At 40.8% G+C, this 144,179-nt stretch overlaps 1 protein-coding gene and 1 long non-coding RNA gene across 2 annotated transcripts; one reads left to right on the top strand and one right to left on the bottom strand.

The window, feature by feature from the left end:
- Positions 1 to 37,485: 37,485 nt before the first annotated feature.
- LOC126215378 (uncharacterized) lies at positions 37,486 to 133,243 on the top strand. Its single transcript, XR_007542131.1, has 3 exons — positions 37,486 to 37,604; positions 39,537 to 39,704; positions 132,533 to 133,243. It is a non-coding gene; the product is annotated as an uncharacterized LOC126215378 (long non-coding RNA).
- On the bottom strand, positions 56,697 to 58,678 carry LOC126215377 (uncharacterized). Its single transcript, XM_049942071.1, has 2 exons — positions 58,068 to 58,678; positions 56,697 to 57,543 (listed from the first exon to the last, which is right to left on the bottom strand). The coding sequence occupies exons 1-2, from the start codon at positions 58,611 to 58,613 to the stop codon at positions 56,719 to 56,721; spliced, it is 1,371 nt and encodes a 456-aa protein (XP_049798028.1). The 5' UTR covers positions 58,614 to 58,678; the 3' UTR covers positions 56,697 to 56,718.
- Positions 133,244 to 144,179: the final 10,936 nt, after the last annotated feature.

Here is a 144,179-nt window from a genome sequence, read left to right as displayed (position 1 = left end):
ACAAAGATGGGTGCAAGGTATCATCTCTGAGTCCAATATGTGATACTGTAAACAGATCTTTATAAAAGGGAATCTTTCTCTTTGTGTCTGACAAACAAGACTGCAAGTGAACATCTCATCTGGGAGCTGAAGTGTCATGAACTCTATCACTGTTCCCGGAGCAGTCTGCTGGAGTGGTGCTGATGCAATGAGCTCACCTGGCACACTCAACTGCTCATGGTAGACCAGCTGGGCTGGCAAATATTGCAGATCCTTCTCTAATGATGTGTGCAAACCTAGCAATATCAGTGGTGAGGCATCTGGGATGGGTTGGATAGTTTGGGGGAAGAGACCAAACTGCGAGGTCATCGGTCTCATCGGATTAGGGAAGGAGGAGAAGGAAGTCAGCCGTGCCCTTTCAAAAGAACCATCCCCACATTTGCCTGGAGTGATTTAGGGAAATCACAGAAAACCTAAATCAGGAAAGCCAGACATGGGATTGAACCATCATCCTGAATGCAAGTCCAGTGTGCTAACCACTGTGCCACCTCGCTTGGTCATATGCTGTGGGGAAGATGTCTTGGGTGTTATGACCTACTCACTCTCCACAGTTCTAAATCAGAAGTACCTAAGTCCATTCTGTTCACACTGATGAGCAACACACCAGTACCACCTTTAGTATGCGATGCATCCTCTCCACTATTTGCTTACTAGTGGGATAGCTAGTGGTGCAAAGACTGTTGCAGCTGCAGGTTCAAGGACCTTATTAAACAGCTGCGACTAAATGTCATCAATGATGAACAGTAATGTTTTCAGGAAGGCCAAACCTCAAGAAGCATGTAAGCAACAACACCTTTGTGATCGTCTCTGCAGAGGTGTCTGGTATGAGACTAGCTTCATGCCATCTCGTGAAACAATCCACTACAGTTATTAGGTAGCAGTGACCAGCAGAATAAGGTAACAGCTCTACCATGTCCACATGGACATCTTGTTTTTGGCTCTGTCAAATACCCAACCAGTCCAAAGGAATGCTGGTTGACTTTGCTGTGCTGGTAACTGAGCCAGCAGCATGCCCAAGCTTAGCAGTCCCTCTGGATTCCTCACCACACTATCTCACTTCTCACTAACTTTGCTGTTGTCTGGATACATCAATGAGACAGATTACACATTGCTCAGAAAATTATGAGCAAAAATTTTGTGGGAATGTATGGGCATTCTTTTCCCTAGGACATGTCACACCAGATACTGTGGTATAACAAGGGATTTTCCAGAATAACATGTTCTGCCTTTATTTTCTTAAGCCAATGAAAGATATTCATGGTAACTGAAGCATAGTTTAGTGTAGTTTGATAAGTGTGGAATATTCTGTAGTGTGCACTGGTTTAACGTATGTACAGATGAGGCACGAGTGTCACCAGCCCCAGACATGGGCAAGACACAATGCTGACTGTGTGTCTCCACCTGCTGTGGACTTCTCACATGCTTTGGTAGTGCCTTGGACCTCTCAGAGAGAGGTAGGTAATGGCGAGAAAGTAAACAACAAAACAGTTGAAGATCATTCTGGGCAATGGTCAATTCTGCCTTGAAGAGTGAATGCCAAAGCATGAGATATACCTGAAGTGATACATTATAAATTACAATTTATAAATGGTCTGCTTCACTCACTGTTGTAAAAGTCAACATACAATGGAAATCTTGTTATAATACAGAAGGGAGTACATATGTAGTACAATTTTTTTAGTAAGTTATTCTATGATGAGTTGTAGAAAAACGTTTCACTGCCAGTGTGCAGCAGTGTCCAAAACAGAGTAACAGTGCTTAAGTGTTCTTAAGAGAATATATATTTATACTGTATGACGGTTACTACTCACAGGATGGACAGCAATCTACTGGAATTATTTTAAAAAATGGAAAATTAGCAAACAGTATTAAAGGCAAAAAGGAAGAGTTGTTGAACAGTATTTCAAACTTAAGCACACTTGTAGAAGGATTAAAAACAAATGAAAGAAATAAAAATCCAAGGAAAAGAATTAACAAAGTTTTAGGAGAACATTGTGATTTAGTCAGGAAGGTGGTCAAAAACAGTTCGAGATATGGGATAAGATGAAACAGAAACTGTCTATCTAGCAATTTGAAGAGATGCACAGTCAACTCTCAGATAAGCGAGTCCAAGTGCAAGCATTAGAACAGAGTAGAGATTTTGGTGAAATAACTGGTGCCCCAAACACTTTGACTAGTTTTGAGGAACGTCATCAAAAGTTCATTGAACAAAAGTTTACAAAAGAAAGTTGTATCCATGAGTGCTGCAACTAATTCTTTTAGTGATACTGTATAACATCAGAAGGAAATTCAGAAATTATGAGAAATATTAGAAAATATCAAGAAAGAGTTTAGTAAGTAAATGACTATCATTAATACTAGGTTATCAGAGGAGGTAGTAGAGGAGCTTCAGTTTGGAAGTGTGATGAATTTATCTAAATATTTTCCAAAATTTAAACCTTATGGAGAAGTACATCCAACATTTTTTTTGCGAGTGTTTTATAGGTGATTACCTAAGAAGTGGGCAGAAGCTCAGAAACTTGATTTTGCACTGTGCTATTTGGTATGGGATGCAGCAGAACATAGTATGACCCTTTCAGAAGATTTTAGATTCAGCAAAAGTTTTCAGGAAAATTCGAAATGAAATAGTGCTCCTCTAGAACAGAAGAAACCATTGCCTCTAGAATATTTTAATAATTCTTGGGATAGTTATAAGAAATACTTTGAATAACTTTTAACTAACTAATAATTAGATAACCCAATAGAAGAATTTTCCATTTTGAAGATATCAGTATGAAGATTACCTCGTTATGTGATGAAGAAAAACTGATATAGATGATGGACAATTGTTAGTGATATGTTTCCCTGGATTTAAGGGTTAGACAGCTTGAATAAAGGGCTTGATGAGAATGTCCATGGAGAGAATTGGGGCAATAATATCATGGAGAGGAAATTTTTCCCAACCCCTTTGCAAGAAAAATATAAGCTAATTTTTATAATGTTGGTAACCAAGGTAACAATCAAAGTTATTCAGTAGATCAGATAAGGAACAATGCACAGTCATAAATATTTGTTTATCAAATGCAGCCAACAAGTGTATGGATAATGTGATGGCTATAAATACATCAGTGGCAAAGAATAGGGTAAAAAAAAAGGGAATTATCCTATCATCATAACAGAAGGCATGGAATATCCTGGAAAAGGGGCAAGGGTCCAGGATGTGACAATACAACCATAGGCCCGTATGCATAGTACTTATGAGAGAAATCTTATATCCAAATTGAAATGAAAAATAATGATAATTTAATCTTTTTTAAATTATGCTTTTGTTTTTGTAAAATAATCATTTTTACTAGTTTAGCATTATTGTACTATAATATGCTATGTAGTTATAGTGAGTTAATTTTCAAGCTCTTACTTTCTGTAATAAATACACAGCTAATTAGTTAAAGTATTTTGTTTTATTCTTCCAATTTCAGAGATTATGTAGACACTATTTTTTGTGCAGAAACTTCTCATTTATGCAGTTTCATCTGATGAATATGGTGTGCTAATTATAACAGCCTATCATTTTTTAAGAGGCATGGAAACTGTTATATGTATTTGAATTTTGTTTATGTTAATTGCTAAGACAACATCGCATTTGCATTCTACTTGTAAATACTTTGTCACTGAATCTGAAATTTTGTCAACATGGAGATAGGATATATACTTTTGAAATATACTCATTTTATTTATTATGCCAATTCAAATTTACATTGATCGTGTTACTTATGCAGCATTTCTGATACCACACTCATATTGCTTAAATTTTATTTTCAAAATTTCAGCTTTAGACAGCAGATTTATTTTGTGTCAGATTTTTGTTCATGTGTGCATGTTTACGAATTTCTTGGCGAGCTATTGTAATGAAACTGTTCAACAGATACCTCATTTTTTTGTGAAGTATTGAAGTACATAACATAACACAAATATGTGATTCACATGATTGATTGTTAATGTAGTATTTATTATTTCCATAACTGTTCAAATAGATAAAATCAGTAAAAACATGTTATATTTTGTCTTTTTATGAAATATTAATCAGTAGTTATTTTTTGGTTAAAGACAACAATTATATTGAATATCTAAACATATCTTTGTACTGAAATGTGTGTAGTCTCTGTTCTTCTTCACTTGGAGGGTGTGTTACTGATTTGGTGTGATATAGTTGGAAGTTAACCACGATTATGTTCATTTGATGGTAATTACTAGTTCATGTCAATAAGTGTGTTACTTCATGAAAACTGCAGAAGATGCAGTAAAGTAATTTTGAAGTGAACAAACATTCCTGCAACATGCTGTTGCTTTTGCATAAATAAACTGATTCTGGATATCTACGTGCAGCATTAGCTTGAAGCAGCTATGAAGACTGAGACAACAAGAAATAGGTGTAAAATACTTTTTACTGACTGTCTCCCATTTTCATGCTTTCCACAGCTTTCACTTTGATGAAAACTTAGTTCATGCAAAGTTTGGAGAAATAATCATTAATAATAATATTTCCAGCAGTTAAATGAGAAGAGAATGTCAGTAGGTCCACTACAATCAATAAATCCAAGAATAGTGACCGAAGACATTTTATAAGGTAAAAGTTAACACGCATCTGAAAACTGACATATCATACATGGAGTAACCCACATTCACTAATCTACCATGGTTACATAGAAGTACTTGTGGCACAATCTGGGACAGAAATACACTGCAGCTTCAGGGTTGTTGCTCCACTTTGGAACTAGTCATGTAGACCCTGTCCTCTTGTTGCTTGGCCACTACCTCAACCCACGACATTGATTATAGGCTGGCTCAATTTCGACTATAGGCACTATACAACAATGTTGTTTCTACCTGAAATGTGATGCATATCAGTCATAAACTGGGCTATATATTCTGCTTGTCTACACTGCTGTGGTGAGCCATGATCCATTGTGCAGCAGAAAAAAAACAAGTTAGTGGCTTGTGGTCAGTAAAAACTGTAAAACATCTTCCTTCCACAAACTATCGAAAATGTTTATGGGCTGCATAGATTCCCAGCAATTCACAATGAATAGCAGTCCATTTCTTCTGCTGTGGCATAAGTTTCTGTGAGCAAAAAGCAAGCACTTGCCATCTACCATCCACTTTTTGTTACGTTGCTGTGTCACTTGCATTATGGCTCACGTCCACCCTGCAATGTAATGGAGCACTAATGCATAAGTAAGCCAGCCATACCACTTGTGTTAAATATTGCTTGATTTTATGAAATGCCACTTCAGTTACTAGAGTCCAAGGTATCTTCCAACTACTGGTTATATGCTTGCCTAGAAAAATTGGTTCCTGGTGACTTGCCAGACCTGGAAGAAGGTGCCTGTAGTAATTTAGCATTCCAAAAAATCTGTGTAGTCCTCTGTATGTTGTTGGCAGGGGCATATCTTGCACTGTTGCCACACATCTGGAAAATGGTGAAAGACCGACTTATGAGACTACATATTTCAAAAGTTGCACTTCTTGTTTGCTGAAAACAGTCTTTGAATTATTTATGACTATGCTGTACTCTTATAGGTGCTGAAAAACTGCTGCAAGGGCTCACAAGCTCCTGAACTGCAGGTGAAAATTGACTATATCATCCAAGTAATAGTAGGAATAACAGCCCATGCAACACTTCACACATAAAACACTGCCATATCTGTGTGGTGTTTCTCAATCCAGAAGGCATGAATTTTTACAGGAAAAGCCTAAAATGCATTATTACAAAGGTTTTCTGTACATCCTCTGGCACCAATGGAATTTGCAAAAGTGCCTTCACACAACTGATAATACTAAACATCTGAGCATGAGCAATAGCACTGACAAAGTCAGTCACATTAGGCACAGGGTACTGATCAGGAACTGAGTAAACATTGAGTGCCTGTAATTCCCACATAATCATCAGAAGCCATCTTTCTTGTGCCTGCTGTGTAGTAGGGATGCCCAATAACTATGTGATTTAGCTGCAGTACCTGCTTTCAACTCTGCTTGTCCTGCCAGTAGCTTGTCTGGTGGAAGCCCCTTTTGCTGAGCTGCAACAGGTTGTCCAGCTAATATGCAAACATAGTGCACTGCTTGGTTGTGACACTTCCTGTCAGTAATGACTGGAAGAGTGAGCACTGGAAATTGTTGCAGTATGTAGACAAAAAGATTGCTGTCATTTACTGTATAAATGATTTCCATTGGCCAAAACACATTCTGACCCTCGGACAGCATCATGTGTAGTTTTCACACTGTTGTATTGGTACAATCGACTCTTCATTTATCAGTAGGGATGATATGGTTGATAAATTGCCATGGTGGCTCACTGTAATTAAATGACAGTTCACTGTATCTGGTGAAAATGAGAGTAAAACTCTGCATCGAGTATAGGGTTGCGGCATTGGCGATGATAAATGTCCAAGTAGGTTCATATTGAAGACCCAAATCCATGTCATTCTCTATTCACCATATGTTTCAATGTCAGCCTCCTCTGCCAACACCTGCAGTGACAAATCTTGATGTGTTGCCATGACTGTGAGAATAACAGCTGGTAACTTAGAAAGCCATAGCACATGTAGTGACTGTTTGGGCAACATATCAAAACCAGCTTAAGTTCACAAAATTTGTGACGAGGGTCTGTGGTCTTGCTGCTATTCACTAAAAGTTTTATGTAGCAGAAGCTCCAGTAACAATTTGTAGCAATGCATGAGTGTCTCCTTTACTTGTGTGGCAGTGTTGCAGTAGAATGTTTTCTGTTTCATGTAGCATTGCTCCTTCTGAATATGCAATGGTGAATACATACTTGTATTCATTGGTGTACACTGTGTGTTCTTGAAAGATGCACTCTGTGTGCATGAACCACATTGGTGGGTAATTAGACCCGAATGACGGAAGTATGACATGACCAAAACAGGTTGTGGAATATGTGTCTTGCCAGTTTATGTCAGTGGCCACATGTGTGGCACAGCTGGAGATGTGGTTTGTTCCATTTTAAATTCTAACTGGCATTTGTGATATGTCCATCATATGTACAGACACACACACTTAGTTCCGAATCTCCTCTAGAGACAATCACTTAGGGCTTTTCTGTTACTTCAGCGGAAGCTGCATTTATGCTTTATCCTAAGTTTCCACATGGAAATGTGCATCCAAAACTATTCATACAATAATTTATGGATGTGCTACCCACACCCTCATCTGCTCAGAAACAAATTTTATTTGTAGCAGGACATTGCCAAGGAGATGCTATTAGGTGGGCTAATAATGTAGCTAATGAGTGCAGTGATTTGCAAGAGTTCATGGACAAGTTTTTAAAGATTTACTGCTGGGCAGAAATTCAGCAAGAATTGCTAGTAGATTTCTACATTGGTACCCAGTATCAACCAGACTGTGAATTCTGACAGAAGTGTATTAGGTATGTGGATAGAGGTACGGCTTGTTTGCGGCGGTAATAGGATGAATGTTGCTATTTTGTTTCTAGCATTAATTAGTGGCAACATCGCAAGACAGTTACGGAGAGTTACATGTGTTTTCTAGAAAGTGCCAAGTGCTTGCATAGCAGTTACAGCAGATGGCCACATGTACAAACGGTTCTGCAGGCAAATGCTAGTGCGGTGCAGCTGACATGCGGAGGTGGCCGCAGCACAAAGCAACACAACTGATGTCAGAGTAGAAGCTGTAGGAATAACAATGGGGAATAGGGTATGACCCTTTCTCATGGGACCTATTAAACTAAGTCATGCCTTGCTTAGGGGTCAGCCAGAGAAGAAGAGGTCCCAGATTCCAATTGTTAGGCAAAAACTGGCAAGTAACAGTAACAGAGAGTGTGCAAGCAAGAGGTTGATGACAGCAGGCAACAGTGGCCTTGGTAGTGCAGAGGAATGAGCCACGGCAGGCATAGGCTCACTGCCTAGCCTGGCCAAGCATCGGACGGAGTGCCTAGTGACCTTGGCAGGCAAGGGAGTGACTCGCAAAAAGCACAGGCAAAAAGGCATGACCAAAGAAACAGAATGTATAAATGCAGACCAAAGAGGTGGATAAAAATTTGTACCAAGGGAAGATACAAATCTAGGTCTCTTGCTCACTACACAGATATGCTAACCACTATGCCACCCTGGCACAGTGGCTTTGCCCAACTTCACAGATTACCCTAGCATGTCTCTCTTCTCAATCCAATTCCTATTCATGCCTCAGTCCTCTTCAAATTCTCCCTAAACTTGAACCACATTGTAGAGGCTCTCCAACTGTATTGGAATAGCACCTGAGCATAAAAAGAAAAAAAAATGGGGAAGCCAGCCGGAAACCCAGGTGTAGGTGCTTTTAATCAAATGAGACTATGTGATTCCAGAGACATTTTCAAATCTCAAATATCTGTGATGTACATATGCAGACTGAAGCATCAGATGAAAATTTGTATGCAGGTGGTGATTTGAACCCAGGACTCCTACTCACTAGGCAGGTGCTATAGCTGCTATGTCACCCAGGCACAGTGGCTTTGCAAAACTGCATGGACTACCATAGCATGCCTCATTTTCATCTGTTGCTTCGGTCTGCATATATACGTCATAGGTGTTTGAGATTTGAAAACATCTCTGGAATTGTATAGTCTCATTTTATTAAAAGGACTTATTCCTGGGTTTCAGACAGGATCCTCCACTATTTTCAATGCCACTGTGCTGTTGTAGTGCACTTGGAGAGCCTCTGTTAAGGGTGATCATCAAGTGGGCTGAGGCATGGGAATGGGAATTTGGGGCAAGAAGGGATGCCGCTAGTGTAGTCCGTGCAGTTGCACAGAGCCACTGTGTCAGGATGGTGTAGTGGTTGGCACATCTGCCCAGTGAGCAGGAGATGTGGGTATGAATCCTGGCCTTGGTACAAATTGTCATCTGTCAGTCCAGTGTTTATATATACATGACAGACATTTGAGATTTCAAAAGATCTCTGGGACTATATATCCTCATTTGGGTAGAAATATGAGTTAGAGCAACCGTGATCTGCTTAATGATAGAAGCACAATACACAACAGTGGTATCGTGCAGCTGTTTGAAGAACCTGAATGACCGTAACAGCAAGACTAACAGATAACAGTTCACTGAACTAGAAAGTAGGGAAACTGTTGATGGCAAGAAAGCCTATTAAATAAATGATATTTCACATTCCTCTGAAATGCGATCGAAAGAACTCAAACAAGCAGTGGCACTAACGAGCACATGGGTGCCTTGGGAGAAAAGTAATGTTATTTATAAATTCAGATTCGAAGGAAATTCTGAGTATAAACTGCCCTTATGGCTGGCTAAGTATTCTACAGAGCTATTGTACTGCAAGACTGAGTGGCATGAAGCCCAGCAAATTTGTGACCTTTTACTTCATGACAGAATGATTAGAGAGTGTAAATGTCTATCACCAGGAAGAGTAAAGAAAGAGAATTTGATAGTAGTGTCAGAGTTTAAAATCAAAGCCCTAATTAATGATGTGTGTGATAAGAAAGAGCCAGTATGCATATCAGCTGATGTAAACCCCACTGTAAAGGTAGTAATAGGAGGTTTGAACAGTGGTTCATACATTTCCACGATTTCACAGGAATATTTTTCAGTGTTGCCAAACGAAGTAGACAGGGTTGTGTTTCTGGTGTCAAATCTGAAAATTTGTGGAGCTACAGAGCAGGTGTCGAAAACAACACACCACTCTCATGTAATTCAAGGACACTGTCATATAACACATGCTTTTGCTCACTCCTGGACTCACTGTCAACCTGATTATTTGGGGTCAACATTTTTAATTTATTTAGTTAGAGGTAAATTTTGAACTGGGTTGTTATTTTCTAGGGTATGTAGTTAGGTAGATTAAAAAAACAGACACAAGATAATATTCCCAAGTGTCTGTAAACAATCTTGGTGAAACTCAGCATGTGTGTAGACAGTACAAAATAAAGCACTACATACTTTTTTATTTGTGCTTAATTTCACTTTTAAGAGGTAAAACACACTCCAAAATGTAATTTGGCATATTAGAATTGGAGGAAATATCTTTGAAACTATGATGTATAAAAAATGTTTCTCATGTAAAAGTTGATGTGTAATTAATGTTCTTGAAAACTGTGTAACTGAATTTTGTAATAAATTGAAATTTTGCAAAACACCCCACCATTACTAATTAATTTTGAAAAATGAAAACTTTTGTTACAGCATAAATGAAAACAGCTTTCCAACTACATACAGTCACGTATAATAAATCTGGCTTCAGAGATACCATCTTTGAAAAATAAGCTGTACACAATGTGCTGTCAGAGTATTTTCAATGTGAAACATTCATTATTAGTCTAGTTGGTAATTTTATTTAAATTTGTTTCCTGTTTCAAATAGTTATTTTATGTTTTACTTGTTGTTTCTTTTTTAGTTTACCATTCTACATACATGTATTTTATTAACTGAAAATAATAACTAACTCTTTATTACGATATAAAATCATTACAATAATGATAATCTGTAAATAAATGTCTAAAACATACCTTTTTCTTACACCATGTAAATAAAAAGAACAAAATTTCTTCATATAATACACATGACAGAGAACACAACATAAAACAAAATTCCGGAGGCTTTCATATTGTCATGGGTGATCCCCTAAATATGCTGATTTGTATCAGGCATATCTCAGCACACTGGTAAGCGTTGGACAAAAGAATTAATTATGTCTTAGTGACTGCAGCTTGAATATATTCTTTCTCAAGTGAAGACTGACATAATAATCATTCAATAGAGCTAGATCTGAAAATCTTCTCACAAAATTCTTCCAACACTGAAAGCCATATACATCTCACGATTGTACTTGTGCCATAAGCCCTTTGTGATCAGCATGAGAACAAGTTCCTTTTCATAGTTATAAAATAAACTAATAGGGAGACCAGACCAAGAATTTGAGAATATGTTTCTGAAGCACCAAATGTCTTTGTGACAGTATCAAAATCTGATAAGCAAAAGTCTGACAAGGTCAAAAGGTATATGAAAGGTGTTTTCTTTCCTAGTGAGAGGGAAAAATCGGTATTATTATTAGATTCTTGAGGCTGTCATCATGGAAGAACCACATAGTGCACCATACCTGAGAACAAGGAACTTGTTCATCTGGTGGTCCCAAAGGACTCAACTGCACAGGTGCTGTCATGAGATGTATACAGCTTTCGATGTTGGAAAGACTTTGTGAGAAGATTTTTAGATCTAGTTCTACTGAATGATTTTGAAGTAAATCTCGAATTGAGAAACATAAATACTGAATTCTTTTCTCCAAGGCTTAACAATGCACTGAAACATGCATGAGACAAATCAGTATATTTAGAGAATCACCCATGACAGTAAGAAATCCTGCTGAATTTTGTTTAATGTTCTGTTCCCTGTCATGTGTATTATCTGAAGAAATTTCATTCATTTTATGTGCATGGTGTACCAAAATATTACGTTTTAAGCACTTATTTACAGAGTATCATTATTGTAAATGATTTTCTATCATAATAATTTGTTAGCTATTATTTTCAGTTAACAAAATACATATATGTGAAATGGTAAATTAAGAACAAAAATGAATGTAAAACATCAAATACTAATTTAAAACATGAAACAAATGTAAATAAAATCAGCAGTTAGATTAATTGTAAACGTTTAGATATTTTAATTAGGGACACTGTGTACAGCTTATTTTTCAAAAACGGTATTTCATCTTAAATAACTTGCATAAATATTCAATCAGATCTCAATAAGATTTAAACATGGTGCAAAGATTGGTAACTTGTTATAAATGTTCAGAAATGTAAAATGTTGCATTTCACAAAACAAAAAAATGTAGTATCCTATGGCTACAATATCAATGAGTCACTGTTGGAATCGGCCAACTTGTACAAATACCTGGGTGTAACTCTTTCTAGGGATATGAAATGTAATGATCATATAGTTTAAGCTGTGGGTTAAACTGGTGGTAGACTTCAGTATATTGATAGAATATTGGGGAAGTCCAATCAGTGTACAGAGAAGATTGCTTACAAATCACTCGTGTGACTGATTCTAGAATATTGCTCAAGAGTGTGGGACCCGTACCAGATAGGACTAACAGGGGATTTTGAACGTATACAGAGCAGGGCAGCACAAATGGTCACAGGTTTGTTTAGCCCATGGGAGAGTGTCAGAGATATACTGAAGGAACTGAACTGGAAGACTCTTGTAGATAGACGTAAACTATCCCAAGAAAGTCTATTAACAAAATTTCAAGAACCAGCTTTTAATGATTACTCTGGGAATATGTTACAACCTGCTATGTATTGCTCACATAGGGATCATGAGAAGAAGATTAGAATAATTACTGCATGCACAGAGGCATTCAAACAATCATTCTTCCCACACTCCTTCCATTAATGGAACAGGAAGAATGCCTAATAACTGGTGCAATGGGCTGTACCCTCTGCCATGCACATCACAGTGGTTTGCAGAGTATAGATATAGATGTAGGTGAAAATTCACAATAGTTTTAAAACCAATGGGATGGGTGAGACATGGCAGTAATGTTAGTGTCCATTTTCGATGCTCCTTCTTGTCCACAACTGTGTAATTAAAATAATTAATGAAAGCATTAGCAAGTAATGGCATACACAGTTGCAGAGAGAATTTTATTATACTAAAGTAGGTGCAACCTGCAATGTGGTGCATTTAACAGCTCACGAGATATTTACATTATAATTTGGCTGATTGATCTTAGTTCACGAGTGCTCGAAGTGGGTGGCCTCCAACAGTGCCATCATGTGGGGTGGTTTTGGCTGAAACAAAAGTCATTGGTACGTTGGAGCAGCCACTGGTTCTGGATAGTTCAAATTCTGGTGGATGGATACAAAATGTGTCCTAAACCAAAAATACTGCACAGTTTGCAGCAAAAGACACCCCATCTTTCTGAACGGTTGGGTAAGTTCACAGTAACATAAAAAGTCAGAGACAAAGCAGAGCCTCCTAATGTTATGGATTCTTATAGTTAGGAGGTCTTTTCTTGAAGATATCAACAGGAGGTATTACAGCAGCAAAAGCATTCAAAATAATTAAAGGTGTCAGCACAGTGGTCATCAAACGTTTTTGCTCAAGAGTCAATACTGACATTCTGAGGTGTCACTTCAGGCCACATATGTACTAATATGTTTTGAAGTGTCAATAGGCCAGCTATAGCAAGGAGATAGTAAGTTGGCTGATGCTCCCCAAATTTCAAGTACTGGTTTTTAAAAGTTGCCACCAATCAGAACAGTTTGTATCAACTGTTCTATATTTCAGACTGCTGCCACCTTCAGTGATCCCAAATTTATTTTTATTTATTTATTTATTTCATGTTCCGTAGATCCAGTTAGTGAGTCAATCACAAGGATATGGAACGTGTCAAATTGTACAGGTTTCAATTTAAACTTACAATAAATACAAGGGCAATTCAATGCCAAATTGTACATAGTTTACATAAGACATACTATAAATACAGTAATAGATACAACATCAGCTAGGTAACATAACAACCATTTAACAGAAAACAGAGTTTCAAATAAAGGTTAAAGATAAGAGCACAAAGTTAAATCAGATATTAGGCCCACAAGAGTAAATACAGGTATAGCCAATTTGTTGTTACAAAAAGTGTGCTAATGCTCAAATGCACAGTAAAATCAATTGAACTACTTCTAGACACAATAAGTATAGTGATGGTATACATTTTCTTTCAGATATTCATCCACAGTATAAAAAGATTGCTCTGTCAGGTTATCTTTGAGAACTTGCTTAAATTTTGGCAGTTCTGTATGAACACATTTGATATGTAGTGGTAGAGCATTGAACAGCTTAATGCTGGAGTAGTAAACTCCTTTTTGTGCCAGAGTGAGACGTTTCATTTTGAAATGTAGATCGTTTTTGTTTCTGGTGTTATAGCCATGGAATTTACTGTTGTCTTGGTAGATAGAATAATTTTTGCACACAAAGGTCAGCAAGGAAAAAATATACTGTGAGGCAGTTGTTAGGATACCTATCTTCTGAAACAATTGAAATTTATACCATAGCAGCTGATCGATATGAGGTACACGTGCATATGAGTTGTCAGCACCGTAAGGCAAACAATAAATCATTGCCATGTCACTTCTGTCAGCACCTGGAATTCATCGAACAGAGCTGTGGTAAGATTCATTAACTGAGAGGGATAAGAAGAACATCAAAGAGGAACTTCTGTGGTCTTTCATCTGCCGTATGAGACAGATAAGGCTCTAAACTGAGGACAGGAGTGTGAATATGCAAGGGGAACCTCAGGAACTGCGGAATTCTGGAGCTTGTGGTCTGTTTAATTGAAAACCATATGATCTTGCTTTATTAGTTTTTGTATTTTGTATTCTGTACTCTACTTTTATTTATCATGTTGCATTTTAATAATACTGCATATCTAAACCCCGAACACGTAAAGTAAATAAATAAATCTTCTAATCCCGCAGTGCCCGTTCTAATTGCCCCTTTGCTCCTGAGGTAAGTGGTAAACTTTACATAGCTGAAAACTAAATTCACCAACTTCAATTGAAATTAAGCTCATCTTAAAATATTACTGTTTCTGCACGTACTTTTGTTTGTTGCAGAACAGCAAAGTTGCACTGTTAATAAGGCCTTAATGTTAGTTAACTTTTATGGATCCGGATGTTGATTGCTAGGTGGATAAATATGGCTGACAACGGCGCATTTTGCGAGATTAGATTAGATTAATACTTGTTCCATAGATCATGAATACGACACTTCGTAATGATGTGGAATGTGTCAGGTTAATAAAAGATGTCTGTACAAGATATTACATTACACAAAATATTGCATGACACTAATGTTTTTTTTTTCTTTTTTAGCATGATATCTTTATCACTCTGATGGGACAAGAGATAGGAGTATGTTAGTATTCTTAACATTTTCGACGACTTACAGCTTTTGCCATTCGCAATGATATTGCTACGATGCAAGTAAGTGAGTGTCTTTACTGTTCCTCTTTGTGCTGTTTCAAGTGTCATCGCTGATGACCATTTGGTTGCAACAAATAAGGAATGCAGTGACCTTGTGTTCATTGTGAATGTGCCAGCATTTCTAAAACTATCCAGGCTGTGTGTTGTATCAAGACCTACATAGCAGGTAGTTTCAATAGCAACAGAATGGCGGACGATTGTTATTGTGCCTACTGGTGCAATTAACTTGCCTTGCATATTGGCAGCCGGCCGGTGCGGCCGAGCGGTTCTAGGTGCTACAGTCTGGAACCGCGCTGCTGCTATGGTCGCAGGTTCGAATCCTGCCTCGGGCATGGATGTGTGTGATGTCCTTAGGTTAGTTAGGTTTAAGTAGTTCTAAGTTAGAGGGGACTGATGACCTCAGATGTTAAGTCCCATAGTGCTCAGAGCCATTTGAACCATTTTTGCATATTGGCAGTTTTGGTTTGAGAGGCGAAAGTTATCTCCACGAGTGCACTGTGAATTCCGATTGACGCAGCTTTTACTACAGGGGTGAAAGCTATATGGGTGAAGAGGCAGCAAGCCACGTAGTTCCATTCCAGACCACTAGAGGCACTAGGGGTCAAACGAAGCATGAATTGACCAATGAGAACTGTCTAAACTCCAATGGTGGTTGTTTTGAAATATTCTATCGTTTTGCTCTGCACTGAAGTCTGTGGTCCTCGGTTACAGTCATCTTTGTATTTGTTTCATATTTACATACTACTCATTTCCATTATAAACAGATGTCCACAATTAATTGCAAGGTAAGACATTTAATTTTTCATTAAATAATCTTGTAGCTTATAAATGAAATGTATTCTCTTCTATTGTGAATTAAGCAGTGTGGTTTCCGTTTGTTTATTTAAATAACTTTGATATGTCTGTAGTAGTTTTATTTAATGAAGACATTTATGTTTTTTTCTGAATACTCAACACAACAGATTGACGTTGATATACTCCTGCAAAAAGTTCCCCGGCTGTTCATCTGGCTATTACGTGGGTTCAACGGAGGAAATTTGCAACAAGCATTTCTACTGGTTTCTAAAACAACCTCAATAGTTGCTTCTAAAGTGGAAGAGTGTTTGTAAACTGTCACCAGATGTGAACTGTGCTTCTTATTTTGTTTGTGAAGATCATTTTTTTCGAAGAATGGGTGTGTTTCCAAAACATGTGACAGGTGTTCCTTGAGAAATTGCCAAAATCGGTAGTGAATCAGGTGACACTGTTGTTAACAGTGAATTGGGCCTACCAAGCACTAGTGGTGCTATGGCAACTGTTCATTTTACAGCTGCTAATACCAGAAGTGAAACTGGTGTTAATGAACCACAAAGCCTTAATTGTGCTGTGGCAAGTAGTTCTCATGTAGGTGTTTGTACCAGAAGTGGATCAGGTGAAACTGGTGTTAATAGTGAATTAGACTTACCATGCACTAGTGGTACCATGGAAAATCTTTATTATACAGGTGCCAATACCAGAGGTGAAACTGGTGTTAGAGAATTACCTAGCACTAGTTGTGCTGAGCAGAGTAATTCATTGAGTGATGCACCTCTTAAATTTTTTATCTTCCCTCAAAATGAATCTGCAGATAGTGAGTACACATTCTTATCTGAAACATTTTGTAATGAGGAAAGTGGGGTTTTAGGTACAGGGGTTTCAAAAGCAGACTTAACTCCAACAAAATCAAAAATGTACAAGATTCATAGGAATACTCTAACAAGGCTATCAAAACTGAAAGCAAAGCTACATCATGAACAATCAGAACTGAAAGCACTTAAAGATTTATATGACAGCAATACTTTCTCTGTCATACAATCTAATTTAAATTCTGTTGCCAAAGATTTCATAAACAGCCAATTACGAAATGCTCATCGATCAGCAAATGCAAGGCGATGGACACCCGAGGACAAAATATTTGCTTTATCCTTATACAAACAAAGTCCCCGCCTATACAAATATTTATCAGTTCATTTTTATCTTCCTTCTGTGAGGTATCTGAAATGTCTGTTGTCTTCTATACCTTTTGAACCATGATTGAATACTTCGGTCATGAATGTAATGAAAGCAGAAACTGAAGTAATGAACAACAGTGACAAATATTGTGCTTTGTTGTTTGATGAAATGTCTTTAGAAAGAGGGTTGTATTATAACGCAAGTAAACAAGAAATTTCAGGGTTTCAAGATTTAGGGCATTTAGGGAGATCAAATGTTCATGCAAATCATGCATTAGTTTTCATGGTTAGAGGCATACATAAAAGCTGGAAGCAGGTTGTTGCTGATTATTTCACTCACAACTCAGTTTCAAGTATCACTTTAAAAATACTTATTGCCTATGCCATAAGGCAATTGCAAGAAATAGGGCTAAAGGTTGTTTGTACAGTTTGTGACCAGGGTGCAACCAACCAGAGAGCACTGAAGGAACTCTGCTGTGAGAAATCTGCTGAGTCCAGTCCATTTCATTTTGTAGTCAGAGATGAACCTACTGCAGTCATTTATGATGTCCCACATCTATTAAAAAATACTAGAAATGCTCTGCTAGGAAATAAAATACAGTTTGGGTTTAAAAAAGAGGCCACTTTTGAATATATTCACAAGGCTTTTCTTCTGGATCAGCAGAAGATGTTTAAGACATTGCTCAAACTACATAGGAATCATTTTGAATTAAAGGATTCTTTTACTAAAATGAAAGTCAAGGTAGCTGCAGCCCAGCTTAGTCATACAGTTGCTGCAGTTATTGAAACTTACATGGCATTTAATATCTTACCTGCTGACACAATATACACTGCAGAATTTGTTGAAAAGATGGATTGTTTATTTGATTCACTGAACAGCTCCTATTGTTATCCACAAGATGGCAAGTCTTATAAGTGTGCCCTCTCTGCAGAGTCCCCACATATTGAAATGTGGTACAGTCTGTTAAAGGAGATTGAAAATTGGAAAGTGTTGGAGCTAGGCACAGAGAGAGATAAGACAAATATGTACAATTTCATAAGTGGATGGCAAACTACAATAAGATCACTGATGTTCATTTGGAACAGATTTAAAAAAATGGCTTTAATTTTTTAAGCATGAGGGCTTTCAATCAAGACCCAGTGGAGAACGTATTTTGTTGTGTGAGGCAGCATGGTGTTGCAAACACCTACCCAACTTGCTTTCAGTTCAAAGCAGCATTGAAAACAGTTATAGTCAATAGCATGTCCTTACCTACAAAGTCACTAGGTAATTGTGAGGATGATAGATGCATGCCATTAAGCAATTTAAGGCAATTTTTGGGAGCTAGTGATGACAACTTTCTTGACTCCACAGCAGACCATTCCATTATGGATCAAAGTGCTTTATATTGTGCCCTTGCTGATAATGAAGCTGCTGCTGGTAGTGGTGGGGCTGATGTAAGAAATGACAGACAAGCACTAGCATATGTAGCTCGTTACATTCTACGAAAGATGGGTGTAACACCTGAAACCAACTGTGTTGACTGTAAAACAACTCTGTTCTCACCAGCACCCACAGAGCATCATTTATTTACAAGTTTCAAAGAATACAATGCTTCAGACCCAAAATTATCGTTGCTTCTGACAGCTTAATGTCCTTTGCAGCAAATGTTCATAGTCAGTTGTATGCATTCTTAGATAAATGTGGACACCAGGCACAATTGGAGAATACATTCTAATCACTGTTTAAGTTTCCAGAGGAAATAACATTTTGCAAGGCCCATTTTTCTGAACAGTATATTTTAAGACAATGTGTACCTCTATTGATTTACAAGTATGTGAAACATTGGAAACACACCATCAGTAATAAAAGACTTGATATTCTTAAAGGCAAATTCAGTAAACAGTTTAAAGCTTTCTAACAGTTAAAATAAAATTTTTCTTGTGTGCTTGAGAAATAAATAGTAAGTTTTGTTTTCATTTCACTGTTTTTATCCACCTTCCCTGCTTTTGGTATTGATGTTTTCTTTTTTGTGTTGAAGCATTTACAATAGTAAGGTGTAGGAACCTTTTTTTAAGAAATTAATGGTCAGTAGTGCAAGTTTGTTGGGCAGTTACTCAGAACTTACACTCCTGAAACACAGTTGTAACAAATTTTAGAATTCTTCATTAATTAATACTGTGATAAATATTTCTTAATTGAACCTCTTTAACTGCTGCTTATTCTCTTAATAATAGCCTTTTTTTCTCCTCAGCTTGTATGACGTAAAAATTATGACATTATTCAGGAATATTTGTAGTCCAGTTTAGCTGCTACAATGTTGTTTTTCTTTTGCTTCACTTATTTACACCACAAGCTTGTTTCATCTTCCTCTCAGTTTCAGGTGTTGCATCTAGTTCTTATGAGCCATAAAACATGCTGGAGGTTTTACATGTTGATAGATGACAATATAAGCATGTCAAATTAAAAGTCTATTTTTAACGTTTGCGCCTGACAGTCCATGATCCTATCACGTTTTCTTGTCTGTCAGACGCAAACATCAAAAATAGACTGAAAATATTACAGAATAGGTTTCTCTCTGCTGTAGTACAGTGTGCTATAGCTGTGTTTCAATTATTTTATTATGATAGCCAAAATAATTACATTGCATGCCCAGAAAAATAAGGTAATACAATTAAAAGAAAAAGAAAAACCTAGAACGTAAGTAAACTAGGGGGCTGGGGGGGGGGGGGGGGAGGATGCAACCCAACCCGCAATGTTTTCATATTTTAGTTCATCTCCATACCACTTGAGGCGCTGCTGTCGGACTGTGTTTCCCACTTTTAACACGGGAGTTGCGTTTCTCTTTTTTTTGTTCTGTGGCTTGTACTCCTGCCAGTGCTGCAACGAATGTATGAAATTGGAGGACACTGGATGCCAACAATATATCAAGATTTATTTTCGAGGGTAACCACTTCCTCAGAGATTTTTTTTGCAGTACCCCTGTACTCAGAATTCACAAGCTTGTGGACAACGTGCAGTTAGCTGTCCTGTGGGTAAGTCAGGTAAGTTTGAGAAGTGCGGATGGTACGTTTGGACTTCAAACTTGCAGAAACATGAAGGTAGGTCCACTAAACACTTGATGCACACAGTTCTGTTAGACCAGAGAAGTCGACATATTATACATTGCTAGTTAAGAGTTTCTGCTGTCGGCCGGTGGGGGTGGCCGAGCGGTTCTATGCGCTACAGTCTGGAACCGCGCGACCGCTATGGTCACAGGTTTGAATCCTGCCTTGGGCATGGATGTGTGTGATGTTCTTAGGTTAGTTAGGTTGAAGTAGTTCTAAGTTCTAAGGGACTGATAACCACGGTAGTTGTCCCATAGTGCTCAGAGCCATTTGAACCATTTTTTTTTTTTCTGCTGTCGTTATTTCCTCTTGTTGCATATCAGTGTGTTTTAATTTGATGAGATGAGAAATGCAACGAGACAAATTCACTTAAAAAATACGAGAGGGAAGAGCAAATAGGTTACACATGAAGTGGCACAATAGTTGATTTATGAAGATGATCTAAAGATGGCAATTTCAATTGCCAGAACTAGTTGTACATATATGTTGCCCTCTGGCCAAATAAAACTTCTCCACTAAAACGATTACATTTTTCAAACATCCATTTAATGACACTACCTTGCTTAACAAAGAGGAAGGTAATTTCACTTGCATTTATTATGGAGTTTCAATTATTTGGTCAAATGAATACGAAAAAATCATTTAATTTCGAGAAGTGCTAAAAGTAAAAACAAAGGCTAATTATCTGTTCTGATAATATTTCGATAACGTGAATTAATGAAATTATTATTTTGGTGTGTCAAGGATAGGAAATAGCTATGAACTTTACGTTAATCAAATTTACATAGTCCAGTTATCTGGGGATTAATCCCAGAGTATATTAATGTGAAAAATGTTATTTGCCAGTTCAGAAGAAAACGAGACAACGATTTTTTTTTAGTGTCTGTTAGTGAATCAATAGCACCAGTCTCTGGGCAATGTAGCAGATCAGTAATTGAATTCTGATTTTTGAAAGTGATTACAGGAAAGACTCTTCTTTTTTTTACCTTATTCGTCCTCAAATTAGCCGAACTTGCAGATATACAAGAAATAACGACATACAGTTATAGAAGTAATTTGCTGAAAATAGGAAGTCTGGTACACTTAAAACTACAAGGAAGGCTCCACTTCAGGGTTCAATCATCGTCAAAATTAAAATTTACTAACCTACAGTAACAGGGCATACCAGAAATGTAATGGTACAGCCAGTAATTAAAGCCATGCAGTTCTTTTCTTCAGATTTTTCCATTATTTTTGTTATTACATATGTGAATCAACTTTTATACTCCCTTACTACATTCGCTTCCATCACCAAAAACATGACAATGGAAAGAGCTGTTCTGAATTACGTTAAACTTTGGTGAAAGCGAGTTTTTGGTTCATCTTCAGAGCAGACCTGATTACAGAAATGCAACATAGCCCCAGTTTGGACTCTTAGTGTCTTTCACATTGCCAGTGTGAAGTAAGCAGTTGCGTATATCGTCCACATCTGTAAAACGACACTTGCATCTGCTAAATCACTGGGTTGCTAATGGATCTATCATTTCGTGGAATGAAAAGTCGAATTTGTTGTGTTCAGAACAGAAACTCATAGATGTCTTGTACAATAGGGTTAAGTAAGCACTATTGGAAAAAAAAGCATCTCAACCAGCAGGGCAAATATACGAGATGCTTTCAATACTACTTCTCTATAGTTACAATTAGAGATGTGCATTAAGACATTTGTGCTTGGATGCTGATCACCTCGACGTTTAGTGCCCTAAAACACCAGTCCCCTCATTATTATCACCACAAAGGTATTTCAATACAATGCCTCTTTTTCTGTATGCAATTACAGATGCACAGGAATAAAAGGGCATGCATGAACATTTGTGGAAAGAACGCATGTACGTATGAGCATCCTCTTGGCTACATATTGCCTTATTGCACATGCGGTCTGCTATGGATCCCCTCTTTTGCTTGTGAGCTTGTACTGCGTTTACTGCGATGAAAGGGAGACAGAAAAGAAAATCGCAAAAGCGACTCAGAGTAAAGAAGTATCTAAATAACAAAGGTATGAGAAATACGAACTGGCAACAGTGTTCTGTTTGCAAATTTCAGGAGATTTTAGATTTTCTGCTGTGATTAAGGTTGGAAATAACATTCTGTTAGCTGGTAACAGACGACTTATTATCAGTCTGAACTGTTTACCTCACATTTCAAAACAAAGCATTTCAGTGATTACTGCTGAAACTGTGAAATACTTAAGGGAGGTCATTAGTCGCTATGAGAAGATTAATTAACTTTCAATACATCATTTGTATTTTATTTTATGAAAAAGTGATATAAATAAAAATCATGAAAGATTATGTGTAGATTAACGTCCTCAAACTCGACAAATTTGGGAATTTCATAGATGCCAAAATCGGATAGAATGGAGGTAATGTTTCCAGTTTGTATTTTTGGCATCATCAATGTTCTTCATTTCTATTTCTAGTAGTTTGTTGCAGAGCTACACATACCTCATCACTTCACATGTCAGTTTCCTCAATTATTGCGCTTATAAGTTACCAGAGTATGAACAGTCATCCACAATTTTCTTACATACTGCTCATAAAGTTCTGGCTTAGTCTTATCTATTTCCCTGCTTCAAAACTTACAGAGTCGTATTTTTTACAGTAATATGAATAGAGACCTTTATGTTAATACTTGACACTCAGAGCAACACATCTCAATTTTTTGTTCAAATAATCTTCAGAAGCGGCATTCTATACGACTTTTTACTTCGCCTGTAATCATCTATAAACTTTAGTGTGCTTCCATTGGAGCAAAGAAATGTTACTTCACATAAATCTCTTCATAGTATGACCTCAACACATCGCACAGGGAAACACACGTGAGCTCCAGTTGCCTGCTGTCTGCTGAAATGTGCATAGATTCCCACTAATGGCACATAGTAATGCACCTTATACAAGGTCTTCATTTACAGGACATAACACAAGCACAAATGCACTACATAGTTGTGCTGTTGGAAGTTTCTGCACATGTGCAAAGCTGAACACAAAAAATGATATAGTGTGGATGCATCTCAAAAGTGACATTATTCATTATTTTAATTCTGCCACCGTTACAAATTTTTCAGTTTTGTTGTTCCCCACATTAATTTAGTTTCCCATAATTTATGAACATGTAATAGAAAAAAGAGCCTCTGGTAGTCTGTGAAATGCAATCTGGGAACTTTGTATCAATGCTGCCAATTTAGCATTTTTATAGTTAAATTTAGAGTGTTATCAAGTTATGGCAAGAAAAAATGCAGTAGAGGATATTTTTAGGTATTTTCTCCTGATAATTAAACGACTGTGTATTTTTTGTTCACAAAACGAAATTGTGTCATCAGGAATATTTTATACTTTTCACCACATCGCTGCATTGCTTTAATTGACTATCAGCTTGACGTGTAGTGTCATAATGTCATATTCTTTCGACATAATATGTCTTTTGTTGTCATTCAATAGGTGAAACCAGGAATTTCAACACTGAAATGTACAGACAAGTCCATATCGGGTAATATTTATTGATTTTGCTGTTTAACCTCAGATTTGTTTCTTTTATTCAGAAATGGAGGATATGCTAGTATAATCTGTGTACATGACTTGTGTTGGGAAAAAAATTCGAGAAACAGAAAGCCCAATCAAAATGACCTAGACAGTAGATGATTAAGCAAAGGTAGTTTTTGCACAAAAATTTCCTACATGTGTTGCAGGGTGAACCTGATTGGTGTAATTATTAACAGATGGATTTGGAAACATTAATTATCTTTTGATGCTCATAATGCCTCGTACCATGCATAAAAATACTTATATGAGAAGAGCAAGTTCTCCACAAGAGCAGCTGATGTTGACACTAAGATTCATGGCAACAGGAAAGTGCTAAAAGGATCTAGAATTTTTTACTTCAGTTCCAAAATAAGGATCAAAACACACACAAGCAGAGATATTTACACTGCCCTCAAGGATGATTTTGTGAAGGCAATTAAAGTACTATACCTAAGCTCTGATAAGTTATAGATAATACAGGTTGTCCCATATAAAACTGGTACATCTCACACCAGAGATTCAAGTAACAATGATCTAACAAAAAATAGATAATAGTAACATTAAAAACCATATAGTTACCTGTTTATAATAGATGCTGAAAGCGGTTACCATGGGTATCCAAGCATCACTGACTTTGTGTGATGATACTACCAGCAACGCACTGTAATTCTGCAGGTGAGATGTTAATTTCTCCATTAATTTTTTGCTTAAGATCGTCTATTGTATGAGGATTTTAAGCACACATTTTGCTTTTTAGTGGGCCCCATCAGTAAAAATCACACAATGCTAAGTGTGGGGACCTTGGGCCCAGAGACATCTATGGAAAGTCTTTTCTTTAGGGAACATATTGGGGATATGGGTGAGCTTTGGATGCTTTTCATGGATGTATGAGTGGTCGCTCCATCTTACCGGAATACAGCACACAGCTTCTCTGCATGTGTTAAGTGTGCTTAGAAAGAGTCAAAGCTCTATAGATATCTGTCACTGTTTAAGGTGTAATTGAAAAATATGGGACCAATAATGCATATGTCGGACAACATAAATCAAACACCTGTCTCCTCTGGGTGGAGAGGTTCCTCATGCAGAGTATGTGGCTTGTCCTGCCACCAGTATCTGCAATTTTTGGAGTTAACATAACCTGATTAATGAAACCAGGCCTCACCCAACATTATTAAGTAAAGCAAGGGGTCCAAGTAAACATTAGCAATTGGTGTTAACAGGCAATTACAATAGCGAACTCTTTTTCCGAAATCCTCACATGTCAAGTCTTGCACCACACTCACAGTACCTTCGCAATACATATACTCACTTCTGAAATATGTTATTAATAACCCATCCCAGTTGAAAAGTAATGGCAGAGTGCAAAGCTACAACACTAAAAGAAAGGATGATCTTCGCTATTCTAGATTAAATCTCACTTTGGCACAGGAAGGGGTGGAATATGCTGCCACAAAAAACTTTGTTTGCCAAATAGCATTAAAAGTCTGACAGATAGCCAGCTAATACATAAAAATAAATTCAAAGACTTTCTGAATGACAACTCCTTCTATTCAATAGATGAATTTTTAAAAATGAAGTAGTAACTGTAAGAAAAATAAAGTTATGTTAAATTAACATGTTCCACATCATTACAAAATGTTGTAGGCTTGATATATGAAACAAGTATTAATGTAATGTTAGGTACAAATACCATACTGTGCAGTTTTGGTTGCATTCTGAATAAATGTTTTCAATCTTTTATTATGGGTGTAAAATGTGTAGGATTGTTGAAAAAGTCTTTGTTCATCCGCAGCAGTAATTTCTTGATATTTGTACAAATAAAAGTCAAGAACCTCCCTGCTCGAAAAAATGGCATTTTCTTTTGAAGATGGTGAATCTCAAAAAGACTGGTAGAAGTTAGGCTTTTTTCCTTTTTAAACATTTCCCATAACGCGCACCTGTGTAATTTATGGCCAGTTTGTTTATTTTAATCTTATACATACTTTATATAGAGTATTATAAAACATGAAGAAACAATTTCGTGTTTTATTCAAAATCAAAATGTTCATGAAATATTCCACTCTCAGTTGGATAGGATATTTCGCAGAATAGAAAAGAAAAACTATATAACTGTCTGTGTGTGTGTGTGTGTGTGTGTGTGTGTGTGTGTGTGTGTAGTTGCATATTCTGCTTTGCAAGTAAGTCAATAAGAAATCAACAACAGACTGAATGTGAGCCAGGATAACGGGGAACAAAAATCAGATACATACACATCTGTAATCAAAGTAAAAATTCAGCTGCCTTTTTGAATTACCTTCACGTTTTTGACTTCAACATTTGATTAACAAGCATAAAATATGAAATGTGTCATATATATATTTACTATTTAGGATACTTTTGGCTTTGTAGTATATTCAACAAGAAACCAGATTTTTCGCAGTTTTTTTGGGACACTTTTAAAGGCATTGACTTGCTAATAAGCCGTTTTGCAACGCTATTGCAGCAAAATTTTACCGAAATGGACTCATCAGTACGATCAAGTTACGTATAAAACCAAAAGAGTGGTGGCTGTCCTAGAAATCAAAAAATGAATGCATTTATCGGATGCAAATTGTTATGATGTTTATGAAGGGTCCATACAAAATCTATGGCACCCACGAAGAGAATCTGCTTATCCTAGTGATGTAATGACATTCTAAATGTGCAAGGCGCTTTACCGACAAACCGACGACGTTCCAAGATCACGTGACCCGGGTGTCTGTATGTTGACATTTTTCCACTCTATGCTCACACACAACGATCCGTCTGCGAAACCTGCCTTTATTTGTAAATACATTGTAGCGACGCTGCCGCGCGCTAATTCAAGCTCGCCGGTGTGTGTGTGCGTGTGTGTGTGTGTGTGTGTGTGTGTGTGTGATCGTAATTACTGTACACGACGTCTGTGTAGTTTCGCGCCCAACCTCTTGAGGCGCTTTTATATACGTTCTGTTTATTATTATTATTCCTTGTTTATTGAGTTAATTGGTAGTTCTGTGCCTCCTGGCTTGTGTGGACGAGTACTGTTTTCTCTCCAATAACTATGGAAGTTTTCCCAGGATTAAGGGTCCTTCTGTAGAGGCCGGAAGCAAATTTTGTAACTCCGATCGGTCCATGCATGCCGGGCGTCGTCAGATACGCGCTCGCAATAAAGTTATTGTTGCTGAACTGAAGGTCTTTCTTTATTCTTCTGAATCACGTTAAGCAAAGGTCGGACAGCCACCTGTTTAGCTGAACCCGACAGGTGGTGACCCCGACGTGATTCAAGCAGAAACCGACGTGATTAAGAAGAATCAGGCGTGAACTACGTAAGTAACGAGCACATAATGACCGAACAGCAGGCAGTCTCCAGGATTGCAGTCCGTTTGCCGCCGTTCTGGCCCGACAGCCCGGTACTCAGGTTCGCGCAAGCTGAGGCAAGTTTTGGCTGCGCTGGAATAACGGTCGAAGCAATTAAATTTGCGCTGATTGTGAGCCAGCTCGACCAACGTTACGCAGCCGAGGTGCAGGACATAATCACAGCACCGCCGGAGACTGGAGCTAATGCCAGGCTAAAATCAGAGTTGATTCGACGGGTGGCCGCGTCACAAGAGGACCGGATACGTCAGGTTCTGACACACGAAGAAATTGGCGACAGGAAGCCTTCTCAATACCTGAGACATCTACGCGGAAAGGTTGACACCGTTACTGTGCCAGAGAGTCTGCTCAGAACGCTGTGGAGCAGTAGGTTGCCGCCGCAAATAAATGCCATAATCGCCCCACAAACGGACATGCCGCTGGATGACGTGGCGCAGCTAGCAGACCGGATTCAGGGTGCGATAACACCGGCTCAGGTCAGCGCAGTCGCGGCGTTGGACAACAGTGCAAACAGTACCGCGTCTGTAGCACGGGCCGACCACGAGTCACTCGCGGCCAAGGTTGAGCTTTTGTGCGCCCAGGTCAGTGCGCTGCTGGCACGTGACGACGACGACAACAATAGAAGAAGCCGATACAGACGGCGGCGTTCGAGAAGCAGATCTTCCGGCGGTACTACCACTCCGCAAGGCGAGGTACAGTTGCGCTGGTACCACCGACGATTCGGCGCTCAGGCAAGGAAGTGCACATCGCCATGCTCGCGCCCAAACACCACCGGCGGTCGACAATAGGCGCAACCGACTGCCAGTTATCCTCCATGCGCCTGTTAGTTACCGATAGAATTTCCGGCGTAAAGTTTTTAATTGACACTGGGTCGGACCTGAGTAGCATACCACAAACAGCCATACATCGTTGCCGGCCACCAACTTCCTTCCGTCTGACGGCTGCCAACAATTCTTCCATCGCAACATATGGCACACAGAGGATGGAGCTTAATCTCGGCCTACGTCGACCGTGCGAGTGGAATTTTACAGTGGCTGACGTCACGGAGGCGATCGTCGGGGCTGACCTCCTGGCGCACTACCACCTGCTGCCGGACGTCGCGAGCGCACGATTGGTAGACAGCGTCACTGGTTTAGCAGTCACGGGTTTCCGTCGCAACACCGCAACGCACAGTGCCAAGTTGGTCCATGCTACGGAGGATGAGTACACTGAATTGCTGCTTAACTATCCGAACTTGACCAGGCCGTCCGGCGCTCCCAGGTTCATACCACATGACACGGTGCATCACATTCCAACGACTGATGATCGCCCAGTAGCATGCCGACCTAGGCGTCTCGCTCCGGACCGATTGTCGATAGGGGAGGCAGAATTTGACGCCATGATTCGCGAGGGCATAATGCGGCCATCTAAGAGCCCGTGGTCCTCCGCATTACATCTTGTTCCGAAGAAGGGTGGAGCTTGGCGCCCATGCGGTGACTACCGTGCGCTTAACGCGCGAACAGTGCCGGACAGATATCCCGTTCCGTTACGGAGTGATTATAATCACGCTTTACATTGTGCCACGGTGTTCACAGTTCTGGACTGCGCTAAAGCACACAGATTCCGGCGGCCAATGACGACATTCCAAAGACTGCAATAATAACGCCTTTCTGTTTATTTGAAAGCAAATTTATGACTTTCGGTTTACGCAATGCCGCTCAGACCTGGCAAAGGTTTATAGACTCGGTTCTCCAGGGGCTGCCGTTTTGTTTCACCTACCTGGATGATGTGTTAGTGTTCTCTGCTGACCATGAACAACACCGACAACATCTGCGAGAGATTTTCGAGCGATTGGAGCGTTACGGTGTCGTCTTGAACGTGGACAAGTGTGCTTTTGGGCAGTCGGAGGTGACATTTCTTGGCCATAAGATTTCTACTGAAGGCTCTCTTCCTCTGTCCGAGAAGGTGGACGCTATCTTGCAGCTACCCCGACCAACTACGATCAAAGAATTACGTCGTTTTTTGGGGATGCTCAATTTTTATCGACGACACCTTCCCCACGCTGCGGAGCTGCAGGCACCTTTGACGGCGCCATTATCAGGCCCTAAAGTAAATAGCAAGTCTCTGATACAGTGGACAGAGGACATGTTTTCTGCGTTCGAGGCAACAAAGAAGAGCATGGCCGACGCGGCGCTTCTCTCACAACCACGGCTCGACGCGCCATTAGCAATTGTAGTAGACGCGAGCCAGACGGCGAACGGAGCCGCGTTACAGCAATGGTCGGACAACGCATGGCAGCCACTGGCGTATATTATTCCCACAAGCTTTCGCCTGCACAGAGAAAATGGAGCACATATGACCGTGAGCTCCTGGCGGTATTCCAAGCAGTGAAATATTTCCGCCCCCAAGTGGAAGCGCGAACTTTCACGATATATACAGACCACAAGCCACTCACGTTCACCTTCCGTCGGAACAGTGTCAACTGCTACCCCCGTCAATCTCATCACCTTGAGTTCGTGGCCCAGTTTACTACCGACATTAGACATATTTCTGGGATCGACTACATTGCTGCGGACTGCCTATCACTGATCAGCAGTTTTTCCAGTACCATAGACTTTCCTGCACTGGTACAGGCACAGAGAGACGACGAAGAACTCCTTGCCTATGTTAAAGATACGGCTTCCGCATTGCAACTGAAACTAGTTGATGTTCCGGGGTAAGATACACAGCTACACTGCCACGTTTCTCGCGGCCGACCTCGTCCCTTTCTGACGCCGGCTTTTAGAAGACAAGCCTTTGATACAGTACATGGATTGTGCCATCCAGGGGTACGCCCGACATTCCGCCTAGTATCGCAACGTTTCGTGTGGCCGGGCATACGAAAAGACTGCCGCGAGTGGGTCCGATCTTGTCTTCAGTGCCAACGCTGCAAGATTAACCGCCATGTACACGCACCGATCGGCGATTTTCCTGATACCACCACCCGCTTTGCCCACGTTCATTTGGATGTACTCGGACCACTTCCACCTTCGATCGGACAAAGATATCTGTTTACAATGATCGACCGTTTTACACGTTGGCCGGAGGCAGTGCCGGTGGATAATATCACAGCAGACACATTAGCTTCCGTTTTGCAATGACTTGGTTGGCAAGATTTGGGTGCCCACTACATATTACCACTGATCTCGGATGGCAATTTGAACCAGACCTGTTCTCACAGCTGGCCGAGTTCTGTGGTTACACTCACCATAAGACCACAAGTTATCACCCAGCAAGCAACGGAATAATCGAACGCTGGCACCGCTGTTTGAAGGCCGCGCTGATGTGCCACGAAGAAAGCTGGACAACCGCACTACCAGTGGTCTTGTTAGGCTTACGGACGACTTTCAAACCAGACCTGGGGTCGTCAGCGGCGGAACTGGTTTATGGAGAAACACTGAGCCTTCCTGGTGACTTTGTAGACGCTGATGCCATAGAGACAGTTGCTACTGGCCAGCCGGATTTCTTGCGACGCTTGAGGGACCATGTATCAAAGATTCACCCTTCGAAAACCACACGCCATGGCAAGCCGCCCACTTTCGGGCACCAGGACCTGGAACAATGCCGTCACGTCATGCTCCGCACTGAGGGCATTAAACCGCCTCTACAAGCTCCTTATTCTGGTCCATATGAAGTGCTACGGCGCAGTGCCCACACGATGGATATCCTAGTGAACGGCAAAACCACGACTGTTGTGTTGAATCGGGTTAAACCTGCGTGTTTTTCCTGACACCCCACTGGCGGCACCTCGTCGTAGGCATCCACCCACACTGACGCCACATCTCCGGCGCCGGCTCGTCAACATCCGCCGCCCAACGCAGCACAACATCCGCCTCCTGATGCTGTTCCTCTTCCTCCGACGCGGACGACCCGTTCTGGACGTCGGGTGCACTTTCCGACGCTGTATCTCGACGCCGACGCTCCGCTTCCGCCCAGAGGGCTGATGTAGCGACGCTGCCGCGCGCTAATTCAAGCTCGCCGGTGTGTGTGTGGTGTGTCAGTGCAGTGCTGTGCGGTCGTAATTACTGTACACGACGTCTGTGTAGTTCCGCGCCCAACCTCTAGAGGCGCTGTGTTTTCTAGCTTTTATATGAAAAAAATGGAAATGAAGTCCCATGCTTCTTTACAGAGCGTGGGGGAACGATGCGGGAGACCGGCACCGCCTTACTAGGCAAGGTCCTAATGGAGGTGGTTTGCCGTTGCCTTCCTCCGACCGTAATGGGAATGAATGATGATGATGAAGACGACACAACAACACCCAGTCATCTCGAGGCAGGAAAAATTCCTGACCCCGCCGGGAATCTAAACTGGGACCCCGTGCTCGGGAAGCGAGAACGCTACCGCGAGACCACGAGCTTTTATATACGTTCTGTTTATTATTATTATTCCTTAATTGGTAGTCCCGTGCCTCCTGGCTTGTGTGGACGAGTACTGTCTTCTCCCCAATAACTACGGAAGTTTTCCCAGGATTAAGGATCCTTCTGTAGAGGCCGGATGCAAATTTTATAACTCCGATCAGTCCATGCATGCCGGGCGTCGTCAGATAGGCGCTCGCAATAAAGTAATTGTTGCTGAACTGAAGGTCTTTATTCTTCTGAATCACGTTAAACAAAGGACGGAGAGCCACCAGTTTAGCTGAACCCGACAACATCACGAGAGGTACTGTGGCTGCGCTCATTGCAAAGATATACTTTGGTTTTCTCAAAGGCATGGATAGAGGTCTCTGTTGTCAAGTTATGTATGTTGACATTTTTCCACTCTATGCTCACACACAACGATCCGTCTGCGCAACCAGCCTTTATTTGTAAATACATGACGAGAGGTACTGCAGTTGCGCTCATTGCAAAGATATACTTTGGTTTTCTCGAAGGCATGGATAGAGGTCTCTGTTGTCAAGTTATCGTCACAGTATAATATATACAGTCGCGACACACTCGCTGATTTTTGTTATACACAGCGACAACAGCGCCCCAAGCGGTGGAGAAGCTACGCTGCTGAATACGGTATTCAGTAAATATAAACAGTATCGTTTATATTCATTTTTAAGATGGTTTTTACGAAAGGCAGCGTTTGTAGCGCAATCAATTGGAGTAATAATAGGAAGAAGACACCACATTTGTCAATCTTTAGGTTTCCTAAGGACCCTGAGAGGTATGAAACATCACATTAGAGCGCTCTTTATTTACGATTTTTTTCTAAACTGTATTGAATTACTGAATTTGTTTTTCTTTTTTAGGAGCAAGAAGTGGTTAATAAATAGTAGAAGACAGGAGCTGCTGCAAAAAGATGTCCTTTATTTGCACAATAACGTGAAAATTTGTGCGTTACATTTCGAGTCAAACCAGTTGATGAGCGCGTAAAAGAAGACATTGGTATGGAATGCAGTTCCTACGATATTTGACGTGCCGAATAAGACACAACTAGTGACGATGACGAGAAAATTGCCATACAAACTTGAAAGTGTTACTGCAAAAACAATAAAACTGTCTCCTGACACAGAAGAAACAGCTACCACAAGTGTTACTACACGAGAGACACATATAAAATCACTAACAACGGAGTCTGCAACACAGACATCTTTTGAAGATGAAATGCTTAGATTATGTGAAATTATTCGCGTGTTGGAAAATCGTGTGAAATGTAAAAACGTGCAAATCATTAGACTTCGTACAAAATTATTACGTGACAAGGAAAGTGCCCATCGTAAGAATAAACTGCAACCACAATGTCACAGGGCACAAATAAAAAAGGACAAGCTCATTTTAAAAAGTATTTGTTCCAAATACTTGAAAAAAGATGCTCTCGATTTATTGATAAGCCAAATCAGTATACCATTGAATGAAAAACGTGGTGCGAGATGGAAAGATGAAACTAAATTATTTGCACTTAATTTGTTGTATTATAGTACTCAGGCATACAGTTTTTTTATCACACTGTTTTAGCCTTCCATCAGTATATACCTTACAAAGGTATGTGGAAGATAGACAATTAAATTGTGGGATAAATAATAACATATTTCATCTTTTAAAGCAGAAAGTGCAGCAGTTACCAGAAACTGATATAATTGTTAAGTTGTCTATGGATGAGATGTCACTAATGGAAAATTTGGTATATGACAGCTCTAGGGATCGTGTTATTGGATTTGAAGACATGGGTTTGATACGTACATCTGTGGTTTCCAATACTGCATTAGTTATAATGATTAACGACATCTTCTCAAATTTTAAGCAGCCATTAGTATATTATTTCTCCAAAGTACCAGTAGGAGCCACCCATCTGACGTGCATATTTTTTAACTTGTCAAAAAACTCACAGAGATTGGTTTGGTTGTAAAAACATGTGTGACTGACCAAGGCTCGAATTTTGTGGAGTGGAGGAACAGAATGGGTATCACACCAGTTAATCCATGCTTAGTACACGAAGGGAGTAAGATCTACTTTTTTATGACACCCCACACTTGATTAAAAGCATACGTAATAATTTATTCAGGTATAACATTATCCACACAACAGATGAAGGAGGGATTGGCACTGCTTCATGGAAGGACATTTGTCATTTGTACTCAAGTGACTGTGAAAGGAAGTACAAGTTGGCCCCCAAACTCACTAAAAGAGCTGTCCAACTGCCAGCATTTTCAAAAATGAAGGTAAGCACTGCAGTTCGTGTGTTGAGTCATACAGTAGCAGCAGGCATTGAGGCACTTGTTACTTGTGGCACCATATCTTTATCTGCTACTGCTACTGCAGATTTTTGCCAAAAAGTAAACGATATTTTTGACATACTTAATGCATATAGTGTTAAAGGGCCTGTATCGTTAAGGAACTGCATTACAAGTGCCTCAACACATTTGGAAATATTAAAGACACTGAAGATATGGATACAGTCATGGAAATTTGTAGATGTTGATGGGAAAGATTTTTCATCTAGGATTAAGTGTGTTAAAGGACTTCTGGGTAACATAAGCGCTTTGAACATGTTTGTTGATGATGTTTTGGATGGAATCAAGTTATATGTATTAACATACGAAATTAATCAAGATCCACTGGAAAATTTTTTGTCAGGTGGTTTTTGTAGCAACCCATTACCATGGCAGTTCTGTGCTGCATTCAATAATTGTGTTTTAAGCAAATTAATGAACACACACAGTGTAGTTACCTCCAATTGTGAGGGAATCAACTGGGTTCAGACAATAGTGGATATGAAAGCAGCGCCTAAATTACTTGTTTCACCACTGTTGGACATCAGTGACATGAGTTCAGTGATCAGACTGCCAAATGTGGAAGTCCAAACAGACCTCAGAGAGGCAAACAGCATGAGATACGTATTTGGTTATGTATTAAAGAAACTGCTTGCAGTTCATGACTGTTATAAATGTAGGTCAGTACTTGTAGATGGCAGCCAAGACTTAGACTCAGATGACCAAGTTTATTGTCATTTTAAAAGTTATGAAGGCAACTTTGGAAGCCTATTTATTTGTACAGAAGATGTCAAAGAATTTTTAACTCATTGTGAGACTAAGATGACTTCTACTTTTGATGACATAAGTAATTGAGGTGCTTTCTTTGTGAACATGTTGATGGACATCCCCAATTTTCCACTTGGGTGCTGTGCTGAAACCAAGCTGCTGTTAATCAGACTGTTTGTGAAAGTGAGGCTCTTTTACACTATTAAATTCAGGAATCAAGACTTAGTCTGTAGGAGCAAGAGAAAAAATAAAAAAGTGATGAAGCTGGCTCATTTGGGTTGCTAAAGTGTTAGGACTGACTCATTCATTTAATTTTATTTTCGTTAAATGTATCAATGGGATATAATAAAGTTTTAAAACAGTCATACTTTTTATTGAGATAACCTGATACTACAAAGAATAAGACGGAAATTGTGTTTTTGGAAGCAGGCTTCCTGCAAAGCAGAAAGTAATGAAAAGTGATGTGTCGCTTCATTTTTACACAAGGTAGATCATCTATATACTTTATATGTGGGATATACAGTGTGTACTCTCTTACTTTCAGTGGAATAAGTGCGATTGTAGGATACTTCTTAATTATTTCTTCAAGAATATGTTGCAGCTTATGTCACTTCATTCAATAGTTCGTGCTCTGTTTACTTATATTTCATGGTCATTTATGTCTCTCGCTGTTCTCCTAATACTTGCGACGCAAAAATATATTAACTATTTTGTAAATTACGTACAAAAAGAATTAAAAACGAACATTACTTTTACGTCGCATCTGCCGTCAGAGGAAGGCGAGCTTTATGGCCGCTAGGGGCGCTAGTGTCACTTGAACTGTCAAATGGTAACAACTTTCACAGCAGTAAGTGTCGCGACTGTATATATTAGACTGTGTTAACGTCATGACTGCGGCTGCCAATCTATCAGAAGAATTAAAGCAGAAAGTCTTTATACGCTGACTTTCTGCTGGTTCATTAATTACAAATCAGGGATCTGTTGCTGTCTTTTTTTTTCTTTGAAAGTAACCTTCTGCCCACTTCATACTCATTATGTACTTACAAGGGAACCTCCCCATCGCACCCCCCTCAGATTTAGTTATAAGTTGGCACAGTGGATGGGCCTTGATAAACTGAACACAGATCAATCGAGAAAACAGGAAGAAGTTGTGTGGAACTACCAAAAAAATAAACAAAATATACAAACTGAGTAGTCCATTTGCAATATATGCAACATGAAGGAGAAGGTGGGCTCAGGAGCGCCGTGGTCCCGTGGTTAGCGTGAGCAGCTGCGGTACGAGAGGTCCTTGGTTCAAGTCTTCCTTCGAGTGAAAAATTTTCTTTCTTTATTTTTGCAAAGTTATGATCTGTCCGTTCTGTTCGTTCATTGACGTCTCTGTTCACTGTAATAAGTTTAGTGTCTGTGTTTTGCGACCGCACCGCAAAACCGTGCGATTAGTAGACGAAAGGACGTGCCTCTCCAATGGGAACCGAAAACATATTGCCCACGAAATACATCTCACGTATTTAATGCACTCTCGTCCAAAGTAGCGAATAGTCAACTGCCAGCCAGGGAACCTCGTTAGCAGGAATACTCTCTCTTCCGTGCGCTGTAGTCGACTGACGTCGCGTGTTTCGATGTTTGTTTACGTGTAGCGTCCCCATTCTACGGCGCAGTTACCTCGCATCGGACGGACGGAGGGACAGATAATAATTGTCTGAAAATAAAAAAATTAAAATTTTTCACTCGTGAGAAGACTTGAACCAAGGACCTCTCATTACGCAGCTGCTCACGCTAACCGCGAGACCACAGCGCTCCCAGGCCCAGCTTCTCCTTCATGTTGCATATCTTGCAAATGGACTACTCAGTTTGTATATTTTGTTTATTTTTTTTTATAGTTCCACACAACTTCTTCCTGTTTTCTCGATTGATTTGTGTTCAGTCTTTCAAGGCCTATCCACTGTGCCAACTTATAACTAAATCTGAGGGGGGTGCGATGGGGAGGTTCCCTTGTTAGCAGTATGTAGTACGAATAGCACATAAGAAGCTCCCCAAACGGTAAATAAGTGTGCTGGTTGTGTGAAGTATGTTCTAATATGAGCAAAAATTTCAAGTATTGCTGTATTTTCTTTCTTTGAAAGTGAGAACCTGTCAACTACATATTAATCATTTATGTACTGTTATGGATTATAAAAAATACTTAAGGATAAGCTCCCCCATTGTTAAATAGATGTACTGGATGTGTGAAGAATGTTCTCATATGCGCAAAAAATTTCAGTTCACTGCCAAGAAAGTAAACTTCTTCCTGTCCTCTTGAAAGTAACTGAAACAACTAGAAAGAACACCAGCAGAAATATGCCTGAACCATTATTAGAATATATTTCGTTCACATATGTGCTTAATTTGAAGATGATCTTCTTTGAAAAGGTCGTCTCCAAAAATAACTAGTTCATAAATTTTTTTATACGTTATAGGTGGCTGACAGTGGGACTAAGTCACTTTTTAATTCCTTCTTACATATATCAGTCTTGTTTATGTTTTTTTTTATTCTGATGATGAGTGATATTTCGTTTTTACCAGATAATTAACGTGTTTTAAATATTCACTCTCACTTCCGTATTTCATGCTTATTTTGTAAATGATTGCCAACGACAAGTCACAGAAGCTGTCAGAAATGTGAAGATGAATATTAACATTTTTGCGAATGGCAGAACACGAACCAAAAATTCCACACTTACAAGTTTAGTTTATCCTATCCCATTTCAGTACGCGCGCCATCTTCCTGGCGATCTCAGCTACTGAAACCCTTAAACGCTGAATAACTCATTATTTGACATTCAGCGTCAATAAATTGTACCTTTTCGAGAGATCCTCAATGTGCTGCTATTTTAGAACAGCATTTATTTACAAGATCTATATTACAAGTTGGCTATAATATAAAAAACGCAAAATGCGAGCTTGACGAAATCTAATATGGTCTCATGCAGGTGCTGCAGCCAAAATATATCTTTGAAAGGAGCGCAGCCACAGTTCCTCCCGTGATGTATACATACAAATAAATATTTACAAACAAAAGAAAGTGTTTGTGCAAATGTGAGGTGCTGAGACATTCGTATAGATAGGTAGTTTGCGTGTGGACGGATCTGTAAATATGTTACTATCCAGGAATAACATGCGGTAGAATTCTTGTTTTTTGGTAGTTAAGGTATTTTTCTAAACACAGCTTTATATATATATATATATATATATATATATATATATATATATATAGAGAGAGAGAGAGAGAGTTCGCAGCACCGCATCAAATAATTTTAGTATCACTTTGTTTTAAGTATCACGTGGGAATAGCGCGTAATTTTCAAATTTTGATTATTTGCTTCACGTGTCTGCATTCTAATATCTCTTGTCTCAAGATCTACAGTTGTTTTCATATAGTGTGCTCTATTATGTTTTAATTACCTGTTTCGTTACTGAATGCAAAACATGGTAATTCAGATATTCATTGCAATTCAGGTCGTCTGAACTAGGTGTGGAAAGATTAATAAAATAAAAAAAGCGTAAGTGACAAATGGCTGTTTAGTATAAAATTCGTGTTGCAATACACTTGTATTTCGTTGCTGTAGGACTTTTTATTTGTTTATGTACTTGTTATTCGTAGACCATAAATATTGTATGTCGTTTAGCTGCAAGTCCTAACATTTCCATTTGAAATGTGTGGCTAGCACGTTGAAATGAGTGATATAATGTTTTTGAAGAAATATTGTTTGTGTACAGTATCACACAGTCTGCAACGTTGTGAATGCAAAAACGAGTTATGTGAATAAAAGTTCACCTTCGTATGGTGGGGTGCGAGATAACAGATGTTACGAAGTGGATCCTCTTCGTTTCCTCTTCTTTAAAATTAGGTAGTGTGGCCTATGTCACGTTCATTGTTCACAGAATCTGCTACATACTGTTTCGTTGGAGCACCCAGAAATACAAAGCCAAAGAATGTGGACGAGTCATTTGTTTCTTAAACATCTTCATAGAGTGGTTTAAACATATTTAACGCTGGATTGATAAATTTATAAGTTTCCATGTGACTAGTATTATTAACAGTATTCCCAATAACGACTCCCCTCACTGGAGCTCACTCAACACAATCCTGCATCTTTTTAATTTCATTTCAGCGAAACTTGTTTATAAATGACCTCAACATACTATAATAATAGGGAATGCATATTTTTTTTGAAACCGATGCATGAGTGACACAATGCATTTGAAAGCATTTCAGACTATATTAAGTAGTGTTGTTCAACTCAGACTACTCAATAATTAATACCACATAAAATGTACTAAATATCTTCTCTACTGACATTTTCACGCCATAGATACAGGGAGCAGGTCTGACTCATCTTTCTAAACCAGAAGTAAGAGATATTGCAGGATATATAATTTAGTCAATACTTTAAAGTATAATGGGCACTTCCTCAAATTGTGATATAGTGACATATAACATGGGTTGGCCTTTCGTCTCTTTTGTAGAATACCTGTGTCAAGTAAAATATTATTGGTGTTGCCTGAAGTATGTTGTTGCATATTGCAGAACTACTAAACAAAAATGATAATGTGTATTGTTGTAGGAGGAATTGCTTTTTTCTTACTAAATGCACACTGAAATGAGGATGTGTATTGGTGTTAACAGCAATTGCTTTCTTCTTGCTAAATGCATCACTGGGAAGGGTATGATTGTGGAAGCATATTATGATGTCCTTGCTCCATCCTTATGATTCTTGACCTTTCAGGTCCATGAAAGTCTGTGTGGATTATTTCACTTTATGTTTTGTTCTTAAATTGTAATACTAAGACGTGTCCAATATTGTTGTAGGAGATCTACAGATGCTACTACTACTACTACTACTACTACTACCACCACAACCATCACCACCACTACCACTACAACCTACTAACAACCACTACCATTAGTTGTGTGTTGAATGTAAATGTATGAATATTAACATTACCTTCATATTGCGCTTATATTAACTGTGTACGGCATGATTAATTTGTTGCAGATGGTTTCAACACTACAGCTTCTCCTGCCATCAGTTGACAAGCTAGCAGTTTGCAGCTCTGAAACCTGACCTGCGCTTGCTTAAGATCCCCCTCATATGAGAGACAGGCATCAGCAGGACAGAAGAGTGTTACTCTTCTGTTCAGCAAGCAGCTAGAGAGTACCTCGGGTATTGTACCAAACTCAGACTTGTGAACACAAGCATCAAGTTCATCCATTATAATCTTGTTAGTAGTGACAGAATGTACAACATAATTGAAAACCTAGGTTAAAGTGCACTTATGGTGTTGGCAGAACTTTCACTGTGTGGTGCTGTTGGTAATTCATTTCTGTTTGTCATATTTTTGATGAAGGCCTTACTAGCTGGAAGCTGTATTTGTGACAGTCTTTTTGTTGTGCCTATCTGCGACTCAGCATCTCCGCTGTATTATGTGTAGCAACTTTCCTTCTCATAATATTTTTTCATTCCATCCTGGATTTTCCATTGTTTCAATCTAATGATGTGTTTCTGTGAAGTATAGGAATCAATTACTTAATTGTATTAATAACATTAGAGAAGGAAAGTTGCTACTCACCATATAGTGGACACGGTCAGTCGCGATAGGCACAACAAGAAAGAGTCACACAATTCAATTATAGTTTTTGGCCATTAAAGCCTTTGTCATACACACACACACACACACACAAAACTTTTTTTTTCATCGATTGCTGAAATATCACACTAGGTGACCAATCTTTTAAAATTTTCATGCATTGTGTTTCCTATCTGGGTGTTTAACAATTCATGTTACACACTTCTAGAAGTTGCAAAGGGGACTTAGCAGATCAGGTTTTACATAAGAACCCATGTCCGGAAACAGTTTGTTTGTGTGGTACAAGGAAAAAGATTTCATAGTGTGATATTGAAACATCTGTTAAATATGACGACTACCAAGTTCGGTGCACACAGTGTATTGCAAAGTAACTTTGCATAAACTCTGTTCAACATGCTGCAGCCATGATCTGTGCAACCTTATCTTCCTCCAAATGCACAAGGGTCACATAAGTGGTCCCTCAAGAAAAAATTATTTCAGCCTGTTCTATCTACACCTGGTCCTTCCATCATTTTGCAGGTCTTCCAATGCATCTTTTACCTTGTGGAGTATATCACCAAAAATGTAGTATTCATCTTGATTTGTCCATTCCTGACAGGTGGGATATCCATTTTGGTCGGTATTCGTCAGCCTTACTGTTTATATCGGAGATATCTCATTCCTTCATGATATCTGTATTTCTTTTGTAGTCTAGCTTGGTGTGTCCTGCTTTGTCCTGAGGAATTTCGTTTCATTGGCTTGGAATCTTATTTTATCTTTCTTTTTCATTACCCAAGATCCACTTTCATATAGTAATATTGGTATTGACATAACTTTATAAAATTTTAGATATGTTTCGGTTCTTACTTTACATTTAAGTAGTTAAATTTCTCAATTTTGTCTTTTTTTTTCTAGGTCTCCCCTGTACGACAACATGGTTCCTAGAAATTTGAATCTATCTACTTGCACTGTAATCTTGTTGTCTATAATACTTTTGTTGTTACTGTTTTTTTTTTCCACAGAAAGCCATGGCTTTTGTTTTTTGTATTGACATTGACATATTATATATCTAGCATGTTTGGTACAGTCCATAGGCAGATCTCTGCTGTCCATCTTCACTATTCGAAATTAACACCTGGTCATCTGCAAATAACAGAGTCATAATGCAATCTTTCTGGTTGAAGTTATATGCATAGCTCTTCAGTTTCATTCTCCATTGCTGTATAATGTCATCAGTGTATATACTAAAAAGCAGTGGAGAGAGGTTACAACTTTGTGGAACTCCTAAATTAATAACCTTTGTTGTTTTTTCATTATTCCCAATTCTTTGGATTCTTGTATTAGCATAGATCTTTCGAACTACCTGTACAACATGTATTGGTATACCTTTTGTTATTAAAATTTCCCACAATAGTTGTCTATTTACTTTATTAAAAATATATCTAAAAACAAAGCTGATGTAACTTACCAAACGAAAGCTTTGGTATGTTGATAGACACACAAACAAACTCAAACACACACACAAAATTAGAAAGCTTTACATAATCGACGAAAAGGATGTGTGTTTTTGTATTGAATTCCTTATGTTTTTCTATAATTTTCTGTGGCATAAATATGTTGTCTGTACGGCTTCTCCCCTTTCTGAATCCATTTTGTTCTTCTGACAGCAGGCACTCCATTATGGGTTTGTCTCTCGGTTATTATTCTAGCATAGATCTTAACATGCTGCAATTAATAGTGATATGCCTCATTAATTTCTGGGTTTTGATCTGTCTCCTTTTTTAAATATCGATTTTATAAGTGAGATCTTCCATTCTTTTGGTATTTCCTTTTGTTATCCAGTAAAGATACAAAAGTCTGAGAAACTTTTTTTTAAATGCTACTAAAGAATATTGTATTAGTTCGCTGTTAATGCCATAACTTCTTACTGCCTTTCAATTCTTTGTATATGTGAGAACATGTTCTGATTCTTGAAATTCGAGATTATCTGGATCTGTTTCAAGATCTTCATCATTTTCTGTGTTCATTTGATCAGTCCACATTTCCTCATAATAATTCAGCCAGTCTTTGTTCTTTATTACATTGATATCTACCACATCCTTATCACGTATTTTATATGCAAGTGTTTGTCTCCCATGGACATCATTTTTGATCCTGGCAATGAAGTTACCCCAACAGTCTTGATGGAGCTTCCTGCTTAGTTTTTTCACTTCTGCTGTCTGCTTCTTGTATACTTCATTATACCCCTGAGTGGGGTGTTGTAGATATTTTTTATATGGTTTTCTCTTTATTTCAACAGCTTCATCAATTTCTTTTGTCCAAATCATGTGGCCTTTTTTCTTCTTCCTGTGTTTCATTTTACCTAAAGCTTCACTGGCTGTAGATCGTAGTGTGTTCTTAATCTGTTCCCACTCATTTTCAATAGTCTCTGATTCTGGAACCATGCCCATTTTGTGTCTAAGTGTCATTGATAAATGTTCTTGATCCACTCCTGTTCTAGTAAGTAGATTTTATATACCTCCCTTGGTTGTCCTGGTGATTTTTACATGTTTGGGCAACTTTTGCATGTGGCAAGAAGTGGTCTGTGCTAATGTCGTACCCTCTATAAACACGCACATCCTGAAACAGAACAGCTGTTTTTTGGTTTACTACGAAGTATTCAATTATGGTTGTAAATCCTCTGGCAGACCATTTGTATTTGTGTCTGTCTTTATGTTTAAAGCAAGAGTTTAATATTCTGAAGATGTTGAAAGTTGCAAATTAACATGGTTCAATTGCTGTTGACTGGAGTCTCTCCAGCATGTTGTTGTTGTTGTGGTCTTCAGTCCAGAGACAGGTTTGATGCAGCTCTCCATGATACTCTATCCTGTGCAAGCTTCTTCATCTCCCAGTACCTACTGCAGCCTACATCCTTCTGAATCTGCTTAGTGTATTCATCTCTTGGTCTCCCTCTATGATTTTTACCCTCCACGCTGCCCTCCAGCACTAAATTGGTGATCCCTTGATGCCTCAGAACATGTCCTACCAACTGATCCCTTCTTCTTATATCCTCCTTTCAAGACAGTGCCCCTTCTGTTCAGCCGCTCTTCCAAGTCCTTTGCTGTCTCTGACAGAATTACAATGTCATTGGCGAACCTCAAAGTTTTTATTTCTTCTCCATGGATTTTAATACCTACTCCGAATTTTGCTTTTGTTTCCTTTACTGCTTGCTCAATATACAGATTGAATAACAACGGGGAGAGGGTACAACCCTGTCTCACTCCCTTTCCAACCACTGCTTCCCTGAAATGCCCCTCAACTCTTTTAACTGGCATCCGGTTTCTGTACAAATTGTAAATACCTTTTCGCTCCCTGTATTTTACCCCTGCCACCTTCAGAAATTGAAAGAGAGTGTTCCAGTCATCATTATCAAAAGCTTTCTTTAAGTCTACAAATGCTAGAAACGTAGGTTTGCCTTTCCTTAATCTTTCTTCTAAGATGAGTCGTAGGGTCAGTATTGCCTCATGTGTTCCAATATTTCTACGGAATCTGAACTGATCTTCCCTGAGGTCAGTTTCTACCAGTTTTTCCATTCGTAAAGAAATCGCGTTAGTATTTTGCAGCTATGACTTATTAAACTGATAGTTCAGTAATTTCCACATCTGTCAACACCTGCTCCTTTGGAATTGGAATTATTATATTTTCCTTGAAGTCTGAGGGAATTTCGCCTGTCTCATACACCTTGCTCACCAGATGGTAGAGTTTTTCAGGACTGGCTCTCCCAAGGCTGTCAGTAGTTCTAATGGAATGTTGACTACTCCCGGGACCTTGTTTCAACTTAGGTCTTTCAGTGCTCTGTCAAACTGTTCACGCAGTGTAATATCTCCCATTTCATCTTCATCTACCTCCTCTTCCATTTCCATAATATTGTCCTCGAGAACATCGCCCTGTATAGACCCTCTATATACTCCTTCCACCTTTCTGCTTTCCCTTCTTTGCTTAGAACTGGGTTTCCATCTGAGGTCTTGATATTCGTGCAAGTGGTTCTCTTTTCCCCAAAGGTGTCTTTAATTTTCCTGTAGGCAGTATCTATATTACCCCTTGTGAGATAAGCCTCTACATCCTTACATTTGTCCTCTAGCCATCCCCGCTTAGTCATTTTGCACTTCCTGTCAATCTGATTTTTGAGACATTTGTATTCCTTTTTGTCTACTTCACTTACTGCATTTTTGTATTTTCTCCTTTCATCAATTAAATTCAGTATCTCTTCTGTTACCCAAGGATATCTACTAGCCCTCATTTTTTTACTTACTTGATCCTCTGCTGCCTTCACTGTTTCATTCCTCAAAGCTACCCATTCTTCTTCTACTGTATTTCTTTCCCCATTCCTGTCAGTTGTTCCCTTATGCTCTCCCTGAAACTCTCTACAACCTCTCGTTCTTTCAGTTTATCCAGGTCCCATATCCTTAAATTCCCACCTTTTTGCAGTTTCTTCAGTTTCAATCTGCAGATCATAACCAATAGATTGTGGTCAGAATCCACATCTGCCCCTGGAAATGTCTTACAATTTAAAACCTGGTTCCTAAATCTCTGTCTCACCATTATATAATCTATCTGATACCTTTTAGTATCTCCAGGATTCTTCCAGGTATACAACCTTCTTTTATGATTCTTGAACCAAGTGTTAGCTATGATTAGGTTATGCTCTGTGCAAAATTCTACAAGACGGCTTCCTCTTTCATTTCTTCCCCCCAATCCATATTCACCTACTATGTTTCCTTCTCTCCCTTTTCCTACTGACGAATTCCAGTCACCCATGACTATTAAATTTTCGTCTCCCTTCACTACCTGAATAATTTCTTTTATCTCGTCATACATTTCATCAATTTCTTCATCATCTGCAGAGCTAGTTGGCATATAAACTTGTACTACTGTAGTAGGCATGGGCTTTGTGTCTATCTTGGCCACAATAATGCGTTCACTATGCTGTTTGTAGTAGCTAACCCGCACTCCTATTTTTTAATTCATTATTAAACCTACTCCTGCATTACCCCTAATTGATTTTGTATTTATAGCCCTGTAATCACCTGACCAAAAGTCTTGTTCCTCCTGCCACCGAACTTCACTAATTCCCACTATATCTAACTTTAACCTATCCATTTCCCTTTTTAAATTTTCTAACCTACCTGCTCTTTTAAGGGATCTGACATTCCACACTCCGATACGTAGAACCCCAGTTTTCTTTCTCCTGATGATGTCCTCTTGAGTAGTCCCCGCCCGGAGATCCAAATGGGGGACTATTTAACCTCTGAAATATTTTACCCAAGAGGACGCCATCGTCATTTAATCATACATTAAAGCTCTCCAGGATAGCCAACTATATTATCTACTCTTTCCCTTACTATTCTTGCATTGTAGTTTCTGCCAATTATTATATAGTCGTTCTTGTTTATCCTATCTAGCGACTTCTGTAGATCTTCATAGAATATCTTGCGTTCCTTTATTCTCCCTTCCTCTGGGGCATACACTGCTATACAGGTTAGGCACCCTCTAGAAATCTTACATCTTATGCTGCATAGCCGCTCGTTTATCCATGCATAGCTTATCAATCTGTTTGTCCATTTTTTATATATTACTATGGCAACCCCAGATTGTGCCCTTTTGCTTTGTTCTGTTCCACTGTATATCATTTAGTATAATTTTTTATATCTTTAGTTCCTTTCAATTTCTTTTTTAGTTTCCGTGATAAATGCTATATCACAGCTCCTCTCTTCTAATATTTTATGTAGTTCTCCTTCCTTATGTAGTTGTCGATATCCCTCTGACGTTCCATGTTATTAAGTTTACATGTTCCGCTATACCAAAATCTTTAACCTTTTTCCTTTTCCAGTTCATCGTATGGTTTTCTGTCTGGCTTTCCCCGTGTAGCTTGCCAGTAACTTTTTATTTTGCCTGGCTGCCTTATGGGGGCTGCACAGGTATAGTTGAATGGTGGGGCTGCCACTTCGAGGTCTTCCAACGTGCCTGATTTTCTTGTAAGGTTTTACTCCGCTAGGAAAGCTGGATTCTCTATGCCTGTAGAGCCCTCCCTGCTCTGTGTTGTGGGACACACCTCGTCTGGCTCCTCTGTCAAGGTCTGTCCGACTTGGGTGGCCCTGCTTGTAGCTACACTACCGTCGGCATACCCTTGACTTCGTTGAAGCATGCACCAACGCTTGTTGCAATGATGTCAAGCACCTGGCACCCATAAGATGGGGAGAATAGACGTATGGCCCAGTCACATGTCCCATCACAGATACCTGCCTAGACACTGATGCCAGAAGTATGCTGAAATCTTCGTGTACACATGGCTTTGAAGTTGTCTTGATCTCAAATGTGGCTATTTTAAGTGTTCAAAGCACCTTTCCTGTCAAAATGTGGTTTGTCTGTGAACAAAATTCACCTTGGAGACTTAGAAAGATCCACACAACGGTGCAGGAACCAAGTACAGATTGACACTGTTGGACAGCAGATTAAATAGTATTTCCCTTCGCCATTTTTACAAGAGCCTGAAAACTGCTTCTGCGATCAGCCAGAAAGCAGTGGAGCACATTTTGACCCTAATTTCCACTCTGAAAGTCCACAGTATTGTTGTGCTCACCGAAAGAAAATGTTCATACTAGCTAATCATTTAGTGGGACTATAAATGAAAGTTTTTAGTTCTAACTGATTAATATATTCAATAAAAGTTCACATGCACAAACATAATAATATTCCTTACAATAATGATAATGTCGCTATCATAAACAGCACTATTAGCTGTTGAGAGGTGACCTCTATGGTAAGTTCCCTGACTTCTAATCATCCAAATTAATTGCTGACCACAATCATCCAAATTAATTGCTCACCACAAAAGTGGAAAATTATCTCAAGATGTGGCTTTGTCAACATTACATGCAGCACACAGTTACTTCTGTGAAATATAAGTGATCCAGAACAGTGTTCAGTCCTCATGAGTCCACTTCCTACTTTTACCAAAGACATGTTTTGGTAGGTGCATAGCCCTGATGTCATCAGAGGCAGACCGTATGCTGGCATTTACTGACACGGACAGATTGATAGCTCGTTACAAAGTGTCTCCTTAGTGCCTCTCAAGCAGTATTTATATAAGGGTGCAGCGGATCGCCGAACAGAACATCAAATGCTGTAGGCACAGGTAAATGACCACTATCTCAGACACATATTGTTTAGTAACTCTGTTGGGTATCAATTTACAGTCTTCATAATTTTTACATTAAGTAAGTTAAATTGGCTTTAGCTACTGAAAAAGTTTCAGCTCGACTGCATATAATGTTTGCCGGCTAGAATTTTTAGGATGGAACTGACAGTAGAACATGACCTCTTTAGAGGTTTAGAAACTATTTCAGGAGTTCTTTTATGGAATGTTATTTACATCAATGTCTTGAAACTTGGCTCAGATGTATAATTTAATGAATGTAATTGAGTGCTGTAATTAGAAGTTTCTACCATAAATACAAATGGTACTGAATCTATTGTGAATAAGGACGTTTCTGCCCCAAATTTAGTTTCTAGTAAATTACTTGAAAATTATTTAAGGTAGCTTAATGGAGTGACGCAGTTAATGTTTTTATATCAAACAGAGGCTACATACGAATTTTCATCTTTCTCAGTCTAATGTTTAGCGCCTTCAGTTTTTCATAAATATACCAATTTTGGCTAAAATATTGCTCCTCTGAAGTTGAAGCTTGTAAAAGTTGATAGCAACATATGTATGCACGTTCTGAACAATTTTTAGTTTTCTAGCTGCATTATTTAGCACCATTTATTTTTTTCTCAAAACAGTGTGTTTGGCAAAACATATTTTTCTGATCATTCTGAGATTTAACAGTTTTAACATTAATATACTGAAGCATATATTGACGAAGTTTGGAAAAGTTACTTTAATTTTTAATTTCATCATCGGATTATGGCACAATAGTTTATATGCTACGCAGGGGCACGTTGTGATGACTTGACGCTATTATCAGTGAACTGGGGTAAGTCCTGGAACACTCGCCCACCTGTGTGTATCTCAAATGATACAGTGATGTTTTGCCACAGCGTGTGGCACAAAATCCACTGGGACTATTGTGTGTACCTTCTGAGTGTGATAAGGCTGGAGCTGCTGGTCATTCAGAATACACCAGACAGACAAATGAGACACATGCAAGTCACGTGCATGACAAGAGTACTTGTTGATGGGTTCCCTTCAAGTTGATCAAGCACTTCCTCTTCCAATACAACAGTATGTTTCCTTGTTGGAAGACCACAGTTTACTGTATCGCTTTTGAATTTCTCACTTTCCCTGCAGCTGTTGTTCTACTCTGGCAAATACGGAATGAGATGGAGTCATACGATTTGGAAAGTACTCATGGTACAGATGTTGAGCTTCTCTTCCCTTACTGCAGGGGTGTCATTACAAATTAACAACATATCAATGTAGTCTGTGAACATGTACTCAGGAATCCTGTTACTGTGGCAGTAGTCACCATAATGTCAGCTGATACATGAAAACAAGGCAGACAAAAACAGAGGATACCCCATGACATCGGTCATTGTACCATTCATGAATGTGGGTAGCCTACCATAACAGGCGAACTGCATAAAAAGCCTGTAGTGTACTATTGAGTAGTTATTGTTTTCCTTGCAGTATGTAAATGAACAGTTTCCAAACATTGGTAGAACTTGATATACTAAGTCCTCCCTACAACCTGTAGAAGTGCAAAATGTGAAATGTGAAACACCCTGTATATATTCTCCAGAAAATGTGTTTTTATGCAATTGTACCTGTATTTAACTTGTACCAAGTATGAAATTTAGTCTCTGTAGCCTACAAAAATTATGTAAAAATGTAATTTACATACAGTGTCACTCCAAGTGGTATTTCTAAGCACATCAAAAAGCTTTCCCCAATTTTAATTAGAGTCTGTGTTAACGTACTTGGGTGGGTGACCATCCCATGTGCCGAGCGCTGTTGACAAGCGATGTGCGGTCAGCCGTTGTGAGGTAAATTAGGAGTTACTTGGTTGAGAGGTAAGAGCTCCAGTCATGAAAACTGACAATGGCTGGGAGAGCAGTTGTGTTGACCACATGCCCCCCCCCCTTCCACCCCCCCTCCCCCATATCTATATCCAGTGATGCAAACAGACTGAGCATGACACGGTGGTCGGTCAGTCTTGTGCGGCCTGTTAGGATGGAGTTTAGTTTTAGTTTAGTTAATGTTGATTATTGAAACAGGAGAAAATTTGAATCCAGGAAGTTTCCTTCTTATCATTGCATATCTCAAAAACTGTTGTGCACATGCAATAATGTCTTGGTGTCCAAACCAAAGAAAATACATATAAAATACAGTCTAGCTTACCACATGGAGATGATAGGAGGTGGCTGAACAGTATTCCTTAGTCTTAGACTGAAAGAGAAATTGATCAAAATAGTCACAAACACAAGCTTTAATATAAGCAAAACAGTCATAAAGTACACTATATACTACATACTAATCAGGCAGTAGGAAAACGCCATTTAATTCAGAGTCAGTCAGTGGAACTATTGATGCCGTTGCTCATAATGATAGATTTTAGCAAACCTTCTGTGCACTATTGTAACACACCTTCACTGTTTCAGGGTTCCTGTATCACTCCCTTCACATCATCCACTAATTTTTACTAGTCTTGTAGTGTCACTTTTTCAGCTGCCTTCTCCTAAAGCCATTCCACTTTGGTCAATGTAATTTTTTTATTTTCTGCAGCAATATTATGTTTAACCTGAGCCCAGATCAGTCCTGTTGTGGTCAAGTGGCATTGGTAGGGATGCTATCTGAGACCTTTATGCCCATATTTTTTTGCTATCTCATCCACAGTGTATACTGGATTCTTTGGCTTGTGTTGCAACACAAATTCTATTAATTCTTAAGACATAAAAATCGGTATTACAAAAAAATAAAGATCAATCAAAAAACATACAATCTAAAAGGTGGAACAAAGTACAAATTTTCATTTTCATTCTTCCTCGCCAGTTCCATAAACACCCAGAGCTTCGCCTTCTTCATCTCTGTCACTTAATTCTGCCTCTTCATCACGCTGACTTACTGCTTGGGCTTGAGGCTGAGCAGATACGTTTTTTAACTCCAAATAAAAGGGATGATGGGTGGATGGTACAGACTTGAGCAGCTCAGTCAGGTCTTTTACTTTTTGTGGTTTTAGTGTAGGCTTTGTTGTTATTGGTTGTAGAGTTGGGAGCTTTGCATTTTGTTTCAGGCTAAGTTGATTGTATGACTCCAGGTATCCTTGAAGGTGAAGGATACCTGGAGCACTCTTCTTAAATTTAAGAATTTGCATTTTTCTGATGCCTTTTACCTTTTTGGGGAAAACATTGTTCAGGGCATCAGTATCAACAATCTTCATCTCTCATTTTAGTTACAATAGACTTCAGATTTGCTGATGATACTAGGTTCACCCAGTTGTCCAGAACGTATATGTCTCGGTTGTTATTATTTTTTTTTTTTTTCTTTTTGATCACTAATGAGCAAGTGCGCCAATCTTGATTAACAGTTAACCGCAGTTAAATCAATATGTAATCCCGTACAACGCAAAATTCTGGTGCACCAACATCGATCTAAATTAGAGGGAACTGACCACGGGTATATTTAACCGTGGCTCTTTCCTGGCTTTCTTGACGTAACTGCGGTTTTAGAAGCATACACTGTTAAGATGGTGTTATGTTATGAATGGCACTGAGGAAGAATTGTTATACCTTGACCATTTAAATTGTGGCTGAAACCATGTTGGAGTGATTGAGGAAAGGATAAACCCTTTTGAAGACTATGGTGACAGGAAGTTTGAAGAGAGATTTCGTCTGTTGAAAGAAACAGTGTGGTGGTTATTAAACCAAATTAATGATAGGTTAGAATTTCCTACTGATCGAAATAATCCTATTTCGCCGATGAACAGACTTGATTACTTTTAAGGCCATATGCAACAGGTGCATTCAACATTCTTATTGGGGACAATAGTAATATACGTAGTACAACACCACAATGAATCATCAGTGATGTATCAAACATCATAGCATCAATTTCTCCTCACTTTATAAAATTTCCTACAAGAAGAGAAGTGCGCTCTGTGATGTACGGATTTAGTCAATTGGACCAATTGCCTGGTGTTCTTGGTACCTTGGATTGTACCCATATAAGAATTCAGCCTCTTGGAGAACATAATGCGGAACTTTTCTGCAATAGGAAATCATATTTTTCCTGTAACTGTCAAACCATTAGTGATCACAATTTGTTAATAAGAGATATTGTCGCTCGATGGCCGGGCTCTGTGCATGACAGTACCATATTTCTTACCTGCACTCGCAGAGCTCAATTTGAAAACGGAGAAATACTACAAGGTCACTTTTTGGGAGATAGTGGTTATGCATGTAGATCCTACTTGTTAACTCCAGTTTTAAATCCACAAAATGTAGCAGAACATCGATATAACAGGTCTCATATTAAAACTAGAAACACTGTAGAGAGAAAATATGGCATGTGGAAGAGAAGATTTCCAGTATTATTTGTAGGAATAAGATGTAATCCACAGAAAGCAATGTCAATAATTGTGGGTACGGCTGTCTTGCATAATACTGCGAGGAGTACAAGCAGTGAAGAACCACCAAAAGTTCCAGAAATTTCTTGACTTTTAAATCAGTTACGGCCCCAACATTGAAGATAACAAACCTGTGCTACCTGGACAGCAGATGTATTGTGATGATACATTACCTGGAAGAGCAGTTCGCCCTGCTATAATTAATGAACATTTCCGATAAGGTAACATAAATTCAGACATTGTTCTGAATGAAAAATTACGATTGTAGTTACGGGATTTCGCCGTGTTTTTAATTTTTCCTATTATTTCAGCATGTAACCTATTTTTTTCTGCTATCTAGGGAACATAAAAGTTGTGCATGTCAGGATGTGGCTGAGGTGGAAGTGGGGTCTAAAAAATAACAAGTGTTAATTTTTCAACTGCGGTCGGCAAACTGCCTCCCGTTTATTGAGAAAACATGTACTGATTGACCTAGCTGGGGTACATTATGTGAGTTTAGCGGCCCTAAGGCGCAAACAGATTGAGCCGGGGCTCGAAAAGTGCACGGAGGCAACCGGCCAATGTGTCTGATCTCGTCGGGGGCCTGTCAGTAAAAGAAGACGATCCACACGCCTCGTCCGTGCAGCTCGGCGTGGTGGGCGCTCACACGTGATCTCCTGAAACTTTCTGATTGGCTGCTGTAGGAGCTCTGCCTAGGCAAGCGATGCTTCCCTAAGCGTCACCCTGTCAGCAGAAAGGTTGTTTGTTCGTCGAGTACGTGAACAAGCCGTGGGATAGTGGCACGTACTGGAAAAATCTGATGTGTCGCCAACCCAGGGCCTGTTCACGGCTTTGTGAAGATCCATTGCCATCCATACCACGCATTTAAAAAAAAATTCCCCTTTTCTTTTATTGAAAATAAAGGACTCCCGTACTCAATCTGTCAGCACCTGTACATCTCCTTCCCCTTCTGCGGGAGCAAGGATTTATGGTGAAAATTAGTTGTTGCTCGTTGACAAAAGAAAACAATTTGCTCCCTTGGTCGGGTGTGCTAATATTTGCAAAAATGGGGGTAGGGTGAATCTAAGTTTTACAAAAACATTGGAATGAGGTATTACAGATTCTGTTAAATCATATATACTTGCAACGCTAGACTCGGTGTAGCAGCAGTGTAGGTGCTGGCCGAACTGAATCAGCACTGATATTTTGAAGGTTACAGGCGCCTCTAGAAATGTGTAATTGTTTGTGTTGTTTGGCAAACGTTAAACTCGTTGCTACATAGTGGAATCAGTTTCAGAATATAAACTAAAATATGAAGGTAGTAATTGTAACAAATTAGTTAATTCCGCAAAATAAAAGTATGCAATTGACAAACATAGTTAACATAAACAGAATATGAAGATAGTAAATAATTAGATAAAACATTGAAATTCTCAAATTGAGAGGTAGTTTCTATGGTCAATAGCTTCAAAATAATAATTAAAGACTTATTGAGACACTAACAACCTAAAAAATTGCTTCATATACAGATAATAGGAAGTTAAAACATGTTCATAATGTAACATAAAAGGCATTTGCTTCTGTGTAGGGACACTGATTGCAGTTGGTTAAACACAATAGAGTTAAAGTTCTAACTGTTGGTGGTATATCTTCCACATATAATATAGACAATCACTGAAAAATAAACAGAGTGAGAATCTTTGGGTCAGATGCGGCGCCGTGATGGGGTGGCCCACGTGCCACTGACAGAGAGCGAGGCAGCACAGGGTGCCGCGCAGCGTTGGATACACTGTCGTTCCCTCAGGTGGGGACGGCGGGAAGGAGGGACATGGTGGCAGCGGCTTATTGTGTAGGCAGGTACTGAAACACTCCCCCAGGGATTGTATTAGTAAAGTTTGCAGGGGTGGACTTCAGTAGCAAATAAACTAAGGTTTCCTACATTCAGTGGTCATCTCTAGTATCTTTACGCAAAATATTAGACCCCGAAAGATAATTACACTACTCCCTGATAACAATGCTATAACAGTAGCTATCTTTCCCAATAGTTTACATGATTAGATACATTGATAACAATAATAGTAAATGAATGTTAGACAATACAAACTTTATTTCAGTTAAAGAGTGTATTTGACTATGGTAGACCATGCCTGACATTACTCTTGTTGAAATTCATCCTCGGGCTGTGCCTCGGGGACAGTTGGTTGTGTTGACTTAATGTGTTTACAATATCCTTTCTTATACAGGCACCAGAGAACGGCTCCTGCGACAATCATGGTTGGAGCAGTCAGGGCACTAGGCAGAGTAACCGTATACAATTCTTTCTGTGTCCGCCAAGTAGCTATGTGAGCAACAGCTCGATCCAGGGCGATTTGGCCCTTTTCGTGAGCTAGTAATTCGTCAATTGACTGAAGTAATCGAGCATCAGACTCGTTGGGTAACCTGGGTACACTATCGGGTGATGGTAGTACCACGGGTACCTCAGGTAAATAAAGTAATAGGGGTCCGAAGCTCAAATTTTTCAGCTGTGTTAGGTGTGCTGACAGTTTGACAGTAGGTGTTATTAAATCACAGGTGGACATGTTGAACAGTAATCCACTGTTTTCAAGTGCGAAACGATACGTCCGAGACACGAAAACGTGGTCATAGCATATTAAAGCAATTGTAGATGTTTGAGGTACAAAATATAATAAACTATCCCCTACTGGTTTAAACCAAGGCTCACGCAAGGTTGATAACAAACGAGGACAGGTTTTTTTTTTTTTTTTTTGTTTCCTCTAAAAACAAGGCCACCTCTCAGTCCTTAGTTCCAGTATGAATGGGTAAGTTTGAACGCGTATAGTAATAGTAATTAGTGTGAAGGCACTGATGGAGGTCAGTCAGCCACATGACAGAATGTCTTTGGCGATCTTTGCGAATAGCTAAGATATCATTAGTTTGCTAAGTCACTTGCTTTCGTAGGGCAACCCAAGTAAGCAGAAAGGTGTGTAATCAGTAGCATTCAAACTCACAGTTGGCACTTGTGATGGGTAGAGAAATCTGTGCACACAGTCCTTGAGAGGTTTGCACAAGATGTACTTTAGCTGCCGCATAATAATGGGGTAGCGAAGATTCCCATACGGGGTAAAGCATTTGCATTGGCGATGCCAGATGAAACGAAACATTAGCCAGAGTTTGCAGGAACATTTCTGCAGGCATTAACGTAGGGCTAAGCTTATGCTGTAGTCCTAGCAGAGTAATAGTATGGAAGGTGTTAATATGTAACTGAATGGCATGGGTGTTGTATAGTAAGATCTGTAGCGCTCTCGTTATCTCCAAAGTGTAGGTCACATTAGTTATGGTATGATGTAAAAACTCAAGGTCCCGTTGGATAACATTCCTGAATGTTTCGTACCGGTGTACAAGGTCAGTTGCCATGACACGAATTTGCCTTGTAGCAGCTAATAAACTGTCTTCAATATGGGTGAGGCTTAATTGCTGGTGGACCAGTACGCTCTGATTTTGGTTAGTAGTAAAAGTTACTTGGCGAAGGGTTTGGTCCCAGCGGTTAGCGTCAGCATGGTCGGGGGTACCAAAGATAGTTTTGAGTATTGCACCTCCGGCATTGAACCAGGCTCTCTTAACCCGAGTTAGGGACACAGTGTCGAAGATGCTTCGTAGTTGCTCTTGAGTGTTTAGCAGTGCTTGTTTTAAATCCCACAGAGTGTGTAAGCTGGAAGTTGTTGTAAAGCTAGCTCTTCTTCCTTAATGGAGGTTAGTTGTATATCGGCACGTATTACCGCTTGATTGGGGGTATATAGCAAGTTGTTCAAATGTTCAAACATGATGCCTGACAATGACAATGACAGATGATTACTAAAGGGTGGGAGACTGACAGCTCCAGTAAAAACAATCAGTAAAGCACAGCATGTCACGGTGTAATGTCTGGTCGATATTCTCCTGGTAGTTATTCAACAACTCCAATAGATTATGAGTGACACCACCGAAGTGGCTGATGAAAGGACAAAGTGTAGTAGTGTCCTGCATTCAGAAGAGAGAGAAGGCGTGAGAATATCTCTATGCGACTCTATGTAGTAATGACGACAAAATATATCAGAGCAGTGCGTAATAGTGTTTGGTTAATATTTACCGTGCAACGGAGTGAGAGAGTAGTATGCTCCGATGAGGCGGATGCAACTTCACTGTTAATACTGAACTGGCCAGTAAGTGAGCAGTCACGGGTCTTTATACAATAGCAATTAGCCAAAAGAGGGTTGTCAGCATTGCTGACGAGTACCTATAGTCAGCGATCACATGTAGAAGACTAACACGACAATTTCACAATCTGACTTAGTGAATTAGTCAGCGGAACAAGCCCGCGGCTATGTAAAGCCGCGTACACACTGAGACTGAAACATGTTTTCAAAACATGTTTCCGGTAGCTTGATGTGGACACCATTTGGAAAGATGTTTCGAAACATGTTTGGAAACACAGAAACATCTATCCGTAGCAGTGTCGGTACAGATCAAAGGAAACAATGTTTCTGGCTAGCTACCACTTGTCACCGCTGCACGGCGCTAGCGTATGTGTGTGTGTGTCGTCAACTTTTTAGCGGTGTTCTGTTTACTTTCGTTTTCGCTTTGTTTTTGTAGAATAATGGAGTGGTCAAGGCAACAAATTGTCGATTTAATTGCAATGTACCAGGGGGAGGATTGTTTATGGAACGTCCGGAGCAAGGATTACAAAAATACCGTTAAAAAACACGATGCTCTTGCAAAAATTGCAGCAGCTTTTGGCACGGACAAGGGAAGTGTTGAGAAGAAAATACGATCGCTCGTGGTTGCGTACAGGCGCGAGAAAAGAAAAATTATTGCCAGCAGACCATCTGGTAGTGGTGCAGACACTGCATATGACTCGAACTGGTTCGGCTATCGGCTGCTGCAGTTCTTGGACGATGTACATAGCCAAAGGAGACAACAGATACTGTGGAAAATGAGGTACGAAAATTATGCTTGTTTGTCTTTATTTGTATTTTATAGTACACAGTCACATTCACCCATAGTTATTTTGCCACGGTACACTTCCTTGTGGGCTTAAAAAATAATTAGCAAATTCGTCTCGAATTTGTTTATTCGTGGAAGCAGCTTTCCTTGGTATGTTCTGTGCTGAAATGAAAACTGATGCAGTGTCATCTCGTCTCCATGTGCCTGGAATCATTTCACCTGTTTGTAAATTGTAGGAATCGAAGCTTCCATGTGGGGTGTACTGGTTCCTTGCCGCAGCATTTTGCCTTAAAAAATTGTGGAGACATACAGCTGTAAGTGTGACAGTATTTCCCTTTTCCGGTTGTAGCAACATAGGTTTTCTAAACACACGAAAAACTGAAGCCATAATGCCGAAAGTGTTCTCAACAACCATTCTGGCCCTTGAAAGTCTGTAATTAAAAACTCTCTCTTTTGAACCTTTAACATGTTTTCCCGGGTAGGGTTTCATAATGTTTTCCTGTAAGGGAAAAGCATCGTCTGCTACAAAAACATATGGTAGGGCCTTGGTGCTACCTGGTAAGCATTCGGCATGTGGCAAGTTAAGTTTCTTTTTGTTAATTAACTCATTTATGCTCGCGTTTTTGAACACACCACCATCTGATATTCTGCCTTGGCAGCCGATATCTGCGTACAAAAAGTTGTAGCTGGCATCGACGACAGCAAGCAGCACAATGCCGAATGAACCTTTATAATTATAATATTCACTTCCACTACCAACAGGGCACTGTAGCACGATATCTTTCCCGTCAATTGCTCCGACACAATGGGGGAACTGAAGAATCTGTGAGAATAAACATGCTGTTTCACTCCAGTCGTTTTCAGTCGCAGGTATCTGAAAGAAAGAAATTTGATTTTCGGGTTTTCGTACATTCGCCAGAGGGCACAAATGAGGATGAAGAGGTTGCAGCTGGACCTTCCAGTCCTCCACCACCAAAAATCAGAAGGATGATGGGCGAGAAAAAAGACATACAGCAACCCTTCAAGATTGCGTCTCAATTGCTAACTAAAGTGCTGCAAAAACAAGAAGACAAGGACGATGAATGCAGTGCGTATGGGCAGTATGTGGCCTCAGTTTTAAGGAAATTGCCCGAGTTACAACGAGCAAAAACAATGGCTTTGCTTAATAATGTACTAATGAAACAACATGTAGCGTATTTAGAAAGTGAGCAGTAGAAAAGGGGTATGAATGTAGCAGGGCCATCATCATCAAGTAACAATTCCCCTGTTACATTTACAAGCTATGTAGACAGTGACAACGCAGTTGAAGAAGTTGTGTTTGACGAATTATGTAACGTAATTGAGAAATAATAACACTTCGAAAATGTGCTTATTTAACAATGTTTTTCATTTACTTACCTTTACATAATCCTTCAGTACTTCCACCAGAGCTCCACATACTTCGGATACTCCTTTAGATATTGCTTGTTTCGAAATGCAAAATAAATACGCAAGGCTCTGAAATGAATCTCCTGTTGCCAGAAAACGAAGAGTAACTGCAAGCCTTTGGTTGACTGAAATAGCTTTCCTGAAATTCGTGTCCTTTTTTGAAACAAATGGTGATATCATATTTGCCAGATATTCAAAATCGGTAGGTGAGATCCGAGTGAAGTTGCGGAAGCCAGAGCCGTCTTCCATACTCAGCTCACGTAGCAGGTTATTTCCGCCAGTTCTTCTATAGAATGTTTTTCTCCACCAACGACGAGGACGCCTTTCATTTTGTTTGTGTAAACCTTCTAGCATTAATAATGCAGCTCCACATATCATTATTGATTCTTCGACACCAGACATAACGCAGCAGCAGACGATTAGAACACAAGGGGCACTGCAGACGGCGTGAACACACGAGAAATGTTTGCCGCCAGTGTGGACGGAAACAGAGACCAGAAACAAAGTCGGAAACATTTGCGAAACATCGCAGAAAACAATGTTTCCGGCAGAAACATGTTTCCAGTGGCAGTGTGTACGCGGCTTAAGAAGTGTGAAAGGGGGTCAGCAGCACCTGCGTGTTATTTGTGTGTGTTTTTGTTTTATGTATAGATATTTATGGGTCTTCACCCAGAATATTGGTGCGATATCAATGAGAGTCAATCTGTTGAGGTGGAAGGTTTCTTAGCCGCTAGATGCAGATAAACGGTTAAGCGTGTTGATGGAAGCACTTAACCATGCAATAAAGTACATGACTGCTTGTTTCCTTTACAGAGAAGATTACACACAGGTAGAGAATGGTAGTAATTACATTTTGTAAGTGATAACAATTTTCAGAAAATTCCGTAGGCCCTCTATATACGGAGTTTTTATTTCCGGGGTGACTGTTCAGATCGCTGCAGCTACCCTAGACAACACATTGCACACTATGTTGAAAAGCGTTTTCTGCATGAACTGTAACAGGTTTTCCTGGTGAGAAGTATTTAACGTATAATTCTCTCCAAATAAAGTGAGTAGATGCAAAAGCGATAACCAGATAGAGGGTTTAACCGCCAGAAATGCAAACAAATCAAGTGCAGCTGAACCCTTTTAATACATCTCCTGTAGTAGAGTTTATACTCTCCCTTTCAGGGTGGGATGAATATGACTGTGTATATGTATCATGTGGATGAGGTGTCTGTGAATGTGTAAGGAATGCTGTGCGGGTGTTCAAGAAGCGATAACATGTAGTTCATATACTATGTCTGACAATATGTGACTATTCTTCGCTATGGGTTGCCAAAGCGAGATGGGACTTCATCATCATAGAAGCACCAGAGGTAATGAGAGGAAAAACCGATGATAGCGGCTGTGAAAGAGATTCTAGTGTACAAGGTTGCGATTGACAGATGGGCTGAATAGTAACTAACTTGAAGAAGGACTTGCTACTGCTGTTATTGAGTGGTCGAGATTCGTGGATTGAGCAAACCAGTGCATATTTACGAGGATAACAAGATGTTTTCCGGCATCAGGTAAAAGTAAGGCAGGGCATGGTAGAAAAGGCTGAAATTGCAAGCATTTGCGGAGAGATGGTTATGTGAGAAGCATTGGCAACAACCAAGGACCACACTCGTTATGATATCAAGGCGTTAAGCAATTAACAGCTTGACTGAAGTGGTTACTACACCGCGATTGCTTCAGGCAAATTGGGAACAGCAACTTAACAAGACAGATACTTCGGCTCTTTACTCCTATGCAAACTTGACATTCGCTGACGTGACTGTTGGAGAAGAAATGTGCCAACATCTGGCATAATACTCGGGTTCTAAGAAGGCAGCGAAATAATGCAGTATGTAATGACTGTAATACAAGGAAAGGCAGATCAACATTGTAATAATGTATAACATTTTAAAGCTCAGAGTGACTTACTGCCCATTCTGTGGATAAAGATTCTGCGAGGTGAAGCGTAGCTGAACAGTAAAGTTTACCAGTTACAATACGTACGCGCGTGGCTGCAGGAAACCTCACCAGGCCCAGACACCGAAAGGATTGACAGATTGATAGCTCTTTCTTGATTCAGTGGGTGGGGGTGCATGGCTGTTCTTAGCCTGCTAACTAGCCGCGTGACATCCTTCGTGCTGTACTTTTCTTCTTAGAGAGACAGGCAGCTTCTAGCTGCACGAGATTGAGCAATAACAGGTCTGTGATGCCCTTAGATGTTCTGGGCCGCACGCGCGCTACACTGAAGGAATCAGCATGTCTTCCTAGGCCGAAAGGTCGGAGTAACCCGCTGAACCTCCTTCGTGCTAGGGATTGGGGCTTGCAATTGTTACCCATGAACGAGGAATTCCCAGTAAGCGCGAGTCATAAGCTCACATTGATTTCATCCCTGCCCTTTGCACACACCGCCCGTCGTTACTACGACGTTATGTGATACGCGTGTCTACTGATCAGGCAGCTCGTGCCCGCATGCACACGTGTGTTGCGCGCTGCACTGCTTCACAGTAGTAGACACGGGGAGTAAAACTTCCCTCTTACACGACCGAGTATTGGCGTACTTAGTTTAGCGAGTTACGCTGAGAGATAATTTATGTTGGCACTAAGAACTGTGTGGTGGCTCTTCCAAGTACGTATCGTATCGTTGCTACGGCGCAAATTACACGTCGCATTTGTGTTTAGTGTCACGAAAAGTCACGAGCAGCAAGGAAAAGTGAAAATGCGAACACGATGATTATATTTATGTACTTTAAGGGAGGGACAAAGCTCTCCTTAGGAACAACCAAGTAATGCCCATGGTTACGTCTTTAAAAATTTACAACGCAGGTTTTCGCCTACTGTTGAAGGACACTGATTCTTCGCTTAGCTAGATAGCAGAGACACGATTCTCACTTCACAATAGATCGTCAGAGAATAGCTTAAACATGGACACTGCAACAAGGGAGGAGCGATACCTCGATGAGAAAAGTGACTGGAAAGACAGATAGGACCGGTATTGTTGGAGTAATTTACAGTACCACTGTATACTCATCAACGAAAGAAGAAAGACAGGATAGATCCGAGGGCTCGGCAGTAGAGTAAGTAATAAAAGGGAAGGGCTTCAAAAATTAGCTGCAATCACAGGCGACTGCAGGTATCCACTGATTTGGCAGCACGGATACCAGCATGTCGTGTGTTGTCAGTAGCGTGATAAAACCGAGCCAACGAAATAGTTGTCCCTATTACTTGTTGTCCATTGTGAGTGCAAATCTGTCTCTCACTGAACTAGCCGGTTGTGATTCAGGCCAACTATACCCCCGCCGGCGAAACATTGCACTTGACAGTTCGCTTTTTGTCTAGTTAGGTTGGCTATACTGTAATAGCGATGTTGCAACAGCAGCCTCTATACACACAGCAGACGATGCAGTTTTCCATCCTGTCTCTTAAATGCAAACGATTGAGCAATTACAGTGTATATAAAAACTCGTTTTTAGTTGTACTAAAATGACAGGAAGTAAACAACCGTATAATAATGCATGTAAAAGCATAACAATGTGCACCCTTTCTATAACGGAGCAAAGAAATACAAAAAACAAGTATCTGATGACTGGTACTTTAAAATCAATAATGTACGTAGTTTACAAAATAAATAATAACAAAGATTGCAATAAATAACCAATATTAGTAATTTTTCACTCACCAATTTACAGCAATAATGGCGCAATTCCATCCAGCTCGCCATCGTCACTGTTGTCCGACTCATCGCCAAAACCGTCTTCATCGTCATCATCAGCAAGACAAATCATTAATTGTTCATGGCCACTGATAATGCCTTCTATTGTCTGTGCTGCTCGTATAAGCTTCTCGATGTGCTCTACTTTTTTTCTCCATGAGGCTGCATCCACAGTCACAAGAGCTTCACGCAACAGCTTTTCCACCTCTGTTATTGTAAAGGACTTGTTGTTGTTCCTTACATACATTTGTAAATCACTCCATATTAACTCAATAGGGTTGAAATGGCAGTGATATGGTGGCAGCCTTATTACAGTATGACCCTGCTCCTTGGCAATTTCGTCTACTACATATGTAGGTGTTGTAGGCTTATTTTCTTTAACAAGAGAATATAACAGAACCTTTGTCATACTCATATCCGCTGCAATATTTCGAGCCTGTAACAACTGCACCATAACTTCTTTCCGATCATTTGTGGTTGGGGCTTTGTTCTGTATCACCGAATGATATGGAGCATTGTCCATTACAATTGTTGTAGGGACAGGAAATTGTTTTAAAAGGTTCCTGAGCCACTCAACAAATCGTGTGTGATCCATATCTTCATGGTAATCACCAGTCTTTTTTGATCTAAAAACTAAAAGTGCGTCAGGGACAAAACCACTGGAGGAGCCTGCATGGACCACAATTAATCTAGCTCCTCTTCCCGTCAGGCTGATGGCCGCTACTGCTGGATGTGTTATCCGTCCAACATTTACTGACAGTTTCCCCGGCATTAACCCACGTTTCGTCTAGCCAAATTATGGAATGAATGTCTCTGCCCACAATTTTGTAAGAAAATGCTACGAGCGGTAACAATATGTGCCCTCTCTAACAGTACTTTGCGTCCGTCTAGCGTTTTGTAACGGAAACCCATATTTTTTAGCACAATTTTTAGTGATGTTTTACCACCCATGAAGAGTTCACTTTCTTTTAAAGAGATTAATAACTTAGCTACAGTCGGATACTCTTTTCTGCTGTAGTAAGCATAAACATGCCTACGAATTGCATCAGTCTGGAAAGAATCTGAATCTGTGATAGGACTAGGCTGCTTTTTCTTCTTTCCCGGGGTTGATAAAAATGTATTATTTGATCCAGACAGCTCGGAATCATTACGGCTCACTTCAGTATCCTCCAAGTTTTGTAGTAATACTCCCTTACTTACTACGGTTCTTGCACTAATACTAAGAGTTTTCGACGTACGTTCCACCACTTTGTTGGCAGGAATTGGTGGCTGTCCATGAATGCTTACATAGTTTTTCTCCTGCTCGTAAAACTCACAAGTTCTGCGTAGTAACTCCAGTGCCTGGCTGTTTAGCGGCACCCCTCGACGCAAAGGATTGTCACTAGGTGAACGAAGTCTTTTCGGTGGCATTTTCCAAGTATGTACACTCACAACGTAACAAAAGTCACAACGATATAGCACACAGTACAACGAAAACACGCGTTAAACAACATACAATTCACGTTGTATACACATTCACCAAACAAAGCCGGCAATGCGGGAACTTTGACGTCACAGCACGTGAGTAACAGCAGTGCTCACTGCGCTGTGATTGGCTGGCACCCCACGCTGAACGCCTAGCGCCTATCGTTCTTCACTTGTTACTCTGTTACGCTGCCAACTTCATACGCAGACGTCAAGTGCAATGTTTCAGAGGCCCGGGTATAAGCAGGCATTCCTTTGCCCTTGGTCAATTACTACTTGGTGCTTGGGCCCATTCCTGAGTAGTTTCCATAATTTACTGAGTCCAACCTATCAGTCTGACATGTCAATGACTGCGTCAGATAGTCTTCCATCGCTGCGTTGGCAGCGAAACATCCCCACAGACAAACAGGTGTATTAGTTTTTATCACGGAGCCGCTCCTTGTTATGCAAGGTAGCAGAATGACCAGCACGGCTTAGGTGCTGTTTGATTCATAAAGGAAAGATAATAGTAAGTAACTATCCCTTAATACAGTGAGGGGAGGGGGAGGGTTGAGACATGGCTCCGTGTTCCCTGCGTATACAAACTGAAGGTATACAACATGAAATGACAAAAAAATGCACATGTACAACATAATAAACTGACACAAAGCATAATGCAATTAGCAGCACAATAAAATAATGCAAAACAATAAAATGAAACACACAGCATAAATTAACTTATGACTTAGATCTGTGAGCAAGCATTGCAAAGCGACTGGAAGGCAGTATAGTCATCTCAGGACTAATAGATGTGCAATCTGCTACGAGTTGGCATTAAGACATTTAATTCCAGACGAATTACGTCACTTGAAAGGAGACTGTCATGATTTATGGCTATGAATACTAAGGACATCCATTACTGGGTGTGTGAAAACATTACTTGTAATGCAAGGTGGTGTGATCGGTACAAAGTGCGTAAATGATGTTAATAGCAAATAGGAGTGAGTGGGACTGTGGTGATGTGAGTCAAATGTAATTCATTGAGATGTTAAATTGTAATAAAATCGTGGTAGTGAAATGATGAGATTCTCTCACTTGTTTTGTACCACCTATAACCCCTGCCACACTCTCTAATAAATGGTTCTTTCTTTAAATCCACTTACTCTGTTATGGTAAAGTATGCATATTTTATCTAGTTATGCTATTCCATCTGAATAACGTAGGGTGTGAGGATACGTGAGGGTCTCTTCATTTAATTAGTGACGCGCATGAATGGATTGACGAGATCCTCGCTTCCTATCCACTATCTAGTGGGACCACTGCCAAAGAAACAGACTGGAAAATGTTAGTGAAGAAAGAATACCCTATTGAGCTTGACTCGAAGTATAGACTTGCATGAGTAATTAAGCAGACCAGCTGTCATTAACTTTGCCTCTATTTTGTCAGTAGGTGTGTGTCATGCCCTATCCTCTTTCTATCATGTATCTCCCTAATCCTGGAGACTTACCTGAGCACGTACTGTAGCACCACGGCGACATCTCGACGATCCATGACTTACCTGTGGCGTCTGCTCGGTGAGCCACTGTTGCGATCAGTAAGACATAATTTTATAGGTGTGTCGCACGTAAACAGTGAATAATTCTCTGAGTTAGCCTTCTATAATGATCACTTGTATGAAAGCTAATAGTGTTCTATTCTTCATTAGCTAAGGAAAATGCTTATGTGCATGGTAGAAGACAGCAAATGTGTATATGTGAGACGTATTTACACTAGTAGTGCAGAACCCGTTTCATGGCGTATCACGGCAGTTGTGTATCCTGTAACTCACATACATGCTTGTTGAACGCTATAGGTTGCATTTCAGACAGCATAAGAGTGTGAATTAGTTGCAAGGCTGTAGATAAGGTAGGAATAATTTCGTTTACTGTGTGTTTTATGTAATTTGCATTTGGTTAGGTATAAGATACTTTGTGTAATAGTGTAATTCATCAACTAGGACGTGTGTGGTTCATTAGATGACGTAACAAATGACAAAATGTGGCACAGTGATTCATTCGACGTAGTGTGTACTGGTGTGTGGGTGTGCGTGCGGCTGCATATCTAACGGAATGCGCTGCTCTGGCGCCTCCAGCAAGTACGCTCTATCAGGCAGCTGTGCGCTCCTTCATACGCTTAGTTAAGTTTTGTTTTTGTCTGCGATGGCGTGGCCTGTTATTTGGCACTATGTGGGTGAATGACTTTAGTACACTAGTGTTTGACTATGCCGAACTAGTGAAGTTGCGATACTTGATACTTCAACTCTAACTACGATTCTGATTTTATTCTTCTTACAGTAGTGCTCTCTGTCGGACGATTCCGAGCCCAGCTCCCTTCCGTACATAGCCAGGTTGGTTACAGAAATGCACATTGTAGTGGCTGGCTACACTAAGTTATGTATATTCGCCAATTCCTGAATGTGTATGGCGAAGGAGTACACCCGAAGACGCCCAAGAGCGGCACTACTTCCTTTAACTTGCAACCGCGAATACCAATAGTCTCTTTAACGGTGGAACACAAAAACTTTTAATCCCTGCTTTCCAAGATAGCGGAAAAACATTATTGGGTGGTATACCAACTGAGATGCATTACATTAGAAATGATTGTGTCCTCTACCAATTACGTAGTAGTGCCAGTATACGTCAGCGCATAGACAACGATCTTTCTATGTGAACTTTGACTATATAAGTTACTTTTTCATCACATAGTATTGAAGAAATTACGTTGAATATTCACTTGGTTTGTAACCTGGGAAAAGTTTTCACTAGCTTCTGCTAGGCAATCAATAAAAGTTCCTCTTAAAAGATAGAAATTTGTGTTGTGTACGTCGGCAGACATCATTATGAAAAGGTGTACTTTATTTGAGCATTAGACAAAATGATTTGTGGTTAATAGCTATTGCACCAATATTCAAAAGGGAAGTTACCAGTACTGTCGTATGGAGGATGAATGGCATAAATACTACAAGTGTAGTTCACATAACCAGGTATCATAACACAGATCACTCCTCTTCACAGAACACTTACCTTTCAACGTTCTTTGTCATACTCTCCAGTATTTCAGTGTAGGCATATGACGTGCTAAAACTTCGGTGCAGCTACCAGCTCTCTTTCATTACAGTTGCACTAAAGTGCGTGTCATATATCTTGGCGGCCGAGTTTAGGTTCGTTCTGTGCATCTGACGTCAAAACATACAGTCAGCCAATGAACAGAGAACGACGTTGCCAGATCTCGACTGTAGTGCAGAGCACGGACGAGTGTCTTCAGTTTTAGAAACATTCAGTCATAAATAAAGTAATAGAACAAAAGCAATGTCTTGATAGCAGACTTTGTTTTTTGAAAGTTTGGAAAAACCATTGTTTATGCCAATTGCTTCATTTTCTATTAATTAATTAAACCAAACAAGCAATAAGACTCTTAATTCAGGCGATAGTAAGGAAAGGTGTTTGTATCAATTTCACGAACCGCTTTTTCGCAATAAAGAACAGCGGTAATTGTTTATTTCCTATTGTACTTCGACGAAGTGCGAGTAATTCATAGGCATACCAACAGTGTTTGTCAGAATTTTGCGTGACGTGTTAGAGTCCTTATGGAGATATGTTGCAGTATGTGCTGTGTTAGTGTAATGGTTAAGGCGTTGGATTAGAAGGCGATAGGTAACGAGTTCAAACCTTGTGCGATGCTAAATATTTTTTTTATTTTAAAACAATATCGAAGTGTCTTACTTCACGAATTTTATTCGTTTGAATGCAATTTTTTGAAATTTCTAGTGCTTTGTCTCTTCATTAACCCTTTCGCTGCTGCAGTCACGTGCTCCCCGCATTCCGCGCTGTGCGCGATTTTGTCATCACTGCACTGCTCGCCTGTGCAGACACATGGTGTTTCCACTGCTTTGACACACTTATCATTCGATTTCACAAAAACTATTTGGCCCAAAAATTAGATTTTTACACATCTTCTTGACTGATACCTTCCCCCCATAAATGACTTAATTTTGTTTCGTTGTTCAACCCAGTTATTGTGCAGCATTAAATGTAGTAAACCATTGCACGAAATTTTGAAGAGTTTGCAGAGGTAAAAGTCCATAGCGTATACTTTCCGTATGGTTGATTTTAGTTGCCACAATGTTGAGAATGAAATGTGGACAAGGTACCTAAATTTCATATAAAATTTACTGTATAACAATATCTCATTTAATTTAAGTACCACATAGGTGTCGTATGTAATATTGAGAAATATTCCGTCTTTCGCGACTGTAATAAAAGTTTTATTTACACCGGGCGCGTTTGGCTTTATTTTAAAGCACTTCAGTCAGTCAAAGGAAGTGGGGGGAAGGTATCAGTCAAGAAGATGTGTAAAAATCTAATTTTTGGGCCAAATAGTTGTTGTGGAATCGAATGATAAGTGTGTCAAAGCAGTCGGAAACACCATGTGTCAGCACAGGCGATCAGTGCAGTGACAAAATAGCGCACAGCGCGGAATGCGGGGAGCACGTCTCTGTAGCAGCGAAAGGGTTAATGCGGCCGTGGTGGCTTTACTTCATAAACTGCGCGCTCCCCCCTAAACGTAAGCTTGCGAACTATACTGTACTATGGCGCTGTTTCTCTTGGCGCGTGCGTCGTGTGCAACTGGCAACGCAGCAATCTCCCGCGTCTGGACGGGCATGCGCGAGCCGTCAAGATAAAAGAATTCAACTATAGTAGGTGTATTTTGTTACTGATAGTCATACGTACTTTGCATAGGTATGCTGTGTAGATGGACAGTGCAACGTGTGAAAAGATATATCGTTAAAATTGCTGTGTCCTTCCAGGCTGAATGTTAGGTTTGTATGTATTGTGTAATTATTTATTTTGATAATATATGAATCCAAAACCTCACTATTCTCGTCCTGTTACCTTATTGATACATAGATTAAACTCTGGGGTAAACTCCATAGTTCAAGCATGGATTTGTGCTCTCAGGGTGGGAAACAGAGAGAGAGAGAGAGAGAGATGTGGTGTGATATTTACGAGGCAGATGAAGCTAGTATGAGAGTGACCCAGTGATTACAAGCATTGGGTCTGATATCCTCTAGTGTGATACACAGGAACTGCAGAAAATGTGGACAGCTGTAATCGTTCCGTTATCTTAAGCTCTGGAGAATTTAATAACATGGTAGATACAAACAGTGGCTATAACTGATCTAATATCCCAGGATTGAGTTTTAAACTCATGTTAGTGTAGGATCATGATAGTCTCGTATTATTTGTCAATTACTTTTTCCATTCAGGAAGTGGTTCGGAGCCCTTGTGACAACTTATCGTACTATTTGAGCAGATATCTCCTCATCGAATATAATTATACTGCCGTTCCAACCCATACTTCCAGCACTTTGCTTGCTCGCTACTTACTCTACACTTTGCACTTAAGCTACACTTAAGGTTGCAGCAGCGCATGCAACTGAACAAGTATTACATGAAACTTCAAATGAATATGAGTTAACAGCTACACTTGATACTCTACAAAACAAGATACAAACTTAGTCTCTTGACCTCAATGCATAAGGATGCTTGTTCCTTAAGGAATATCTAGGTCTGACAGGTAAGGGTTTTACCTTCTTTTTCTTTACTTTACTCACTGTAGGCCCTGGCATAGTTGATACACTACTAGGCAATGGATTAGGCAAAACTGTCGGAATGGAAGGTGCTTTTCCATAAAAGGGTTTCAGACGATCAAAATGTACTATCACTAACCGATCTGGCAACTGGATTTCAGCATTTACTGCAGAGGTTAACCGAATGATAGGGTATGGTCCCTCATATTGAGGTGCAAACTACTTTGTTCTTCCTCGTCTTACTTTTGGGTTATGCAACAAGATTAAATCTCCATGCTTGTAAAGGGGCATTACTGCATTCTTATTACTCCACTGTAATTGTTTTTTGGTGGTTGTGGAATTGTTGGTTTGAACTTGTTTCCAAATTGACTTGAAACGGCGAGCTAACCTCTTGACTTCAGTTATGTCCACACCTGGGGGCAATTTGTCCAATTCAAAAGGTGAGTTCATAGGTTTGCCAAAAACTATCTGATAAGGACTATAGCCTGTTGACTCATGGACACGGCTGTTATAGTCTGAAGCGACTATATTGATATAACGGTCCCAATCTGAATGCGTTCTGTTTACATAGTAACTTAACATTTTCTTAATTGTCCTGTGGACACGTTCCAGGCAGCCATTTGCCTTTGGATGAAAGGGGGTGGTTCTCCACTGATTCCTAGAAGCTTGCACACTTGAACGAATAAAGCCGACATAAAGTTCGTCCCTTGGTCTGTTAGAACAGCGTCAGGGCTGCCGAAAGGCAAAACTAAGTGATTGACAAATTCTCTAGCAACTGTCTCTGCTGTCATATCAGCGAGAGGTACCAAAACAAGGTACCAAGAAAAGTGGTCCATAATGGACAGGATATATTTATTGTTTTGATTGCTTTGTGGAAAAGGACCGACGATATCCAGGGCAATATTCTGGAATGTTCTCATTGCCTCTGGAAGGCTTTGTAAAGATATTTTGGTCCTAGGAGGGGGTGCTCTTTGAGCGCAAGGTAAACAATTTTGAATATACTTTTGAACATCTTTCTTTCTGTTTTTCCACCAATACCGTGCAGCTATCCTTGCATTTGTTGCTCTTTGCCCATTATGTCATGCTTGCAAACTATCATGACATTGAGCTATTATTCTGGACTGCAATTCCTTTGGAATTACAACTCTATTACCACCCAAAGTCTTTAGGTATAAAATACCATCTTCAGTAATGAAATCTACACTGGTAACATACCTATGACATTCAACATCTCGGCTTTGTGCCTCTTTCAATTCCTCAATCAAAACATCATTTGTTTGAACTACCCTTACTTTACAACTCAGGGAGTCAGCATTAGAATGCAGTCTACCAGGTTTATGCTTAACCTCGTAGTCATATTCAGCAAGTTTTAAAGCCCATCTAGTTAAATGACTGCTAGGATCTTTCAGACTCAACATCCAAGTTAATACCGCGTGATCTGTTATTACGGTGAACTTTCTACCATACAAATAACATTTAAAATAGTTTACCCCAAACATAAGTGCAAGCAATTCCTTTTCAGTAGTATTATAATTTATTTCAGCCTGATTCATCTGGCAGGAGGCACACCCAACAGGTCTTTCCTCTCCGTTATATTCTTGGCTAAGGACTGCACCCAGAGCAAAATCTGAGGCATCGGTTGCAAGAATAAAAGGTTTTTCAAAATCTGGATAGGCTACCAGGGGTGAGCTTGTTAGTACTTCTTTAATCTTCTTTACAGCTACTTCACATTCTTCTGACCACTCGAAAACTGCACCTTTTTTCAACAACTTGGTTAATGGCTTTGCTATGGTGGCATAATCTTTCACAAACCGGCAATAGTAATTATATATGCCAAGCAGTGACTGTAACTCTTTTACATTGGTTGGGGTGGGAAAATTTCTCACAGCCTCAGTCAACCGAGGATCTGGTTTGACACCTTCAGCACTAATGACATGTCACAAGTACTGGACTTGTGACTGTGCAAATTAACATTTTTCTATCTTCAGACTTAAATGGGCACTCCGCAAATGTGACAAAACACACCTCAACCTTTGTGCATGTTCTTCAATAATTCTAGAAAATACAATAATATCATCTAAATAAACTAAACATGTGGTGGGCTTTAAACCACGTAACAATAAATCAGCAAATCTTTGAAAGGTTGCTGGGGCGTTCCTGAGGCCAAATGGCATGCGTAAAAACTCATACAAACCCGAAGGCACAATAAAGGCGGTTTTAGGTTTGTCCTTGGGAGCTATAGGAATCTGATGATACCCTAATCACATATCTAAAGTGGTGAAATACTTGCAGTTTCCTAATTGATCTAGGCTTTCGTCAATTTGAGGCAAAGGATAAGTATCAGGTGTTGTTACTTTATTCACCGCTCTCATATCAACACAGAGCCTATAACTCTTCTTGCCACTGATTGATTTCTTACGAACCAGAACAATTGGGGACGACCAGGGGCTGGCAGAGGGTTGAATAATCCCTGCTGCTAGCTGCTGTTGAACTGTGTCTTCCACTATTGGTTGTAAATGATGAGGGATCCTATATGCCTTTTGAGATATAGGTCTAGCAGTCTAGCATCTCCGGTGGGAATCTCGTGCTGTATGAGATCAGTAGCAGGCAAATATTGCCTTTCCTCAAACATCCACGCAAATTCTTCCAATACGGGCCATATTAGCCTCTGCTCTGCTGTACTCAAATGCTCTAACTTTTCATTAAATTGCTTTTGCAAAGAGGGTATCAAGGTATGCACACTTTTAATAGGGAACTGCTTCCTATTTTGACTCTAACCTTCAATTATCACTGAAAAATCATCATCTATTTCCTGACCACTTGCCAAAACTGTTCCACGTGGAATCTCTATCTTTCTCAAACCAAAATTATCGATACATACAGGTACACAAAACTTCTTCCCTTTTCTCTCTACAGCACATAAACCTCTCTTCACATGAACTTATAATCTGCCCAACACATCGTTTTGATGGAGCGGGTCCACCAAAACGGTTGAACTAGTAGGCAATGGAGCTTTGATATCAATCCATAGAACCTTGCTTATCCCACTCTCAATGGTAACTGGGCGTAACGATTTAATGGGCCATGTACGCGGTTCTGTCGGATCCTGTGAGAGCGGCCGTCGCTCACATTTTCCTCGTGCGCTTTCGGTCCGAACACCGCCGAAAAAGTGAGTTTCCTCACCAAATAAGACGGTGTGCGTCCTATAATCGATTACCCCTTGGTACTCATTGAGGAAATCATTGCCTAGAATGATATCAAAGTCCCTCCTACATTTCCATACAACCTCCATATTAAAACCATATGTTTTTTCACTTAACTGAAAACTAACGAAAGATGACCTGGCAGGAATGATCAGTCCCTCACCCAATCCAGCAATGTGATAGCGGGGCGGTTTCAATCTCTGCTTATCATGATAGGGGACAAACAGCACGCTAATTTATGCTCCCGTATCTACTAACACTCTAATTGTTCTACCCCTGAGTTTACCCTCTAGCAAAACATTCGCCACCTCATCTTTCTGCTGTTTTTTATACTCCAGTTTCATTACTTTTATCGGGGGCAAGGGTCGGTGGCTGAGCCTGCCTCCCGACCATTTCCCTGTTGGTAACTATCCCGTTGCCTGTTTGTCTGTGGAACATTTTGCTGCCTTTGTCTGGTTACATTGTTTTGGGGGCATGTAGCATTAGTATGCCCGATTTTGCGGCATCTGCCACAACACGGTGCATGGCAGCGCGCGGCCGTATGATTAAACTTCCCGCAGCGCTGACATTTACTTCGCGATGGGTTAGAAACAAATCTCCCTGCTTCCTCACGTAGCAGTGCAATTTGCACAGCTTTGTGCAGTGTAGTAGGGGTAGCCATTTTCACTTCTGTCCCAGTTTGCGGGTTAATCCCTCAAATGAACACGACTATAGCCCTTGCTTCTGCTTTCTCTATTAAAACTTCATCACGGGCCTGGCAGTTGCTAAACACATAAGTGCGAAACGATACTGTGCGGATTCGGTCAGCAAATACTTCTAAATCTTCATTGGTTTTCTGTCGTAAGGTAGACAGCAAATCCCGATAATAACTGACACTTCTCTTATCAGAATAGCTCTCTGCTAACCCTTTAGCCAAGGCTTCAAAAGTGATAGCATCTCGCAGAGCGTCGACTGACTTGACATATGTTCGAGTGTCTCCTGCAAGTTTCAGCTTCAGCACACTCGAAAGGAAACTATCAGGCCAGCCACAAGTCCTACCTACGTCTTTGACACACTACAAAAATGTCGTTACATTTTTGTTAGTTTTACCCACGAAAGTTGGGATGAAATTTACGGCAGGGAAACTGCCAACAAGAGGGGCATCCGGCTGACTGTGGCTCGGCTTGCGGCGTGATGGTCAATGTGCAGCGATGTCACTGTATCGCGTGCGTTAATGCTGAGATAAAACGGGCCACCAGGGCAGACGCGGAGGCAACAGGGATAGCTGCATGTAATGATGCAGTGTCGTATTGGTGCTTCCAGCACCACAAGAAGTTAATTTACTGCATGGCCCCCATGTCAAAGAAAATGTCCCGGCATCTAGCCGTAATTTCAAGACATGTTAGACCGCTTGGTGGGTCAGATCCCACTTCACTGACACCAGTTGTGCACGTCAGGATGTGCCTGAGGTGAAAGTAGGGTCCGAAAAATAACAAGTGTTAATTTTTCAACTTTGGTCGGCAAACTGCCTCCCGTTTATTGAGAAAACATTTACTGATTGACCTAGCCGGGGTACATTATGTGAGTTTAGCGGCCCTAAGACGCAAGCAGATTGAGCCGGGGCTCGAAAAGTGCACGGAGGCAACCGGCCAATGTGTCTGATCTCGTCGGGGGCCTGTCAGTAAAAGAAGACGATCCACACGCCTCGTCCGTGCAGCTCGGCGTGGTGGGCGCTCACACGTGATCTCCTTAAACTTTCTGATTGGCTGCTGTAGGAGCTCTGCCTAGGCAAGCGATGCTTCCCTAAGCGTCACCCTGTCAGCAGAAAGGTTGTTTGTTCGTCGAGTACACGAACAAGCCGTGGGATAGCGGCACGTACTGGAAAAATCTGATGTGTCGCCAACCCAGGGCCTGTTCACGGCTTTGTGAAGATCCATTGCCATCCATACCATGCATTTAAAAAAAAAAATTCCCCTTTTCTTTTATTGAAAATAAAGAACTCCCGTGCTCAATCTGTCAGCACCTGTACAAAGTACACTCTGCACTGGGTGTGTGATGAGAAATTTGAGGTTGTGGCGTGTCAGGGACAGGATGTGCTGCCTACAGACAATTACCCAGCTGCTGCTTTTTTGAGATTTTTTTTTAGTGTGGAACTGTTGATAATTCATTATTAAAGATATATTTCTCGTATCACATTGGTTGTGAAAGCAATGCAGTACTCTGTTATTTATATACATGTTCAGTTTCTGAGTATGTACTTAAATTGGAGAACAAATGACTGCATTACATTTAGAGAGTGTGAGAGTAAAAGCGAGTGGAATAAAATATAATGGATAGTTCTGTATTATGTTCACTATAGACCCTAAACATCTCTTAAATTTTCTACTGTAACAACAAATATGTGAATGTCCAACAGTTTTGCAATATTAAAAGAGCACATTGTTTATTATTAGAACCTTTCAGACTAGAGATTATTTTACTGCACTTCTGTTCACTATTAATGCAGTCTTATCACCTAGATTAGCTTAAACTTGTGAATACATAGTAAACACATAGGCACAAAATAATCATTTGTGTAATAACATAAAATGTCAGTTTGGGATAGTTGTTAAATTGTTTCCATATTAATCGATACTCTTTGTTTACAATATGATGTGCTTCAAACATAAGTGTGTGCGGCTATAAGATTGTGCAAAGAATTGAATTACATTGTTAATTCTAGCCAGTCATGCCTGTAGCAGCACTTTACACAATATTATGTACAACTGTATGGTATCAGATATATGGATGAAATTAAAGACAAATTTGTGTTTAGAAATTACCACCAAAAACAAGTTCTCATTGCTACAAAAGGCAATGGAATTTTGTCAGCAATGTCCAATACTTTTGGGATCAGTGCAAGAGCAATAATTAGTTAAGGAGTGTGCTACTTCGGAAGATATGAAAGCCGAACTGTAATGCTGTGAGTTGTCTGTAAGAGGTGTCATACTTTTAAGTCATTACTGAGGAAAACTCCCTCCCTCAATCTGTCGCTGATATTGATGCAGTTTTTTCTCATATTTAATGCTCACCTTTACAGAAGGGAATTCCTTGTCATTGCATAATGCCACTTTAAAATGCCTCATTACAAATACAGTTGTGGCAGAAGTTATGGGTTGCCATCATAAACATTAGCAGGTGCAGAATATTCCCAAGAAAGCCGCACATGCTATGATTACTATAGCAGAAAACAGTGCCCCATCATAGGAATGCATTACTGAAAATGTCTTGCTACAAATTCTGTTGTGATAAAAGTTATGGGCTGACATTATTAACAGGTGCAGAGTATTGCTCGGACAATGGCATACACAAAGTTATGATTTGGAGCACTTTCCCTCATAATTTAATATGTTAGGATATTTCTGGTATAAATAATGCAAAACATGATTACATTGGGCCTCATGTATATAACTGTTACAGCACATATGTTCATTTCAAAGTTAGAGTAACAAGAATGCTTTATTACTATTGTTTTGTTTCATTAACAGTCTGCGTCATTGTTAAGTCATTTAAGTAGAAATAGGCACCTAACGTTACGGCTGCAGTCCTGCAACTGCCATGTAGCTTACTTGTGTAAACTGCAATGTTGCTAACCTGTTTTTATATACGTAGCAATTCTTTTCCAAATGTTTGGATGAAACTTAGTCCAGACCAAATAAGCTGTAAGCAGATATTAGACAGACAACAACTAGAGTAGTAGTAGTCATCACTAACAGGACAAACACAGAGAAACAATTTGAACTGTTACACAATTTTAATACATTAGATAGTGTTGTGGCGTAACAAGCTCGCTACGCCACACTGAGAAGGAAGCCGAAAGGCACGCGTACACACACGCCGACTGGTGTCAAGTCTGGAACAGGATACGTTATGACTGCTATAAAGAAAATACGTAGCTTTGGAAAATACTTAACTTTTAATCAATCCTTGTGATACATCTCTCTTGACTATACAAATGAGACTCGTAAGATACATGCACTGATACAATTGGCGCCTTGCTAAGTCGTAGCCATTAACTTAGCTGAAGGCTATTCTAACTGTCTCTCGGCAAATGAGAGCAAAGGCTTCGTCAGTATAGTCGCTAGCAACGTCGTCGTACAACTGGGGCGAGTTCTCATACGTCTCTCGAGACCTGCCGTTTGGTGGCGCTCGGTCTGCGATCACACAGTGGCGACACGCGGGTCCGACATGTACTAATGGACCGCGGCCGATTTAAGCTACCACCTAGCAAGTGTGGTGTCTGGCAGTGACACCACATTCCTCCCCTGCAAATCGGCGAACGGTCGTGTTATAAGGCTTCCGCCCGCCGTGGGGAGGACCCCATGTTGACGTATGCGATGAGGTGGGGAGCCTAACAGGCGAGGCTGTGCCACCCGCACCCGGCCATTCGGTCCGAGGGGAGCTAGGAAACACCTGAAAACCTAGTCCAGGGTGCACGTCAACATGCGGTGTATGCGCCCGTAGAGAGACAGGAGGGGCCGAAGGGTCGACCTCCATGTGGTCGGGGCACCCGACGGGCGAAGACGACATCTGGTCCGGAGCAGGCAAGAGTTCCATGGTGGAGGACAGCCGGTCACGGGAAGCGAGCGGCGGCGCGTGACCCAGGGAGGCGCCAGGCGGTTGCAGCGACGTGTCCACTGCGGGCGGCACCGACGGGAGAACAGGCGGCGGTGGCGGTGCGTCGCCATGAGGCAAAATGGAAGGCAGCGTCGGTAACACCTGGGGATGAGGCGAGCCAGTAGATGGGTCCCCAGGGCGCTGACCGGACGGCACCGTCGCTGAAAGCAGACGGGGAGCGGCAGAACCCAGGCGACGACAGAGGCGCAGCTGATTGAGATGCCGACGCACCTCACCAGAGGCCCCCAAAACCAAATACATCGCGCGGCCGAGGCAGCGAAGAATGCACCCTGCGAGCCAACGCCGTGAACCGCGATACTTGCAATAGAAAACAACGTCGCCAGGAGCAAAAGCAGTAGTTTGCCGCTGCACTGGAACCTGATGCGGCGGACGCAGCAAAGACATCAAGGTTCGATGAGGACGACCATGGAGCAACTCAGCCGGCGAGCGACCATCGCGGGGCTGAGAGCGATACGAAGACAAAAAGAGCAACAATGCGTCCTCCCTAGAATGCGACTCTTTCAACTTCAACATCTGTGACTTGAAAGTCCGGACCAACCGTTCAGCGGCACCGTTTGACTGAGGCGAAAACGGCGCGGATGTCAGATGTTGAATACCATTGGCCTTGCAGAATGACTGAAATTCTGCGGACATGAATTGTGGGCCATTGTCAGAAACAATAGTCTGGGGAAGACCTTCAATGCAAAAAATTGCGGACAACGCTTGGATGGTGGCAGATGACGTCGTAGAAGACATCCGGACAACAAAAGGAAAATTACTGAAGGAATCCACCACAACCAACCATCGAGCATTCCAGAATGGACCAGCAAAATCGATGTGCAAGCGTTGCCAAGGGGAAGTGGCTGTTGGCCATGCAAAGAATTTCTGCGGCGGGGCGGATTGTTGTTCGGCACACGCCACGCAAGAAGAGCACATACTCGTAATCGCAGCATCGATTCCGAACCAAGTACAGTGCTGACGAGCAAATTGTTTCGTACGCACTATACCCCAATGTCCTTGGTGAAGAAGCCGTAAGACAGAGGACTGTAACGAACGTGGGACCACGACTCTGGATTGATCATTATCCGAACGCAACAACAAAACACCACGTCGTACAAAAAGTCTCTCCTTGTGAGCAAAAAATCGGCGAACCAATGGATCCTCGATCCGTGACTTTGACAAGGGCCATTGCGTAGCAACAAAACGCAAAACAGTAGCAAGGACAGGGTCAGCAGCTGTGGCTGTAGCGACACGACGAAAATCAATCGGAAACGATTCGACCACGTCATCGGTGCCCGAATCAATGAACATGCAAGCAAGTTCGGAAGAATCGAATGCTTTATCCTCAGCAACAGGCAAACGGGACAACGCATCAGCGTTTCCGTGCTTAGCAGTGGACCGATACAAGATATCGTAGCGGTACTGCGAGAGGAAAAGAGACCAGCGAATGAATTTCTGCGCTGTACGTGGAGGTACAGGCTTGTTCGGATGAAAAAGCGATGTCAAAGGTTTGTGGTCTGTGATGATGGTAAAGTGACGACCATACAAGAAATCATGGAACTTAGTAACACCAAACACGAGAGCGAAAGCTTCTTTCTCGATCTGGGAATAATTGCGTTGCGCAGACGAGAGTAATTTTGAAGCAAAGGCAATAGGACGATCATGCGATCCATCTTTGTGCGCATGCACAGCACCGATCCCGAATTCCGATGCATCGACCATCAACAAAAGGGGTTTCCGGGGATCGAATGGCGTAAGGCAAGTATTTGAAAGCAACGCCGATTTCAACCGGCAAAAGGCGCGTTCGCATTCCGTCGTCCAGATGAACGGAACACCTTTACGGCGTAAGCGATGAAGCGGAGCTGAAATGGAAGAAGCGCGCGGCACAAACCTGGCATAGTAGTTAATTTTTCCCAACACACTCTGTAGCTGCTTCACATTCTGTGGCGAAGGTAACTCCTGTATGGCACGGAGGTGCTCTGGACTCGGATGTATGCCTTGTGCATTTATGACATGGCCCAGATATGGTAAGTCACGAGCAAAAAACACACATTTGTCCTTCCTCAAGCGAAGACCATTTTGTCGCAAGACCTGAAATAACGTTCGTAGGTTGGCTAAATGTTCGTCTTCTGTCTTTCCGGAGATCACAATATCGTCCAGATAGTTCGCAGCAGTAGGGACCGACAAACAAACAGTTTGTAAATATTGCTGAAACAATGCAGGGGCGGATGCACACCCGAATGGCAGTCTTTTGAATCTGTACAATCCAAGATGCGTGTTAACCACCAAGACGCGCTGGGATTCTTCGTCCACCGGTATTTGCAAGTACGCATCTGCTAGGTCCAACTTTGAAAAATATTTTCCCGGGCACAGTTTGTCAAAAAGATCTTCCGGGCGGGGCAAAGGAAAAGTTGCAGGCACAAGTTGTGGATTCACAGTTGCCTTGAAGTCCACACAAAGCCTCAATTTTCCGGAAGGTTTTGGCAAAATTACTAAGGGTGAGGCCCAGAGAGAAGCCTGCACACGTTCAATTACACCTTGAGATTCTAAACCGTGTAATGTTCTTGCGACCTCATCACGCAATGCGTGGGGAACATTGCGCACTCTGAAAAATTTCGGTTGCGCGTCCACTTTGAGTTCCAAATGTGCTTCATAGTTCTTAGCGCAACCAAGGCCCGGTGCAAAAATGTCTGCAAATTCGTCACAAAGGTGAGAAACACTGGCGGAAGGCACAGTCTGATTCACTGATAGGACCTGATTTACGATAGACATGTTAAACAACTGAAATAAATCGAAACCAAACAAGTTCACTGCCGTAGAAGAACGAAGAACGTAAAATGACACAAGTTTTGTTTGTCCCTTGTATGTGGCAAGAAGGCTGCACTGTCCTAACACAGGTATCTGCTGTCCTAAATAACTATTGAGCTGAACATTTGCGGCACGCAACGGAGGTTTGCCCAGTTGTTTGTACGTGTCTTTATTGATCAATGAAACTGCAGCTCCGGTATCGAGCTGGAATGGTATCACTTTGCCTCCAAAGTCTAAGTCTACAAAAAGTTTATTGTCCTGCCGACGACAAGTGCGACTTTCACGTGCAATTTGAACTAATACAGGTACAGAAGCACTTGCGACTTTACGGGATTTCCGGCGAAGTCGACGCACACTTTTTGTGGGACGAACACAGTCACTGTTAGATAAAGTGGCACTGGACGGGGTGGAATTAACGACATGAATGTCCATGGGCGAAGGTCCACGAGCCTGATTGTCCCTGATTCGATTCCGGCGCGAAGCAAAGGGCCTGGAACGGTTGTGAGTGTCGGATCTGAGCTTTTTCTGGCAAACACTTTGAACATGCCCTTTCTTATGACAGTAAAAGCAAATAGCTTGGCGTGACGGGCAATTGTCACGCGAATGTCTAGTCGCACACCGTGGGCATGATTGTAGAACTGCAGTGGCATGCTTACGCGGCACATGTGTTTGCGAGCTAGGCTGCAGCTGCGCGGACGTGCGCGAGGGCCGTTTAGCGGCCCGTGCTGCGCGCCCGGCGGGCCGGTCAATGCAACAATCTGCTGGCGAAGTTTCAAATGATTCCTGAGCAAAGTCAAGTGTGTCTTGCCTATCCAATATGTCTATCACTTGTTGAAGGGAGGGATTAACTAGTATCAAAATCTGTTCCCGTATGTGAACATCAGAAACATTCTGTGCTATTGCATCACGCACCATAGTATCTGAATACGGAAGTCCACATTCACATGCAAAATCACAATCCCTAGTAAGTCCTTGCAATGTTGCAACCCACTCCCCATTAGTCTGACCGGCCGTACGTTTGGTACGAAAGAACGTATACCTTTTGGCAACTACATTAACTGTTTCTTTGAAATAGGCATCTAAAGCAGACAAAATTTCTTCGTAGGACAGAGTTGCTACGTCGCGTCGGGGAAACAATTTCACTATCACACGGTAGGTGGACACACCGACACAAGAAAGCAAAAACGGCTGCCGCTCATTACCTTGAATTCTGTAGGCGGCTAGATGGAATCCAAATTGTCGGGACCATTCAGGCCACGACTCGTGGCTTGCTTCAAAGCTACGAAACGGAGGTGCAACTGCATGTTGAGGCTGCGGTAGTGATGAAGCGGCGGCGGCCGCATCGTTTTGCAGTGCACGTTGACCCTGGACGAGCTGTCCCAGGGCATCCAATAACGCCTGCGTCTGCTGATTCTGCAAGCGATAAAATTCGGACAGTACATCTGGAGAATGTGGTGAAGCCATGACACAAAGAAATCAGAGCAAAGCAAGTAGAAAGAACACGATCCTTTAATCCTCGTCGTCAATCTGTTGTGGCGTAACAAGCTCGCTACGCCACACTGAGAAGGAAGCCGAAAGGCACGCGTACACACACGCCGACTGGCGTCAAGTCTGGAACAGAATACGTTATAACTGCTATAAAGAAAATACGTAGCTTTGGAATATACTTAACTTTTAATCAATCCTTGTGATACATCTCTCTTGACTATACAAATGAGACTCGTAAGATACATGCACTGATACAATTGGCGCCTTGCTAAGTCGTAGCCATTAACTTCGCTGAAGGCTATTCTAACTGTCTCTCGGCAAATGAGAGCAAAGGCTTCGTCAGTATAGTCGCTAGCAACGTTGTCGTACAACTGGGGCGAGTTCTCGTGCGTCTCTCGAGACCTGCCGTGTGGTGGCGCTCGGTCTGCGATCACACAGTGGCGACACGCGTGTCCGACATGTACTAATGGACCGCGGCCGATTTAAGCTACCACCTAGCAAGTGTGGTGTCTGGCAGTGACACCACAGATAGAATACAACACAGCACAAAAAAATTACAATAATTCACTGGCACAGAAAAAAAATCACATGTCACTGGCATTTTTCTTCTTCCAGTATTTTAGTTTTTCTTTCAGGGCCAGAATCTTTAAATTTTTTATCCTCACTTCCTTCTTATGTTCTGCCTTCATCATGTGTAATTGGGCCACCAGTAGTTCCACTCTCTTCTTGCAGACATTTTCAATTACTGTTCCCAAATCTGATGGCCCTGGTTTTGCAGGTATCCTGCGAAAATGCAATGTATTCTTCGGCATGCAAATGTTTTAATTGGGTGGATCAGGAGACAGCGAAACAGACTGCAGCTGGGTGACATCCAGCAGATCATTCTTTGATGTCTTTTTACTTTGTATTACGTCAGGTGTGTAGGAAGTGCTAGGTTCTGTGCACTGTGCAGGTGGCGTGTTCTCACTGCACTGCACTGCACTCTATTTTGACAACATCCACAATCATACTAAACCTTGCATCGGAATCGTTATGGCTGCAGGCCTGCAACTGACATGTAGCTTACTGGTGTAAATGGCAATGTTGCTAACCTGTTTTTATATACGAAGCAATTCTTATTCCAAGTGTTTGGATGAAACTTAGTCCAGACCAAATAAGCTGTAAGCAGATATTAGACAGACAACTAGAACAGTAGCAGACATCACTAACAGGACAAACACAGAGAAACAATTTGAACTGTTAGACAATTTTAATACATTAGATAGAATACAACACAGCACAAAAAAATTACAAAAATTCGCTGGCACCGGAAAAAAAACCCGATGTTACTGGCATTTTTCTTCTTCCATTATTGTAGTTTTTCTTTCAGGGCCAGAATCTTTAAATTTTTAATCCACAGCTCCTTCTGATGTTCTGCCTTCATCATGTGTAATTGGGCCTCCAGTAGTTCCACTCTCTTCTTGCAGACATTTTCGATTACTGTTCCCAAATCTGATGGCCCTGGTTTTGCAGGTATCCTGCGAAAATGCCATGTATTCTTCGGCGTGCAAATGTTTTCATTGGGTGGATCAGGAGACTGCGAAACAGACTGCAGCTGGGTGACATCCAGCAGATCATTCTTTGATGTCTCTTTACTTTGTATTACGTCAGGTTTGTGGTAAGTTCTAGGTTCTGTGCACTGTGCAGGTGGCGTGTTCTCACTGCACTGCACTGCACTCTATGTTGACAACATCCACAATCTTACTAAACTGTGCATCGGAATCGTTATGGCTGCAGACCTGCAACTGACATGTAGCTTACTTGTGTAAACTGCAATGTTGCTAACCTGTTTTTATATACGTAGCAATTCTTTTCCAAATGTTTGGATGAAACTTAGTCCAGACCAAATAAGCTGTAAGCAGATATTAGACAGACAACAACTAGAGTTGTAGTAGTCATCACTAACAGGACAAACACAGAGAAACAATTTGGACTGTTAGACAATTTTAATACATTAGATAGAATACAACACAGCACAAAAAAATTACAAAAATCCACTGGCACAGAAAAAAAAAAAAAAAAACATGTCACTGGCAGTGGTCATCTTCCAGTATTTTAGTTTTTCTTTCAGGGCCAGAATCTTTAAATTTTTAATCCTCACTTCCGTCTTATGTTCTGCCTTCATCATGCGTAATTGGGCCTCCAGTAGTTCCACTCTCTTCTTGCAGACATTTTCGATTACTGTTCCCAAATCTGATGGCCCTGGTTTTGCAGGTATCCTGCGAAAATGCCATGTATTCTTCGGCGTGCAAATGTTTTCATTGGGTGGATCAGGAGACTGTGAAACAGACTACAGCTGGGTGACATCCAGCAGATCATTCTTTGATGTCTTTTTACTTTGTATTACGTCAGGTGTGTAGGAAGTGTTAGGTTCTGTGCACTCTGCAGGTGGCGTGTTCTCACTGCACTGCACTGCACTCTATGTTGACAACATCCACAATCTTACTAAGCTGTGCATCGGAATCGTTATGGCTGCAGGCCTGCAACTGACATGTAGCTTTCTTGTGTAAACTGCAATGTTGCTAACCTGTTTTTATATACGTAGCAATTCTTTTCCAAATGTTTGGATGAAACTTAGTCCAGACCAAATAAGCTGTAAGCAGATATTAGACAGACAACAACTAGAGTTGTAGTAGTCATCACTAACAGGACAAACACAGAGAAACCATTTGAACTGTTAGACAATTTTAATACATTAGATAGAATACAACACAGCACAAAAAAATTACAAAAATTCACTGGCACAGAAAAAAAAAGAAACATGTCACTGGCATTTGTCTTCTTCCAGTATCTTAGTTTTTCTTTCAGTGCCAGAATCTTTAAATTTTTAATCCTCACTTCCTTCTGATGTTCTGCCTTCATCTTGTGTAATTGGGCCTCCAGTAGTTCCACTCTCTTCATGCAGACATTTTCGATTACTGTTCCCAAATCTGATGGCCCTGGTTTTGCAGGTATCCTGCGAAAATGCCATGTATTCTTCGGCGTGCAAATGTTTTCATTGGGTGGATCAGGAGACTGTGATACAGACTGCAGCTGGGTGACATCCAGCAGATCAATCTTTGATGTCTCTTTACTTTGTATTACGTCAGGTGTGTAGGAAGTGCTAGGTTCTGTGCACTCTGCAGGTGGCGTGTTCTCACTGCACTGCACACCACTCTATGTTGACAACATCCACAATCATACTAAACTGTGCATCAGAATCGTTATGGCTGCAGGCCTGCAACTGACATGTAGCTTACTTGTGTAAACTGCAATGTTGCTAACCTGTTTTTATATACGTAGCAATTCTTTTCCAAATGTTTGGATGAAACTTAGTCCAGACCAAATAAGCTGTAAGCAGATATTAGACAGACAACAACTAGAGTAGTAGTAGTCATCACTAACAGGACAAACACAGAGAAACAATTTGAACTGTTAGACAATTTTAATACATTAGATAGAATACAACACAGCAAAAAAAATTACAAAAATTCACTAGCACAGAAAAAAAATCACATGTCACTGGCATTTTTCTTCTTCCAGTATTTTAGTTTTTCTTTCAGGGCCAGAATCTTTAAATTTTTTATCCTCACTTCCTTCTTATGTTCTGCCTTCATCATGAGTAATTGGGCCTCCAGTAGTTCCACTCTCTTCTTGCAGACATTTTCGATTACTGTTCCCAAATCTGATGGCCCTGGTTTTGCAGGTATCCTGCGAAAATGCCATGTATTCTTCGGCGTGCAAATGTTTTCATTGGGTGGATCAGGAGACTGCGAAACAGACTGCAGCTGGGTGAGATCCAGCAGATCATTCTTTCATGTCTCTTTACTTTGTATTACGTCAGGTGTGTAGGAAGTGCTAGGTTCTGTGCACTGTGCAGGTGGCGTGTTCTCACTGCACTGCACTGCACTCTATGTTGACAACATCCACAATCATACTAAACTGTGCATCGGAATCGTTATGGCTGCAGGCCTGCAACCGACATGTAGCTTACTAGTGTAAACTGCAATGTTGCTAACCTGTTTTTATATACTAAGCAATTCTTATTCCAAGTGTTTGGATGAAACTTAGTCCAGACCAAATAAGCTGTAAGCAGATATTACACAGACAACAACTAGAACAGTAGCAGTCATCACTAACAGGACAAACACAGAGAAACAATTTGAACTGTTAGACAATTTTAATACATTAGATAGAATACAACACAGCACAAAGAAATTACAAAAATTCGCTGGCACCGGAAAAAAAACCAGATGTTACTGGCATTTTTCTTTTCCATTATTGTAGTTTTTCTTTCAGGGCCAGAATCTTTAAATTTTTAATCCACAGCCCCTTCTGATGTTCTGCCTTCATCATGTGTAATTGGGCCTCCAGTAGTTCCACTCTCTTCTTGCAGACATTTTCGATTACTGTTCCCAAATCAGATGGCCCTGGTGTTTGCAGGTATCCTGCGAAAATGCCATGTATTCTTCGGCGTGCAAATGTTTTCATTGGGTGGATCAGGAGACTGCGAAACAGACTACAGCTGGGTGACATCCAGCAGATCATTCTTTGATGTCTTTTTACTTTGTATTACGTCAGGTGTGTAGGAAGTTTAAGGTTCTGTGCACTGTGCAGGTGGCGTGTTCTCACTGCACTGCACTGCACTCTATGTTGACAACATCCACAATCATACTAAACTGTGCATCGGAATCGTTATGGCTGCAGGCCTGCAACTGACATGTAGCTTACTTGTGTAAACTGCAATGTTGCTAACCTGTTTTTATATACATAGCAATTCTTTTCCAAATGTTTGGATGAAACTTAGTCCAGACCAAATAAGCTGTAAGCAGATATTAGACAGACAACAACTAGAGTAGTAGTAGTCATCACTAACAGGACAAACACAGAGAAACAATTTGAACTGTTAGACAATTTTAATACATTAGATAGAATACAACACAGCAAAAAAAATTACAAAAATTCACTAGCACAGAAAAAAAATCACATGTCACTGGCATTTTTCTTCTTCCAGTATTTTAGTTTTTCTTTCAGGGACAGAATCTTTAAATTTTTTATCCTCACTTCCTTCTTATGTTCTGCCTTCATCATGAGTAATTGGGCCTCCAGTAGTTCCACTCTCTTCTTGCAGACATTTTCGATTACTGTTCCCAAATGTTATGGCCCTGGTTTTGCAGGTATCCTGCGAAAATGCCATGTATTCTTCGGCGTGCAAATGTTTTCATTGGGTGGATCAGGAGACTGCGAAACAGACTGCAGCTGGGTGACATCCAGCAGATCATTCTTTGATGTCTCTTTACTTTGTATTACGTCAGGTGTGTAGGAAGTGCTAGGTTCTGTGCACTGTGCAGGTGGCGTGTTCTCACTGCACTGCACTGCACTCTATGTTGACAACATCCACAATCATACTGAACTGTGCATCGGAATCGTTATGGCTGCAGGCCTGCAACTGACATGTAGCTTTCTTGTGTAAACTGCAATGTTGCTAACCTGTTTTTATATACGAGCAATTCTTATTCCAAGTGTTTGGATGAAACTTAGTCCAGACCAAATAAGCTGTAAGCAGATATTACACAGACAACAACTAGAACAGTAGCAGTCATCACTAACAGGACAAACACAGAGAAACAATTTGGACTGTTAGACAATTTTAATACATTAGATAGAATACAACACAGCACAAAAAAATTACAAAAATTCACTGGCACAGAAAAAAAAAAAGAAACATGTCACTGGCATTTGTCTTCTTCCAGTATTTTAGTTTTTCTTTCAGTGCCAGAATCTTTAAATTTTTAATCGTCACTTCCTTCTTATGTTCTGCCTTCATCATGTGTAATTGGGTCTCCAGTAGTTCCACTCTCTTCATGCAGACATTTTCGATTACTGTTCCCAAATCTGATGGCCCTGGTTTTGCAGGTATCCTGCGAAAATGCCATGTATTCTTCGGCGTGCAAATGTTTTCATTGGGTGGATCAGGAGACTGCGAAACAGACTGCAGCTGGGTGAGATCCAGCAGATCATTCTTTGATGTCTCTTTACTTTGTATTACGTCAGGTGTGTAGGAAGTGCTAGGTTCTGTGCACTGTGCAGGTGGCGTGTTCTCACTGCACTGCACTGCACTCTATGTTGACAACATCCACAATCATACTAAACTGTGCATCGGAATCGTTATGGCTGCAGGCCTGCAACTGACATGTAGCTTACTTGTGTAAACTGCAATGTTGCTAACCTGTTTTTATATACGTAGCAATTCTTTTCCAAATGTTTGGATGAAACTTAGTCCAGACCAAATAAGCTGTAAGCAGATATTAGACAGACAACAACTAGAACAGTAGCAGTCATCACTAACAGGACAAACACAGAGAAACCATTTGAACTGTTAGACAATTTTAATACATTAGATAGAATACAACACAGCACAAAAAAATTACAAAAATTCGCTGGCACCGGAAAAAAAACCAGATGTTACTGGCATTTTTCTTCTTCCATTATTGTAGTTTTTCTTTCAGGGCCAGAATCTTTAAATTTTTAATCCTCACTTCCTTCTTATGTTCTGCATTCATCATTTGTAATTGGGCCTCCAGTAGTTCCACTCTCTTCATGCAGACATTTTCGATTACTGTTCCCAAATCTGATGGCCTTGGTTTTGCAGGTATCCTGCGAAAATGCCATGTATTCTTCGGCGTGCAAATGTTTTCATTGGGTGGATCAGGAGACTGTGAAACAGACTGCAGCTGGGTGACATCCAGCAGATCATTCTTTGATGTCTTTTTACTTTGTATTACGTCAGGTGTGTAGGAAGTGCTAGGTTCTGTGCACTCTGCAGGTGGCGTGTTCTCACTGCACTGCACAGCACTCTATGTTGACAACATCCACAATCATACTAAACTGTGCATCAGAATTGTTATGGCTGCAGGCCTGCAACTGACATGTAGCTTACTTGTGTAAACTGCAATGTTGCTAACCTGTTTTTATATACGTAGCAATTCTTTTCCAAATGTTTGGATGAAACTTAGTCCAGACCAAATAAGCTGTAAGCAGATATTAGACAGACAACAACTAGAGTAGTAGTAGTCATCACTAACAGGACAAACACAGAGAAACAATTTGGACTGTTAGACAATTTTAATACATTAGATAGAATACAACACAGCACAAAAAAATTACAAAAATTCACTGGCACAGAAAAAAAAAAGAAACATGTCACTGGCATTTGTCTTCTTCCAGTATTTTAGTTTTTCTTTCAGTGCCAGAATCTTTAAATTTTTAATCCTCACTTCCTTCTTATGTTCTGCCTTCATCATGTGTAATTGGGCCTCCAGTAGTTCCACTCTCTTCATGCAGACATTTTCGATTACTGTTCCCAAATCTGATGGCCCTGGTTTTGCAGGTATCCTGCGAAAATGCCATGTATTCTTCGGCGTGCAAATGTTTTCATTGGGTGGATCAGGAGACTGCGAAACAGACTGCAGCTGGGTGAGATCCAGCAGATCATTCTTTGATGTCTCTTTACTTTGTATTACGTCAGGTGTGTAGGAAGTGCTAGGTTCTGTGCACTGTGCAGGTGGCGTGTTCTCACTGCACTGCACTGCACTCTATGTTGACAACATCCACAATCATACTAAACTGTGCATCGGAATCGTTATGGCTGCAGGCCTGCAACTGACATGTAGCTTACTTGTGTAAACTGCAATGTTGCTAACTTGTTTTTATATACGTAGCAATTCTTTTCCAAATGTTTGGATGAAACTTAGTCCAGACCAAATAAGCTGTAAGCAGATATTAGACAGACAACAACTAGAACAGTAGCAGTCATCACTAACAGGACAAACACAGAGAAACAATTTGAACTGTTAGACAATTTTAATACATTAGATAGAATACAACACAGCACAAAAAAATTACAAATATTCGCTGGCACCGGAAAAAAAACCAGATGTTACTGGCATTTTTCTTCTTCCATTATTGTAGTTTTTCTTTCAGGGCCAGAATCTTTAAATTTTTAATCCTCACTTCCTTCTTATGTTCTGCATTCATCATTTGTAATTGGGCCTCCAGTAGTTCCACTCTCTTCATGCAGACATTTTCGATTACTGTTCCCAAATCTGATGGCCCTGGTTTTGCAGGTATCCTCCGAAAATGCCATGTATTCTTCGGCGTGCAAATGTTTTCATTGGGTGGATCAGGAGACTGTGAAACAGACTGCAGCTGGGTGACATCCAGCAGATCATTCTTTGATGTCTTTTTACTTTGTATTACGTCAGGTGTGTAGGAAGTTTAAGGTTCTGTGCACTGTGCAGGTGGCGTGTTCTCACTGCACTGCACAGCACTCTATGTTGACAACATCCACAATCATACTAAACTGTGCATCAGAATCGTTATGGCTGCAGGCCTGCAACTGACATGTAGCTTACTTGTGTAAACTGCAATGTTGCTAACCTGTTTTTATATACGTAGCAATTCTTTTCCAAATGTTTGGATGAAACTTAGTCCAGACCAAATAAGCTGTAAGCAGATATTAGACAGACAACAACTAGAGTAGTAGTAGTCATCACTAACAGGACAAACACAGAGAAACAATTTGAACTGTTACACAATTTTAATACATTAGATAGTGTTGTGGCGTAACAAGCTCGCTACGCCACACTGAGAAGGAAGCCGAAAGGCACGCGTACACACACGCCGACTGGCGTCAAGTCTGGAACAGGATACGTTATGACTGCTATAAAGAAAATACGTAGCTTTGGAAAATACTTAACTTTTAATCAATCCTTGTGATACATCTCTCTTGACTGTACAAATGAGACTCGTAAGATACATGCACTGATACAACTGGCGCCTTGCTAAGTCGTAGCCATTAACTTAGCTGAAGGCTATTCTAACTGTCTCTTGGCAAATGAGAGCAAAGGCTTCATCAGTATAGTCGCTAGCAACGTCGTCGTACAACTGGGGCGAGTTCTCGTACGTCTCTCGAGACCTGCCGTGTGGTGGCGCTCGGTCTGCGATCACACAGTGGCGACACGCGGGTCGACATGTACTAATGGACCGTGGCCGGTTTAAGCTACCACCTAGCAAGTGTGGTGTCTGGCAGTGACACCACATACCTCCCCCGCAAATCGGCGAATGGTCGTGTTATAAGGCTTCCGCCCGCCGTGGGGAGGACCCCATGTTGACGTATGCGATGAGGTGGGGAGCCTAACAACAGGCGAGGCTGTGCCACCCGCACCCGGCCATTCGGTCCGAGGGGAGCTAGGAAACGCCTGAAAACCTAGTCCAGGGTGCACGTCAACATGCGGTGTATGCGCCCGTAGAGAGACAGGAGGGGCCGAAGGGTCGACCTCCATGTGGTCGGGGCACCTGACGGGCGAATACGACATCTGGTCCGGAGCGGGCAAGAGTTCCATGGTGGAGGACAGCCGGTCACGGGAAGCGAGCGGCGGCGCGTGACCCAGGGAGGCGCCAGGCGGTTGCAGCGACGTGTCCACTGCGGGCGGCGCCGGCGGGAGAACAGGCGACGGCGGCGGTGCGTCGCCATGAGGCAAAATGGAAGGCAGCGTCGGTAACACCTGGGGATGAGGCGAGCCAGTAGATGGGTACCCAGGGCGCTGACCGGACGGCACCGTCGCTGAAAGCAGACGGGGAGCAGCAGAACCCAGGCGACGACAGAGGCGCAGCTGATTGAGATGCCGACGCACCTCACCAAGGCCCCCAAAACCAAATACATCGCGCGGCCGAGGCAGCGAAGAATGCGCCCTGTGAGCCAACGCCGTGAACCGCGATAGTTGCGATAGAAAACAACGTCGCCAGGAGCAAAAGCAGTAGTCTGCCGCTGCACTGGAACCTGATGCGGCGGACGCAGCAAAGACATCAAGGTTCGATGAGGACGACCATGGAGCAACTCAACCGGCGAGCGACCATCGCAGGGCTGAGAGCGATACGAAGACAAAAAGAGCAACAATGCGTCCTCCCTAGAATGCGACTCTTTCAACTTCAACATCTGTGACTTGAAAGTCCGGACCAACCGTTCAGCGGCACCGTTTGACTGAGGCGAAAACGGCGCGGATGTCAGATGTTGAATACCATTGGCCTTGCAGAATGACTGAAATTCTGCGGACATGAATTGTGGGCCATTGTCGGAAACAATAGTCTGGGGAAGACCTTCAATGCAAAAAATTGCGGACAACGCTTGGATGGTGGCAGATGACGTCGTGGAAGACATCCGGACAACAAAAGGAAAATTACTGAAGGAATCCACCACAACCAACCATCGAGCATTCCAGAATGGACCAGCAAAATCGATGTGCAAGCGTTGCCAAGGGGAAGTGGCTGTCGGCCATGCAAAGAATTTCTGCGGCGGGGCGGATTGTTGTTCGGCACACGCCACGCAAGAAGAGCACATACTCGTAATCGCAGCATCGATTCCGAACCAAGTACAGTGCTGACGAGCAAATTGTTTCGTACGCACTATACCCCAATGTCCTTGGTGAAGAAGCCGTAAGACAGAGGACTGTAACGAACGTGGGACCACGACTCTGGATTGATCATTATCCGAACGCAACAACAAAACACCACGTCGTACAAAAAGTCTCTCCTTGTGAGCAAAAAATCGGCGAACCAACGGATCCTCGATCCGTGACTTTGACAAGGGCCATTGCGTAGCAACAAAACGCAAAACAGTAGCAAGGACAGGGTCAGCAGCTGTGGCTGTAGCGACACGACGAAAATCAATCGGAAACGATTCGACCACGTCATCGGTGCCCGAATCAATGAACATGCAAGCAAGTTCGGAAGAATTGAATGCTTTATCCTTAGCAACAGGCAAACGGGACAACGCATCAGCGTTTCCGTGCTTAGCAGTGGACCGATACAAGATATCGTAGCGGTACTGCGAGAGGAAAAGAGACCAGCGAATGAATTTCTGCGCTGTACGTGGAGGTACAGGCTTGTTCGGATGAAAAAGCGATGTCAAAGGTTTGTGGTCTGTGATGATGGTAAAGTGACGACCATACAAGAAATCATGGAACTTAGTAACACCAAACACGAGAGCGAAAGCTTCTTTCTCGATCTGGGAATAATTGCGTTGCGCAGACGAGAGTAATTTTGAAGCAAAGGCAATAGGACGATCATGCGATCCATCTTTGTGCGCAAGCACAGCACCGATCCCGAATTCCGATGCATCGACCATCAACAAAAGGGGTTTCCGGGGATCGAATGGCGTAAGGCAAGTATTTGAAAGCAACGCCGATTTCAACCGGCGAAAGGCGCGTTCGCATTCCGTCGTCCAGACGAACGGAACACCTTTACGGCGTAAGCGATGAAGCGGAGCTGAAATGGAAGAAGCGCGCGGCACAAACCTGGCATCGTAGTTAATTTTTCCCAACACACTCTGTAGCTGCTTCACATTCTGTGGCGAAGGTAACTCCTGTATGGCACGGAGGTGCTCTGGACTCGGATGTATGCCTTGTGCATTTATGACATGCGCCAGATATGGTAAGTCACGAGCAAAAAACACACATTTGTCCTTCCTCAAGCGAAGACCATTTTGTCGCAAGACCTGAAATAACGTTCGTAGGTTGGCTAAATGTTCGTCTTCTGTCTTTCCGGAGATCACAATATCGTCCAGATAGTACGCAGCAGTAGGGACCGACGAACAAACAGTTTGTAAATATTGCTGAAACAATGCAGGGGCGGATGCACACCCGAATGGCAGTCTTTTGAATCTGTACAATCCAAGATGCGTGTTAACCACCAAGACGCACTGGGATTCTTCGTCCACCAGTATTTGCAAGTACGCATCTGCTAGGTCCAACTTTGAAAAATATTTTCCCGGGCACAGTTTGTCAAAAAGATCTTCCGGGCGGGGCAAAGGAAAAGTTGCAGGCACAAGTTGTGGATTCACAGTTGCCTTGAAGTCCACGCAAAGCCTCAATTTTCCGGAAGGTTTTGGCAAAATTACTAAGGGTGAGGCCCAGAGAGAAGCCTGCACACGTTCAATTACACCTTGAGATTCTAAACCGTGTAATGTTCTTGCGACCTCATCACACAATGCGTGGGGAACATTGCGCGCTCTGAAAAATTTCGGTTGCGCGTCCACTTTGAGTTCCAAATGTGCTTCATAGTTCTTAGCGCAACCAAGGCCCGGTGCAAAAATGTCTGCAAATTCGTCACAAAGACGAGAAACACTGGCGGAAGGCACAGTCTGATTCACTGATAGGACCTGATTTACGATAGACATGTTAAACAACTGAAATAAATCGAAACCAAACAAGTTCACTGCCGTAGAAGAACGAAGAACGTAAAATGACACAAGTTTTGTTTGTCCCTTGTATGTGGCAAGAAGGCTGCACTGTCCTAACACAGGTATCTGCTGTCCTAAATAACTATTGAGCTGAACATTTGCGGCACGCAACGGAGGTTTGCCCAGTTGTTTGTACGTGTCTTTATTGATCAATGAAACTGCAGCTCCGGTATCGAGCTGGAATGGTATCACTTTGCCTCCAAAGTCTAAGTCTACAAAAAGTTTATTGTCCTGCCGACGACAAGAGCGACTTTCACGTGCAATTTGAACTAATACAGGTACAGAAGCACTTGCGACTTTACGGGATTTCCGGCGAAGTCGACGCACACTTTTTGTGGGACGAACACAGTCACTGTTAGATAAAGTGGCACTGGACGGGGTGGAATTAACGACATGACTGTCCATGGGCGAAGGTCCGATTCCGGCGCGAAGCAAAGGGCCTGGAACGGTTGTGAGTGTCGGGTCTGAGCTTTTTCTGGCAAACACTTTGAACATGCCCTTTCTTATGACAGTAAAAGCAAATAGCTTGGCGTGACGGGCAATTGTCACGCGAATGTCTAGTCGCACACCGCGGGCATGATTGTAGAACTGCAGTGGCATGCTTACGCGGCACATGTGTTTGCGAGCTAGGCTGCAGCTGCGCGGACGTGTGCGAGGGCCGTTTAGCGGCCCGTGCTGCGCGCCCGGCGGGCCGGTCAATGCGACACACTGCTGGCGAAGTTTCAAATGATTCCTGAGCAAAGTCAAGTGTGTCTTGCCTATCCAATATGTCTATCACTTGTTGAAGGGAGGGATTAACTAGTTTCAAAATCTGTTCCCGTATGTGAACATCAGAAACATTCTGTGCTATTGCATCACGCACCATAGTATCTGAATACGGAAGTCCACATTCACATGCAAAATCACAATCCCTAGTAAGTCCTTGCAATGTTGCAACCCACTCCCCATTAGTCTGACCGGCCGTACGTTTGGTACGAAAGAACGTATACCTTTTGGCAACTACATTAACTGTTTCTTTGAAATAGGCATCTAAAGCAGACAAAATTTCTTCGTAGGACAGAGTTGCTACGTCGCGTCGGGGAAACAATTTCACTATCACACGGTAGGTGGACACACCGACACAAGAAAGCAAAAACGGCTGCCGCTCATTACCTTGAATTCTGTAGGCAGCTAGATGGAATCCAAATTGTCGGGACCATTCAGGCCACGACTCGTGGGTTGCTTCAAAGCTACGAAACGGAGGTGCAACTGCATGTTGAGGCTGCGGTAGTGATGAAGCGGCGGCGGCCGCATCGTTTTGCAGCGCACGTTGACCCTGGACGAGCTGTCCCAGGGCATCCAATAACGCCTGCGTCTGCTGATTCTGCAAGCAATAAAATTCGGACAGTACATCAGGAGAATGTGGTGAAGCCATGACACAAAGAAATCAGAGCAAAGCAAGTAGAAAGAACACGATCCTTTAATCCTCGTCGTCAATCTGTTGTGGCGTAACAAGCTCGCTACGCCACACTGAGAAGGAAGCCGAAAGGCACGCGTACACACACGCCGACTGGTGTCAAGTCTGGAACAGGATACGTTATAACTGCTATAAAGAAAATACGTAGCTTTGGAATATACTTAACTTTTAATCAATCCTTGTGATACATCTCTCTTGACTATACAAATGAGACTCGTAAGATACATGTACTGATACAATTGGCGCCTTGCTAAGTCGTAGCCATTAACTTAGCTGAAGGCTATTCTAACTGTCTCTCGGCAAATGAGAGCAAAGGCATCGTCAGTATAGTCGCTAGCAACGTCGTCGTACAACTGGGGCGAGTTCTTGTACGTCTCTCGAGACCTGCCGTGTGGTGGCGCTCGGTCTGCGATCACACAGTGGCGACACGCGGGTCCGACATGTACTAATGGACCGCGGCCGATTTAAGCTACCACCTAGCAAGTGTGGTGTCTGGCAGTGACACCACAGATAGAATACAACACAGCACAAAAAAAATTACAAAAATTCACTGGCACAGAAAAAAAATCACATGTCACTGGCATTTTTCTTCTTCCAGTATTTTAGTTTTTCTTTCAGGGCCAGAATCTTTAAATTTTTTATCCTCACTTCCTTCTTATGTTCTGCCTTCATCATGTGTAATTGGGCCTCCAGTAGTTCCACTCTCTTCTTGCAGACATTTTCGATTACTGTTCCCAAATCAGATGGCCCTGGTGTTTGCAGGTATCCTGCGAAAATGCCATGTATTCTTCGGCGTGCAAATGTTTTCATTGGGTGGATCAGGAGACTGCGAAACAGACTGCAGCTGGGTGACATCCAGCAGATCATTCTTTGATGTCTCTTTACTTTGTATTACGTCAGGTGTGTAGGAAGTGCTAGGTTCTGTGCACTGTGCAGGTGGCGTGTTCTCACTGCACTGCACTGCACTCTATGTTGACAACATCCACAATCATACTAAACTGTGCATCGGAATCGTTATGGCTGCAGGCCTGCAACTGACATGTAGCTTACTTGTGTAAACTGCAATGTTGCTAACCTGTTTTTATATACATAGCAATTCTTTTCCAAATGTTTGGATGAAACTTAGTCCAGACCAAATAAGCTGTAAGCAGATATTACACAGACAACAACTAGAACAGTAGCAGTCATCACTAACAGGACAAACACAGAGAAACAATTTGAACTGTTAGACAATTTTAATACATTAGATAGAATACAACACAGCACAAAGAAATTACAAAAATTCGCTGGCACCGGAAAAAAAACCAGATGTTACTGGCATTTTTCTTTTCCATTATTGTAGTTTTTCTTTCAGGGCCAGAATCTTTAAATTTTTAATCCACAGCCCCTTCTGATGTTCTGCCTTCATCATGTGTAATTGGGCCTCCAGTAGTTCCACTCTCTTCTTGCAGACATTTTCGATTACTGTTCCCAAATCAGATGGCCCTGGTGTTTGCAGGTATCCTGCGAAAATGCCATGTATTCTTCGGCGTGCAAATGTTTTCATTGGGTGGATCAGGAGACTGCGAAACAGACTACAGCTGGGTGACATCCAGCAGATCATTCTTTGATGTCTTTTTACTTTGTATTACGTCAGGTGTGTAGGAAGTTTAAGGTTCTGTGCACTGTGCAGGTGGCGTGTTCTCACTGCACTGCACTGCACTGTATGTTGACAACATCCACAATCATACTAAACTGTGCATCGGAATCGTTATGGCTGCAGGCCTGCAACTGACATGTAGCTTACTTGTGTAAACTGCAATGTTGCTAACCTGTTTTTATATACATAGCAATTCTTTTCCAAATGTTTGGATGAAACTTAGTCCAGACCAAATAAGCTGTAAGCAGATATTAGACAGACAACAACTAGAGTAGTAGTAGTCATCACTAACAGGACAAACACAGAGAAACAATTTGAACTGTTAGACAATTTTAATACATTAGATAGAATACAACACAGCAAAAAAAATTACAAAAATTCACTAGCACAGAAAAAAAATCACATGTCACTCGCATTTTTCTTCTTCGAGTATTTTAGTTTTTCTTTCAGGGACAGAATCTTTAAATTTTTTATCCTCACTTCCTTCTTATGTTCTGCCTTCATCATGAGTAATTGGGCCTCCAGTAGTTCCACTCTCTTCTTGCAGACATTTTCGATTACTGTTCCCAAATGTTATGGCCCTGGTTTTGCAGGTATCCTGCGAAAATGCCATGTATTCTTCGGCGTGCAAATGTTTTCATTGGGTGGATCAGGAGACTGCGAAACAGACTGCAGCTGGGTGACATCCAGCAGATCATTCTTTGATGTCTTTTTACTTTGTATTACGTCAGGTGTGTAGGAAGTGCTAGGTTCTGTGCACTGTGCAGGTGGCGTGTTCTCACTGCACTGCACTGCACTCTATGTTGACAACATCCACAATCATACTGAACTGTGCATCGGAATCGTTATGGCTGCAGGCCTGCAACTGACATGTAGCTTACTTGTGTAAACTGCAATGTTGCTAACCTGTTTTTATATACGAGCAATTCTTATTCCAAGTGTTTGGATGAAACTTAGTCCAGACCAAATAAGCTGTAAGCAGATATTACACAGACAACAACTAGAACAGTAGCAGTCATCACTAACAGGACAAACACAGAGAAACAATTTGAACTGTTAGACAATTTTAATACATTAGATAGAATACAACACAGCACAAAAAAATTACAAAAATTCGCTGGCACCGGAAAAAAAACCAGATGTTACTGGCATTTTTCTTTTCCATTATTGTAGTTTTTCTTTCAGGGCCAGAATCATTAAATTTTTAATCCACAGCTCCTTCTGATGTTCTGCCTTCATCATGTGTAATTGGGCCTCCAGTAGTTCCACTCTCTTCTTGCAGACATTTTCGATTACTGTTCCCAAATCAGATGGCCCTGGTGTTTGCAGGTATCCTGCGAAAATGCCATGTATTCTTCGGCGTGCAAATGTTTTCATTGGGTGGATCAGGAGACTGCGAAACAGACTACAGCTGGGTGACATCAAGCAGATCATTCTTCGATGTCTTTTTACTTTGTATTACGTCAGGTGTGTAGGAAGTGCTAGGTTCTGTGCACTGTGCAGGTGGCGTGTTCTCACTGCACTGCACTGCACTCTATGTTGACAACATCCACAATCATACTAAACTGTGCATCGGAATCGTTATGGCTGCAGGCCTGCAACTGACATGTAGCTTACTTGTGTAAACTGCAATGTTGCTAACCTGTTTTTATATACGTAGCAATTCTTTTCCAAGTGTTTGGATGAAACTTAGTCCAGACCAAATAAGCTGTAAGCAGATATTACACAGACAACAACTAGAACAGTAGCAGTCATCACTAACAGGACAAACACAGAGAAACAATTTGGACTGTTAGACAATTTTAATACATTAGATAGAATACAACACAGCACAAAAAAATTACAAAAATTCACTGGCACAGAAAAAAAAAAAGAAACATGTCACTGGCATTTGTCTTCTTCCAGTATTTTAGTTTTTCTTTCAGTGCCAGAATCTTTAAATTTTTAATCCTCACTTCCTTCTTATGTTCTGCCTTCATCATGTGTAATTGGGCCTCCAGTAGTTCCACTCTCTTCATGCAGACATTTTCGATTACTGTTCCCAAATCTGATGGCCCTGGTTTTGCAGGTATCCTGCGAAAATGCCATGTATTCTTCGGCGTGCAAATGTTTTCATTGGGTGGATCAGGAGACTGCGAAACAGACTGCAGCTGGGTGAGATCCAGCAGATCATTCTTTGATGTCTCTTTACTTTGTATTACGTCAGGTGTGTAGGAAGTGCTAGGTTCTGTGCACTGTGCAGGTGGCGTGTTCTCACTGCACTGCACTGCACTCTATGTTGACAACATCCACAATCATACTAAACTGTGCATCGGAATCGTTATGGCTGCAGGCCTGCAACTGACATGTAGCTTACTTGTGTAAACTGCAATGTTGCTAACCTGTTTTTATATACGTAGCAATTCTTTTCCAAATGTTTGGATGAAACTTAGTCCAGACCAAATAAGCTGTAAGCAGATATTAGACAGACAACAACTAGAACAGTAGCAGTCATCACTAACAGGACAAACACAGAGAAACCATTTGAACTGTTAGACAATTTTAATACATTAGATAGAATACAACACAGCACAAAAAAATTACAAAAATTCGCTGGCACCGGAAAAAAAACCAGATGTTACTGGCATTTTTCTTCTTCCATTATTGTAGTTTTTCTTTCAGGGCCAGAATCTTTAAATTTTTAATCCTCACTTCCTTCTTATGTTCTGCATTCATCATTTGTAATTGGGCCTCCAGTAGTTCCACTCTCTTCATGCAGACATTTTCGATTACTGTTCCCAAATCTGATGGCCTTGGTTTTGCAGGTATCCTGCGAAAATGCCATGTATTCTTCGGCGTGCAAATGTTTTCATTGGGTGGATCAGGAGACTGTGAAACAGACTGCAGCTGGGTGACATCCAGCAGATCATTCTTTGATGTCTTTTTACTTTGTATTACGTCAGGTGTGTAGGAAGTTTAAGGTTCTGTGCACTGTGCAGGTGGCGTGTTCTCACTGCACTGCACAGCACTCTATGTTGACAACATCCACAATCATACTAAACTGTGCATCAGAATTGTTATGGCTGCAGGCCTGCAACTGACATGTAGCTTACTTGTGTAAACTGCAATGTTGCTAACCTGTTTTTATATACGTAGCAATTCTTTTCCAAATGTTTGGATGAAACTTAGTCCAGACCAAATAAGCTGTAAGCAGATATTAGACAGACAACAACTAGAGTAGTAGTAGTCATCACTAACAGGACAAACACAGAGAAACAATTTGGACTGTTAGACAATTTTAATACATTAGATAGAATACAACACAGCACAAAAAAATTACAAAAATTCACTGGCACAGAAAAAAAAAAGAAACATGTCACTGGCATTTGTCTTCTTCCAGTATTTTAGTTTTTCTTTCAGTGCCAGAATCTTTAAATTTTTAATCCTCACTTCCTTCTTATGTTCTGCCTTCATCATGTGTAATTGGGCCTCCAGTAGTTCCACTCTCTTCATGCAGACATTTTCGATTACTGTTCCCAAATCTGATGGCCCTGGTTTTGCAGGTATCCTGCGAAAATGCCATGTATTCTTCGGCGTGCAAATGTTTTCATTGGGTGGATCAGGAGACTGCGAAACAGACTGCAGCTGGGTGACATCCAGCAGATCATTCTTTGATGTCTCTTTACTTTGTATTACGTCAGGTGTGTAGGAAGTGCTAGGTTCTGTGCACTGTGCAGGTGGCGTGTTCTCACTGCACTGCACTGCACTCTATGTTGACAACATCCACAATCATACTAAACTGTGCATCGGAATCGTTATGGCTGCAGGCCTGCAACTGACATGTAGCTTACTTGTGTAAACTGCAATGTTGCTAACCTGTTTTTATATACGTAGCAATTCTTTTCCAAATGTTTGGATGAAACTTAGTCCAGACCAAATAAGCTGTAAGCAGATATTAGACAGACAACAACTAGAACAGTAGCAGTCATCACTAACAGGACAAACACAGAGAAACAATTTGAACTGTTAGACAATTTTAATACATTAGATAGAATACAACACAGCACAAAAAAATTACAAATATTCGCTGGCACCGGAAAAAAAACCAGATGTTACTGGCATTTTTCTTCTTCCATTATTGTAGTTTTTCTTTCAGGGCCAGAATCTTTAAATTTTTAATCCTCACTTCCTTCTTATGTTCTGCATTCATCATTTGTAATTGGGCCTCCAGTAGTTCCACTCTCTTCATGCAGACATTTTCGATTACTGTTCCCAAATCTGATGGCCCTGGTTTTGCAGGTATCCTGCGAAAATGCCATGTATTCTTCGGCGTGCAAATGTTTTCATTGGGTGGATCAGGAGACTGTGAAACAGACTGCAGCTGGGTGACATCCAGCAGATCATTCTTTGATGTCTTTTTACTTTGTATTACGTCAGGTGTGTAGGAAGTTTAAGGTTCTGTGCACTGTGCAGGTGGCGTGTTCTCACTGCACTGCACAGCACTCTATGTTGACAACATCCACAATCATACTAAACTGTGCATCAGAATCGTTATGGCTGCAGGCCTGCAACTGACATGTAGCTTACTTGTGTAAACTGCAATGTTGCTAACCTGTTTTTATATACGTAGCAATTCTTTTCCAAATGTTTGGATGAAACTTAGTCCAGACCAAATAAGCTGTAAGCAGATATTAGACAGACAACAACTAGAGTAGTAGTAGTCATCACTAACAGGACAAACACAGAGAAACAATTTGAACTGTTACACAATTTTAATACATTAGATAGTGTTGTGGCGTAACAAGCTCGCTACGCCACACTGAGAAGGAAGCCGAAAGGCACGCGTACACACACGCCGACTGGCGTCAAGTCTGGAACAGGATACGTTATGACTGCTATAAAGAAAATACGTAGCTTTGGAAAATACTTAACTTTTAATCAATCCTTGTGATACATCTCTCTTGACTGTACAAATGAGACTCGTAAGATACATGCACTGATACAACTGGCGCCTTGCTAAGTCGTAGCCATTAACTTAGCTGAAGGCTATTCTAACTGTCTCTTGGCAAATGAGAGCAAAGGCTTCATCAGTATAGTCGCTAGCAACGTCGTCGTACAACTGGGGCGAGTTCTCGTACGTCTCTCGAGACCTGCCGTGTGGTGGCGCTCGGTCTGCGATCACACAGTGGCGACACGCGGGTCGACATGTACTAATGGACCGTGGCCGGTTTAAGCTACCACCTAGCAAGTGTGGTGTCTGGCAGTGACACCACATACCTCCCCCGCAAATCGGCGAATGGTCGTGTTATAAGGCTTCCGCCCGCCGTGGGGAGGACCCCATGTTGACGTATGCGATGAGGTGGGGAGCCTAACAACAGGCGAGGCTGTGCCACCCGCACCCGGCCATTCGGTCCGAGGGGAGCTAGGAAACGCCTGAAAACCTAGTCCAGGGTGCACGTCAACATGCGGTGTATGCGCCCGTAGAGAGACAGGAGGGGCCGAAGGGTCGACCTCCATGTGGTCGGGGCACCTGACGGGCGAATACGACATCTGGTCCGGAGCGGGCAAGAGTTCCATGGTGGAGGACAGCCGGTCACGGGAAGCGAGCGGCGGCGCGTGACCCAGGGAGGCGCCAGGCGGTTGCAGCGACGTGTCCACTGCGGGCGGCGCCGGCGGGAGAACAGGCGACGGCGGCGGTGCGTCGCCATGAGGCAAAATGGAAGGCAGCGTCGGTAACACCTGGGGATGAGGCGAGCCAGTAGATGGGTACCCAGGGCGCTGACCGGACGGCACCGTCGCTGAAAGCAGACGGGGAGCAGCAGAACCCAGGCGACGACAGAGGCGCAGCTGATTGAGATGCCGACGCACCTCACCAAGGCCCCCAAAACCAAATACATCGCGCGGCCGAGGCAGCGAAGAATGCGCCCTGTGAGCCAACGCCGTGAACCGCGATAGTTGCGATAGAAAACAACGTCGCCAGGAGCAAAAGCAGTAGTCTGCCGCTGCACTGGAACCTGATGCGGCGGACGCAGCAAAGACATCAAGGTTCGATGAGGACGACCATGGAGCAACTCAACCGGCGAGCGACCATCGCAGGGCTGAGAGCGATACGAAGACAAAAAGAGCAACAATGCGTCCTCCCTAGAATGCGACTCTTTCAACTTCAACATCTGTGACTTGAAAGTCCGGACCAACCGTTCAGCGGCACCGTTTGACTGAGGCGAAAACGGCGCGGATGTCAGATGTTGAATACCATTGGCCTTGCAGAATGACTGAAATTCTGCGGACATGAATTGTGGGCCATTGTCGGAAACAATAGTCTGGGGAAGACCTTCAATGCAAAAAATTGCGGACAACGCTTGGATGGTGGCAGATGACGTCGTGGAAGACATCCGGACAACAAAAGGAAAATTACTGAAGGAATCCACCACAACCAACCATCGAGCATTCCAGAATGGACCAGCAAAATCGATGTGCAAGCGTTGCCAAGGGGAAGTGGCTGTCGGCCATGCAAAGAATTTCTGCGGCTGGGCGGATTGTTGTTCGGCACACGCCACGCAAGAAGAGCACATACTCGTAATCGCAGCATCGATTCCGAACCAAGTACAGTGCTGACGAGCAAATTGTTTCGTACGCACTATACCCCAATGTCCTTGGTGAAGAAGCCGTAAGACAGAGGACTGTAACGAACGTGGGACCACGACTCTGGATTGATCATTATCCGAACGCAACAACAAAACACCACGTCGTACAAAAAGTCTCTCCTTGTGAGCAAAAAATCGGCGAACCAACGGATCCTCGATCCGTGACTTTGACAAGGGCCATTGCGTAGCAACAAAACGCAAAACAGTAGCAAGGACAGGGTCAGCAGCTGTGGCTGTAGCGACACGACGAAAATCAATCGGAAACGATTCGACCACGTCATCGGTGCCCGAATCAATGAACATGCAAGCAAGTTCGGAAGAATTGAATGCTTTATCCTTAGCAACAGGCAAACGGGACAACGCATCAGCGTTTCCGTGCTTAGCAGTGGACCGATACAAGATATCGTAGCGGTACTGCGAGAGGAAAAGAGACCAGCGAATGAATTTCTGCGCTGTACGTGGAGGTACAGGCTTGTTCGGATGAAAAAGCGATGTCAAAGGTTTGTGGTCTGTGATGATGGTAAAGTGACGACCATACAAGAAATCATGGAACTTAGTAACACCAAACACGAGAGCGAAAGCTTCTTTCTCGATCTGGGAATAATTGCGTTGCGCAGACGAGAGTAATTTTGAAGCAAAGGCAATAGGACGATCATGCGATCCATCTTTGTGCGCAAGCACAGCACCGATCCCGAATTCCGATGCATCGACCATCAACAAAAGGGGTTTCCGGGGATCGAATGGCGTAAGGCAAGTATTTGAAAGCAACGCCGATTTCAACCGGCGAAAGGCGCGTTCGCATTCCGTCGTCCAGACGAACGGAACACCTTTACGGCGTAAGCGATGAAGCGGAGCTGAAATGGAAGAAGCGCGCGGCACAAACCTGGCATCGTAGTTAATTTTTCCCAACACACTCTGTAGCTGCTTCACATTCTGTGGCGAAGGTAACTCCTGTATGGCACGGAGGTGCTCTGGACTCGGATGTATGCCTTGTGCATTTATGACATGCGCCAGATATGGTAAGTCACGAGCAAAAAACACACATTTGTCCTTCCTCAAGCGAAGACCATTTTGTCGCAAGACCTGAAATAACGTTCGTAGGTTGGCTAAATGTTCGTCTTCTGTCTTTCCGGAGATCACAATATCGTCCAGATAGTTCGCAGCAGTAGGGACCGACGAACAAACAGTTTGTAAATATTGCTGAAACAATGCAGGGGCGGATACACACCCGAATGGCAGTCTTTTGAATCTGTACAATCCAAGATGCGTGTTAACCACCAAGACGCACTGGGATTCTTCGTCCACCGGTATTTGCAAGTACGCATCTGCTAGGTCCAACTTTGAAAAATATTTTCCCGGGCACAGTTTGTCAAAAAGATCTTCCGGGCGGGGCAAAGGAAAAGTTGCAGGCACAAGTTGTGGATTCACAGTTGCCTTGAAGTCCACGCAAAGCCTCAATTTTCCGGAAGGTTTTGGCAAAATTACTAAGGGTGAGGCCCAGAGAGAAGCCTGCACACGTTCAATTACACCTTGAGATTCTAAACCGTGTAATGTTCTTGCGACCTCATCACGCAATGCGTGGGGAACATTGCGCGCTCTGAAAAATTTCGGTTGCGCGTCCACTTTGAGTTCCAAATGTGCTTCATAGTTCTTAGCGCAACCAAGGCCCGGTGCAAAAATGTCTGCAAATTCGTCACAAAGACGAGAAACACTGGCGGAAGGCACAGTCTGATTCACTGATAGGACCTGATTTACGATAGACATGTTAAACAACTGAAATAAATCGAAACCAAACAAGTTCACTGCCGTAGAAGAACGAAGAACGTAAAATGACACAAGTTTTGTTTGTCCCTTGTATGTGGCAAGAAGGCTGCACTGTCCTAACACAGGTATCTGCTGTCCTAAATAACTATTGAGCTGAACATTTGCGGCACGCAACGGAGGTTTGCCCAGTTGTTTGTACGTGTCTTTATTGATCAATGAAACTGCAGCTCCGGTATCGAGCTGGAATGGTATCACTTTGCCTCCAAAGTCTAAGTCTACAAAAAGTTTATTGTCCTGCCGACGACAAGAGCGACTTTCACGTGCAATTTGAACTAATACAGGTACAGAAGCACTTGCGACTTTACGGGATTTCCGGCGAAGTCGACGCACACTTTTTGTGGGACGAACACAGTCACTGTTAGATAAAGTGGCACTGGACGGGGTGGAATTAACGACATGACTGTCCATGGGCGAAGGTCCGATTCCGGCGCGAAGCAAAGGGCCTGGAACGGTTGTGAGTGTCGGGTCTGAGCTTTTTCTGGCAAACACTTTGAACATGCCCTTTCTTATGACAGTAAAAGCAAATAGCTTGGCGTGACGGGCAATTGTCACGCGAATGTCTAGTCGCACACCGCGGGCATGATTGTAGAACTGCAGTGGCATGCTTACGCGGCACATGTGTTTGCGAGCTAGGCTGCAGCTGCGCGGACGTGCGCGAGGGCCGTTTAGCGGCCCGTGCTGCGCGCCCGGCGGGCCGGTCAATGCGACACACTGCTGGCGAAGTTTCAAATGATTCCTGAGCAAAGTCAAGTGTGTCTTGCCTATCCAATATGTCTATCACTTGTTGAAGGGAGGGATTAACTAGTTTCAAAATCTGTTCCCGTATGTGAACATCAGAAACATTCTGTGCTATTGCATCACGCACCATAGTATCTGAATACGGAAGTCCACATTCACATGCAAAATCACAATCCCTAGTAAGTCCTTGCAATGTTGCAACCCACTCCCCATTAGTCTGACCGGCCGTACGTTTGGTACGAAAGAACGTATACCTTTTGGCAACTACATTAACTGTTTCTTTGAAATAGGCATCTAAAGCAGACAAAATTTCTTCGTAGGACAGAGTTGCTACGTCGCGTCGGGGAAACAATTTCACTATCACACGGTAGGTGGACACACCGACACAAGAAAGCAAAAACGGCTGCCGCTCATTACCTTGAATTCTGTAGGCAGCTAGATGGAATCCAAATTGTCGGGACCATTCAGGCCACGACTCGTGGGTTGCTTCAAAGCTACGAAACGGAGGTGCAACTGCATGTTGAGGCTGCGGTAGTGATGAAGCGGCGGCGGCCGCATCGTTTTGCAGCGCACGTTGACCCTGGACGAGCTGTCCCAGGGCATCCAATAACGCCTGCGTCTGCTGATTCTGCAAGCAATAAAATTCGGACAGTACATCAGGAGAATGTGGTGAAGCCATGACACAAAGAAATCAGAGCAAAGCAAGTAGAAAGAACACGATCCTTTAATCCTCGTCGTCAATCTGTTGTGGCGTAACAAGCTCGCTACGCCACACTGAGAAGGAAGCCGAAAGGCACGCGTACACACACGCCGACTGGTGTCAAGTCTGGAACAGGATACGTTATAACTGCTATAAAGAAAATACGTAGCTTTGGAATATACTTAACTTTTAATCAATCCTTGTGATACATCTCTCTTGACTATACAAATGAGACTCGTAAGATACATGTACTGATACAATTGGCGCCTTGCTAAGTCGTAGCCATTAACTTAGCTGAAGGCTATTCTAACTGTCTCTCGGCAAATGAGAGCAAAGGCATCGTCAGTATAGTCGCTAGCAACGTCGTCGTACAACTGGGGCGAGTTCTTGTACGTCTCTCGAGACCTGCCGTGTGGTGGCGCTCGGTCTGCGATCACACAGTGGCGACACGCGGGTCCGACATGTACTAATGGACCGCGGCCGATTTAAGCTACCACCTAGCAAGTGTGGTGTCTGGCAGTGACACCACAGATAGAATACAACACAGCACAAAAAAAATTACAAAAATTCACTGGCACAGAAAAAAAATCACATGTCACTGGCATTTTTCTTCTTCCAGTATTTTAGTTTTTCTTTCAGGGCCAGAATCTTTAAATTTTTTATCCTCACTTCCTTCTTATGTTCTGCCTTCATCATGTGTAATTGGGCCTCCAGTAGTTCCACTCTCTTCTTGCAGACATTTTCAATTACTGTTCCCAAATCTGATGGCCCTGGTTTTGCAGGTATCCTGCGAAAATGCAATGTATTCTTCGGCATGCAAATGTTTTAATTGGGTGGATCAGGAGACTGCGAAACAGACTGCAGCTGGGTGACATCCAGCAGATCATTCTTTGATGTCTTTTTACTTTGTATTACGTCAGGTGTGTAGGAAGTGCTAGGTTCTGTGCACTGTGCAGGTGGCGTGTTCTCACTGCACTGCACTGCACTCTATTTTGACAACATCCACAATCGTACTAAACTGTGCATCGGAATCGTTATGGCTGCAGGCCTGCAACGGACATGTAGCTTACTTGTGTAAACTGCAATGTTGCTAACCTGTTTATATATACGAAGCAATTCTTATTCCAAGTGTTTGGATGAAACTTAGTCCAGACCAAATAAGCTGTAAGCAGATATTAGACAGACAACAACTAGAACAGTAGCAGTCATCACTAACAGGACAAACAAAGAGAAACAATTTGAACTTTTAGACAATTTTAATCCATTAGATAGAATACAACACAGCACAAAAAAATTACAAATATTCGCTGGCACCGGAAAAAAAACCAGATGTTACTGGCATTTTTCTTCTTCCATTATTGTAGTTTTTCTTTCAGGGCCAGAATCTTTAAATTTTTAATCCACAGCTCCTTCTGATGTTCTGCCTTCATCATGTGTAATTGGGCCTCCGGTAGTTCCACTCTCTTCTTGCAGACATTTTCGATTACTGTTCCCAAATGTGATGGCCCTGGTTTTGCAGGTATCCTGCGAAAATGCCATGTATTCTTCGGCGTGCAAATGTTTTCATTGGGTGGATCAGGAGACTGTGAAACAGACTGCAGCTGGGTGACATCCAGCAGATCATTCTTTGATGTCTTTTTACTTTCTATTACGTCAGGTGTGTAGGAAGTGTTAGGTTCTGTGCACTGTGCAGGTGGCGTGTTCTCACTGCTCTGCACAGCACTCTATGTTGACAACATCCACAATCATACTAAACTGTGCATCAGAATCGTTATGGCTGCAGGCCTGCAACTGACATGTAGCTTACTTGTGTAAACTGCAATGTTGCTAACCTGTTTTTATATACGTAGCAATTCTTTTCCAAATGTTTGGATGAAACTTAGTCCAGACCAAATAAGCTGTAAGCAGATATTAGACAGACAACAACTAGAGTAGTAGTAGTCATCACTAACAGGACAAACACAGAGAAGCAATTTGAACTGTTAGACAATTTCAGTACATCAGATAGAATACAACACAGCACAAAAAAATTACAAAAATTCACTGGCACAGAAAAAAAAATCACATGTTACTGGCATTTTTCTTCTTCCAGTATTTTAGTTTTTCTTTCAGGGCCAGAATCTTTAAATTTTTAATCCTCACTTCCTTCTTATGTTCTGCCTTCATCATGTGTAATTGGGCCTCCAGTAGTTCCACTCTCTTCTTGCGGACATTTTCGATTACTGTTCCCAAATGTGATGGCCCTGGTTTTGCAGGTATCCTGCGAAAATGCCATGTATTCTTCGGCGTGCAAATGTTTTCATTGGGTGGATCAGGAGACTGTGAAACAGACTGCAGCTGGGTGACATCCAGCAGATCATTCTTTGATGTCTTTTTACTTTCTATTACGTCAGGTGTGTAGGAAGTGTTAGGTTCTGTGCACTCTGCAGGTGGCGTGTTCTCACTGCTCTGCACAGCACTCTATGTTGACAACATCCACAATCATACTAAACTGTGCATCGGAATTGTTATGGCTGCAGGCCTGCAACTGACATGTAGCTTACTTGTGTAAACTGCAATGTTGCTAACCTGTTTTTATATACGAAGCAATTCTTATTCCAAGTGTTTGGATGAAACTTAGTCCAGACCAAATAATCTGTAAGCAGATATTAGACAGACATCAACTAGAACAGTAGCAGTCATCACTAACAGGACAAACACAGAGAAACAATTTGAACTGTTAGACAATTTTAATACATTAGATAGAATACAACACAGCACAAAAAAATTACAAAAATTCGCTGGCACCGGAAAAAAAAACCAGATGTTACTGGCATTTTTCTTCTTCCATTATTGTAGTTTTTCTTTCAGGGCCAGAATCTTTAAATTTTTAATCCACAGCTCCTTCTGATGTTCTGCCTTCATCATGTGTAATTGGGCCTCCAGTAGTTCCACTCTCTTCTTGCAGACATTTTCGATTACTGTTCGCAAATCAGATGGCCCCCCTGGTTTTGCAGGTATCCTGCGAAAATGCCATGTATTCTTCGGCGTGCAAATGTTTTCATTGGGTGGATCAGGAGACTGCGAAACAGACTGCAGCTGGGTGACATCCAGCAGATCATTCTTTGATGTCTCTTTACTTTGTATTATGTCAGGTGTGTGGTAAGTTCTAGGTTCTGTGCACTGTGCAGGTGGCGTGTTCTCACTGCACTGCACTGCACTCTATGTTGACAACATCCACAATCATACTAAACTGTGCATCGGAATCGTTATGGCTGCAGGCCTGCAACTGACATGTAGCTTACTTGTGTAAACTGCAATGTTGCTAACCTGTTTTTATATACGTAGCAATTCTTTTCCAAATGTTTGGATGAAACTTAGTCCAGACCAAATAAGCCGTAAGCAGATATTAGACAGACAACAACTAGAGTAATAGTAGTCATCACTAACAGGACAAACACAGAGAAACAATTTGAACTGTTAGACAATTTTGATACATTAGATAGAATACAACACAGCACAAAAAAATTACAAAAATTCACTGGCACAGAAAAAAAATCACATGTCACTGGCATTTTTCTTCTTCCAGTATTTTAGTTTTCTTTCAGGGCCAGAATCTTTAAATTTTTTATCCTCACTTCCTTCTTATGTTCTGCCTTCATCATATGTAATTGGGCCTCCAGTAGTTCCACTCTCTTCTTGCAGACATTTTCGATTACTGTTCCCAAATCTGATGGCCCTGGATTTGCAGGTATCCTGCGAAAATGCCATGTATTCTTCGGCGTGCAAATGTTTTCATTGGGTGGATCAGGAGACTGCGAAACAGACTGCAGCTGGGTGACATCCAACAGATCATTCTTTGATGTCTCTTTACTTTGTATTATGTCAGGTGTGTGGTAAGTTCTAGGTTCTGTGCACTGTGCAGGTGGCGTGTTCTCACTGCACTGCACTGCACTCTATGTTGACAACATCCACTATCATACTAAACTGTGCATCGGAATCCTTATGGCTGCAGGCCTGCAACTGACATGTAGCTTTCTTGTGTAAACTGCAATGTTGCTAACCTGTTTTTATATACGTAGCAATTCTTTTCCAAATGTTTGGATGAAACTTAGTCCAGACCAAATAAGCTGTAAGCAGATATTAGACAGACAACAACTAGAGTAGTAGTAGTCATCACTAACCGGACAAACACAGAGAAACAATTTGAACTGTTAGACAATTTTAATACATTAGATAGAATACAACACAGCAAAAAGAAATTACAAAAATTCACTAGCACAGAAAAAAAATCACATGTCACTGGCATTTTTCTTCTTCCAGTATTTTAGTTTTTCTTTCAGGGACAGAATCTTTAAATTTTTAATCCTCACTTCCTTCTTATGTTCTGCCTTCATCATGTTTAATTGTGCCTCCAGTAGTTCCACTCTCTTCTTGCAGACATTTTCGATTACTGTTCCCAAATGTTATGGCCCTGGTTTTGCAGGTATCCTGCGACAATGCCATGTATTCTTCGGCGTGCAAATGTTTTCATTGGGTGGATCAGGAGCCTGCGAAACAGACTGCAGCTGGGTGACATCCAGCAGATCATTCTTTGATTTCTCTTTACTTTGTATTACGTCAGGTGTGTAGGAAGTGCTAGGTTCTGTGCACTGTGCAGGTGGCGTGTTCTCACTGCACTGCACTGCACTCCATGTTGACGGCGTTGACAATCATACTAAACTGTGCATCGGTATCGTATGCATTTGTTAACGGTTTGATTGAGGAACCAACTATTTCTAACAGTTTAGCCCGATCATGGATGTTGGTTTTTTGGGTTGGCCTCTCCCCACCTGTTTTATACACTTCCATCTTTTCTTCTGCAATGTGTTTTCGAAGTCTTCTTTTCATGTTTTCATAACAGGTTATCAGCCTGTCACAGGATCGTTTTGTCACACCTGACATTAAGTAAATGTTATATTCTGTAGTACCATAAATTAATTCTTATATTACTTCCATTTTGCATTCTGAGGCTCTTAACTTATAACTGCAGTAAAAATCTAACATCTACATATGGCTGCTGTTTTGCATTTCAGTCCATTAAAAAATAAGTGGTATCGGCATATGTAAAGAATATGGCACAGGGCTAACTGATTTAGTTAACAGTAGTGCAGCATTAGATTTTAAATTTAAAATAAACAAAACAATTCCAAACTATAACGTTTTTCAGTGGTACGCCATTAACGCTTTCAAATTTAAAACTAAAAGCCAGTATGTTATGCTTACGATGAGTGGCATGGTGAACAGACAAAGGCCCTTTTTTTATTACTCCCATTTTTGTATTTGGATTAAAATTACTTTGTGTCAAGACATTTCAGAGAGTCGAGTGGTAGGTGCCAGCTGTTGTCCAGTCTTAGTTCATTCTTGAGTGCCATGTGCTTGCTGTGTGTTGCCTGTTTGATTTTCCTTCCACAGAATCAGTAGCCATACTTGACACCTGTTTTCTCTCTGGTGGCTTCATTTCTGACCCTTTTCCAACTGGATATCCCTGCAGACCAACTCCAAAGTCCATCTCAGTTGCCATTAATCTTTTCACTAACTGGGATTTACCTGTTGTACTATTGAGTCACATGTGAGGCATATGTTGTAATGTTTCTAATGAATGTTTTGAAATATTTTTTCTTTTGTTTCCTTTCTTATGTGTTAAAAGACCCAGGTTTCAGCTTTTAATAGTGTGAAGGACAAACTATACTTTTACTGTTAGTCAAATGGTGCTCACCTTCAATGCATTTGTTCGTAAAATGCCAAAAATCTTCATTGTCCAGTTTGTGGAGTGTAATTTTGTCCTTCAAAAATGTTTTTACATTCCCTTGGGCCAGATATACTCAGTTGATTTTCTTTTTTGCAGCTTCAGAGTTGCTGCTAATTGAAGACTGCTTCTTCATAGGTGGACTGGACTGCATCTATACTCTGCAACCCACCATGACGTACATGTTAGAGAGTACATCACACTGTACCAGTTGCTAGGGTTTCTTCCCATTAAACTCGCGTATGGAGCGTGGGAAGAAATGATCCTTTGAATGCCTCTGAGTTCGCAGTAATTATTCTAATCTTACATTTTTTATCCATATGTGAGCAATACGTAGGAGGTTGTAATATATTTCCTGGAATCATCATTTAAAGCCGGTTCATTGACACTTTATTTCTATACTTGCTCAGGATAGTTTACATCTATCTTAAAGATTGTCCCAGTTTATTTCCTTCAGTATCTCTGTGATACTCCCACAGAGTACTGCCCTCCACTGTATATGTTCAGTATCCCCTGTTAGTCCTATTTGGTACCGGTCTGACACTTGAGCAATATTCCAAAACCAGTTGCACAAGTAATTTGTAAGCTATCTCGTTCTGATTGCACTTCCCCAGTATTCTACCAATAAACCAAAGTCTGCCATCTGCTTTACCCATGACCGTGCCTATGCCATCATTCCATTGTATATCCCTACAAGCTGTTACACACAGGTAATTGCAAGAATTAGTCAATTGTAGCTGTGACTCATTGATACTGTAGTCAAAGGAAACTGCTTTTTCATTTCATGAAGTCCACAGTTTTACAGTTTTTAGCATGTAAAGCAAGTTGTCAGTCCCTCTGTGCACCACTTTGAGATCTTATTAAGATCTGATGAAATATTTAGGCAGTTCTTTCAGACAGTACTTCATTATAGATAACTCCATCATCTGTCAAAAGTCTGATGTTAGTATTAATATTTTTCCCTAGGTCATTAATACACAACATGAACAATTAGAGTCCCAACACTCTTTCCTGGGACACACCTGAAGTTAGTCCTACATCTGCCGATGACTCTCCATCTGAGATAATATGCTGTGTCCTCCCTACCAAAAAGTCCTCAGTCCTGCCACAAATAGGATCGAACCCTTGACAGTAAGTGTAGATGTGGTACTGAGTCAAAGGCAATGTTCAGAAATCAAGAAATACTGTGTGTACCTGATTGTCTTGATACAGAACTTCCAGTATGTCATGTGAGAAAAGTGTAAGTTCGGTTTTACAAGAGCGTTGTTTTTGGAATCCATGCTCGTAGGTATTTAGGAGGTCCTTCTGTTTGAGATACCTCATTATGGTTGAGAACAGAATATTTTCTAAGATATAAACACACATACTGCTTTTAATCAGTTAATCATCTGCTCACACAGACAATCAAACAACATTTTGACAGGCAGTTACAGTGGTACAACTTTAACGTTGCTGAGGGTGGCAGCAGTCAGAAACAGAGAACAGTAGACATGAAGGTTTCTGAATGCTGTCTACTTTCAATGATTAGTGCTTGAGGCCGGCAGCCAATTTATCGCGCCATTGCTGTAACTGGTCTGTTGCGGCTCCTAACATTAAAAGTGGTGGCTTGTTTTTTTTACAGGTTACTATCCCTTGTTTGTAGGGGCTGTAATTTTGATATTTTCTCTAAACCAGCAAGGTAAAACAGAGGCCACTACTTCCACCCCATCAAGGGGATTTAGTGCTCACATACTCACACTGACTCGTGAACACTTACCAGTTTATCAGTGGGGGATAATTGAAAATTATTATTACTATTATCAGTACCATGCATGCAAGGGTCGTGCCAGGCGCCCGATATTGAATCTGTATCTGTTGAATCTTTATCCTATCATTAAAGGCGTGAGACCTGCACGACCTTATAGCAACCGTTATCATGAGAATAGTTCTGCATTATTCTACTGTGACACTAAGGGTGATTTCACATCATGAAAGTGAGAATGTAAAGATTAAAGAACTCATTTATTTAACAGTTGAATATTGAACAATTATGCAATCAAGTGGGAGTGGGGGAAGAAAGAATTGAGTTCAGCAGTCTGCCCCAACGTATGTTCATAATAAACCACGATGGCAGGAGAAAAGGAATTTTAGGAACGATCGCCGTATTATCTGTTATCTCCTTTAATCACTAATAAATTGCGTGGGTATACAAACGTAGAAACAATAGCGGGTTACATGCTACCAACTCCGTATCTGTCACTCAACTGCCATGCCGTGACATGCAGCCGGCGCGGTTCATAGCCAGGTGGCGCTCCCGCGCTCAGCCGAGCTGCGGAGCAGCGCCTCTATCGCCGTGTTCGCGTACTGACGTAGTGGCACTTTTAAATCTCGTGGCACTGTCTCAACACTTCCCCCCCCCCCCCCTTCAAAAAAAACACTCACTTCCTTGGAGACACGGACAGTGCGGAGACATCCATGGCCTCTTGGGAGGCCCCGAGAAGATCCCGCGGAGAAACACGAGAGTATGGTCGAAAATGTCCAGGACGGTAGCTTGTGCGTGGAACGTGCTTCCTGGACGAGATGATGGGTGAAAACTCCGGAGCAGCATCCATAGGTGTCGTGGACCTGGGGGTGTGCTCCAGCGAGATGGGTCCCTGAGAAGGTGGCGTTGTGACTGGGGCCGGTTCCGGCATACTCGGAAGCGGTAGCGACTTCGGCTGCAGCAACACGCATGGAAGATCGGCAGCAGCGACAGGACTGGCTTCTCGGGCTAGTGGAGGCGAAAGAAGGGGTGGTGGCACCGGCGTGGCCACCACTCGTGGGCACATCTGGTCGTAATGGCGAACAACCGTGCCGTCGTCCGTACGTATTTCACAAAGCCGGCGGCTTCGAAGAGCCTTGACCACCCCTGGAATCCATTTAGGGCGAGATCCATACCCTCGTGCCCACACGTCGGCGCCCACCGAGTATTTTCCCACACTAGGGGACACAGTACAAGGCCTGACAGGGTGAAGCAGGTGCAGTAGAGTGCGCGGTTGGCGGCCATGCAAGAGTTCAGCAGGGCTGCGATCACCCAGAGGCATGAAGCGATAAGAATTCAGAAATTGCAACAGAGTGTCATCTGTGGAAAAAGCACTAAGGAATTTTTTCATCTGGCTTTTGAAAGTGCGGACAAGGCACTCGACCTCCCCATTCGATTGCGGATGGAAGGGCGGTGCTGCAACATGATGAATCCTTTGACCAGTACAAAAATCACGGAAGGCCTGCAAAGAGAACTGAGGGCCATTGTCCGTGACAATCGTGGATGGAAGACCTTCTAGCGCAAAGATTTTGGACAAAGCCAGCGTCGTTGCCGCAGTGGTGGGCGACGGACATCGAACAACAAACGGAAACTTCGAGAAGGCGTCAATCAACAGTAGCCAATAAGTGCTGAGGAAGGGGCCGGCAAAGTCAGCGTGCACCCGTTCCCATGCCTGCGCCGGATCAGGCCACGGAGAGGGCATTGTATGGGGTGCAACCAGTTGTTGAGCACACTGACCACACGCCGCGACCATGTTGGCGATGTCCGAATCAATACCGGGCCAATAAACGTGCCTGCGGGCCAGGGACTTAGTCCGAGAAATCCCCCAATGGCCTTCATGCAATAGTTTGAGAACATCTTTGCGAAGAGAGGCTGGCACCATGACCCGTGGAGATGCGCCATCCGTGGCCAGAAGAATAACACCCTCACGAACAGACAGACGAAGGCGCAAGGCATGGTAGTTGCGAAGGGGATCCGATGCCCGGCCCTTGGTCCTGTCCGGCCAACCCCGTTGAACAAAACCGATCACCTGACGCAGGACCGGGTCCCGCGCAGTAGCCGACGTGACCTGCAAACCGGTAAGTGGAAAACCCTCGACTGCACGACGTTCTTCCTCATCAGTGTGGAAACAGAGTAGTTCATCTCGATCGAAAACCGGGTCGGGGCCCATCGGCAAACGTAACAATGCGTCAGTGTTGGCGTGCTGGGCCGTGGGGCGATAGTGAATCTCATAGTGGAAACAAGACAAGTATAAGGCCCAACGTTGCAGGCGGTGATCTGCCTTATCCAGAAGCGATGCCGAGGGGCTGAACAGAGAGACCAGCGGCTTGTGGTCGGTGATGAGGTGAAACTTAGAACCATACAAAAAAACGCTGATCTGTTTTAGAGCATAAATGATAGCGAGCGCCTCCTTTTCGATTTGAGAGCAACGCCATTGGGCATCGTTGAGGGTCTTGGAAGCATAGGCGATGAGTCGTTCCGACCCATCCTCATACCGATGGGCGAGAACAGCCCCCTAGGCCATACTGTGATGCGTCAGTCGCCAGAACCAAGTGCTGACCTGGACGGAATGTGGCAAGACAAGGCGCCGACTGCAAATGAGCCTTCAGGCGGACAAAAGCCTGCTCACACTCGTCGGACCAACAGAAAGGAACGTTTTTGCGTAACAGCTAATGCAGAGGATGAGCCACCGCCGCCGCGGATGGAATGAATTTGTGATATTAAGCAATCTTGCCTAGATGAAGTTCTTTGACCGTAGACGGCCGGGGTAGAGCGGTAATGGCCGCAACGTGCTGACGTAGAGGACGTATACCCTCACGGGACAAGTGGAAACCAAGATACACAATGGAGGGTTGGAAGAACTGTGACTTGTCCAGATTGCACTTCAAACCAGCCGAATGCAGAACCCGAAACAGTGAACGCAAATTGTGAAGGTGCTCCTCAGTGGAGGCCCCCATGACAACAATGTCATCCAGGTAGTTGATGCAGCCAGGAACGGAAGCCGTGAGCTGTTCCAAAATCCGCTGAAAAATGGCCGGCACGCTAGCGATGCCAAATGGTAACCACTGGTACTGATACAACCCACAAGTAGTGTTGATGACGAGAAATTCCTTGGAAGACGTATCCAACGGCAACTGATGGTACCCCTCCGACAAGTCAAGTTTGGAAAAGAAGTGGCCCCCAGCGAGCTTGGTAAATAACTCCTCAGGATGGGGAAGAGGATAAGTGTCAATGAGGCTCTGAGCGTTGACAGTGGCTTTAAAATCACCACACAATCGCAGACTCCCGTTTGGTTTAGAAACCACCACGATTGGCGATGCCCATTCGCTGGAGGTAACAGGAAGGAGAATCCCTGAAGCTGTTAACCTGTCTATCCCAGCCTTGACAGGCACACACAACGCCATCGGAATAGGGTGTGCCCGGAAAAACTTGGGGCGAGCTGTAGGTTTAAGAGTAATGTGGGCTTCAAAATCCTTGGCACGACCCAGACCAGCCGAGAACACGGACGAGAATTCAGAACACAATCCATCCAGCTGTTGATACGTAATATCCTCAGATATGAGGTGCACATCATCATCAATGGAGAACCCGAACAACTGGAAAGCATCATAACCGAACAGGTTTTCAGTGCCTGCATGATCCACCACATAAAACGTGAGGGGCCTAACAACAGACTTGTAGGCAGTGGAAGCATCAGACTGGCCAACGATAGGAATTTTCTGCTTATTATAAGTTTGCAGATTTCGCGTAACTGGAGACAAGGGAGGGGAGCCCAACTCCAAATACATGCGAGAGTTAATGAGAGTTACTGCAGAGCCAGTGTCCACTTGCATGCGAATGTCTTTATCCAGAACACGAACAGTAACAAACAACTTATTGGTTTGAGAAAGCACACAGTTAACATCCATGTCCGACGTCTCGTTCTCGTCAACAGGAACTTTAGGGGACTGACACACAGAAGCAATGTGGCCTTTTTTCCTACACGAATTACACGTGGCCCAACGTTTTGGACACGCGGGCCTGTCATGCTGTACAAAACAACGTGGACAAGAAGGAAGTGCGGAACGAACCTGCTTCTGTGGTTGCTGTTTTCGCTGCGAGCGTGGCGGCCCAACGCGATGTTGTTGACGCGAGTGAACCGCCGCCACATCGTCGTTCCCCTGTGAAACAGGCAAATTGTCCGTGTCGAAAGTGGTCTGTACAGCTCCTACATGCCTACATCACACCACGCGTCTATTTGCGCACCAGCAGCATGAGACACTTCAAAAGATTGAGCGATGCTTAGAACTTCCGACAACGACGGGTTTGGCAGTTGTAAGGCACGTTGCCGAACTTCTTTATCAGGAGCAAGCCATAGAATAGCGTCCCTAACCAATGAATCAGCATAAGACTCATGATGAGTGTCCGTGACAAACTGACATTTCCTACTCAGACCGTGTAGTTCTGCCGTCCAAGCCCGGTAAGATTGATGGGGCTGTTTACGACACCGGTAGAACGTCACGCGGGCGGCAACGACGTGGGTGTTTTTTCGGTAATAGTTAGACAATAAGTCACACATTTCTTGGAAGGACAGGGAGGCAGGTTCCCGCAGAGAGGCTAACTGAGATAGCAGCTGATAGATCCGTGGGGAAATCCAAGATAGAAATAACGACTTACACATAGGAGCATCGACAACGCCGAAAGCCAAGAAGTGTTGCCGCAAACGCTTCTCATAATCCTCCCAGTCTTCAGCGGCCTCGTCGTAAGGAGGGAACGGAGGCGGAGAAGAGGAAGACAGACGATGAGTAAGCAGCGTCGACAATGCCTGAATAGCAGCCGTCAGCTGTGTTTGTTGTTCAATGAGCGCTTGCAGAAGCTGTTCCATGTCTGCCCCGACACGAACACACAATTCCCCAATGCAGGAAAAAAAATATCTGACCTCGTCGCCAAAAAGTGTTATAACCTTTAATCACTAATAAATTGCGTGGATATACAAACGTAGAAACAATAGCGAGTTACATGCTACCAACTCCGTATCTGTCACTCAACTGCCGTGCCGTGACATGCGGCCGGCGCCGTTCGTAGCCAAGTGGCGCTCCCGCGCTCAGCCGAGCTTCGGAGCGCTTCTATCGCCGTGTTCGCGTACTGACGTCGTGGCACTTTTAAATCTCGTGGCACTGTCATAACATTACCAAATGGAGTTCAATTTACTAAAGGAAGGGGTTGCAGGCACGCAACGACCACCACCATGAATCAGCCAAAGACTAAGAAAGATGCCGCAGGACGCAAAGCTACATGCACGTCGGCGCTCACGCTTACCGAAACTTCATCTCCTGGAAGCAGCACCTCCAGCATCAGGCACGGTCACACTAGAACTGCCCACTGCCCCTTTGTCCACTATCCACCCTCGGAGGGTGGTTGGCGCCCACCCGCGAAAAACGGGCGCGCACCTGAACTGGCCAATCAGAGGGCCGGAATCCCACAGGGAGGTGACCTCGCAACGTTAAAATCGAGCAGAAATAGCAGTTACAAGGTTAGTAAGGCAGGTTGGGAAACTGAGAACAGGAGAAACTTTGGCCACTACTGAACGTTCAAACGACACCACGTACTACCCTGGCGATCGGAAAAAGGATGGGAAATGGGAAGCCATCATGGCTGCTAGGAAGACTGCTGCCCTCAACCCATAAGTAAAGAAAATTGCTAGCGCCAAGCTCCTCTCACAGATCACTGTGAGACAAACTGTAAACATCATCAAATAAATTAGGCAACCCATAGAAATTATTAACAGGGCCTGAATTATTATATTACCGAATACCAGAATGCTGGCATTAGAAATATGAAATACAAGCACTGAATGGTGAATGAAGTGCACATCCTTCAACATGCTAATTTATGTAAGTTACCAATGAATAATAAGATTGTTAAATATATGGCTCAAGAACAGTAGAGCAACACGGTGTCGCCCCACTCCTCATTGTAGCTGAATTTATTCAAGACATTGTATCCACGATGTCTTTCCTTTCTGACACGTCTGAAAGAATAGAGACCACTTATGTAATGAAGGCAAGACTGGCTGGCCAATGAGCCCTTCAGTGCAGTGTTTACCATGCTTGAAATATTACAGGAACTGGCAAAATGCTGCAACTAATGAGGATAATGGTCAAGAAAACTGTGTCAGTAGTGGGCAAATAAATTGAGAATTTGGGTTTGGTGGGAGGCATGCTAGGGTAGTCCAAGTAGTTGTGATGAACAATGTGTACTCAGTGCCCAGAGCATCTGCCTAGTAAGCAGGAGACCTGGGTTCGAACCCTGGTCTGGCACAAATTTTCAGTTTCTCCCATTGATGTAAATGTATGCCCATTACCAGCTATATGCCATAATTCCTTTGCATCTAGCCTGATAAAGGATGCAGAATCAAAATGGTGTCTGTTCTTTCTTGCATGTCCCAAAGAAAGACACCACATTTATAAACCTTAACTGCATGGTTTCACATTCACTGGCCTCGCCAACTTGCAATCAAATTGTCACTTTCAAATCAAACTAGGTTTCAGGCTACAATACAGATCAGTGCATGAACACAACAGAGATTGCTGGTTGGGGTAGGTGGGTGGGTGGGGGGGAAGGGGAGTACCATTTCATACTTTATAGCATTTTGAGCACGCCATATAAATCATTAATAGGTGACCTAATGAATGGCTGGGAACAGTAGTTAGTGCTTCTTGTTTCAATTTTCTTGGCAAATTTTTTCAGTGTTGTTTTTCAGTTCATGAACACAATGAAAAGCTTTAACATCTACAGCTACAGCAGAAATATGTTTTTATTATATTCACTGTTGAATTTACAGCTGCAATAGGAGGAAATCCAATGTCATCATAACTCACTATCACTTGCTGTGCTGTCACCATTTTCCTGTATATGAAAGTCAGTCACATTGTCAACAAATAGTCAGCAGCAGTGACAACATGATCGACAACATGCGAGAAATCTTGCACAGGATTCTTAAACTGCAGTTTCTTCCACATAGAAGCAAGTAGACTTTCATTTTCATCATTATTACCCAGATTTGGTGTGTCAGATTCATTTCCTCCATCTACTTGAATGAATACCACATTTCAAAAGCAGCCGAAACTGTTGGGACTCATAACCTCTGTCCATGCCGTTGCAATATCGTGCTAAGCATCTAAAATAGATACTTTAAAGAAAGCTGGATCTCTCCCAGCTTCTATCACAGTTAATGCATTTTGCACAATGGCTTTATTGTAGTAAGGTTTGAAGGCATAGGTAATACCCAAATCGAACAGCTGCAATGTGGGTGTGCAGTTTGGTGGCTGAAACTTCTAACTGAATGTTACGTAAATTTGTATGTGCATGGCAGCAATCCACAAACGACAATTTTCCTGTTGTGGGTTCTTGTTCTTGCATCAGGGCTGTACAGTTGCTTCTTCAAAAATTCTGATGTCATCAATCCTTTGTTATTAGTGCTATAGTTTGTTGGCAGTGTTCTTACATTTTTAAAACAGTTTTTTGCCAATTTCAACCAGTTTCATTTCTTCTGAGCCATCAACATTTGTGCCTAGTATGATATTTTTTCTTAGTTCATTGAAATCAGTGGGAAGAGGTGGTACATAATCTATGTTTTTCATGAACTACTCACAAGGAAAATTTCATGGTGTAAGATTAAGAGACCTTGTTGGCCAGAAGTTATGTGCTAAGGCTTCATTCCCCATGCAACCTGCCCATCATTGAGGTAGATATAAATTCAGGAAAACAAATCTAATTTTGGATTTAGTTTATTTATGTGAACAGTTTCATTACACAATCTTCAGGCCCCTTGACCAACATGTAGGTGAAATTCAGCCTCGTGCAGTCAAAGTAGGGTCCTGTATTAAGTAACAGATGTCTGTATACTTCGGGTTTCAATAGTGTGATCCCCTCATTGATCAGTTCATTGAAGAAACGCTGAACATTCAAATGCCAGTGGTGTGGAGCTCTGTCCTATTGGAAAATGAAATTTCCTGTATCTTCATTCATTTGAGCAAAAACCCAGTTTTGCTGCACTGTGAGATATGTTACTCTAGTAAGGGTCATTGCGTACTACGTCTTCCAGGGTCCTACATCCACCTGTCACAAATTGTATGCATAAAGATAAGAAAATATCCAAAGCTTCATCCAGTTCTATCAAGAAGCTTCTGAGTTATCACCATTTAAAGGTTTAGGTTGATTGTATTTCAGAGGGCTATTAAGACGTAACTAAAGCATGCATGCCGGCCGCGGTGGTCTCGCGGTTCTAGGCGCGCAGTCCGGAACCGTGCGACCGCTACGGTCGCAGGTTCGAATCCTGCCTCGGGCATGGATGTGTGTGATGTCCTTAGGTTAGTTAGGTTTAAGTAGTTCTAAGTTCTAGGGGACTTATGACCACAGCAGTTGAGTCCCATAGTGCTCAGAGCCATTTGAACCATTGAAAGCATGCATGCTTTTACAGAATTTGAAGCAAAATCGTTAGTTTTGAAGGTAGAGTCTTGAAATTTTTACTCTTTTGTTCTAAATTAAACACTGAAACTGATAGACCTATGAAATTCCGATTTATAATGTTCATTCATATTGGAAAAAACTGTACTGAAACTCAAAATATTGTTAATTTCAAAATTGTGACTTAGGTGTAGAAAATTATGAATAGCTAAAATCTCTCTCCAAATTACTCAATATAACCATATATGTTTGAAAACAGCAAAAAATTACCTTCCAAATGGTGCAAAAAAATTGGTTGGGTGCTGAGTTGTAATAATTTTATAACAAAGTGAAGTCGAATTTTGTAATTTACTTTGTGAAAGACATGTTTTATATAATAATTAAATATCTGAAGTCAATAAAACTATGAGAATACCAGATGAACTGAAGTTTTATGTGTAAAATATTTTAAAATAAAGGATACTTACAGTGAGAATTTTACAAAATAGGTTTGCTTATATTTGAATACATGAGTTGGCGATTATTCGTTTTCAAACAAATCCTTTGTACAAAGAGTTTTTGATGACTTCAATGTTTAATAATTATTCAGTTGAAGTATTATACTAAGTTTATATGAAGCAGTATGTACAATAATTACATTTAAATGTCCATTAAGGTTTTTTTACAATAAAGCATTTAAATTGTTCCATGTTTGGATGATTTCCTTTCGGGAATTAGCATCAATCTTATATGATCTGCCAAACTGAGATGCTACCTCTGGAGGAGCTGTTACACATAGAAGATGGGCTGGTGGAACAGGACATATGTCTTCTGTTTGAGACCAAAAGAGAGTTTCTGCTGGCCCGTGAGGGTGCTTAAAAAGAATGTCATAGTCCCCTTCTTCTTCATTAAAACCCAGAACCATTCCTATCCACCAGTGTTGCTCATAAATTCATGCAACAAAAGAATGTAGGTTAGGTTTAATAGTCAGGACCGTCATAAAAATATTTTGTTTCAACAAAATTTCCTAGTCTGAACTCACTCATTTGGCTGTAATTTCTTCGCAAGAAGCTGGCTTAAAATAATGGAAACTTCTTGTACCCGGTATTGTTTGATCCATTTGAAATCTAGTTTTAAGCATTGTTCTTTTAGTTTCAATTTCTTCTTCCTTTAAAAATATAGTTTTGAGAATAAACTTTTGCAAAAATTGTACCTTTGTTCAGCGTTTATTATCTGCTCACTTTGCCTACTGCTCTGCAAGTTTTTTTTCGTAAAAGTTCTCTTGACTCTGGCCCCAATTGCATCGCATGTTGTTTTACCATGACTCGTAGTGTGAAATGACCAGCTTGCATTTAATTTAAAATATTTACACTGAAAACCTAAATTTATCATACTTCTGAAGTTTTTGTACTGAGCACTGCAACCATTTGTAAAATACTCAATTTGGTCGACTTCAGGAAAGTTTTGTTTTATGAAATCTATGGTTTTTTGTTGTATGTATAAGCAAATGGTACATCATGCCTTAATCATTTGAAATGACACACAATGATGTTTCTTTTATGGTGGACTCTTCATTTTTAGAAAAAAATCACTACTGGATGAACTGAGCAGCTCAAGTGGGCCCAGTTGCACTTCGTTTTGCAGAATGAAGTTATAGTTTTCTGCAAAATCCTTAAGAACTAAAACCTCATTAAATGCCAAATTTTCTTTTCTCTGTTTCATGCAAGAGTTTTGAGTTTTAGTGATGTAAGAATGAGGTATCAGAGACTCAATTCTTTTTACAGTAAAATCAATAAACTCCTTGCAAGGTAGTAGCATTGTTTGTAAAGTCATTCTGCCATCACTTGAAATCCACTGTAAAAATTTAATGTCTTCATCTTCATCGTAGTCTTCTAGTATTTCTCTTAGATGTAGCTGCAGTGATTCACTTGTTTTCGGGCACACATCACAATGTCTATCACAAACCAATTTGTCCATCATAGTGTGTATTGATTCTTTATCATGCTGGTTCAGAGCATTTGCTGAATGCTCAACATTTTGGTGGTACAAGCAGACACAGCAAAATTTGGAAAATCTAATTTTAATATATGAATGTTTAAAGGAAAACAAAATAAACAGTCCCTCTAAGTTGCGTAAAAGAATTATTCTCTGCTTTTAAGTATTTTTTTATACTAACTTTGCCTTTAGCACCTGGCAACATGTAAGAAAATTCAGCATCTTCATAAAACAGTGTCTGTTGTTTCTTGGGAAGTGGTTCTGCCATGTTTGAGTTCTGTCAGAGCCAAAATACCTTGTTCGTTTGCAAGCATTCTGGCTTTTCACACTAAATATTCTGATACATTATATTTTTGTGCTGCTTTTCTGCGAGACCAAGACTTTGGAGTGATTGTTAATATCCTGATTTTTTTCCCGTTTGGTTAAGTTTGTCCTTCATAGCAACCACAAAATGATCAAGATCCTCAGATCTTGTCTTCAATTTATTACCTTGAGTTGTACTGCCAGATTCACTTGAATCATTAGATTTTTGTACTTTCAAAACAAATGACAACTTTTTTTAACCTGGTCTTTTGCCTTTTTAAACTTCTTTTTAGCATATTTTTTCTTCAGTTGGGTAGATAATGACTGAAGTTTAAGTGGTGTCACATCCAACCCTAAAAGAGTTTCATTCAACTTTTCTCATTCTACTGCTCTTTTTGCATTGGTTAAGTCACTCTCATTTGCTTCATCACTTTCAAGTAGAGCAATATCTCAATTATCTAAAGTAGGTGTTGCCTCTTTCAACAGTTTTCTACATGTACTGCACAACAGCTTTCCTGGCACTAAAATAATGTTCTTATTTTCCTTAACATATTTTGCTTTTTCCAGAGTAATTATCCTCAAATCTTTCTTCTTTGTTAAAGGTACAGAATATTTCTTAAATGGATCACAATAGGATTTTTGGTTCTTTTCAAAATACTTTAAAAAATAACACAAATGATTGGAACAAATATCATCTGTTTCACTGTACTGCTTATTAGTCTGCATAACTAAAATTTCTACTTCTTCTTTAGACAACTTTTCTGAAATTAAATAAATGTCTTTGCGTTTTGTCAGTGAAGTATTTTCACATGAAAAATTTAGTAATGAACCTACTGAACACTTAAAATTAGTATAATCTTCACTTGAACTTGCTCTCATCTCCATGGTAAGAAACACACACATACAAAACAATAGTTTTAAAAATAAAATTATGACTATGTTTATATAACAATTATTTAAAATGTCATGAAGCACAAAACAGTAGTCAGTTAACTTAAACAGAGCCAAATGCACATTGGTAGACTTGCAGTACAGGCAGGCTGGGGGAGGGAGAGACCATTTCATGTCTGTACTTGAATTTCACGTCTTGACGGAAAACTGCAGGCAGACTGCTGACTGGTGAATTTTTCATGTGCATACTTGCGTAGTAGTACTGCCTTATCTGAACTTCAACAAACTTCTCATGGCTCCAAAAATGTTGTATGTTTCTTGACTTTAACTTCAGCTAAATAAAACAAAAAAGATAAATAAAATTACAACTACAGTAAAATCTTTGTCCCAATTTAAAAATACACAACAAAAAATGTACTAATAAATTACTGTTTTAAGTAGCTGATTTTCCAAATTTTAGCTCTAAAACCTTTTACTTCTATATAACCTCTACTATAACCATTTGGAATCTTAAAGCAGCCATTCTCAACACTTTTGGAATGGGTAAAACTTATTTTGACTTCACTAAAAGATAAAACTGTTAAAACTCGAAACCCCACCAATTTTTTTGCACCATTTGAAAGGTAATTTTATGCTGTTTTCAACAATATATGGTTGTATTGGATTATTTAGAGAGAGATTTTAGCTATTCATAACTTCTACACCTACGTCGCAATTTTGAAATTAACAGTATTTTGAGTTTCAGTACAGTTTTTCAATATGATTGAACATTATAAATCGGAATTTTGTAGATCTATCAGTTTCAGTTTTTATATTAGAACAAAACAGTGAAAATTTCAAGGCTCTAGCTTCAAAACTAACAGATTTTGCTTCAAATTCAGTAAAAGCATGCACGCTGTAGTTACGTCTTAATTACCCTTGGAAATACAATTAGCCTAAAACTTTAAATGGTGATAACTCAGAAACTTAAGCCAAAATGCATGCTGCACCACAGTCACAGATTCCCTTTTACTGAACTCATAGATGCAAAAAAATCTTCTGTTGAATAATAGCCATCACACTTAAAAGTGACAAGGCATACACTACAGGCAGTGCAGTGGTGGAGTGCTCTAGCAGTAGTATTAGAAATTTGACATCTTCTTTCAAATTTGCTTGACAGAATTTAGTTTCATTGTATAGTCCAGGAAATATAGCCAGCTAAAATTGTGTCAGTCTTTCTGTACTGCCCTGTCTTTGGACCAAGGGGGCTCCTGGTGCTTCATTCCTTTCAATTGCTTTTGCAAGGATTGTTGAAAAAGAACCTCTGTGGACAATCCGGGCAGTGGCTGGATCTGTGGAACATAGTGCGTAAATGGGATTTGAGTTACAGAAGATGTTTTGGTTTGTAATGCCTTCATTTACTATTTTTGAATATATTTTGTATATGAACACAGTTCAGATCATAGTCTTGCCGTGGAACACTTCCTACTGTTTAAACATGTGGATAAAAAATCCTGTGTCAGGATTGCTAAAACTCCTTTATTGATTGGCAATGTATCTGGAAATAAATATGCAACCAGTCACATTTTTGTTTTTTGGTAAGATTTATTCTATCATGAACATGTTGAGCCATTGCAGGCTTATCATCAGAGAGAGATGTTACAAGAACATTATATTGTGCAGATGCCACTGGCAGAAATGATGGAAATTTGCTAATCAGTGACAAAATGTTCCTGAAACTGATAATTGTTGTGTTGTCTTGGGATATTCCTATTAAATCTGTTCCTATATTGTACGTTATCAAACTATGCACACAAATACCAGGTGCATCAAAAAAATGTATACACACTTTGAAGCGTAATAGAAAATTTATTTCTCATTCTACAATGTTAAATTTCTGGAAATGGAAAGTTTAAAGTCCAATTGGAAAAATAAATGTACTTTGCAAATGTGATTAATGTTCAAACTGGTGGCCTTCAGCATCAATACACTTCTGAGTACAAGTCACCACTGATTCCGTACATTGTACCAAAGTGTCCAATGAGATTTCTGCACACATCGCCTAAATATCATTCCAAAGTGTGTCCAGGTTACGTGGTTTACGTTTGTACACCTCATCTTTTACTGTGCCCCATAAGAAGAAATCGAGTGGTGTGAGGTCTGGAAAGCGTGCAGGAAACTCGATTGGTCCCCTGCGTCCTATCCACTGGCCGGGCACATTGTGATCCAGGTATGCTCGTACGTCCCTATGATAGTGCGGCAGGGTGCCATCTTGTTGGAAATAAAACTCACCATTACCGTATAATGCACGAATGGCAGGGAATATGGAGTGAGCAAGCATTGTTAGATACGTTTCTCCAGTAACAGTACCTTCAAAGCGGAAAGGCCGAATGAGCCCCTTGCAGACAAACCACACCACACATTTACACCAGGCAAATTCACAGCCTTTTCAACTGTAATGTGAGGATTATCTTCAGCCCAGTACACACAATTGTGCCTATTGGCAGTTCCATTGAGTCTGAATTGGGCTTCATCTGACCAAATTATGCTACCCATAAATCCCGGTTCACGTCTCACCATCTCCTGAACCCATTCACAAAATTCTAACCTTCGATCTGGATCGTCGTCACTTAGCTGTTGCACCAGCCTTGGAATGTACACACAAAACTTGCATTTCTTCAGAATGTGTAGCACACTACTAGCACTTACATGACTCTCACGCGCCGCTTGCCTTGAAGATTTTTGAGTTGAACGCTGAAACAGTTCCAAGACCACAGTTGTGGAATCATCACTTCTAGCTGTACGAGGTCGCGGTGATCGACCTTTATGCACATCACACACTGTTCTATGAATTTCGAATTTGTCTCGTAGACGTGTAATTGTTAACCTTGAAGGTCGTTCTGTATCATACTGTCTTCGAACCACAGCTACATTCTCAAACTTCCAGTACCACTTAATTATCTGCTTCCGCGCTTCAAAGCTCAAATGCACATCTGCCATGTTGCAGTTACTTCCTTGCCACTGCTGCCACCTGTTGAAGAAACATAACATTACTTTCTCACAGATATTTAACCTTGTAGAACGGGAAATAAACTGTCTATGACAGTTCAAAGTGTGTATACATTTTTTGACGCACCCTGTATGCACAGTATTTATCCGTACTTGGTTTTACACTGATTCACAGAAAGTAAACACTGGATGTTCTTACAAAGAATATGGTTATGATTAATATTGCACTTTACTACATCATGATCTTCTGCATGAGATACACTGTATTGCAGTATAAATATTACTAGTACAGATATTATATGTAAGTAAATTTTGCTTGCTGCGGGAGCATGTTTATAGTGGCAATATGAATGTGATATGGCTTAAATGTTATACAAAAGGTAAACAGATAGAGTGGAATATTTACTATGTAATGGAAAATTTTTTATGTACGTTACAGAACACCATGTTTGTTACATGGCAAGGAGAACAGAATTTATGCAGGAAGATTAATATGTATTGTATTGTATACCTTGTTCTTGATGCATCAGTTTCTGCTGCTTTCTCTACAATAACATTAGCCTCTGCAGCTCTGAATTGGACAAATTCATTGTCTCATCTAATGTTTCCATTCTCAGTCTCCGCTATTTCGACACTCCCTCATGCCCCAAAACAGGTGATAGAGCAGGTATAATGATTTCTGGACCCATCAGATCTGCAACGTCTGCTGCAACAATTTGCGGTTGCTGCGAAACTGATTGTGGTTCGAAGAATTTGTAATCGGTATCGGTTACCTCTGAACTACTCCCTGGGGAAGAGATGATTAAAAAAAAAAAAAAGTAATAGTAGCGTGTGTCAAGATTCAGTACAAATAGCAAGCAGGTTTATGCAGAAATGTGGGAGAGGTTTGTCCTATTTCATGCATAGTACACTGATAATTTTATGGAAAATTGTTCAAATATTGTACAAATTTTACCAAAAATTGTTTCATTTTCACACGTTAAAAATAAAAATTTTGGTGATTCCCAATTTTGAAACATTAAGTACATAAAAAAAAACTTAAAAGTATAAAAGTATGGGTCTTGCCAGGAATTATGAGGATAGTTGGGTTGCAATCACCTCCGTCTAAAAACTTCAAAACTATCTGTTCCCAATTTTTTAGTGAGATCTTAATGTTGCCCATCTTATTGACATCCGTATTAGACTTGATGCATGATTTCATATTGTGCAGTGTTTTCATAATCTGCCCATCTGAAATTTCTTTTCCAAAACTAACCTTGTAACAGTGTTGTATTTCCTTAATACTATCTGCCTTCTCCCTTCTTGCGGCCGGAGTTTGTGATTAGCTGGATAACCTTTTATGATATTTTCATGAGGGCTAATTCAGAATCTTCCATTTTGGCACAGAAATAACGTAAGAAAAACTTTCGGTAACACAAACAAACTCAAGTGAAACAAACTGAGAAACAAAGATGTTGGATTTTAATCTCTTTGCTGAGAACTTACGCAATAAGGAGGGGAGGTAGTGAGAAAGTACTCTCGGGTCAGAGATTATGCTTCATAGTTTTTATTCATAAGAATATGGTACCTCTCTGATAATGTGCTTTGGCTCTGAGTATTTACTCTGGAGAATATTCTCGTTTTCATTCATACAACCATTCTGATGTAATTTTCATTCTTTTCTCATTTGTTAGGCTGTAACATTTCCACTCCACAGAAAGTCAGATCTGATTCGCTAGACATCTCAAATAAATAGTGTTAATACATTTCATGTTCCAACCAATTGAAATTTCTTTGCACTCCTCATAGCAAAGGTGATTTTATATGATTAAACAAAATGATTACCTCAGTATTAACAATCAAGCATAAACAGCAAAATAGTTAACAGACCACTACAACGGCTTCCAAAAGAATAATGTGAACACACTCGTGGAGTCCCCCCCACCCCCCGCCCACCCCCAACTCCAGCCAGACAGCTCTGCATATGTGTGAATTTGGCAATTGTTGTTACTGCTCATACAGCAAACAGCCCCACTTCAAGTAGCCAGAAGTTTGAGAAAGTGTTGGTCATTGATGATTTCTGCTCTGTTCATGTGTACGAGACCGCTGGTACTTGCTCAAACAATTCTCGTGCCTCCAGCTATGCATTGCCACTCCTAACTCATTATCGACCAAAATATGACACCTGTCATTTTTCTTGTTACCTCTTCATTTGCTTAATTAACATGGCAACAGTCTCGATGTATTTACATTGCAACTGTAAACCCAGGGACCATGGAGTACTCGTTCTCGTTGGAGACACAGAGTCTCTGTGTGTGTGTGTGTGTGTGTGTGTGTGTGTGTGTGTGTGTGTGTGTGTAACAGGGGAGCTCCTTCCATAGAAATGCCTAAAGCTGGCTACACATGTCCTGATATGTCTTCATGTCAGATAGGCTGTCAAGGGCAGACAATCCCCTTGTGAGATGGGTGCTGCGGCCATTATTGAAGGCCGTACAACTGCCAGACGGCACACTTATACCTGAACTGGGTAGTCAGGACTGTGTGTGGTCCACATAACAAGGTGCAATTGAAAATCGCGAACTCTAACTTCTTATCTCGTGTTTTCTACTGAAAATCTCGTGCTTGTACTCTTTGTTAACTTTACTATTACAGAGATCGCCTAAACTGTATTTTTTTTTTATTAGTCCTGTGCGCAAAAAATAAGTTACTTGGTCTTTCTGCTGCCACTGCTTGATCTGCTGCATTCCATTATTTAACAAAAACATAAAAAAAAACCTATTATTCATGGTGAGTGCAATGCATGTTCTGTATGGCGGCTCCTGCTGTTGCTGCGGCTGCTGCTGCTTACTACAACTACATATAATTCAAGAGAAAGGGTTTGGTCAAATCTAAACTCGATAAATGATAACCCAAACAAGTAATTCCTGTTTTCAAAAACTATATTCTGAAAGCGATTCTTTCTCATTCAATTGACAAAACGCTAGAAGCTCTTTGAACAATCACTTTGTATGTACATCTGCCTCCAGTGGCATTAAAGCAGTATTACAGATTAATCAAACTCTTGAGACAGACTGAAATACTTCTCAATTAAATACATAGTGAAACAATTCCCTGACAATTACAAAAGAAATCAATGACAAAATCAATACTTAATCTGTTCACCTAATAAGGGTTTCCCCTTAAGAATTCAACTCCTATCATTATCAAAATTACCGTCTGCTGCTACACACATTCACAAACCCTTTTCTTTAAATTAATAAGCGCGCTGCAAATTATAAAAAATATCAACCCAATACCAAATCCTGTGTCGCTGCTGGCGGACACGACAGCTCGACGACGACCCCTCGCCCAACACACGTGTGCACCACAGTGGGCAGGCTCCTACACTGGCTTCCAAACTGCCAAGCATGACAACAATATCTTAGATGCCAGAGCTTGTGTATGCGCGCTGTAACCAACCTTTAAATCCTAAGAGAGTATTGCCAACTCTCATAAGCCCCAACCTCATTTTTGAAAATTTTCCAGGGTGATTCTTGCCTGACATATTGGCAAGGAACAAACAGTAAAATTTTTTACAGAACAATGAAAAATTTAGGTAAAGAGAAAAAATGTTACAGTTTATATCCAATGACTAAACGAATTTCTTGCTTAGCATCTAAGTAAAATTTTTTTACAAAAGATGAAAATTTTCTTGCATGGCATATAGGCAAGAGAAAAATATTAAAATTTTATACAAAATGGCAGAAATGTTGCTTGCCTAATTGATTGGAAAGGAGAAAACATGGCTCCTTTTACAAAAATAATATGTAAATGTTGCTAACCCAGTATATATATAATAAGAAAACCTCAAAGGAAATATAACAAGTTTCTTACATAAGTAGATAAAAAAAATCATATAAGTTTTAACAAATGTGTAACAATAACTATTTAAGCATTGAATAGTCTTCAATAAGCTAACATAACCTAATAACCAGTAAAGAATAATATTTTATTTTGTGCATTTGGGCACTTACGTTTCCATGACATTAATCAGTAGTGGTCTGACTACATGATATTTTATGTTTTTATGCTCGCAGATCCCTCTGGTCAAAAGAAACCAGGTCTACATGTTTTAAGTGCAGCAGACTCAGGGACTTCATATCCACTGACAACCACACCTGTTGTAAAATTTTCCTCTGGTGAGACAATTTGACAATGTGGGCAGACTCAGGGACCTCGTGTCCACTGACAACCACATGTCACTGCGTTATTGCATAAGTACCTCCTCAAACTTATGTAGTACAAGTCTCAGTCGAGTATTTCTGTATACTGGAAATGTCATATTTTATAGAAAATAGATTCTCCCTTTAAAATACGATATCTCCTAACCTGATTACAGAAATTAAGCAAGGAATAATATTATATCGTATGAACAGGCATGTGAGCTCTGAGCTCATTTAAATGTTTTCTTTAACTCTATTGACACAGCAATTATAGATTTGTGGCATATATCTCAAGTCATGAATAATGTGAGGCTCACCACACAGTGGCATAGTCAGTTTTCTTTAAATTTCTTGCCACAGCAATCACAGATTTGTGGAGTGTATTTTTCAATTCAGTCATAATATGAGGCTCACCACATGCTGGCAAGTTAATTTCCTTACGATTAGTTTGGCCAATAACAGTGGCAAAGTTTTGATTGTGACCATGAATCATTACAAATGTGGCACCACACAAAAAATATTATTTTAATTTCAAGGCATAAATCCTATGCCGTCGAACTCTAATTACCTACTATTTTTACATTACTAGTGATGCTGAAAAAGAATGTTACAATATTTGTTACAATAATTGTTATGTACGTTTTGCTTATAAAATATTTAAATAATCCTACAAATAGAAAAGTAATTCCATAGTGATCCTAGTATATATAACAAAAGTTACAGAATCATTTATAAAAACTCTAGCCTACAGCTTGCCAAATCAATTCATGAATATGTACAAAATTTAGTGAATAATTACGTGACTGCGTCAGAATTTTTACACTCTAATTACTAAGTTATACCAAATTTATGATTATCAGTCTATAATGACTGTCAATATTTCTGATGTCAAATGTCAATGTCTGTGGTATAGTGGCTCAATCGTTTTTATATGGAGTCCTCAGTGTCTCTGTTTGGAGGCCTCCCTAGTCTTTGTATGAATCTGTGTGGCCATACCTTGGATGGTCACAAAGAACAAGAAAAAGGAACAACCTACAAACCACATAAAAAAAATAGATTATTCACAAAATACAACACACAAAATCCCTCCATCTGTCCAGTAGAAACTGAAACAAATGGTTTATTCTGTTGTGAATTGGCAGGAGCCAATTCACGGGGTTTGGAGGAAGCCGAAAGGCACGCGTTTAAGCTCACGCAGACTGGCGTGAGGTCTGGAACAAGGTAAAGTAATTATAGTAGCCAAAAATAGTACATAGCTTCTGGAATACTTAACTTTAATCCATAATTGGTGAACATCGCTCTTGGCGGTACATGTATTACAATCTCAATAGGAAATGATAATAGCGCCTTGCTAGGTCGTAGCAAATGACGTAGCTGAAGGCTATGCTAACTATCGTCTTGGCAAATGATAGCGTAATTTGTCAGTGAACCATTCCTAGCAACGTCGGCTGTACTACTCGGACGAGTGCTAGGAAGTCTCTCTAGACCTGCCGTGTGGCGGCGCTCGGTCTGCAATCACTGACAGTGCCGACACGCGGGTCCGACGTATACTAACGGACTGCGGCCGATTTAAAGGCTACCACCTAGCAAGTGTGGTGTCTGGCGGTGACACCACATATTCATCAAGGTGACAAGAAATAAATTTCCAATTAACCTCGTGCTGGAATCGGCACTGCATCACTAAATGACAATCGTGAAATCGAAAAACACAAGATAAATATTAAATTGACTTATTTTACACTACTATTTACACATTCATAAAATATGGCAGACACTCTCGCCTCTTGGCGTAAGAGTCATTTCATTCTGGAAAGAGTCCTTTCGTGACTCATAGCTATGTCTTAACTTTACTGTGACTTAAATCTTAAGTAAGTGTGTACTCTACCTTAACATTACTGTGACTTAAATTTTACACAAATGTGTATAAGCTATATCTTCCTTCATAGAATACCATTGTGGGTTTCTTCATTTAGAAGTGTATCTTTCTTACGTTCTCTTGTTCTATAACTCTGCAAAGTGCTTCCTCATTGTGTCACACTATTGACGAGTGGTCCATAAATCCTAACACGCCTTACCTGGCAAACTAATAAACACGAAAAATCCACATAAATCATCACTCTTCAAACTACCTCATAAATCAGAACAAGTGTCAGTTCGAAGGTTTCCTAATTATACTATTGCCCATCAAATATACCTTCTCAATTCAGAGCCACTTATACACTATATTTTACCTGAAGATAATGCCAACAGTTTCTGTTATTTCATGTTATTTCTCCCTAAAAAATGTTCATAGTTATTTCTTGCATTTTCCTTCAAATAAGTCACAAAAATTTCATTGTTTCAGTGAACAATCGCAAGATGTCAACAGCTGGTATAATCCTCTTGTCAGAAATGTCCCTTTGCAAAGTTCTCATTCTCTCGAACAATACAAATCGTTCATAATCATTCATTCTTGGTCTTTCGTACAGGATAGATTGATAGTAAAAGATTAATAGATAAACAGGTTAGTCAAAGATTATGAAACAGTAGTGAAAATTAAAATTGGAAGAATATACTGTAACGGCTGGGGCACCTGTGATAAGTGATGAAGACCTCGCGATTTCTCTGTTCGTATTGTCTCAAGTTCCACAGCGTTTGTGTGTGCGATGCGTCGTATACGGAAGGGTCCTTCATACACCGAGAAAAACTTCCTACTCAAATATTTTTCCCTTATGAGATAGTTGATGTGAATCTAAGCAATACCTTTTGACCTACCTGTAAATTCTTGACGTTGACTCGTGGATTATGCAGCTTCTTTCTTCTGTCTGCAGCTTTCTTGATGTTCTGTAATGCTATTTATTTATTTAGCATCCAATAGATCACACATGTGATATAGGATTTGTCATTTGATTACACACAACACATAACAACACACACACACACACACACACACACACACACATAATAAGTGGACAAACATATACAAACCACAAAACAGATTACATACACATAGTACATAAGTAGTGCACAAGAACTTAGTACACAAAAACAAAAGTACGTGCTCATGGTAAACAATTATAGATCATGAACTACGCCTTATACACAAAATGTATTACGGATATTTAACAGATTTTTCATAAGTACCATAATTACAAAGTTGAAAACATAATTAAATTAGTTTAATTTTTTTAAAAAATAAGTACAGGTTTCAATCCACAGTCTCAGACAGGTATTCATTTACACTGTAGTAGCATTTTTCCACCAAGTATTTTTTTACTTCATGCTTGAAATTATTTTTGCAATTCTTTAATTTGAGATGGAAGTGCATTTAAAAGCTTTATTCCTAAGTGGCTAACTTGTTTCTGACTTCTAGTTTTTGCTACATAGGGAATGTGGAAGTCTTTACAATGCCTCGTATTGTGATCATTGTAGCTTGAGTTGGTTTGGAGATCGCAGTTATTGTTACTGATCATTTCCAGGCATTTAAAAATATATATTTATTTATTTATTTATTTATTTATTCATCCTGTGGATCACATATTGTACAAAGTACACATGATATAGGACAAGTCATTTTTCTTAACAAATATGTAGTTTGGAGAAAAAAAAAAAAATAGGCAATGGACTGCCATTTAAAAAAATGTACACAAAATTGTTCATTGATGAATATAGTAACTTCACATACAGAGAATACAAACAATTTACATGGGGAACTAAGAAACATGTAGGCAATGTAGTGCTACTTTAAATTTACACAAATAATCACTGAGATTACAGAATAGTGAAAATGTCAACTGGAAACACAACAGAAGGACAATGTCATTTAAAAACTACATTAAACATGAAATTAACATTGAGATTTCACAGACAATTAAGTTTTAATACTAATAGAATGTGTACTTGTACATTCAAAAGCGAGTTGAAAAATTTTGGGAAGTGAAACTGAAACATAGTTGTGTATAGTAGAAATTAGGTTATTATTTTGCCTACAGAATGTTTTACTCTAATCACAGTATTTTACAAAGGAACTTTATAATTTTTCATTTCCAGGAATTCTTGTACTGAATAGAAACAGTGCTTTGTCAGAAATGCCTTTAGTTTATTTTTAAATATTGGATCTGGAGCAGTTTTTATTTGTTCTGGAATTTTATTGTGTAATACGACACTCAGATGCGTTATATATTTTTGGTATGATGATGTCCTTGAAAAAAATTGATGGATATTAGATTGCCCTCTGGTATAATGAGCGTGTATATCATTGTTTCGGATTAATTTGCCTGTTCTTGAGATGTATTCCCTGGTGAATAGGATTGTTTCTTGAATGAATAGGGATGGGATGCTTAGAACATTAAGTTTTATAAATTGACATTTACAGGATTCCAGCTTTTTGAGGCCACAGATTATCCTCAGTGCTCTTTTTTGTAGTTTAAATATATTTGTGCTGTGAGTTGAATTTCCCCAAAAGATGATTCCATAGTGGAGCAATGAGTGGAACTGCGCATGGTATGCTTGCATTAGTGTGGATTTACTTGTAGTAGATTTTAGTATTCTTAGTCCATAGCACAATGATGAGAGTTTCTTTGATAAGTTGTTTATATGTGTGTCCCATTTTAAATTTTGTTGGACCCATAGACCCAAAAATTTTGTTGCATTTACATTTTCAATTTTATCGTTATTTAACTTCACTTGGATAGTTTTTTGACTGGATGTGGGAATTAGGTGGAAGTTGATACATACAGTTTTCCCACTATTAACAATTAGGCCATTTTTGTTAAACCACTCAGAAAGTTTTTCCATAGAGTTATCAGATATTGTCTGAAGGGATTCAGGGTTAGATCCAGTCAACACTATGCTTGTATCATCAGCAAACAGGATAGTTTTTTGTGGGCTCATACGTTCAACAAGATCATCTATGTAAATGAGGAAAAGTAATGGCCCTAGAACAGAACCCTGGGGAACACCATATCTTATTGTTCTTTCCTCCGAGAGGAAAACTGTGTTATTTATTTTATTCTGTACATTAATATCGTATTGAAGTGATACCTTCTGTCTGCGGTTCTGTAGGTAAGAGCATAGCCACTTGTGAGCCACACCTCTTATTCCTCTTCTTTCCAATTTAGCAAGCAGTATTTTATGATCTAGTACGTCAAAGGCTTTAGAGAGATCTAAGAAGATACCTGCAGCTATATTATGTTGGTCAATTGATTTCAGTATGTGGTCCAACAGTTCAAAAATTGCTGTCTGGGTGGATAAAGATTTACTAAAACCATGTTGTTGAATGCTGATTGGTGCGTGGTTTTTTATGAAATTTATAAGTCTGTCATAAAAAAGTTTTTCCAGGATTTTTGAAAAGATGCTTAATATGGATAATGGTCTATAATTGGATACTAAATCAGGGGAACCTTTCTTTAGTAATGGTGAGACTTTAGCTATTTTGAGAGCATCTGGAAAAATGCCAGTTTTTAATGATTGGTTGTAGATGGTTGATAATGGCTTTACTATATGGGGAGCACACACCTTTAATATGCGGTCAGGTACTTCATCATAGCCACTAGAGATTTTATTGCGTAACAATTTTATTATGTTCATAATTTCATCAGGGTTTGTTTCATAAACAAACATTGTAGCATTAGTGCTGTTTGACGTATTGGTGGAATTGAAGAACGATACCTTGCAGTTTGCCTGAATGAGATCTTCTGCTAGTGAGGTGAAATATTCATTGAACTTGTTTACAACTGTGTATGGATCTGTGACCTTAGAGTCATTAAGTGTTAGAGAAATGTTTTCCTTTTTAGGTGTTGAACTACAAGTTTCTTTTTTAATAACTTTCCACATAGCTTTCATTTTGTTTGAAGAGTTTCTTATGAAATTGTCATTCCATAAAAGTTTTGCCTGTCTAATCACTCTAAGATAAGTTTTTTTGTAGGTTTTACAATAGTCAGAAAATTCTTCAGTGACTATGTATTTTTTGGAGCAATATTGGAGAAATCTGTTTCTCTCACTAGAAATTTTGATTCCTTTTGTTATCCACGACTTTCTATTTTGATTGCTTGAAGTTTTTGTTTCAAAAGGAAATGCTGTATTAAAGTAATAAAGGAAGGTGTTATGGAAGCTTAAGAACATATTATCAACAGTTGTTTGCATGTAAACACTGTCCCAATTTTCCTTAGCTAATAGGAAGTTAAAAATCCTAATATTGCCATCTGAAAAGTTTCTTCTTTGAAATACTTTTTTGGGGCTGATTTTACTATTTTCCATGTCAACGCTCAGTAGCTGAGCATCATGGTCACTGTATCCCATGCTCAGTACTTCGCCAGTGAATTTGTAACCAGTATCAGTTATGAAGATCTGATCAATTATTGAATCAGTATGCTCTGTTGATCTTGTTGGAGAGTGTATTGTGGGGATCATATTAAAGGATTTGGTCATGTTTAACAAATCAAGTTTATTATTACTGTTTTTTGATAAATCAATGTTAAAATCGCCACAAAGTATTATTCTCATATTTAATGAGCTGACACTATTCAGCAGAACTTCTAATTTGGTCATAAAATTTGGAATATTACTACTTGGTGCTCTGTATACATTTATAATTATATAGTTTAGTTCAGGCAGCTTAACCATAGAAACCTCAAATTCCTTATCTTCAGATAATGCAATCTGTTCATTTAGGCCTACCTCACTGAATTTTATCTGGTCCTTTACAAATATAGCAGTACCACCATGTGTGGAGAAATTCCTACAATAGAAGCTTGTTAATGAGTACCTTGGAATAGAGGTTGACTGAATTTCTTCTTTAGACAGCCAGTGTTCGGTAATACATATTACATCTGGATTTATTTGAGACTGAAGTAACACTTCCAGCATTTGAATCTTATTTCTGAATGACTGGACGTTATGGTGTAATACAAGAAATGATGAACTTTGTGACTTTTCGGTTAAGGGTTTAATTAATTTCTTTTCTAAAGGTATTTCTGACACAGCACTTACCCTAAAAAATTGGCCGAGATTTTATTTTTCTGTGTGGCTTCTTGCACGCAATTTTCAGTAGCAGAGATGGTTTTGAGTTGTTGACACAGTTCTGCTTCCATCAAATCTTCTGTTTTTGGCCTAAACCATTTTGTAATTTGTGGTTGTTTGGCGATCTTGATACTTGGGGCTGATTTCTTCAGGATATGATTTCGGAGTTTTTCTACTATTTGGTCTTTTCCTAACATATTTAAATGTAGTCCATGAGCGGTATGAAATCTTCTTCCTAAATTGTATGTATCAATCATCTCTACGTTATGAAATGTAGAACATACTTCTGATATCAGTTTGTTTGCAATGCAAATTTCTTGGTTGACACAGGACCAGGAAGGCAAATCATAACGATGAGGAATGTTAACAATGAGTACATTTGTATGTAATAGGTTGTTTAAGCATTCCTTCATTTCTTTTGCAAACCCTTTTGTTTCATTCCTATATATATCGTTTGAACCACCTAGAAGCACGACAAAATCACAATTACTTAAGTGAGATACATCAGTAGAGTTTGTTAGTTTATTTACCTCACAAAACTGCGCTCCTGGCTTCACAAAACCTGTTACCATTAAATTACATTTATCTTTCAATAGTGCTGAAATTCCACGTCCATGACTGTCACCAAGCACACAAATTTTTTTGTTCCTCACAGTTTTGGGGCTAGAAGGTTTTGAAACGTGTTTTTGCTGTGTAGATATATTCGGTTTTTGCACATTCGGTAACCTTTTTTGATAACTATGAACCTGTGTTAACTTTGCGGTCTTGGGAGCAAGTTTATTGTATGCAGCAGAAGTTTGTTTTTCACAATGACCATCGTTTTGTAGTAGGATATCGAGTTTGTTTTTTTGAGCTATTACTGAAGAAGAAACACTATTTACGATATCTGCACACTTTATTTTACACGGACTCTGTTGTGTAGGTTCCACATTTTTCTTAATAACAGGCTTTTCTTTCAGATGGTGCACGATTTGATCTTCTGTTGATAGGCCTACCGTTTTTTGGAGCACGGCAGGAGAATTTATTACTAAAGACGACGAAATGATTGCGCTATGGTTAGCGTTACCGGTACACCCAGAATGTGTTGGAAAACTTGAAATGGCGGCGGAATCATCGGTTACTGTGTACAATTTATTTCTGTCGAATTCACTTACACCCTGCTCGGCGGTTTTTAGTTTTTCATGATCATTTTCAAGACATTTGAGTCTATCAGCTAACACTCTGTTTTCTGCCAAGGATATGCGCACAATTTCTTGCAACAAATTAATAGTTTCAACTAGTTTTGCTTTGTCAGGATGGACTTCACACGTTACACACTTACATTTTGATGGATGATTTTTCACTGCAGGTTTTTTGCGTAGCACTAGACTTGAAACTTTGCGAAGCACTTTTGTTGATCATCTTCTTGCTATTGATGCCGGATAACATTTGAAAATTCGAAATAACTGGAGGCACAAATTCACTAAACTTCTCAATCGCCGCCATCTTGCCAGTTGGCGGTATTGGTTGATGGTATTGTCAGTATCTTTAGTTGTCTGAATAAGGGTCTACAGTGAGTTTGTGGAGGGCTGTGTGTCATGATACGAATAGCTCTTTTTTGCATAATAAAAATGTCATTTAGTCTTGACCTGGTTTTTCCCCAAAAACTTATGCCATAGCTTGAAACTGATTGGAAATAACTAAAGTACACCACTCTAATACATTCCTTGCTACATACCTTGGATATTATTCTTAAGGCAAAACATGCTAAGTTTCTGATTAAGATATACACTGTGTTCATTCCAGTTTAAATCTTGCTCAATTCACATTCCCAGAAACTTTGTGGTGCACACTTTTTCTATTTGTTTGCTATCCAGCATAAGGCACATATTTTCCCCTTGACACTTGCTTCCATACCGTATAAAGTTTGTTTTCTTTCTATTTAATGTCAGCTTATTTGAATAAAACCATGACTGTATGTATGAGAGCATTTTTTCTGCTGTAGTACACAATGATTCTTTTATATCACTAACTATGATACTCGTGTCATCTGCAAATAGTAGAATTTTGGCTGAGCTGTCTGGAGCCTGTATATCATTGATGTAAATTAGAAATAACAATGGGCCCAGAATGCTGCCCTGTGGAACACCTATTTCAATTTGTTTTGGTTTTTAAAATTGTGAAGATTGTTGGATGACCTCAGCTCAACAACTTGTGACCTGTTTTGCAGATAAGATTCAAACCATTTTTTAACAGTACCCCTGATACCTATTGCTTCAAGTTTCCCTAGAAATATTACATGGTTCACAGTATCGAAGGCTTTGGATAAATCTAGATTAATTCCAACAACCTGATTCAAGATTCAAGATTCAAGATTCTTTATTAGCCATTGATCATGCAAGATGAAATAGGCTTCGTCAGTACATAAAATAATATTAATATTCCAGACACTATATATAAGGCATAGATATAATTAGCATATGAGTAACTTACAAATAACCTAAACCTTAAGCAGGTGACTACAATGCTTAATACATATTCTTGTTTCAGATACATACAAAGGTACCAAAAATGAGTTACATTGTAGTAGCAAACACAGTAGTTACGTAACACATCATAACACTGGCAAATAAAGTAGTTACCTAACACAGTTGAAATACAAAGGTATTAGATATGAAATATTTTGTAACAGTATATATAGTAGTTAATTGAGTTAATTATGCAATTACAGGTTTATCTCTGTGCTACTCAGATCATAATATTCTTGCATAGAATAAAATGGATTGTCAGATAACCAATTGTACAAATTTTGTTTAAGAATTTTTGTGGGCATGTCCCGAGCAGATTGCGGTAGTTTGTTGAATATTTTTAAGGTATTCACTTTGTGTGAGTTACTACTTTTTGTTAGTCTGTGTCTTGGTATATCATAATCTGCCTTCCTTCTAGTGTTGTAGTTATGAATTTCTTCCCTGACAACACCTTCCATACCATTGTTTTTAATGTGTAACACACAGATATAAATATACAAGTTTACAATGGTCAACAGTCTTAGCCTTATAAAGAGAGGACGACAGTGCTCCGTGGGACCGACTTTACACATTATGCGCAGCATTCTTTTCTGCATCAACAAAATTTTGTTACTGTGAGAGCTGTGCCCCCATATGAGAAGGCCATATGTAATATGTGACTGGAAGAGTCCACAGTACATTGTTCTCAGAAAGTTCATGCTAATCATGTCCCTAAGTTTCCAAAGGAGATAGGAGACTCTTGAAAGCTTTTTGCAAACCTGATTTACGTGTTCTTCCCAGTTAAGTTTGGAATCAATATGCATTCCTAATAGTTTTACAGTTTTGTTTTCTATGGTTTTGGGTAACCCTAAGAGAAGCTGTTGTGTTTTCTCTGAGTTACACAGTAATTTATTGGATGTGAACCAGTGGATGGCTGATTTGAGTGATTCCTGTGTGTTATTGTCCAAAGCTGAGATGTTCTGATGTGAGGTGAGGAGGGTTGTGTCATCTGCATAGCATATGGTAGTACTATTTATGTGATGAGGTAGGTCATTGATGGCTATGATGAAGAAGAAGGGTCCCAGAACCGAGCCCTGTGGTACACCAGTACTAACTGCTGCTACAGGGGAGTAATTATTTTTAACTGAGACAAACTGTCTTCTATTATGAAGATATGACTCTATTACTGCTAATGCTGGGTTACATACACCATAAAATTCTAGTTTTGCAACCAGGTTGCCAAAGGGAATGCAGTCAAAAGCTTTGCTCAGATCACACAAGACAAGTGACACCATATTCCGGTCTTCAAAGGCTGTTAATGTCTGGTCAACAATTTCCAGGATGGCCGCAGTGGTATTTCTGCCCTGTCGGAATCCGAACTGACTATTGCTCAAAAGGTTGTGTGTCTCAAAATAGCTACTTAATTGAGTGTACATAAGTGACTCAAATACTTTAGAAAATATTGGCACAATTGAGATTGGGCGATAACTTTTAGGAAGATGTTTGTCACCCTTTTTAAACACTGGAATAACTTTGGAAATTTTGAGGGAGTCGGGAAACACTCCTGACTGTAAACATTTATTAAATATGAATGCCAATGGTTTAGCGATCGAGTCTACAGTTTTTTTTACTATGTAATTGGAGAGCCAGTAGCAGTCCATACTTTTAGAATTTGAAAATTTTGTGACTGTTCTTTTAATCTGAGCAGGTGTGATACTATACCAGTTAAAGACATGATCTACTGGTGGAAGGGCATTAAGTAAATCGCTTGCAGATGTATCTGTTTTTTCTATCTTACTTTCAATTTCTTTAATTGAGCTAATGTTTATTTGACTCCAAATTTCTTGCTATTCATGGTGTCTTAAACGTCGCTGTGCAGGGAAGGCTACTGATTGTTTTATCCTATCTGGTGGTTGTGTATTTTTTAACACAAGCAGTGGAGGCAGGGTTGTGGAATCATGAGGTAGTTCATTAATAATGTTTTGGAAATTGGATAAATGTACATCCCAGTTTCTATGTTGGCAATGGCAGTACAA

The sequence above is a fragment of the Schistocerca nitens genome, chromosome 12, assembly GCF_023898315.1.
Source record: "Schistocerca nitens isolate TAMUIC-IGC-003100 chromosome 12, iqSchNite1.1, whole genome shotgun sequence".
NCBI classification, from domain to species: domain Eukaryota; kingdom Metazoa; phylum Arthropoda; class Insecta; order Orthoptera; family Acrididae; genus Schistocerca; species Schistocerca nitens.
Note: the sequence above shows the minus strand (reverse complement) of the source record. Positions and strands in the feature narration are given on the sequence as shown.

Bases quoted from the DNA above. Each gene is read 5' to 3' on its own strand.
- LOC126215377 (XM_049942071.1), bottom strand. From the start codon at position 58,613: ATGTTTCCGACTTTGTTTCTGGTCTCTGTTTCCGTCCACACTGGCGGC. The intron at 57,544-58,067 runs GTAAGTAAATGA...TCTTTCTTTCAG, and splicing joins TACTGAAGGATTATGTAAAG to ATACCTGCGACTGAAAACGA.